General features: G+C 48.1%; 1 protein-coding gene across 1 annotated transcript; it reads left to right on the top strand.

Annotated features, from left to right (window-relative positions):
- The first annotated feature begins 16908 nt into the window (after positions 1-16908).
- LOC147669079 (uncharacterized) lies at positions 16909-118884 on the top strand. Its single transcript, XM_086948244.1, has 3 exons — positions 16909-17224; positions 40800-41708; positions 116687-118884. Exons 2-3 carry the CDS (start codon positions 41054-41056, stop codon positions 117451-117453), a joined length of 1422 nt encoding a protein of 473 aa, XP_086804370.1. The 5' UTR covers positions 16909-17224; positions 40800-41053; the 3' UTR covers positions 117454-118884.
- The last annotated feature ends 25295 nt before the right edge of the window (positions 118885-144179 follow it).

Raw genomic sequence — 144179 nt, forward strand, 5'->3', positions numbered from 1 at the left:
CAGCCTAGGTCCTCAAGGTTTCCCTGTTTTTCTCGTCGAGAAGAGGCAAGTGTGGTAAAGAGTGTGCCCAAAAGGCTTCACATTGCTGTGGTTCGCCAAGGGTTATCTGGTGCTGCTAGTGTTCCTGTTGTAGAGCAGCATGAGGCATCTGGTGCTGCTAGTCTTTCTGTTGTTGTTGAGCAGCAAGTGGCATCTGGGGAGGCGAGTTCTTCTGTTGATGTTGAGATGCAAGAGGCAGCTGGGGATGCAAGTGTTCCCGTTGATGTAGTGCAGCAAGAGGCATCTGGGCTGCAGGCTAGGGTGGCTACTTCTTCCGATGTTAGTGATGACGTCTGGGTTGCCCCTGGCATGGTACAGCCGGAATTGCCAGACTTCACTGGTGTTCCAGGGTGTAGAGTGAATACTGACAATTTTCTGGCAATTCAATTTTTTCAGTTGTTTTTTGACGATGAGTTTTTGCAAGAGATTGTGGAGCAAACTAATTTGTATGCAGAGCAGTATTTGAGGGACCACAGTGCCAGCCTTAAGCCCCATTCTAGAGCTACCCATTGGTCTCCCACATATGTTGAAGAGATGAAGAAGTTTTTGGGATTAATTTTTTTGACGGGCTTGCTAAGGAAGCCATCAATGTCTTCTTATTGGTCCACTAGTCCCTTGATGGCAACATCTATATTTCCAGCAGTTATGACTCGTGATCGGTATATGCTTCTTCTTCGCATGTTGCATTTTGTTGATAATGATTTAGCGTTGCCACGCGATCACCCTGATTGTGACCGTCTTTTTAAGATTCGGCCTGTCCTTGATCACTTTGTTGATCGTTTTTCTGAGATCTTTGCTCCTGGAAAAGAAATAGCTGTGGATGAGTCTTTGGTATTGTTCAAGGGCCGCTTGGTTTTTAGGCAGTATATTCCTAGTAAGAGGGCACGCTATGGAATCAAACTGTATATGCTTTGTGACAGTGAGACTGGATATGTTTATAATTTCAGGGTGTACACCGGTAAGGATTCCAGCATTAACACTTCTGCTTGTCCGTCCACTTTTGGAGTGACTGAGAAAATTGTGTGGGAACTAGGTAGACGATTGTTTAACAAAGGCCACCATTTATATGTAGATAACTTCTACACTAGTATGCGTTTGTTCAAGGAATTGGCCAAAGTGGGCACTGTTGCTTGTGGCACGATGCGCAGTAACCGGAAAGGTTTCCCAATTGAACTTGTTTGCAAAAGGCTTGTGCGGGGACAGTCTACTGCATTGCGATGTGGGAATCTTCTAGCTGTGAAGTTTTCAGACAGGAGAGATGTGTATATGTTGACTACAATCCATGATGAAAGCACTGAAGCTCTGCCTGTTCGGGGTGAGCGTGCTGAAGTGCGTAAACCTGTGTGCATTTTACAGTACAATAAGTACATGGGTGGTGTTGACAAAGTAGATCAGAGGTTGGAACCTTATGCTGCTCTTCGAAAGTCTTACATTTGGTACAAGAAGTTGGCTATTCATCTTTTCCACTTGGCATCCTTTAATGCTTTTGTTGTGTTTCAGAAATCTTGTCCTGAGGTAAAGATGCCTTTTGTTAAGTTTCAGGAGACTATAATAGGCAGCCTTGTACTAGTGGAACAGGCAAGTGTCCCAAGATTTGGAGTGGTGGAGGAAGTGGCTAGACTGAAAGATCGCCACTTTCCAGAATACATTCCTCCCACAACTGCAAAAGACAATCCCACTAAAAGATGTAGAGTCTGTTGGCGAAGAGAAGTGCGGAGGGAGTCTCGTTTGTACTGCCCTGACTGTCCTTCAAAAGATGGATTGTGTGTGCCAGCTTGTTTTAAATCGTACCACACACAAAAGAAGTTTTGGGAGTTTCATTGAGCTTGTAAGTGTACTGTCTGGTCTGTATTCTGTAATATTTTTTAGTCTGCTTCAAGGTGTGCATTAGTGCACAGCATTTAGTTTTTGAATTTGTGTTAGCAGATTTGTAGGTTTCATCATTTGATTTCTGGTATATCTTAAAAAAAAGTCTAAATTTCAATGGTGGTGTGTGCAGCATTGTGCTTGGATTGTCGGTGTGCGTGGACTGGCGTTTGGCTGGTGGTGTGCGTAGTCTGGTGCTTGGCTGGCATAGTGCATGGATTGGAGTTGTGCTTGGGGGGTGAGTGGATTTTTGCTTGGCTGGCGGAGTGCATGGTTAGGTGCTTGTCTGGCGGTGTGAGTGGATGGTGTTTTGCTGGTTGTGTGCAAGGATTGGTGCTCGGCTGGCGGTGTGAATGGATGGTGCTTTGGTGTTTGTGTGCAAGGGTAGGTGCTTGGCTGGCGGTGTGTGTGGACAGGTGCTTGGTTGGTGGTGTTGGTGGACTTGCGCTTGGCTGGCGGTGTGTGAGTATTTACTTTCTGATGGTCACTACACACAGTGCTAGCTGAGTGCCACTCCACCCAGTCCATCAATTTGTGTATTTGCTGTGTCTGGAATGTGGGCGTGTGAATGTGATGGGCCCTTGAATGGCGCTGTCTGTTGGTGTGAGTGTTTTGATGTGAAGGGCCTGCGGCTGGCGGTGTGAATGTTTTGTTTGTGTCAGATGTATGAAAGGTGTGTGAATGGCCTGTAAAGAGGTTGGTGCCTTGTCGTGGCTTTACAGCTCACGAGCTGTGAGTCAATGGTTCAGTTTCTCGTTCTCTCAATTGTTAGCAGTGCATTTCATTATTTGTGAATTTGCTTGCTAATAGAACTGTATATGTTGAACCTTCACTCACCCTCGTGCTAAATCCAACCAGTGTGTGTGTTTGAGGACTTGTTTGCTGTGTTTTTTTAAAAAATATTTTTCAGGTAGGGTGCTCTGTGTTTATTTGGGTAAATCTTGTGATGTGTTCCTTTTGTGCCTGGTGGTGTTATTGTTTTTCTTTGTTTCAGGTATGAATGGAGTGTGAATGGCCTGTAAAGCGGTTGGTGCCTTGACGCTGGCTTTACAGCTCACGAGCTGCAAGTCATTGGTTCAGTTTCTGTGTCCATGTAATTGACAGTGCATTTCATTTTTGGGAAATCTCTTGTTAATGTTCTTTTATATACTGAACCATCACTTGCCCTCGTGCCAAATCCAACCAGTATGTGTGTATGTGTCTGGAATTGATGGGCTACTAGGGAAACCTACCAAATCCATACATTTTTGAATTGTAGACACCTAGGTGCTTTCAAGGAGCTATAGCTTGTGTGGATCCTCCAACGTTCCTTTACCCAGAATCCCCTGTAAACCTCAATATTAGTTAAAAATATTCATTTTTTTCATCAATGTTTGTGTTGGAAAGCGTGGCATCACTGGGCTCTCCCAAATTTCCTCCCTCCCAGCGTTCCCCCATGTCTCCCGGGAAAAATGGTACCTCACTTGCGTGGGTAGGCATAGTGGCTGCGACCGGAAACAGCGCAAAACGCAACATGGTCGCACCTCAATTTTCCAGTGAAATTTTGAGCTTCTTGGACAAAAAGACTACCTTTAGTTTTGCGCCCTGGCTCTTCCAGCACCTAGGGAAACCTAGCAAACCTATACATTTTTGAAAAGTAGACACCCAGGGGAATTCAAGATGGGGTGACTCCTCTGCCTACCCCCAGGTTTTGTTACCCAGAATCCCTTGCAAAGCTAAGATTTTGTCAAAAAAAACTCATTTTCCTGACATTTCTGTGGTGGAAAGTTCTGGAATCTGCGTGGATCAACAAATTTCCACCCACCCAGCGTTCCCCCATGTCTCCCGGGAAAAATGGTACCTCACTTGCGTGGGTAGGCATAGTGGCTGCAACAGGAAACGGTTCAAATCGTACGGTGGTGAATTTACAATAACCAATAGCAACATTACCTTTTTTTGGGGGGGGGGGGGACTGAGTTTTTGGACCGGGGCTCGGCGGGCATCTTTGGAAAGTACCAAACCCAAACAGTTCTAAAAACTAGACACCCGGGGGAGTCCAGGGAGGTATGGCATGCGTGGGTCCCCCAATGTTTTCCTACCCAGAAATCCCTGCAAACCATAAATTTTGGTAAAAAAAACAGTTTTCCAAACATTTTTGCGTGGGATCTCCGTGTCGACACAAATGTCCTACCACCCAGCGTTCCCCTTGTTCTCCCGAGTAAAATGATACCTCACTTGTGTGGGTGGGCCCAAGGCCTGTGTCTAAGGCAGTGGGGCTTAATTTGTAAAACATAAATAATACTTTTTCAAAAGTCATTTTCGGACTGTTCTGCTTTGGGGCACCCACACAAGTGAGGTATCCTTTTACTCGGGAGAACAAGGTGAACGCTGGGTGGTAGGACATTTTTGCCGACACGGAGATCCCACGCAAAAAAGTTTGGAAAAGTGATATTTTTACCTAATTTTAAGGTTTGCAAGGAGTTCTGGGTAGGAAAACATTGGGGGACCTACGCATGCCATACCTCCCTGGACTCCCCCGGGTGTCTAGTTTTCAGAACTGTTTGGGTTTGGTACTTTCCAAAGAATACCACCGAGCCCCGGGCCAAAAACTCAGGTGCCCCCCCCCCCAAAATCAAGGTTGTTTTGCAATTGGCTATTGTAAATGCACCACCGTACGATTTGAACCGTTTCCTGTTGCAGCCACTATGCCTACCCACGCAAGTGAGGTACCATTTTTATCGGGAGACATTGGGGAACGCGGGGCGGGTGGAAATTTGTTGATCCACGCAGATTCCAGAACTTTCCACCACTGAAATGTCAGGAAAATGTGTTTTTTTTCCAAAATCTTAGCTTTGCAAGGGATTCTGGGTAACAAAACCTGGGGGTAGGCAGAGGAGTCACCCCATCCTGAATTCCCCTGGGTGTCTAGTTTTCAAAAATGTATAGGTTTGCTAGGTTTCCGTAGGTGCTGGCAGAGCCAGGGCGCAAAAACTAAAGGTAGTCTTTTTGTCCAAGAAGCTCAAAATTTCACTGGAAAATTGAGGTGCGACCATGTTGCGTTTTGCGCTGTTTCCGGTCGCAGCCACTATGCCTACCCACGCAAGTGAGGTACCATTTTTCCCGAGAGACATGGGGGAACGCTGGGTGGGTGGAAATTTGTTGATCCACGCAGATTCCAGAACTTTCCACCACAGAAATGTCAGGAAAATGTGTTTTTTTTTCAAAATCTTAGCTTTGCAAGGGATTCTGGGTAACAAAACCTGGGGGTAGGCAGAGGAGTCACCCCATCCTGAATTCCCCTGGGTGTCTAGTTTTCAAAAATGTATAGGTTTGCTAGGTTTCCTTAGGTGCTGGCAGAGCCAGGGCGCAAAAACTAAAGGTAGTCTTTTTGTCCAAGAAGCTCAAAATTTCACTGGAAAATTGAGGTGCGACCATGTTGCGTTTTGCGCTGTTTCCGGTCGCAGCCACTATGCCTACCCACGCAAGTGAGGTACCATTTTTCCCGGGAGACATGGGGGAACGCGGGGTGGGTGGAAATTTGTTGATCCACGCAGATTCCAGAACTTTCCACCACTGAAATGTCAGGGAAATTTGTTTTTTTGTCAAAATCTTAGCTTTGCAAGGGATTCTGGGTAACAAAACCTGGGGGTAGGCAGAGGATTCACCCCATCTTGAATTTCCCTGGGTGTCTACTTTTCAAAAATGTATAGGTTTGCTAGGTTTCCCTAGGTGCTGGCAGAGCCAGGGCGCAAAAACTAAAGGTAGTCTTTTTGTCCAAGAAGCTCAAAATTTCACTGGAAAATTGAGGTGCGACCATGTTGCGTTTTGCGCTGTTTCCGGTCGCAGCCACTATGCCTACCCACGCAAGTGAGGTACCATTTTTCCCAGGAGACATGGGGGAACGCTGGGTGGGTGGAAATTTGTTGATCCGCGCAGATTCCAGAACTTTCCACCACTGAAATGTCAGGAAAATGTGTTTTTTTTTCAAAATCTTAGCTTTGCAAGGGATCTTGGGTAACAAAACCTGGGGGTAGGCAGAGGAGTCACCCCATCCTGAATTCCCCTGGGTGTCTAGTTTTCAAAAATGTATAGGTTTGCTAGGTTTCCTTAGGCGCTGGCAGCGCCAGGGCGCAAAAACTAAAGGTAGTCTTTTTGTCCAAGAAGCTCAAAATTTCACTGGAAAATTGAGGTGCGACCATGTTGCGTTTTGCACTGTTTCCGGTCGCAGCCACTATGCCTACTCACGCAAGTGAGGTACCATTTTTCCCGGGAGACATGGGGGAATGCGGGGTGGGTGGAAATTTGTTGATCCACGCAGATTCCAGAACTTTCCACCACTGAAATGTCATGAAAATGTGTTTTTTTTGTCAAAATCTTAGCTTTGCAAGGGATTCTGGGTAACAAAACCTGGTGGTAGGCAGAGGAGTCAGCCCATCCTTATTTCCCCTGGGTGTCTATTTTTCAAAAATGTATAGGTTTGCTAGGTTTCCCTAGGTGCTGGCAGAGCCAGGGCGCAAAAACTAAAGGTAGTCTTTTTGTCCAAGAAGCTCAAAATTTCTCTGGAAAATTGAGGTGCGACCATGTTGCGTTTTGCTCTGTTTCCTGTCGCAGCCACTATGCCTACCCACGCAAGTGAGGTACCATTTTTCCCGGGAAACATGGGGGAACGCTGGGTGGGTGGAAATTTGTTGATCCAAGCAGATTCCAGAACTTTCCACCACTGAAATGTCAGGAAAATGTGTTTTTTTTGTCAAAATCTTAGCTTTGCAATGGATTCTGGGTAACAAAACCTGGGGGTAGGCAGAGGAGTCACCCCATCCTGAATTCCCCTGGGTGTCTAGTTTTCAAAAATGTATAGGTTTGCTAGGTTTCCTTAGGTGCTGGCAGAGCCAGGGCGCAAAAACTAAAGGTAGTCTTTTTGTCCAAGAAGCTCAAAATTTCACTGGAAAATTGAGGTGCGACCATGTTGCGTTTTGCGCTGTTTCCGGTCGCAGCCACTATGCCTACCCACGCAAGTGAGGTACCATTTTTCCCGGGAGACATGGGGGAACGCGGGGTGGGTGGAAATTTGTTGATCCACGCAGATTCCAGAACTTTCCACCACTGAAATGTCAGGAAAATGTGTTTTTTTTGTCAAAATCTTAGCTTTGCAAGGGATTCTGGGTAACAAAACCTGGGGGTAGGCAGAGGAGTCACCCCATCCTGAATTCCCCTGGGTGTCTAGTTTTCAAAAATGTATAGGTGTGCTAGGTTTCCTTAGGCGCTGGCAGAGCCAGGGCGCAAAAACTAAAGGTAGTCTTTTTGTCCAAGAAGCTCAAAATTTCACTGGAAAATTGAGGTGCGACCATGTTGCGTTTTGCGCTGTTTCCGGTCGCAGCCACTATGCCTACCCACGCAAGTGAGGTACCATTTTCCCCGGGAGACATGGGGGAATGCGGGGTGGGTGGAAATTTGTTGATCCACGCAGATTCCAGAACTTTCCACCACTGAAATGTCATGAAAATGTGTTTTTTTTGTCAAAATCTTAGCTTTGCAAGGGATTCTGGGTAACAAAACCTGGTGGTAGGCAGAGGAGTCACCCCATCCTGAATTCCCCTGGGTGTCTACTTTTGAAAAATGTATAGGTTTGCTAGGTTTCCTTAGGTGCTGGCAGAGCCAGGGCGCAAAAACTAAAGGTAGTCTTTTTGTCCAAGAAGCTCAAAATTTCACTGGAAAATTGAGGTGCGACCATGTTGCGTTTTGCGCTGTTTCCGGTCGCAGCCACTATGCCTACCCACGCAAGTGAGGTACCATTTTTCCCGGGAGACATGGGGGAACGCGGGGTGGGTGGAAATTTGTTGATCCACGCAGATTCCAGAACTTTCCACCACTGAAATGTCAGGAAAATGTGTTTTTTTTGTCAAAATCTTAGCTTTGCAAGGGATTCTGGGTAACAAAACCTGGTGGTAGGCAGAGGAGTCACCCCATCCTTAATTCCCCTGGGTGTCTATTTTTCAAAAATGTATAGGTTTGCTAGGTTTCCCTAGGTGCTGGCAGAGCCAGGGCGCAAAAACTAAAGGTAGTCTTTTTGTCCAAGAAGCTCAAAATTTCACTGGAAAATTGAGGTGCAACCATGTTGCGTTTTGCTCTGTTTCCTGTCGCAGCCACTATGCCTACCCACGCAAGTGAGGTACCATTTTTCCCGGGAAACATGGGGGAACGCTGGGTGGATGGAAATTTGTTGATCCACGCAGATTCCAGAACTTTCCACCACTGAAATGTCAGGAAAATGTGTTTTTTTTGTCAACATCTTAGCTTTGCAATGGATTCTGGGTAACAAAACCTGGGGGTAGGCAGAGGAGTCACCCCATCCTGAATTCCCCTGGGTGTCTAGTTTTCAAAAATGTATAGGTTTTCTAGGTTTCCTTAGGTGCTGGCAGAGCCAGGGCGCAAAAACTAAAGGTAGTCTTTTTGTCCAAGAAGCTCAAAATTTCACTGGAAAATTGAGGTGCGACCATGTTGCGTTTTGCGCTGTTTCCGGTCGCAGCCACTATGCCTACCCACGCAAGTGAGGTACCATTTTTCCCGGGAGACATGGGGGAACGCGGGGTGGGTGGAAATTTGTTGATCCACGCAGATTCCAGAACTTTCCACCACTGAAATGTCAGGAAAATGTGGTTTTTTTGTCAAAATCTTAGATTTGCAAGGGATTCTGGGTAACAAAACCTGGGGGTAGGCAGAGGAGTCACCCCATCATGAATTCCCCTGGGTGTCTACTTTTCAAAAATGTATAGGTTTGCTAGGTTTCCGTAGGTGCTGGCAGAGCCAGGGCGCAAAAACTAAAGGTAGTCTTTTTGTCCAAAAAGCTCAAAATTTCACTGGAAAATTGAGGTGCGACCATGTTGCGTTTTGCTCTGTTTCCTGTCGCAGCCACTATGCCTACCCACGCAAGTGAGGTACCATTTTTCCAGGGAGACATGGGGGAACGCTGGGTGGGTGGAAATTTGTTGATCCACGTACATTCCAGAACTTTTCACCACAGAAATGTCAGGAAAATGTGTTTTTTTGGACAAAATCTTAGCTTTGCAAGGGATTCTGGGTAACAAAACCTGGGGGTAGGCAGAGTAGTCACCCCATCCTGAATTCCCCTGGATGTCTACTTTTTAAAAATGTATAGGTTTGCAAGGTTTCACTAGGAACAGGCAGAGCCAGGGCGCAAAAACTAAAGGTAGTCTTTTTGTCCAAAAAGCTCAAAATTTCACAGGAAAATTGAGGTGCGACCATGTTGCGTTTTGCTCTGTTTCCTGTCGCAGCCACTATGCCTACCCACGCAAGTGAGGTACCATTTTTCCCGGGAGACATGGGAGAACGCTGGGTGGGTGGAAACTTGTTGATCCACGCAGATTCCAGAACTTTCCACCACAGAAATGTCAGGAAAATGTGTTTTTTTGTCAAAATCTTAGCTTTGCAAGGGATTCTGGGTAACAAAACCTGGTGGTAGGCAGAGGAGTCAGCCCATCCTTAATTTCCCTGGGTGTCTATTTTTCAAAAATGTATAGGTTTGCTAGGTTTCCCTAGGTGCTGGCAGAGCCAGGGCGCAAAAACTAAAGGTAGTCTTTTTGTCCAAGAAGCTCAAAATTTCTCTGGAAAATTGAGGTGCGACCATGTTGCGTTTTGCTCTGTTTCCTGTCGCAGCCACTATGCCTACCCACGCAAGTGAGGTACCATTTTTCCCGGGAAACATGGGGGAACGCTGGGTGGGTGGAAATTTGTTGATCCAAGCAGATTCCAGAACTTTCCACCACTGAAATGTCAGGAAAATGTGTTTTTTTTGTCAAAATCTTAGCTTTGCAATGGATTCTGGGTAACAAAACCTGGGGGTAGGCAGAGGAGTCACCCCATCCTGAATTCCCCTGGGTGTCTAGTTTTCAAAAATGTATAGGTTTGCTAGGTTTCCTTAGGTGCTGGCAGAGCCAGGGCGCAAAAACTAAAGGTAGTCTTTTTGTCCAAGAAGCTCAAAATTTCACTGGAAAATTGAGGTGCGACCATGTTGCGTTTTGCGCTGTTTCCGGTCGCAGCCACTATGCCTACCCACGCAAGTGAGGTACCATTTTTCCCGGGAGACATGGGGGAACGCGGGGTGGGTGGAAATTTGTTGATCCACGCAGATTCCAGAACTTTCCACCACTGAAATGTTAGGAAAATGTGTTTTTTTTGTCAAAATCTTAGCTTTGCAAGGGATTCTGGGTAACAAAACCTGGGGGTAGGCAGAGGAGTCACCCCATCCTGAATTCCCCTGGGTGTCTAGTTTTCAAAAATGTATAGGTGTGCTAGGTTTCCTTAGGCGCTGGCAGAGCCAGGGCGCAAAAACTAAAGGTAGTCTTTTTGTCCAAGAAGCTCAAAATTTCACTGGAAAATTGAGGTGCGACCATGTTGCGTTTTGCGCTGTTTCCGGTCGCAGCCACTATGCCTACCCACGCAAGTGAGGTACCATTTTCCCCGGGAGACATGGGGGAATGCGGGGTGGGTGGAAATTTGTTGATCCACGCAGATTCCAGAACTTTCCACCACTGAAATGTCATGAAAATGTGTTTTTTTTGTCAAAATCTTAGCTTTGCAAGGGATTCTGGGTAACAAAACCTGGTGGTAGGCAGAGGAGTCACCCCATCCTTAATTCCCCTGGGTGTCTATTTTTCAAAAATGTATAGGTTTGCTAGGTTTCCCTAGGTGCTGGCAGAGCCAGGGCGCAAAAACTAAAGGTAGTCTTTTTGTCCAAGAAGCTCAAAATTTCACTGGAAAATTGAGGTGCAACCATGTTGCGTTTTGCTCTGTTTCCTGTCGCAGCCACTATGCCTACCCACGCAAGTGAGGTACCATTTTTCCCGGGAAACACGGGGGAACGCTGGGTGGATGGAAATTTGTTGATCCACGCAGATTCCAGAACTTTCCACCACTGAAATGTCAGGAAAATGTGTTTTTTTTGTCAAAATCTTAGCTTTGCAATGGATTCTGGGTAACAAAACCTGGGGGTAGGCAGAGGAGTCACCCCATCCTGAATTCCCCTGGGTGTCTAGTTTTCAAAAATGTATAGGTTTTCTAGGTTTCCTTAGGTGCTGGCAGAGCCAGGGCGCAAAAACTAAAGGTAGTCTTTTTGTCCAAGAAGCTCAAAATTTCACTGGAAAATTGAGGTGCGACCATGTTGCGTTTTGCGCTGTTTCCGGTCGCAGCCACTATGCCTACCCACGCAAGTGAGGTACCATTTTTCCCGGGAGACATGGGGGAACGCGGGGTGGGTGGAAATTTGTTGATCCACGCAGATTCCAGAACTTTCCACCACTGAAATGTCAGGAAAATGTGTTTTTTTTGTCAAAATCTTAGCTTTGCAAGGGATTCTGGGTAACAAAACCTGGGGGTAGGCAGAGGAGTCACCCCATCATGAATTCCCCTGGGTGTCTACTTTTCAAAAATGTATAGGTTTGCTAGGTTTCCCTAGGTGCTGGCAGAGCCAGGGCGCAAAAACTAAAGGTAGTCTTTTTGTCCAAAAAGCTCAAAATTTCACTGGAAAATTGAGGTGCGACCATGTTGCGTTTTGCTCTGTTTCCTGTCGCAGCCACTATGCCTACCCACGCAAGTGAGGTACCATTTTTCCAGGGAGACATGGGGGAACGCTGGGTGGGTGGAAATTTGTTGATCCACGTACATTCCAGAACTTTTCACCACAGAAATGTCAGGAAAATGTGTTTTTTTGGACAAAATCTTAGCTTTGCAAGGGATTCTGGGTAACAAAACCTGGGGGTAGGCAGAGTAGTCACCCCATCCTGAATTCCCCTGGATGTCTACTTTTTAAAAATGTATAGGTTTGCAAGGTTTCACTAGGAACAGGCAGAGCCAGGGCGCAAAAACTAAAGGTAGTCTTTTTGTCCAAAAAGCTCAAAATTTCACAGGAAAATTGAGGTGCGACCATGTTGCGTTTTGCTCTGTTTCCTGTCGCAGCCACTATGCCTACCCACGCAAGTGAGGTACCATTTTTCCCGGGAGACATGGGAGAACGCTGGGTGGGTGGAAACTTGTTGATCCACGCAGATTCCAGAACTTTCCACCACAGAAATGTCAGGAAAATGTGTTTTTTTTGTCAAAATCTTAGCTTTGCAAGGGATTCTGGGTAACAAAACCTGGGGGTAGGCAGAGGAGTCACCCCATCCTGAATTCCCCTGGGTGTCTACGTTTCAAAAATGTATAGGTTTGCTAGGTTTCCCTAGGTGCTGGCAGAGCCAGGGCGCAAAAACTAAAGCTAGTCTTTTTGTCCAAGAAGCTCAAAATTTCACTGGAAAATTGAGGTGCGACCATGTTGCGTTTTGCGCTGTTTCCTGTCGCAGCCACTATGCCTACCCACGCAAGTGAGGTACCATTTTTTCCGGGAGACATGGGGGAACGCTGGGTGGGTGGAAATTTGTTGATCCACGCAGATTCCAGAACTTTCCTCCACAGAAATGTCAGGAAAATGTGTTTTTTTGCCAAATTCTTAGGTTTGCAAGGGATTCTGGGTAATAAAACCTGCGGGTAGGCAGTCGAGTCACCCCATCCTGAATTCCCCCGGGTGTCTACTTTTTTAAAATGTATAGGTTTGCAAGGTTTCCCTAGGTGCCGGCAGAGCTAGGGTGCCAAAACTACAGGTAGGCACTTTGCCAAAAAAGGGTCAATTTGTAACTGCAAAATTTAGGTGTGAGCACATTGCATTTTGCGCCGTTTCCTGTCGCAGGCACAAGGCCAACCCACACAAGTGAGGTACCGTTTTTATCGGGAGAATTGGGGTAATTCAAATTTGTAAATTAACTGTTATTACCTATTGAGCTTTCATGCATTTCTCCCTTTTAATGAAACACATTGTGTTTAAAAAAACATATTTTTGAAAAATTACCAATAATTCTCATGCTAGTATGAGTATTCCCAATTTTGAAAATTAGCAATGATATACTGTTTCTGAACTCTATAATTTGTACCCAATTCAGAAATACATAGGTGACTTTCATGCAGATTTTTCCATGTATACATTTTCCAAAACAAAGTGCTCTATACCCGGTAAATGAAAAAATACCATTGCAAGTTGCTGCTCAGTTTTTGGATCTGGGTTCGTCGGGTTCTTGGTGACACTACAAGTCCTATATATCCCCACAACCAGGAAGGTGTAACGGACGTAACGGTATATTGCTTTCCAAGAGCTCTCAAAATTAGAAAAAGTTATAGGTGAAAACGTTGAGACAACAGGCTGTTTTTTTTAACAAATTTTCAATTTTTTCGAAATTTAACTGTTAGTTTCTATAAAGAAACCTTCATGGATTTAGACAAATGACCCCTTTCAGAATTCAGAATTTTGTGTACTTTTCGAAAATGTACAGCATTCCAGGATCCATTATTGCTTTCAAACTCTTTTCTACCATTAACTGGAAGGAGGTAGAAAGCTCTAAAAATAGCAAAAATACGCTATGTCACAGAAAAATGCCAATACTGTGTGAAAAATGTCGGTTCTCTGACAAAAGACTGTCATTCCCTAAAAGCTATGAAAATGGAGATTTCAGCCCCACAAACCCTTTTTTGATAACTTTTTTAGGGAAAAACCCAGAGGCTTTCATTTGCAGCCCGTTTTTCCAATTTTTTTAAAAAAAACAAAAAAATCACTATATTTTGGTTACTTTCTGGGACCCCTCCAAGAAAATCCAGAAACCCTGGGCACCTTTGGATTCCACATGATGTTGGAAGAAAAGGACGCAAATTTGGCGTGGATACCTTATGTGGTCAAAAAGTTACAGGGGCCTAAGCGCGCACTACCCCAAATTGCCAAAAAAGGGCTCAGCACAGGAGGGGAAAAGGCCTAGCAGCGAAGGGGTTAAGGAACTACATTTCCCATGAGCATCTGTTTCAGGAAGTATATGGGCGATGGAGACAGGAAGGAAGTTGCACGTAATTCTGAGTCTTTGCTTTGATTCTATCGAGATTGGAGAGGTTCTTGTATGCTGCGGCGTTCAGCTGTGGAATCCGGCTGGAACCAAGGGCTCGACATCACTCGTTCTTGGGAGGTATTGGGGCGGGCATTACAGCCGCTGGGAGCCGCTCTGCTCGCGCGCTGTATTTCCTGTTGTTGCATTTATCCCCGTTTGTGTGCCGGAGGATACGCATCGGCTGACGCATGCTGGTTCTGAAGGGGGAAACTGATTTTGTGGTTTCCGCGGAACTGAGCGGCGGCCGCTGCCAGTTGCCGTGACATTCGTTTGTTCTTGGAATGTGCCGTTTTCTTGGGCTTGAGACTGAAGCGGATAAGGTAGTGTTCCGTTTATGAACACCGAGGGTGTTTTTGGTCACGTTTTCGCTGGGGTAGTGTGGTGGTCACAACTACCTACCGCCAGTGCTTTTGGATACTAGGTGATAGTTGCTTCAGCGGAACATAGTGGTGGTCGCAACCACACGTTACCGTTCAGCAACGTGGACGTGTGAAGGGTGAACATTAATCTATTTGTTTCTCCGTCTGTTGTTTCATTATTCTTTCCTTGCCCATTTTCAGTTATATGACAATAACATTTTTGAGTGATTATAGAGCTTCCTCTCTTCAACTCTTTATGTTTTATGAACTACTGGGGAAGAGATCTCTACTGCATTGAATAAGTAGACGACTACAAGTCTATGGGGTCATATGAACAGTCCTATTCCTCATGATATGGTGTGTATGGGTATTGGTGGTAAAGAGCTGGTATGGAGGTGTAGAGATTAGCGATTGGTGTAATAACAACTGTGTTCTGTTGCAGGAAGCTGGACTATATCTGTCTTATGATGGTTGGAGGAAAGTGTACAGCCTCATAAGGTATTCGGGTTCTAGAGAGAATTTATGAGACTAGACTTCAACATAGACTTGTGCTATAATTCCTATGTTTTGTCATTTCAGATCCCTTGTCCCTGCTGACCCTTCCCCAGTCTCTTTTCATTATTTATCCCTCGCCTGATGGTTCGAACCCCCTGTGTTTTACATCCAGGGTGTTGGTAACATCGGGAGGTGGACCCCTTTGTTCATCGATCGTATCCTGTGGACCGGGCCCTGACAGAGTGAACTCCTTATGAGCCATTGTTTGATTTGTTTGGGTGGACTCTCTACCTTGCAGTAGTTTTATTTTCCCCTGACGTCTGCCCTTATTTGCTGCAGGGGGGGCCCTTTTGTATTGGCCTTAAATGGTTTGCTTCCTTCCTCTCTGATAGATCCCAAATGATCAAAATAGCGGACAGTCTTTCATCTCCTTTGGCGGTGGGTCAAGGTGTTCCTCAAGGTTCTATACTTGCACCCACATTGTTCAATCTCTATTTGGAACCACTGGGAAATCTCCTAAGTAATTCCGGGGTCCACTATCATCTCTATGCAGACAACACTCAAGTCTACCTCAAGATGCCTCCACTCACGATCTCTCCGTCCTAAGCTCTACTCTGGACTGCATTCAAAACTGTATGTCAACACATCAACTGATTCCGAATCCCTTCAAAACTGAATTCCTCCTCCTCTCCTCCTCACTTTCTCCTCCCCCGGTTCAATCATGGATGGACCAGATGAATCTACTGAACAATAAACCCATCATTGTCGACAGTGCAAAATCCCTTGGTGTCATACTCGACACAAAACTCAATCTTCTCTCCCACATTAATTCAATTGCAAAGTCTGCTCGATACCAACTGCGCCTTCTTTGGGGGATTCATCGCTTCTTCACGGAGCAAGACCTTAAAACCCTGGTCCAACCGCTGGTCCTCTCCAGACTGGACTACTGCAATTCTCTTCTTACTGGCCTCCCCAAATCTCACCTGTCCCCTCTTAAGTCTGTTCTCCATTCAGCAGCTCATTTCATTTATTGGCCAAAAGAAGCGACCACATCACACCCATGTTATCCACCCTCCGCTGGCTTCCCTTCGAGGCTAGAGCTATCTACAAGACTACCTGCATCACCCACAAAGCCTTGCACTCCTCCTCTCCTCGCTACGGTGTGAATAAACTGAACTTTTCTGGAGGCTCGAGACCTTCACGTAATGCGGAAAATCTACTGCTTGAACCTCCCACTATCAAGAAGGAAAGGTCGATGGCCCATTCCTTCTCAGGCAACACAGTGAGAATCTGGAACTCACTTCCGCCTCAGCTCCGGCCCACCACCTCTCCCGGGCCTTCAAAACAGACCTCAACGTTCGCCTCCTTCAAAGACACTTCCAAAGTTAATTCGCCCTCTATATTAGCTGAAGGAAGACCTTTTAGTATAGAAAATGTCTATTCTCCATGACTATGGAAGTGCCTTCCCAGTGTGTTCTGCAATTTATTGCCGTATTATCCTTCTACCTGTGTTGGTTCTCCTTTGTAACATGCACTCGTCACTTTTCTCTTGTAATACACTGTTTGCTCCTCTCACATTTTGTTTGCTTTCGATACTTGCACAAGTGCCACCATTGCCTACGTAAAGTTTGTTCTTGTGTTTGAATGTCTGCCATATATTGCAGTATTAATCCTCTGCTTGTATGTACGCTTTTGTAACCTGCACATGTCACTTTTTCCTCCTGTAATGCACCGTTTGCTCCTCTTGTATTTTGTTTGCTCACAATAGTCACTTTTGCTTCATGTTACCTAACGTTTGCTTTTGTAATTTGTTCACTTGTAATTTTCTCCTCATGTATCATTGCTGTTCCTATTGTGAAGCCTCTGACACCTTCGGGTTAAGTCCGCGCTATATAAAACACATTGATTAAATAAATAAATAAGCCCTGCCTCCAGGGTGCCAGAGCCCCTTAGAAAGATGGTGGCAAGAGCTCTGTTAATGATAATGGTGTCTCGGTACCCCTCACAAAAATGGCGTCAGTCGCGAGCATAAGCATAGGCTTAAAGGTAATAGTGACCCTTAGAAAGATGGCGGCCTACTCAACTGTAGTCAATTTACCCCTCACAAACATGGCGCCTGCGGGAGCATGAGCCTTGTGTCCAGGGTAACAGTGCCACTTACAAAGATGACCGCCGGTTGTGACCCGGAAGTCCTCCTGCTGCTGGTGACGCCGCCCCGAACAAAGATGGCGTCCAGCGGAGCGCCGGTCATGGAGGGCCCGCAGGGGGCCCCTCAGCCGCCTCTCGGGCCCCGCGCCCTGATGTGAGGGGGTGACCCGCCGAGCTGTGGGGGCCGTGCCGTCCTCCCGCCCCCCCCCACGCGCGCGGCGCCGGTGCTCCTCCAGCCGCACGCGCCCGTGACCCCCGGAAGTGGCGCACCGGAAGCGGCCGGCCCTCCTCCCTGACAATAAACAGGCAGCGCCGAGGCCATCTTAGGATCCTAGCGCCTAGAGGCCGCGCCGAGGAGGGCAGGTGAGGGGCCTGGGGGACGAGGGGAGGGCCTGAGGGGGCCACGGGAGGGAGGAGCATGTGAGGGGCCCCTGGGGGCCAATGACCGGTCCCAGTTGACAGGGGGGTGGTCGTGCTCCGCTCTCAGGCTCCAAGCAGCCCCCCCCCCCTCCCGGGAGGCAGGGCGCGTCAGTGAGGGAGAAATGACCGGGTCACGACCAGAGCCCCCCTCCATGCACAGCCCATCCCCCTCTGTGCAGAATCCCTCCCCCATGCACAGCCCCTCCCCCTCCATGCACAGTCCCTCCCTCATGCACAGCCCCTCCCCCTCCATGCACAGTCCCTCCCCCTCCATGGACAGTCCCTCCCCCTCCATGGACAGTCCCTCCCCCTCCATGCACAGTCCCTCCTCCATGCACAGTCCCTCCCCCTCTGTGCAGAATCCCTCCCCCATGCTCAGCCTCTCCCCTTTTGCAGAATCCCTCCCCTGCACAGTCCCTCCCCCTCCATGCACAGTCCCTCCCTCATGCACAGCCCCTCCCTGCACAGTCCCTCCCCCTCCATGCACAGCCCCTCCCCCTCTGTGCAGAATCCCTCCCCCATGCACAGTCCCTCCCCCTCCATGCACAGTCCCTCCCTCATGCACAGCCCCTCCCCCTCCATGCACAGTCCCTCCCCCTCCATGGACAGTCCCTCCCCCTCCATGCACAGTCCCTCCTCCATGCACAGTCCCTCCCCCTCTGTGCAGAATCCCTCCCCCATGCACAGCCCCTCCCCCTTCATGCACAGCCCCTCCCCCTTCATGCACAGCCCCTCCCCTTCATGCACAGCCCCTCCCCCTCTGTGCAGAATCCCTCCCCCATGCACAGCCCCTCCCCCTCCATGCCCAGTCCCGCCCCTTCATGCCCAGTCCCGCCCCCTCCATGCAGTCCCTCCCCCTCCATGAACAGCCCCCCCTCCATGCACAGTCCCTCCCCCTCCATGCACAGTCCCTCCCCCTCCATGCACAGCCCCTCCCCCTCCATGCACAGTCCCTCCCCCTCCATGCACAGTCCCTCCCCCTCCATGCACAGTCCCTCCCTCATGCACAGCCCCTCCCCCTCCATGCGCAGCCCCTCCCCCTCCATGCGCAGCCCCTCCCCCTCCATGCGCAGCCCCTCCCCCTCCATGCGCAGCCCCTCCCCCTCCATGCACAGCCCCTCCCCCTCCATGCACAGCCCCTCCCCCTGTGCACAGCCTGCCCCTCTATGCACAGCCCGACCTCCTGTGCACACCCCGCCACCCTGTGCACAGCACGCCCCTTGTGCAGTCCCTCCCCCTGTGCACAGCTCTTCCGCATGCACAGTCCCTCCATGAGCACTGCTCCCCCATGAAGAGCCCCTCCCTGTGCACAGCCCTCCCCATGCACAGTCCCTCCCCATGCACAGTCCCTCCCTGTGCACATCCCTCCCCCACGGGGAGGCCCTCCTTGTGCACATCCCTCCCCTATGCAGAGTCCCTCCATGAGCACAGCCCTCCCCCACGCAGAGTCCCTCCCTGAGCACAGCCCTCCCCCACGCAGTCCCTCCCTGAGCACAGCCCTTCCCCCACGCAGTCCTTCCCTGAGCACCGCCCTTCCCCCACGCAGAGTCTCTCCCTGAGCAGATCCCTTCCCCCACGCAGAGTCCCTCCCTGAGCAGATCCCTTCCCCCACGCAGAGTCCCTCCCTGAGCAGATCCCTTCCCCCACGCAGAGTCCCTCCCTGAGCAGGTCCCTCCCCCACGCAGAGTCCCTCCCTGAGCAGGTCCCTCCCCCACGCAGAGTCCCTCCCTGAGCAGGTCCCTCCCCCACGCAGAGTCCCTCCCTGAGCAGGTCCCTCCCCCACGCAGAGTCCCTCCCTGAGCAGGTCCCTCCCCCACGCAGAGTCCCTCCCTGAGCAGGTCCCTCCCCCACGCAGAGTCCCCTCCTGAGCAGATCCCTCCCCCACGCAGAGTCCCTCCCTGAGCACATCCCTGTCTAAAGGTGCTGGGGTGTTGTTGATCCGTCTGGGTGTGGATGTTCATTCAAAGAGCCAGGTCTTGAGGTCCCTCCTCAGGTCCGCAGGTTGCTTGAGATGGAGGGGTAGGATGTTTCAGGTCTTAGCGGCGAGGTATGGGAAGGATATTCCTCCGGTTCTCGTCTTGTGGGACGGAGGCCAGTGCGAGTTGTCTGGCTGGTGTGTGGAAAGCGAGGTAGTGGTTCAGATATACTGGTCCTACGTCATCGAGAGCCTTGTATGCACGTGGGAGGAGCTTGAAGGTGATTGTCTTGTTGAGTAGGCGCAAGTAGAGTTGTTGGAGGTGTTGTGCCCTGTTGCTGCGCGGGCAATGTCGAGGACCAGTCTGGCTGAGGTATTTTGGACGTTCTGTTGTTTCCTGAGCTGTTTCTGAGTGACACTGGCATAGAGTGCGTTGCCGTAGTCAAGTCTGCTGGTAATGCATGAGTGATCGACTTTCTGGATTCTGTTGGGAGCTCTTTGAAAGTCTTCCAAAGCATGCGTCGCATGTGGAAACAGGGTGATACTGAGTTGATTTGGTGGTACATTTTTAGGTCTCGCGACCTATCGATGTGCGCAAGCGCATCGAGCGGAGCGAGAATTCAAGTGGCGAAAACATCGTCAAACGAAAGGGCTTTCAGCCCCGCGGTTTTCATGCAGTTCCTGTGTACATGCACGCGCATCGCATGCAAGCCCAGCCTCTCGCATTCCCAGGCTCTCCCGCCCCCATCCGGCATCAGGCTTCTCCTCCCTAGCAGCACTCCTCCCACACTAGCACCTCCCCTCTCTCTCACCGCAAACACAGCCTTGCCCTAGCAGCACTCCTCCCACACCAGCAACTCCCCCCCTTCCACTCCAGCACCTCCCCTCTCTCTCACCGCAAACACAGCCTTGCCCTAACAGCACTCCTCCCACGAGCATCTCCCTAATCCGCCTGCCTCCCCTCGTTCGCATTCACACCCCCCCACCAGGCTCTCCCGCCCCCATCAGGCTTCCCTCCTAATCCGCCTGCCTCCCCTCGCGCATTCACGCCCCCCCCCCCCCACCAGGCTCTCCCGCCCCCATCAGGCTTCCCTCCTAATCCGCCTGCCTCCCCTCGCGCATTCACGCCCCCCCCCCCCCCCCACCAGGCTCTCCCGCCCCCATCGGCTTCCCTCCTAATCTGCCTGCCTCCCCTCGCTCGCATTCCCGCCCCAGGCTCTCCCCGCCCCCATCAGGCTTCCCTCCTAATCCGCCTGCCTCCCCTCGCGCATTCCCGCCCCCCCCAACAGGCTCTCCCGCCCCCATCCGGCTCATTAAGTCGTGAAGATTACATCGCAATTCACTTCCTGTTTTCGGCTTTTCCGTAGCTCTAGTTCGCTGTGGAGATGAAGTTTTTCGCATTATCGTATAACGGGCTGCACGAGGAGGACAAAGACGTACACATCGAGCTCTTCGTGAAGGTGGGTCTACTGGCCGCCTCTGTTTATGTGCGGGCAGTCTCAGGCGGTGCGGCTTTAAGTGATTGTGTCGCTCACGCCAGGGCAGGGTATTATGCCGTGGAACGGCCCCACCTCTCGCACCCCTCAGAGCACAAGCGGACATTTCCTAGAGCAGGCCAGCCTAGTGTCTCAGACATCCCCAGCACCACACTCATGCCTTCACCATATACAGCATGGCATTTCAAAAACACGCACTAAGATTGCTGTGCACAGTGCTCGCGGAAATTTTACCAACTGAGGGATCTGTCCTGGCACAGCAATATAAGTATGCCGCCCCCAGCAGACCACAACCAGAATGGGGAACTTCCAATAACTACCCACTAGGGAACACCCCACACAAAGGTCAAAACTACTTTTTAAGATCATACTAGCCGCTTAGCCGCTGACTGCACACTCAGTGTGGTGTAATCGCACACCAGACCCATATGTTGTTACCCACAACCAGTACCCGATTGGCCTGCACGCATAGCGTCCCAGAAGAATACACCCATTATGTAGCACCACCACAGACCACACCTGGTTCAATGCTTTTATCAACATGCATGCAGCTACACGCTGCACTCCCTGTGGTGGCCTACTCCTTGCGGGGCCCTCCCCAAGGTATTACTTCATGTTGCTGTTTTAAAAAAAAATGCTTTTCTCAACATACATGCTGCTACGCTCTGCACTTCGTGCTATGCCTTACTCCATGCTGTGCTCGTCTCTCCCTCTACTGTGAAGTCCAACCGCCACCTTCCGCCCGTCACTGCTTGTTTTTATTTTTAAATGCTTCTATCTACATAGCTGGAGCTACACGCTGCACTCCGTGCGGTGCCCTACTCCGTGCGGGGCTCCCCCCCAGGGATTACCTCATGTTGCTGTTTAAAAAAAAAAATGCTTTTCTCAACATACATGCAGCTACACGCTGCAATTCGTGCTGTAGGGCACATCACGAAGCGCAGCGCGTAGCTGCATGTATGTCCAGAAAGGCATTTTTTTCGACCCGCCGCCATTCACAGCACTCCTCCGTGCTGTCCTCTTCTCGCACATCTCGTCATATTGTATTTTTTACATGCTTTTCTCAACAGAAATGCAGCTACGTGCTGCACTATGTGCAGTGTCCTACTCCATGCAGTGCCCTTCACCACCATTGCCTCATGTTGCTTGTTTACACAAAAAAAATGCTTCTGTTGACATGGCTGCAATTACACGGTGCACACAGTGCTCAATTATATAGCTGCGGTGAGACAATTTCTTAAAAACGATGTGCCATGCCGTTACCAAGCACATTGTTTATCCGACTATTCTGTGCAAAAGAGGAGCACTGTTATACTGGCTAACTTCTCATATTGTACGGGCCATATCTACATGCAGGGTGTGGCTTAACAGCTAGGGCCGCCGACTCTGAAGCTGGGGAAGCGGGTTCAAGTCTGGTGGGAGGCTCAATCATCCTGGGACTCTGGATGAATCACTTATTCCTAATCAATTAATTACATAATTCCAGTTGGTAATACAAAGACGTGTGAGATCAGTTTTTAATTACTTATATAACTTATTATTACTTATTATTTGCAGAAGGTATGCGAATTACTATTTGGAAACACTTCCGCAGTGATAAAAGTAAAAAGGCTGTTATCTGTCTGTCGCAAAGCCCAACAGGCAACAAATGGCACAAGTTCTAAAAAGTCGTCATATTTCTTAAGTGACTGGTGTCTGTTGATGCACATCTGTGGGCTGTCTGCTTCGAGTGTTCATGCTTACAGTGCTGTGGAAAATAAAGCTCGAATTTAAGAACAGTTGGTTAAAGCGTCTAAACCCGTTCCCAATATCCACTAAGCTGCAAAAACTACTTTTCTTTTACATAATTGTCTCGTTTGCTATTGTGGCGCAGATAGCCGTTTGCCGTTGACAGTTACGTTCCCAAGTGGATTTAAGAAGTAATTCGTGGCCCCAGGCTTACATTTGTTTTCCACACACAACATTTCTGCAGGCACACCATTTTTTTCCCCTCATTGCCTACTGCGTTTACTGTTCTTCCGAGCTCTCTGGCACATTAAAATGAAATAGCCGAGAATTTCTTTTGATCTTTTTCTTTTGAATTCAATGGGCTTTCTTTTCAGTAATGATGTCTGCAGCCCGCGCCTATCTAGCAGCGTTTCCCTGGCTCCACTTGCGTTCTTGTATGTCCCAGAACACGAGGCGCGTGCGCACAGCTACCTAGAACCGGAAAAGGAAACCCTTTGCGGTTTCCGAGACACTGAATGACTCCTGCGCAGAAGAAACATGCCACTCACTCACGCAACGCCACTCATCCACGCAACCCCACTCACACATGCAACGCCACTCACACATGCAACGCCACTCACACATGCAACGCCACTCACCCACGCAACGCCACTCACCCACGCAATGCCACTCACCCACGCAATGCCACTCACCCACGCAACGCCACTCACCCACGCAACGCCACTCACCCACGCAACGCCACTCACCCACGCAACGCCACTCACTCACGCAAATCCACTCACACCCACACAGTGCCACTTTTACCCACACAGCACCACTTTCAGACACACAACGCCACTCACACCCACGCAAGCTCACTATCGCACACGCAATGCCACTCACACACGCAATGCCACTCACACACGCAATGCCACTCACACACGCAATGCCACTCACCCACGCAACGCCACTCACCCACGCAACGCCACTCACCCACGCAACGCCACTCACCCACGCAACGCCACTCACACACGCAACAACTGGCACTGGCGTTGCCGAATTTGGAAAGTTGGAGCTATTGGTTTTGTAAATGACATTTTATATTTATATATTGTTATTGACAATGCCAATAATGATATATAAATATAAAATGTCATTTACAAAACCAATAGCTCCAACTTTCCTACTGCGAGACCTATTGGCAACGCCAGTGCTTGTTTTAATTACATTTTTCAGACCTATCACATTACATTCGATATGCACCATATCCGTTTGTGCAATGATCTTGATTCACAAAGTAATGGTCATGAAAAAAACCGATCACGTTACAAATAATGTCTCTTTGTAAATTTGCTACAGTATCATGCTGCCGAGATAAATTGATAAATTGAGTCAGATCAAGTAGTGCAAGAGTTCAATATGTGTTTTTAGTAAGAAAAAAAGTGCCATAATAACAAACAGCTGGAAGTAAGGGAGGGGAAAGAAGGGGGAAGAGGGGTGCAAAGGGGGATCCGGGGCTGCTGGCACAAGGGTGGTCTAACTATACCAAGCGCATGTATAGTGGTGGGTCCCCGCGTTTCTATTGATTGCCCAGGGGTAGAGGAGGCGTAGGAACTACTGTCCGCTTGTGATTGGATGTAGTGTTGCAACAGCCGCCATATGTATTTGCGGTGGGATTAAGATGGCTAAGGGTCCCAGTGAACTGACCTCTGCTCCTGACAGAACGCCGCATCCCAAGCCATTCCTTTCATTAGGGGGTCCCCCTCCTTCCCCAGTTCATTGCAATTCGCCTCTTAGCGAGCAAGACAAGGAGGTCCCAGGTTTCCTACAGTCACATGGCAGGTCTTTCACATACCCTAGCAGTCTAAGCATAGGGGATCTGTGTACGCGCAATTGAAGCATCTGGTTTATCTCATCAAAAACAGTTTCCCAGTTAAGGTGAATACTGGGACATCCCCAGGCAAGGTGGAGGAATCTTGCCTCAGGGGAGCTACACCGCTGGCACGGCGCCTGCTCTATTACTCTTGCTTTTGGAGCCAAATAGGCGTTCTGTGTAATCTGTGGATACATTTGAAGGGAATGAGATAGAGGTGCTAGGTCGGGGATAGGGCGTGCGCCTACGCGCAGCAAAATGTAACATTTCCTATGTGATAGAGATGCGCAGCCTTGCCTCCCAATCTTGGTAAGGTCCATGGCATGCGAAGGGGCGCTGTCTGTTGCATGTCTGCATATAGGCGTGTGACGAGCTTGCATGGAGAGGGCTTCCTCAGGAAGCTCTTAAGGGTGGGGCATGTTGGGGGCGCAGTTGGAAAAGAAGGGAGGATGGCGGGCAGTGAGGCTCGCAGTTGGTAAATTGTCAAATGTTCTAGTGTGGACAGCTGATCCTCTTCCCGTACTCAGTGTAGCTCAATAAAATGTTAGTGAGCTTTAGCTTCCTCAGTCTGTCGCCAGGGCCCGCCACGGCCAGTAACGGTAACACCGGCTGCCTAATCAGAGAGATGGAGTCGACGTACAGTATCTCCAGTTGTGCCCTCTGGTGCAGTTCACTCCATGCCCACACGAACAACCCACAGTGTCCACCGCACTCCGAGGCCGGGATTGTATCGGATATACCTTATTGGAGGGGAAGCAGGGCAATCTGGTCATGTTGAGGTGCAGCGTGTGCCATGAAGTGTGTAGAGAAGACCCAGTGCAAAGCAGATTGGGCTTGGGCGCACCAGTAGTATAAATTGAAATTGGGCGCCCTGCTCAAAATGTAGTGTGAGTGTTTCCCAGGAGATCGGGGCTGCCTGGCCGCCCAGGCCAGGGTGGTTATGTTGGATCATAAATTCTTCCTGAAACTTTGAATGAGGGGGATCAGGATGTTCATGAATAGGTAGAGGAGTTTTGGTAGTACCACTATTTTGGCTATAGCCATCCGTCCATTCGGGGACGGTGGCAAAGTGATACATCTCTTAATGCGCAACTCCAGCCAATCCATTCGTTTACCGTAGTTGGAGTGCCATAGTTCCGCGGGATCTCGACATATCCAGATGCCCAGGTATTTCACTGAGTCTTCTGACCATTGCAGTGGAAATTCTGAGTGGACTTTAGATGTGGTCCCTGTCAGCGGGAAAATCGTTGATTTTGTCCAATTGATTATTATTCCGGAGAGCACACCAAAACGAAGAAACTCCCTTATTCGGTGGTGTAGGTTGTCCGTAGGGTGTTTCACGTATAACGTGACATCTCACTATATGCGGATGACAAGAATCACCCGGGGAGTGAATGCCAGGCCCCTGTGGACAAGATGTGGAGAAGTGTGGCTCAGGGGCTAGAGGCGGCAGACCCGGAAGCTGAGATCGGCCCTGGACCAGGGTTCAATCCCCCGCCTCGACGGGGCTTGGGCTCAATAGTTCCACGGACTCGATAATTCTCGCTCCGGTGCCTACTCGACTCACGGGTTCACACTCTGCGACTCTGGGCAATAGCTTGCTTAATCTCCACAACGGCCCCCCGCGGCGGGATGCCTGGCTTTCACCTTGTGGATACCCTGCCGGGGTTATCTCACAGGGGAATACCAGGACGGGTTCCCTAAGCAAGCGCTTAGATGCCTGCGATGTGGGCGGTTTGCGCTATATAAATACATGTACATTTACATATGTTGCTGCAGGCAGGCCGTGAGAGGCTCCATGGCTATGGCGAAGAGGAGGGGCGATAGCGGGGATCCCTGACGGGTGCCGCAGGAGACCATGAAGAGTGGCGATATTACTCAGTTGACTCTGATTTATGCTGTGGGAAGAGAGTACAGCAGGGTTATAGGTTTAATGAACTTGGGGGTGAGACCTATGCTGCAAGGTGAGCAAATAGATATGGCCATTTGAGCAAATCAAATGCCTTAGTGGCATCCAAGAAAATTGCTGCTGGCTCCAACTGCAGGTCTACCTCTTGCATTCTGGCAAAAAGCGTTCGAAGGTTGTGGGTAGTCACTCTGCCAGGTACAAAACCAGATTTGGTCCTGGCAGAGCACCATTGGCAGCATCGGTAGAAGCCATAAGACGATGAGCTTGGACAGTATCTTATTATCCACGTTTTTATTATGGACAGCAACCGATATGAGTCGCATCTCAAGGGGTCTTTGTCGGGTTTCAATAGTGGGATGATTAAGGCATCACTGAGGGAGGGAGCATTCCCCGCTTCACTGATTCCTCAAACATGTTAATGAGGCAGGGGCAAGTATGGCAGAATATTCCTTATAAAATGCTGCGGTCAGACTGTCAAGTCCTGTCACCCGGCAGGGCGCGTATAGTTCGGATCACCCCCTCCTCTGTGAACGGTTCGTCTAGGTAGGCTCTATGCCCAGCTTCTATCTATATTAACTGTATAGAGTCAAATAAGTCTGCAAGTCCGGGAGTGGTTGACTCTTGTTGGGCTCTGTACAGGGATGAGTAGAAGGAGACTATTACTGATTGTACGGCTGACTGGCCCACTGCTAGCTTATTGTCAGCCATGCAAAGTTCGGGATGTAGTCACCTGCCCATGGCTTCCGAAGGAACCCTGCCAAAGTCCTTCCTGTCCGATTTCCCCCTCGCCATACCGTCTAGCCCATGCCTTCCTACCTAAGAAATGAGATTCGCGCATGGTTGCTTCGTGGAATTCGCCCATTTTCTAATTTAGTGGAGCAGATTTTAGTTATCCTTGGCAAAAAAATCCAGTTCCAGCAACTGCGTATCTTCTTCTAGGCGCATGAGATTGCCCCCAAGAGAGCGAAGCGCACCCGCCTGCTTGGCTATGCGTTCTCCACAAATAAACGTCTTGAATGCCTCCCACAAGGTCGAAGGGGAGTCAACAATGCCCTCATTAAGCAAGAAATATTCAGAAATGGACAGTCTGATCGTTTCACGAAACACTCGCAACGCTCTCTGCTGGAGTCTCTAGCTGAACGCCCTGGCCGGATAATCAGGGACATCCAGCATGCACGCCACCGGAGAGTAGTCTGAGAGGGTCGGGGGTAAATGTGACCTTTCGGCTGCCCAGGTCACCACGTCACAGGAGACCAACCAGTAGTCGATCCGCCACCAGGTAGGTCCAGCGGACGTCACTCATGTGCCCTGCAGCTCTTGGGGATTTCTGTGATGCCAATCATACATCAGATCTCCATCCGAGATGATGGCTTGCACTTGCGCCACGGCCCTAGGGTGAGGACGACGCAAGTCGCCCGACCTGTCCATTCTAGCGTCGAATACAACATTGTAATCTCCTCCCCATTCTGTTGAGCTGAGGGGGTCAACCAAATGCCGGATGTCAGTGAAGAAGTCCAGAACATCCATCCGCATTGTGGCCATATATTGAATTCAGGCAAGGTGGATTTCACCCAGTAAAGCATCAAGCATTACATAGCGCCACTTTTTGTCACAGAGGTAGTGCGTGTACGCCAGTGCAGCCCCTTCCTGATTAAGATGGCCACCCCCGGGCAGAGTTAAAATAGCATGCAATGTGTTTCTCGCCGACCCAGCTCACTCGAAAGCGCCTACATGTGTGCTCAGTGAGATGCTGCTCTTGTAGGAAACAAATGCTGCCTTGTGGCGCTCAAGGTGTGCGGCAGCCATTCTCGTCTTGCGCATATTATTCAGGCTGCGGACATTCCATGTGATGCACTTAACTCTGGTCATGATGCCATAACATTCTGGCAGCGGTTCCCCCCCTAAATGTGGTGTGTGTCTAGTAGCTCTGTGAGGGGAAGGGAATGGCATGTCAGTCATTCTCATTAACTACCCACACAAGCCTCCCAATCAGGATGAGCAGTAAACTCAATTATCCCATGTTCCCACCCAAAAACAAGATGTATGCAAAACTGAGGAATCATACCTGGAAGGGGGGATCTAGGAGCCCAACGAGCCAGCCAGCCAAAGATGGGCAGCGGGACGAGGGGTGCGTATTTGAAGCAGCTGGACTTCTTGCAAGACAAAAATATTCAATACCGCAAGAGATAAAGGATACACTTGGGGAGAGTCATTGTCCAATAATGCGGCACCGGCCAATGCAGCTGGGACTGTATCAGCAAGTGCTCATGCGGCCTCAGGGACGCACATGTTCAGTCGCTGTCGCTGGTGCGATTACCCTCCTGCGCGTCTCTGTGCAGGAGTTTTTTTTTTTTTTTTTCTTACCATTCGCAAGTCTTTCGCATATCGGGCTGCGCCCTTCAGGTCTGTGAAATATGTGGTCCGTCCCGCATGGAAAACACACAGGTTTCCGGGTATAGTAAGGAATATTTAACATCCAGTTGTTGCAGGGTGCATTTAACTGCCAGGAAGTCCCTTCTAGCTGCTTGCACTGCCAAGATGAAATCCTGATAAAAGTACACCACATTTTGCATGTCTCTTGCAAGCCGGAGCACCGTGTCCCTGTCCCGATAATTCAACAGACACGCAATAATTGTTCTAGCAGGCGCTCCTGACTGGGGACGAGGGCCCAGTGATCTGTGTGCTCGTTCCATAATACAAATGGGTGATAGTGATTTGCCACAAAGGTCATGCAGCATTTCCTCAATATAGTCTTACACACGTGCCATTGCAGTGGATTCCGGCACCCCCACGATTCGTAGATTATAGCAGTGCGATGTGGCCTCCAAATCTTTGTTTTTTTGTTTTGAAGGAGCCCACCATCATCCTCCAGCGCAGAGGTATGCCGTTCCACTTGCTCAAGGCGCTCATCATGCTTAGTTACTTTCTCCTTGAGGCGGTCAAATCTGTCTGACAGCAAGTCTATTTTGTTGTTGATGGTAGTGAGAGACTTTTTGAGGTCTCTGTACATTGCTCGAATGTCTCGTTTGGGTAGTAGCGTCACCCGGCTCGGTCTCTGGCTGGGTGTCTTCCGTGGCTGAGGAGCCGGTGGTGAGTTTTCATTGTTCAAAGACTAGTTTAGATTGTTTGACGTCCGTTTGCCCATACTTTGGTTGTGGTCATGGCCCCAGCGGGGATATGCGCTTGTCTTGTTGGAGGCGGCTGTTCAAGGGATGAGATATTTAACAACAAGGGGTGGTGATGGGCAGAGTTTCTGAATTAAGCAGAATACTCTCACCCAGTCAAGAGATCAGGGCTAGATCCAACACCGTTTTTTAGCTCACTGCACCATCCCAGTCAGAACCTGGCTATATGCAAATCAGTCTGTTCCTGTCCCAGTGCATGATGGGAACAGGGCAAACCAAACTACCAAGCCAATTCTTACACTGGGAAGGAAACAAGCTTCCGGGGACCGGTTTCTGGCATTTCAGCCGTCGTCGGCCCGGCTTGCTTGAATCCTGATGGTGCAATGAGCAAGGGACTCACATCTGAGTATACCCTTCCACGCTTAGGGTGGACAAAATATTTAACAACAAGGGGTGGTGATGGACAGAGTTTCTGAATTAAGCAGAATAATCTCACCCAGTCAAGAGATCAGGGCTAGATCCAACACTGTTTTTTAGCTCACTGCACCATCCCAGCTCAGAACCTGGCTATATGCAAATTAGTCTGTTCCCTTCCCAGTGCATGATGGGAACAGGGCAAACCAAACTACCAAGCCAATTCTTACACTGGGAAGGAAACAAGCTTCCGGGGACCGGTTTCTGGCATTTCAGCCGACGTCGGCCCAGCTTGCTTGAATCCTGATGGTGCAATGAGCAAGGGACTCACATCTGAGTATACCCTTCCACGCTTAGGGTGCACTGGGCCAGGGACAGACTGATTTGCATATAGCCAGGTTCTGAGCTGGGATGGTGCAGTGAGATAAATAACGGTGATGGATCAAGCCCTGATCTTTGGACTGGGTAAGAGTGGTCTGCTTAATTCAGACACTCTGTTCATTACCGCCCCCTTTTCTGAATCGTTTTTGGCCACTATAGGTGTGGCAGGGTATACTCAGACATGAGTCCCTTTCTCACGGCACCATCAGGATTCAAGCAAGCCGGGCCGAAGACGGCTGAAATGCCAGAAACTGGTCCCCGGTAGCTTGTCTCCTTTCTGGTGAAGAATTGGCTTGGTAGTTTAGTCTGCCCTGTTCCCATGATGCACTGGGCCAGGGACAGACTGATTTGCATATAGCCAGGTTCTGAGCTGGGATGGTGCAGTGAGATAAATAACGGTGATGGATCAAGCCCTGATCTTTGGACTGTGTAAGAGTGGTCTGCTTAATTCAGACACTCTGTTCATTACCGCCCCCTTTTCTGAATCGTTTTTGGCCACTATAGGTGTGGCAGGGTATACTCAGACACGAGTCCCTTTCTCACTGCACCATCAGGATTCAAGCAAGCCGGGCCGAAGACGGCTGAAATGCCAGAAACTGGTCCCCGGTAGCTTGTCTCCTTTCTGGTGAAGAATTGGCTTGGTAGTTTAGTCTGCCCTGTTCCCATGATGCACTGGGCCAGGGACAGACTGATTTGCATATAGCCAGGTTCTGAGCTGGGATGGTGCAGTGAGATAAATAACGGTGATGGATCAAGCCCTGATCTTTGGACTGGGTAAGAGTTGTCTGCTTAATTCAGACACTCGGTTCATCACCACCCCCTTTTCTAAATCGTTTTTGGCCACTATAGGTGTGGCAGGGTATACTCAGACATGAGTCCCTTTCTCACTGCACCATCAGGATTCGAGCAAGCCGGGCCGAAGACGGCTGAAATGCCAGAAACTGGTCCCCGGTAGCTTGTCTCCTTTCTGGTGAAGAATTGGCTTGGTAGTTTAGTCTGCCCTGTTCCCATGATGCACTGGGCCAGGGACAGACTGATTTGCATATAGCCAGGTTCTGAGCTGGGATGGTGCAGTGAGATAAATAACGGTGATGGATCAAGCCCTGATCTTTGGACTGGGTAAGAGTGGTCTGCTTAATTCAGACACTCTGTTCATTACCGCCCCCTTTTCTGAATCGTTGTTCATGGGATGAGAGCGCTAGCAGCTCCCCCGTTGCAACTCACTGTGTCTTAGTTGCCTTCAGGCGCCCGGACCCTCTGGCACGCAGCTGGTGGGGATGTTGCACCGCAGCCGTCGGGGGAGGGGGGACACGTATTCAAGGGACGGTGTTTTCTCAGGTTTCGCACCGCCAGTTGAATCCTTCCGTGAGACGTGGAAGAGTGCGGAATGTCCGTATATGGACGGTCATTCACTGTGCAGGTTAATTGAGAGATAGTTGTGCTAGTGTCTATCTTATAAATGAAGAGTTGGGAGGCGCTCCCACTTCACCTCCAATTCATCGTTGACCACAGGCCTGATTTGTTTTGCAGTCATTAATTGGGCTGGGACTGCAGTGCAGGAACACTCCTTTTTCCTGCCCTCACCTTAGTTTATATCTCGGCAGGGGCTGCGTGCCTTCAGGCCTCTCTTTACAGGGCAGGGGGGGCTTGTGGTGGAGCAGGGCAGGGGGGCTTGTGGTGGAGCACTATTTGGGGGTTTGTAGTGGAGCAAGGCGGGGCTTGTGGAGGAGAAGGGTGGGTAGTTGTACTTGTGGAGTAGGGCGGAGGGTTGTGCTTGTGACAGAGCAGGGAGTGGATGCTTGCGACGCAGCAGGGCGGTGGGTCTTGTGATGGGGTGCGGGTAATGGGACGGGGATGCTTGTGATGGAGCAGGGTGAGGGTGCTAGTAATTGGTGGGGGTGCTTGTGACAAAGCAGGGCGGGTGTTGCATCTGTGCAGTGGGTGCTTGTGATGGGGCTGGTTGTTTATGATGGAGCAGGGCTGGGGGATATGGTTGTGGTGGAGCAGGGGAAGTGGTGCTTCTGGTGGAGCAGGGCGAGGGGTGCTTGTGATTATGTGAGTGTGCTCGTGATGGGGTAGAGCAGAATGTTGGATGATCGTGGAGGAGCAGGTCGTTTGCGCACTAGGGATGGGGCAGGGCATGGGGGCACTTGGGAGGGGGCAGGGCATGGAGGCGCTTGGGATGGGGCAGAGCGCTGGGGCGAGTGGGATGGGGCTCAGCGTGGGGGGTGAGTGGGATAGGGCAGGGCGAGTGGGATGGGGCTGGATGTGGGGGCGAGTGGGATGGGGCTGGATGTGGGGGCGAGTGGGATGGGCGTGTGGGTGTCTGTGATGGGGCAGGGCATGTGGGCGCTTGGGATGGGGCAGGGTTTGGTGGTGCTCTGGATGGGGCAGGGTTTGTGGCGCTCGAGATGGGGCAGGGTTTGGTGGTGCTTGGGATTGGGGAGGGTGTGGGGCGCGTGAGATGGAGCAGAGCGTGCGGGCTGAAGCAGGGCGCCGGGGGCGCAGGCTGGAGCAGGGTGTGGGGGGCGTGGGCCGGAGCAGAGTGTGGGGGGCACGCGGGGCAGGGCACAGCACACGGAACAGGGCGCAGGGGCGCGTGGGATGCAACATCAGGTGGGATGGAGCAGTACATGGGGGTGCACGGGATGGAGCAGGATGTGGGGGCGCACGGAATAGAGCAAGGCGTGGTGCTCAAGGGATGGGATAGGGCAGGGCAGGGTAGGGTATGGTGGCACCGGAGCAGGGTGTGGTGGCGAGATGGGGCGCGGGGGCAGGGCGCGGGGCGCGCAGGATAGAACAGGGCGTGGTGGCTTGCGGAATGGAGCAGGGCAGACGGTATTCGTGGAGGTCAATGTTAGACACACGAGTGGAAAGCATTTCATGTATGTATGTGTTGAATATCGTCCTGCAGCCAGCCACCGCTTTTCGGGCTTCAGGCACCAACCCTCCATATCTGCTTACCAAGGCTAGTTTAATTCCAGCAAGCCTCTGGTTATCTAGCTCATATGTTCCCCTTTTTCTCTGCTCCCTTCACCCCTTCTAAGCAAACCACAGCCGGCTATCTGCCTGGCCAAGCACATGGTTATAGAAAAGCAGAAGACATGAAATAACATGTCCATATCTAAAGATGCTCCTTCCGAGTACCACTTTACATTTTCTAGCTAACACGCTTCGATGCCCAGTCATGGTTATGAAGTGCCGTATGGCATATAGAAGGTGTGCCTGGTCAGCCGTCTCTGTATCTCTTTGTGCCTGTCTGATGTTCCAGTCCTGTATTTACCTTGTGTAGATTTGCTTTCAATTTATATTTATAAATCACATTATTTCCATCGCCTTTCAATAACCCTCTGTCCAATAGGCTCATGTTTTAGATTTTATATTCAGTGAGCAATCTTATTTCATTTCTCCTGTTACCGAAGATTCTCCCAGTACTCGAGTGGCAGTCGCAGATAACCTCATACAGAAGTATGAGCTATGCGCAGTCCCACTTTTATGTAAAAGGCACCTCTACCAATGTAGGAACTTGTCATTGTGCTTGATGCGTAAAACGTACACGGCACAAATGGCCATGAAAAACGAAATTGCGGATTTCCACAAATTTCGTACTTGACAAAATGCTACTGTCACGTCCCTTAGGCTAGTCCCATCAATGTATACATCTTTGTACATACATTATCCCATCCACGTGACCATAACGATTCTAAACAGGTGACCTGTTATCTAATGGCTTGCTCCTGTCTCTTCAACACCAGGTTCTTCGTCTTCTATCAGAATACTTGTACCTGATGTATATAAACATGTCCCCAGGCACAGCAGAATTATTCTGTATAAGGGTCACCACTTTTTTTTCTTCCTTGGCCAGCAGCCAGCTGTGCATGATCGCATTTGTTTAAAAAAGCATCAGTGATTGTTTTCAACAATTGATTGTTTTAAAAAAACATCCTCCGTGAGGAAAAAAGCAGATGCAAAGCACTCGAACGGAAGTGGAGACTAAACTATGACCCTGAAGCTAAGCTTACCTACAAAGCTGCCTTGAAAAAATTTCTCAAACATAAAAAAATCACTATGAAAGATCATTTCTCGCTTCAAATTGCCAATGCCAAAAACTCGTCTAAAACCCTCTTCACCATCGTCAAAGACTTCATTAATCCTCCGGCCAGGGCCACTCAGAATTCGGCAAGTCAGACCCTGTGCGAGGGACTTTCAGATTACTTCCTTGAAAAAATTAACAAGCTATGTATCTCCTTCCCTAAAGGGCCAGTCTCCCGGCCTCCTGCCACAAGTCCCCCTGATTCTCCGTCCTTCCTCGCCTTCAATAAACTCACCCAGGAGGATGCTATCAGGTTACTCATCCATTGCAAATCTGGTGCACCCTCTGACCCCGTCCCTGCCAAACTCATGGGAAAGCTGGCCCCCTCGCTAGCCGGCTCCTTCCTCTCCATCTGGAACGCCTCCCTTCACCATGGCTTTTTTCCTACCACTTGGAAGGAGGCCTTGGTGATCCCCATCCTAAAAAAGGCAGATGCTGATCCCACGGTTTTCGCCAACTACCGCCCCATTTCCCTTCTCCCCAAACCCGCAAAGGTCCTGGAAAAAGCCGTGCAGTTGCAACTCACGGAGTATTTGGAAAGCAACTCTCTACTTCACGACTCACAATCTGGATTTCGGGCGGGATACAGCACAGAGACGGCTTTGCTGGAAGTATCGGAAACAATTCGGGAATGCGTGGACAGGGGCGAGGAGGCCATGCTAGTCCTCCTCGACCTGTCCGCGGCATTTGATACGGTCTCCCACCCCATCCTCCTTGACCGACTCAAACAGATTGGCATTGGGGACACTGCCTTTAGCTGGATCGAGTCCTTCCTTTCAGGAAGAAGTCAGAGGGTATTGTTGCGGCCTTTTAAATCGGAGGAAAAACCCCTGTCATGCGGTGTGCCACAGGGCTCTGCCCTCAGCCCTCTGTTTTTTAACATCTATCTGGCCCCACTGGCTGGCGTTGTGGAGTCCTACGGAGTCAGGGTGGTCTCCTATGCTGATGATACCCAGCTAGTGTTCTCCTTCAGAGACCACTCGGACTCCGCGTTCACCAACTTCCGCCAGTGCCTCAACAACCAGTGGCTGGATGTCTGAAAACCACCTTAGACTCAATGCAGACAAAACAGAGGTGCTGTTTTTTAACCAGAAAAATTCCATCCCTTCCTCCTGGTGGTGGCCCACGGCACTTGATCCCGCTCCCTCTCCCGTCCACTCTGCTCGTAACCTGGGTTTCCAGTTTGACGACTCCCTTTCATGCAAAACTCAGGTCAATAAAGTGACCTCTGCCTGCTTCCTGAAGTTGCGCATGATCAAAAAGATACTCCCCTATCTTCCTCTGGATTCCCGCCGTACAGTTACCCATGCCCTCATCACGTCCCACCTGGACTATGCTAATAGCCTTAATGCTGGTGCCCCTCAATATCTGATCGACCGGCTTCAGATTGTTCAGAATGCGGCGGCCAGATTGATTGGCAACATTCCCTACCGTCAATCAGTATCCGCATATCGTAAGGAACTTCACTGGCTACCTGTGGCCAGCCGTATCCAGTTCAAGATCCTTACCCTGACCTACCGAGCCATCAACGACCTCGGACCCAACTACCTGAAAAAACGTGTCTCAATATCCCGTTCCATCAGATCTTTGAGATCCAATGACCTCCGCCTTCTGATCTCTCCCCGTTTCAGACTCTCCAGAATGGGTGGCAGAGGGTTCAGTGTTATTGCGGCAAAACTGTGGAACGCTCTGCCAGTCGATCTTAGATTCTGTCCCTCCGAATCCATCTTCCGGGCCAGACTCAAAACATGGCTCTTCTCTGGACTCTGATCTACTCCGCTGTTTTCCCTCCTTGCTCCTCTCCTCTCCTTTGGAGGTTCAGGTTCTAGCGCCGGGACACCCCTTCGGGGGTAGCTGTGCGCTCTACAAACTACATAAAATAAATAAATAAATAAATTGATTCTAGAAAAAAACCCTGGAGTGACCCCTTTAGTGAAAAAAAGACCCTCATTACACAACACTACTGGTATGCAACTTGAAACTGCTGTCTCAATAGTGTCATTGCTTTGTATCCAGCAGAAATGGACAGAGGGCTGGATCGTTTCTAATGCCCTTGTGTCCGCTTGGGATTGGGGCTGTTTGTTGTCATGGAGCTGCAGGTTATCTGGTGTCCTTATATGTATTTTGGACTAGCGCACACAGTCATGCATGCCTGTAGAGATCTCAGGTTGTCTTCGTGGTTCTACGACCAAGGGTTTGGAGGGTGTGGTCGCAACAAGCGTGCTCTCTAGTTGACATCTGGTACTGTCCTTGTCCTGGGTCTTATACTTTAAGTGGTACTGGCAGCGTATCTGTTTTCTGACTGATAGTAGGGACTAGACACTCTTTTTCTGTTCTGTGCTAATCCTGGTCCTTAGAGGTCCCATGTGTGTAAAGTTCTGATTGAATTTAATAACCAGAGCCTGTATTCCATCCTCAAGTGTCGTGTGATGGGTGACTGGCAGTGGGGTCCCTTCTGTATCACCTGGTCAACCATAGTTCAAGGTTCCGGTTGAGGTGCAGCCTGTCCCAGACGATGCCAGTGGATTGCTGGCATTCGTGAGTTAGAGGGTGCAGCCTGAGTCAAAGGTGTGGGGAAAAGGGTGCAAGGATCTGCTGATTCTCTCGTCCTGAGCACTGACGCTCGGGGTGATGGCATAGAAAGGGACATTAGCAGATTTACTCCTTCGAGAAGACGGAATCTTTCTAGACCAGGCCTGTCACAGAGAGTTACTCCAGCCGGCTGATGGCACGGAGTCTAAACACTTCATTGCGGTCCTGCATTGGCAGCTTCTGTTGGACTAATCTTGCCACTGCTGCTGTGAAAGCAATTGCGTTTGACAAAGAATGTGTCTGCCCTGCAGACAGAACAAGAAACTATAGCCAGCATTGGCATAGCCAATAGGTCTCGCCTTCGGGACCTTTTAAGTATTTAGCTACGAGGCACATCATCATGGATGATGCAACGTCTACGGCTCTCACTCAGCCTTAAACAATGCCCTGAACGTGAAACACCATTCGATCTCCTAAGCAACGCATTGAAGCTTCAACGCTTTATAGTGCGGTATATAAATACAATAAAATACGACGTTTCAAGCGGCACAGGCCATTCATTATGTGTACATTAAGGGAGTAGAGACAAAACAAGGACAAGATGTGGTCTAGTGCGCAGGTTGAACTCCAAGAACAAATACTATGCAGAAATAATACAAAATTGAGCATAGGCATGGCTAGATATCATTCGAACGTGGTGTTAAGCAACGTTAATATTTTCACAGGCATACAAATTGAGTTGTTAAAAAGTAGTATCGCTACAGAAGTACCATCTGTATTTTCTAATATTCCATTCAGTTACATGAATATGGAAAGCGCTCTGAAGCAACTATTACGTGCCGCTGTATTAACAACATAATCTGTTTAACACAGTAAATAATAATGCACCTATGTTTAGCTGATCATGAGAAAGGGGTCCAACGCCAGTGAAAAGTATTTTTTCACGTTTTATTTCTTAGCGCGCTTTTAAAAATAAAAAATGAATCTGGTATCAATATAGCTTGTTTATTTATGCATGTTAGTCACAGTCTTATCTAAGGGTACAGAAAAGTGACACTAATTTCAGATGGGCTTGACGTTCGCACTACTAGCTGCTGCAGAACATATGTTATGCTGTTTTGTATAGCGCACTATTCACCAGTTTGGATGTGCAGGCTCTTGCTAGACATACACAGGCAAGAACAGTAATAGTGAAATTGATATTCGACGATGGATGAATGTGCTGCTTACGCTCACAAACCTTCAGTGTGTATGAATGCATGTATGGATGAATGTGCTGTTTACAAGCACAAACCTTCAGCTGTGTGTGAAGGTAGGTGTTGTTTACACGTGCGAACTTGGCTGATAGGAAGCACAAAGGCAGAAGAGCATGCATAGGTACAAAGACGCCCTAAATATGGGATTAAAAGACATAGCTGGTTTCTTGACTCTTATTACTGCACAATGCTGTGTTTTTTTAAAGAAGTGAGTCAATGTTGACAGCAGCAATTATTTACCCTTAAAGCTGCCCGCTTCGCTGCTAATGATAACATTTATTGTCAATAAGGTGGGCTCAGCATTGCTGACTGTAAAAAAAAAAAAAAAAAAAAACGAGCCACCCAAAGAACAGTTCAGTAGGGTGGAGCAGTTTTGACCGCTTGCCGTGCTTTGTTGGGCGAATTTATGCACTATAGCCTATGGACTTGAAAAGCAGTGTAATGCCTCCTAGTATTCACCAGCGCGCATCGGGCTGTCTAAAACGTGAGAGAATTTCACACTACGCCTCAATCTTCAGCTTTCCGCTCAGCCTGGAAGAACGGGTTAGGCAGTGCTATTGAAAACTAGCAGAAGGAAGTTAAGCACAAAGGAGGAGCAGTTCAACAGTAAGTATTTGCCCATGCAACACATTATCCTTGGAAACTTTCTCTTACACCACTGTTTAAACCATCATGCCACCTCTGTCAGCGCTTCCAAGCCTCAGCTGATGGAGTGCATGATAAGAGAGCGCGTTTGTGGTGGTTGCGCCCCTTGCAAGTCACAAAGTAAAATTGCCGGGCCATCTTGGACTGATTCCAATACGCATGTGGTTATTTTAATTCCCTCCGGAATGGACAATTATTTTAAAATAATCATGCAACAAAGTGCTGCCGGGCAGCTAGTTGGAAGTACAATATCTCATTAAAAAAATACTTCCCCCCACTAAATAGGCGTATTTATATCACTTCATCTGTTCACTGGTTATTTACACAGCACGCACAATGACAAAGGAAGGAAGGCGGGACGAGAAAAGAAGAACTAATCGGAAAAAGAAAGAAAGCAAGAGACAAAAAGAATGAAGGAGGGGGAGGTGTGAAATCAGGAAAGAGAAAGGGAAACAAACACGGATAATGTACAGAAGAATGAGAAGAAGGAATACGCAAACAAAGAAAAAGGAGGAGAAAGAGAAAAGGAAGAGGCTAGGCGAGAGGTACGGAGAATGAGGCTAGGAAATGCTTTGAACAAAGAGGGCAGGCAATAAGAGGAGGGTGATGAGGGAAGTGGGATGAAAGCGGGGAATGGTGAAGAGGAATGAAATTGAGGTGGAGGAAGCAAAGGCTGAAAGAAATCGAACGAGTAATTAAAGGAAAGCGGTAGAGTGGACAAAAAGAAAACAAGCACGCGAGTGGTGCGTGCGTGAGCGCACCTCGCACTAAAAGTTAAAAAAAAGAGGCACGTCTGTCGAGTGGTGTGCTATGTGTGCACGCTGTAAGGGTGCCCGCGAGCCATGCGCTCAATGAGTCCTGATGAGAGAGGAAAGCCAGGTGGCGCCTGTGCGCGTAACCGCAAGCTTTAGGCTACAAGCAAAAGCGTGTGGTGAGCTTTATGAAGCCCACTTATTAAAAGTCTCGCCCTTACTAAAAGTCTCGCCGGGGCAGCGCATGCGCTGGCTCAGGCGAGACCTAAAAAGGAACCACTCCAACCTGCAGCATGGGTGTTGACAGTGGGATCACCATCCCCTCTCTTCCGATTTAGTTTCAGTTCAGAGTTCTCTTTCTGTCAGTTTTGTATGCTATAAGGGAATGACTGTGGGTATATAGGGGGATGCCAAGTAGATTGAGCTCAGGCTGAGGTTTAAGTCGTGAATGCATCTGACGGAGCAAGGTTTTTTCTTGATTACTTGATACATTGCTGTCTGGGGCCTGATAAATCTGCTGAGTCGATTTGTGAGGGTTTATAAATACATAGATAAGGAAGTCATCTATAGGGGGTAGGAGTAAAGATTCTTTGATGCGAGGCGTATGACAGATGAAGGTAGGCTGCCGAAGAGCAATGAGTGTGTGTGATCGTATCAGGTAGGAGATGGTAGAGGGTAAGACAGGGGCAGGAGAGAGATGACATTATGTAGTCCAGAAGAGAGCCCAGAGCTTGAGTACCAGAAGCGGGTGACCGTAGATTTTGCATTCTAAATCTTCTACTTGGAGTAGGAGTTCCTGAAGAGCAGTTGAAGGACGAATGGGTGAGGTAGTGACACAGTTTGATCACTACCATCTGCGAAGGATGAATGAGCACAGTAGGATTAAGGGTGTTCGGGTGTTCCCGGAGAACGGTGAGCATTGTGCTTGAATAGTGCAAAGGAGAGTGGCTAGAGGGTTTTAAGATAACCATACAGTTCCTGTTTCTGCTTCCATCTTTCTGTCCCCACTGTGTGAGTAATCTGATGGTTGAGGATGAGGAGTCTGAATCTATTCTGTGTGGAGGGAAACTAGGGGGCACTAGGATAGTCTCTTTTGAACGACTGTCTGTCAGTCGTCGGGAGTATCCGCTGCAGATACTCTAATAAAGACACGGGTAAGTGTTGAACGATGAGCTTGAAGTGTGGGCTTGTCCCTCTTGTGCTTGTGATGTGTGGTGTAATTGTTAACTAGCTATGACTGTGACACAACATGTTTGTAAACCATTGAATAAGAGTTGTAGGTGCAGAAGGATAGGCCAAGGAGTGAAAGATGGGAACCTTGAATCCGCTCATGTAATTATCTCTTCAAAGATATTAGAGACCTTTTTCAAGACACACTGACTATTCTTTATCTTCTAATTTTTCCCAATTGCTGTTACAGGTAGTTGGTGGCGCCGGATCCTGGTGTGTGAAGAGCAACAGTGCCCCCATTTTGGTGAAGAATGTGAGAACAGTTGCTATCTCCTGTGATGGTAGAAATGATCCTGTATTGAATTGGAGGATTGCCAACATCGTGTCTCATTAAGGCTTACTGGTGGATGATTCATAGCCACACAAAATAGGAGGGCACCTACCCTGGGAGAGGGTGAAGCTGAACTTCAACCTGAACACAGATCAAAGGGCCTGCGTGGGGTCATGGAGAAGACATTGGGGCACCTTCAGCGGCAGATGCAGATGCGGCAGCAAGAGACGCAGCAGTTCTTGGAGAGATCCCAAGCTCCAGCACAAGGCATCAATCTGGTCAAGATGGAGTCCGGGGACGACCCCGAAGCGTTCCTAATGGAGTTTGAGTGTGCAGCCGAGGGTGCTATGTGGCCGAAAGAACTATGGCCAATGTGCCTGGCTCCTTTTCTTTCCAGGGAGGCCCAGGCGATTTACCAAGCTCTACCGCGCTCCATCGCTGAGGATTACGACCGATTGAAACATGCCATCCTTGAACATTTGGGTGTCAGCGAAGAAAGTTATCGAAAAAAGTTCCGCAGTATCACTTTGAAGTCGACACGAAGACTGCATTCGGTAGCTAGCCACCTGCAGGACTGGGCCAGGAGGTGGTTAAAACCCGAGGTCCGCAGCCCAGAAGAGATTGTAGAGCTGATTGTTGTCGAACAGTTAATTCAGATCCTTCCTTCGGAGGCCAAGGAGTCCTTGAGGCACCATCAGGTCAAGTCTCTCGACCGAGTCATGCAGCTGATTGAGCACTTCTTTGCTATGAATGACATCCCGCCAGGATCCATAGAGACCAACTCCGGTGCCTGCCCCCCAGCCTGGGAAGAAGCTACGCTGCCGAAAGGTATGAGCGGGGTTGGTGCATGAAATCTGCTGCCTAATGTACATAAGCGGAGTGCCTTCATGTGTAGGCTGACAGTGCGACCCTCTGCAGTGGACGTTTGTGAAAGAGTGATCAAGAGGGGGCAATGTTCTGATCTGTCAGACCCGAGCCTTCTCTTTGAAATACAAGGGCCATTTTGGAATCCATGACTCCATATCAGCGCCCTCCATGCCTGATCCTTTTCACCCCACAGCCTGCTAAGCACTCCTCTTTGCCTCACAATTCCCAGGTGGTGAAGGGGGTGGGAAGGGGAAGATGTATTTTACTGCTGAAGATGGTCCATGAGCATCGTTGTAAATTACAGTAGGGTGTGTGTGTGTGAGTGCCCGCTCCTACACACTTACAGCCACATGCATCATCGGGACATTTTGCGATTCCTTATTTGCGAAAAATAGGGAATCGCAAATAAGGAATCGCAAAATGGGATGCATCAATTTATTCGCATAATTTTTGCGATTCGGTGAAAATGGCAAATTTTACCGAATCGCAAGGATTATGCGAATTCTAAATTGCGATTTTGCAATTCCCATTGATTCTTATGGGCCAAAAGGCCCATAGGAATCAATGGGAAGGCATTGACATTTTGCGAATTTCTATTTGCGATTCGCAAAATGTTAATGCATTACATGGGTGCAGGGGGGGGTCAAAATGACCCTCCCCCCTGCACCCCTGAAATGCATTTTTAAGTGCATGTTTCACACACACATGTCCTAAGGACATGTGTGTCTGTAACATTACAGTGTTTAAAATGCAATTTTGAGCATTTTTAAACTTTTTCGCAAATTACCACAAGGTTCAACCTCGTGGTAATTTGCACCCCCTAATTGCGAATTCGCAATCATGCATTGCTTTTAAGGAATCGCAAATTTGCGATTCCTTAAAAGCAATCGCATTTTTGGAATTCGCTAAAAATAGCGATTTTCCAAAAAATGTTTGATGCATCCAAAAAAGATATTTAAGAATCGCAAATGGCCGAGTTTACCGATTCGCACCGTTTGCGACTCCTAAATACCTTGATGCGTGTGGGCAAGGGTCTTCGGAGGCCTTCTTGTGTACTTCTGATCATAGTAGATCAAATGGAAACGAGTGCATGGCACAATGTGATTCAATTTGCAAAAGACGTAGCGGATTAGTTTATGTAGTCTAAATTGGCCATCAGCCAGTAAAAAATGTTCAATTGTTGTGCTCCAAGATCAGCTTCACCGTGTGTGAGCAGACCAGAGACTTGCTCTCCGCTCAGGAGGTGTAAGCCTCTGCTGCTAGTTCAGCTTCAGTTCCATCTTTACAGTCCCAAAGTTTCTAGTTGAGAATGAGAAAATTTGAGGAACCGGGTTCGAGTCTCTGTAATGACGCTAAACATCCTGTGATTCTGGGCAAATCACGTAATCTCCCCGCGCATAACAAAAATGAACGTGTGTCCTAATGTAACATAACTGGTGCTTTGTAAAGCGCTCTGATACCCGATACAGATTCGGGTCAGGTTCGCGCTGAATGAAACTCTACAGGAAAAAAAAGGAAAGCGCCTTTGTCCAGGGGTTAATTCACTAGGCGTTTTTACAACGCTCTGAGCTTCAATCTTCTAGTAGTGGGGCAGTGTTGGATTGTGCCTAGAAGCATAAACCTCTCTTCCTTGTGAATTCAAGAGAAATATCCTGTCTCACGAAATAATCTAGAAACCCTCACCGTGCAAAAAACCTTGTTCCTTTTCTTCTTGATCACCAGGGAGCTGCCCAACCGAAGGCTTCCCTCGTGTATTGTATTGCTTCTAGATGGCAGTATTCACAAACTCATCTTGGTGCTGTTCAGGCTTGAACTCGCTTAAGTATAAAAATAACTGTCATAGGAAAAGGATATCACCACACCTCTTATCTTCTTTTTATAATAAAGAGGGTTCTGTGTGGCCATGGGCAACAGGTTAGTACAAGGCAAAGAGTGTGCTCAGTGATCCTTTGCAAGCGAGGGACTTCGGGTTCAGTGAGAAAAGGGGATCCTTCTAGGAGGAGGTACCGTCCTCTCGTTCCTGCAACAGTTCCAATGGATGCCAGGATGTTGTACCTCATCCTGGATGAATGTGTGTGGATGGAGAAGGCCTGTGTCATGATGGATTTGATTCTCTGTGGAAGGCTTTATGTCCATTTAGGAGCAGGTCCCAGGCTCAGCCCTTCCGTGCAGCTGCCCGCTCTGCTTCCTCCCTGTTTTTCTGAGTGCTTTCCTGCTTTCGCCTAGTTTTTTTTCTGCTTTCTCCTTCCTTTTCCCCCTTTTTTAGGTTTTGCCTGCACAGCTCTTGCACTGTGCTCGTGAAATACAATTTAGTAAATATATATTAGAAGGGGCTTACATGCCGCCTTCCCTTCTTGGTTTTCCTGCTTGTCTCTATGCTTTTCCTTTTTTCTATGGTTGTAGGCCTTCAACTTACTATTTTTACTATTTGCGTATTGCCAACTAATCCCTCTGTAAGTCCATCATCAAATGTTTTCCGCCCAAGAATGGCAGGCCCATGCTCCCGAGGTTGTCTACCAACACCTTCTTACATTAGTGCTAACTAGCTAGAGCTTCTTTAAACGAACCCTTTATAGGCCCAGCTCCATGCACTGGCTATGTATGAATGTTCATTGGGCCAACAATTCTTCTTGCCCTCTTCTCTCAGTAGAAGGGATAGTAGGAAACACCGAAGGGGAGGAGCTGGCATCAGCACTTCTCCTGCCCTGTGTAGGTCTTGTTTGCTTTGGAGTCCCTCTGATCCAGACTCCCGATGTCTTCCCTTTACATGCCATACCTCTCTGCTGCTTTGGCTTCCCATTCTGAATGAGAGGGCGGCCCAACCCAGGCCAGGTCCATCCGCAGGACTTGCTTCAATTGGAAATTACTTAAGAAGGAGCCATCTTTGTACCTGAATATTGCCTTGTCCTGCTGGTGGCATATTGATCACCCTTGAGACATTTAGGGAAGTAATGGGGATCTCATTACATTTGCCTAGTTGATTAGCATTGAACTTTCTCAGCCTAAATACCAGGTGCCACTTGGGCCAGTACAAATCTTTGACTGAAGCATGCGTCACCAACCGTTGACTTGGAAGGGGCAACAAACTTTTACTCTTCCACAAAGAATGTAGTGCAAAAGTGCCTTGAACATCGCCCATTCGAATTAAAAGTGGCACATCATCCCTGTGACATCACTTAGGTCTCCTAATCCATTAAAATCAAAGGGGTGCCATCTAGTGGGATTGATTTTGCACAACTGCCACCCAAGCTACAACTTACAACAAAAAAACTGCTTATTATCACTCCTGCAGGCGAAACCTAATGCATTCATGAATTGCTGAATGAAATGGCATTTATATAGTGCACAAATACTCCAAGGAGTGTCTCGGCACTGACGGTGTACAAGGAAGGCCTGCTCTCTGCGAAACGTGATTGTACTATTCATTTAGCTGAAACATCCTTGTTTTTAATTTTTTGCTAAAGACCGGGAGCTCTGGAATGAACCTTTGGCTCTTTGGGGAGTTTATTCCAGGTCTTTGGGCCGAGGAAGGAGAACGATCTTCCGCCTGTTCTTGACCTGTAGATTTTTTAGAAACCTGGCTAGACCGCTGTGTGAGGAGCGCATTTCTCTGATGGGGGGGACATATGCACATATCCTCCCCCTCAGATAAATCGCCATTTTCAGGTTGCGAGCTGTGTGGTCCATGACCAAAGTCTTGAAAATAATCCTCCTTTTAACAGGCAACCAGTGTAGTCCCTTCAACCAAGGGGGTCATGCATGTTCTAGGAGACAAATTGAGAATTCATCTTGCTGCCACATTCTGTACTACCTGTAGACAACTGAGCAGGCCTAGGCAACAACTATTTACATAATCAATCCCCCAGGTGATCGGAGCTGGAACCACTGTTTTCCTCGTCTCGAGTGCCAGAAAAGGTGAACATTTCTTTAGGGAGCGCAGGATCTCGAAACAGGAGCCCAACAAAGACTGGATGTGCGGTTGAAAAGAAAGGTCACTGTCCATTTTGATTCCCACATTTTTGAGTAACCTTTGTTGTGCTCCTGGTGGCGGAGTGTCATATGGCCACCAGGTTCTCCATATTTCGGGGGAGATATCCCTGAAGAGCTGAATCTGGTTTTTAGCAGGGTTGCATTTACGTTGGTGGACTGATAGCCAGTTGAACTCATTGGAGAGGCAGTATGGAATGGCATTTCCATCAATTTCCTTCCTCTTCTTACAGGTAAAAAGCATTACTTTCGCCCCTAGAGCTTCTGCCAGACCGGTAAGGTATGCATTAAATAATGTGGGACTCCGTGCCGATCCCGGAGGCACTCCACAGATACTTCTGGACTCCTCTTGTTTAGGAATGAGGTAAGCCACTTCAAGACTAGGTCATATATCTATATCCCAAAGACGGGCCAATAGTCATCCATGAGGTACGGTATCCAAGGCCGCTGATAGGCCCAGCAATATTAGAGCAGCCTTTCCCCCCTTGTCTAGTGTGTCTTTAATGTGTTCGGTTCTTTTTAGTAAGGCTGTTTCCATGCTACAGTGAGCTCTAAAGCCTGACTGGATTGTCTGGAGAAGATTGTGATTTTCCAGGTAGATTGAAATATTTGTGGTAACATGCTTCTCTAACATTTTAGAGTATGCTGGTAAAAGTAAGATCGACCTATGATTGGTTTGAACTTTAGGGTCAGCCTTGGGTTTTTTTAGTAGGGAAAGGGTTTTTGCATGGTTCCACCTTACAGGCATTGTGCCGTTCGCCAATGATTTCTTTAAAACTATGTTAATTACGGGTTAATGGTCAGAGCTACTTCGGCTGGGAGGGCACAGATCCACAGGAGACCCTGACTTAAGTTGCTTATTAGCTCTCCAAGATTCCTCCATGGAAATGGGTGGGAAAGTGCATAACGTGGGAGTCCTTTCCTAACTTATTGTGAAGCTGCCACTACAATGCTGCAGTCCGCTAGCTGACTTCTGTTTTGCAAATCAGCTTGGATTGTTAGTTTCTCATGGAAATGCTCTGCCAGCTGGTTGCACCATTCGCCTGAAGCTGATTGGTTATAGCCTCTGGTTTCAGAAATTAATTTATGATTTTGAAACTTTCTTTGGATTTATTGCCTGATTGATCAATTTTCCTTATAAAAATATTTTCCTTATGAAAATATTTTTCTCTATTCGTACCTGGTGATAGTAATCCTTTAATGCTTGTCTATACGTCGCTTTATCTGACTCCTTATAGTTTTTCTGCCACTTTCCTTGGAGATATTTACAGTGGGTTTTTTCAGGACCTCAGATTTTCATTAAACCAGGGGGCTGATTGCTTGCCTCGAGAGGATTATGTGGGGTTGAGGGGTGCTAAGTCATTAATATTGCTGCGTATCCAGTCCTCGTTGCGCTCTGCATCTGATTCCTGATCTCCGGACAAGGCTGGTTGGCTCGCTACAAGAGCACTGCGTAGATTAGCCAGTGGAATTTTATGAAAGGCCTTGGACGTAGCTTTGGTAACACACGGTCAAGGCTGGTTATTTCAGAGTTTTTGCCAACTGAACTTGATCAAATAATGATCCGACTAGGGCATTCGAAGTGGGTCAGATGTTAACGTTATCATATTAGAGAAAATTTGATGTCGCGTATGGCCAGCCACATGTGTGGGTTTAAACAATTGTTGCATGCACCATAGCAAGGCCATTGTCTCTATGATTGAAGATGTCTTGGGTTTCGCCGGTTTATCTATATGAATAATAAAATTTCACAGTTCCATAAAATGAGCATATTTCATGAACTACGAGGCTAATGCCTTATTCAGGCATCCCAGAAGCTGGCCAGTTTGTTATGCGGGCCTATATATAAGGCCTCTCGCCCCTGATTGCTGTGGCAATAGCATGCAGCGGAAGCCTAGACTATCCGCCCCCTCAACTTCATCTATCTGGATTGCTGCCCACTCAAATGTACTCTTAGAAACCATGCCCTCTCCCCTTATCGCGATCGCCCTTTGGGATGGCATGAGCTATTGTTGGGTTTGAGAACTCATTGAGCCAAGTTTCTTACGGAAACATAAGGTCTGACTTTACATCCTCCAGTAGCTCAGCAACATGCAATCCGTGTTTCCGCAATGAATGGACGTTCAGAAGAATCGCTGAATATTCATCAGTACTTAAAACCTCCGTAGATCTGTTAATATTGGACTTATTTGCGTCTCTGGCATCCGTGGTCCAGTTGCAGCAAGTGCAGGAGAAATCATTACTCAAAATGGAGAACAGACATTGTGGCTTGCAGGGTGTTTAGGGGCGAGGCGGTGCATATTGGAGCTTGTATAGGTAATTTGAGGCATGTCTTTTGCCCAAAAAACAGACAGAGTGGCTGCTGCAGGTCACTGACATACTTGGCTTGGGTGCGCCCTCTGTGTGTCCGCGCAGCGTCACTCCTTACATAGCAGAGTCGAGAGACTAGAGCACTGCTCAAAATGGTGCCTCTTGATGTCCTGTAGTCCAGCATGGTGACTTTTTGGTGTGCCAACGTCCTCGGCCGATTCAGGAATCTGCCAATGCTATTTGCCTGCAGAGGCAAATAAGAGTTTATGTTCAAAAGTATAGCTCCACCCCATGCTATGAACAGGATGGGGGAATTACCATTGGAAAGGGGAGATTCTTCCCTTTCCTGAAATGGACTCCTGCTCCAGGTATCCAAATTAAAAACCCAATTTTCCTTTCACTTTCCCTGGTGAGTGGTAAGAATATTCTGTCCTGGGTTAAGTGAGCACCAGGGAAGTGTACCCGACCTGAAGTTTATGAAAACTACAGACCCATGCTAATCCAGGGTGATGTGCCAGGTGGTTCCTAGGTTTCTCGGATGTAAACGGGCTCCTCTGTTGTTGCACAGCTGTCCATCCCTCTCAGGGGAGACGGCGGAGGAACTCCAGTACTTAGCAGTATCTGCCATGAATAGAGTCCCAATCCCACAAGTATTCTGGCATGGCCTGGGCGAAATCCATCACCTTTCGGGTGTTTTGATATATGGTAGAAAACCTCTGGGGATATAAGGGGTGGTGAGGCTAGCAGAGCGTGCAATACGTGAGCAAGAATGTGATAGTGGTGATTAAAACTGACTCCAGAGCAGGCATTCAACTTTGTTCTTGCACGCCTGGGTCAGGGGTAAAGAGTGAAGAGACACTTCAGAGGTCAACTGAACCTCCTTCTGTGTCTCATTGGTCAACATGTTTCTCTCAAATAGACCCTCATGAGAGGTGTATTGGCATTCATCAGGACCTTAAGTATTGCTTGTGATCAAGCAACGTGCATATAAAGGAAAAATACAGAACCAAAGTTAGTGGTCCACCGAAAGTCTCAACAACATGTCCACATTGGAGGAGGTTATCACCCCATTCGGAATGAGTGTCGTCAGCTATGCTGACGACACACAATTAGTGGTGTCTTTGTCCCATCCCAAACAACAGAAAGCTGATCTCTTCAACTGCCTTACGCAGGTCCATCATTGGATGAATAGATCAGCCCTAAAACTAAATGGGACAAAAACTGAGGTCCTTATACTTGGCCCGAAAGGAACCTCACTCCCCCTGGACATGTGGCCAGCCTGTCTAGGTCCTCCCCCTGACCCAAAGACAGAGGTGAATAGTCTGGGTGTATGGATAGATTCTGAACTCTCATTCACCTCGCAAGCAAAGAAGGTAGCAGGGACCTGCTTTGGTCTTCTAAAGTCTTTGAGGAAAGTCCTGCCCCTTCTTCCCCCTAAATCTCAAAAATTACTAGTCCAAGGTCTCATAATATCAAGACTAGATTACAGTAACGTGATTTATCTGGGCGCTCCCGAAGCGACCCTTAATAAACTGCAGAGAATTCAGAACACTGCTGCCCGGATTATCACAAACACCCCGGCCAGATCATCGGGTAAACCCGCCCTCAAACTCCTCCATTGGCTCCCCATAAGGGAGAGAGTCAAATTTAAAGCCTTGTGCCTCGTCCACAAAACCTTGCATAACCAAGGCCCCCCAGTCCTCAGCAATTTTGTCACCCCTTACATAGCCACTAGATCCCTCCGTTCTAACGCAGAAAACCTCATCAATACTCCAAGATTTAGGAAAGTCCGTTCAGGAGGAAGACGCTTCTCGGTACAAGCTGCCCGTCTTTGGAATTCACTCCCTCATGACTTACGTCTTGAACCACAATATCTGCGCTTCAGGAAGCTGCTAAAGACACATCTGTTTCCCTAGCTTCCATGCCCTTCTCTTCTGCTCTCAGCTCCCGGTCCTCAGATTTACTGTTCTAGGGTTCTTTAGCGCTGGGATACCTCCGGGTGACTATGCGCTTTATAAAAATAAATAATAATAATAATAATAATATTAATAATAACAACTGCTCCACTTTTACGACGTGCAGGAGGCTGTAATGACAACTAGGTTATTGCGATTGTGTTAGTAACACTTTGAGTATAGTACCTTCAGCAACCAAGCAGTGGTATCATTTATCCACCACAAAAGGGTGTGTATAACCTAGATACAGTCGTAGCAATTGTACAAAGCACACAAAATTACCGTCTGATTTCATGCCTCAACTCGAGGGACCCTGGCGTGGAGCTCAGGGTGCACTCTGTCCTATGAGGAGGGATATAGGTAAATTTTACATTTATATTGCTAAAAAGGCAAGGCTCCTTGGTACCGGCACACTCTGCCAGCACTGTCCAGTCAGGTGGCGACAAAAAGCAGCCAGACTGTGACACTTTACGTGCGGAAGAAAGGAAATAAGTAAGTGCTGTGTTAAGACTTGGCCATTCACTGCCAGTGACCTCGACCCTTTCATCCTTTGCACACTGTTCCCATAGTCACAGTTTTTTTGTTGGTGGCTCCGCATTGTGCAGCAGAAAAGTTTCTCTGAAGAAAACTGACGTGAGGGACTTAAAAGACCTCGCTGACGTCATGTACGTGGACGACGTCCGGGCGTGTTCATGTGGCGCCAGCCCGATGAGGTGCTGCTGCAAAAAAATTCCGGGTCCAGTCTCACGCCTGGGGATATTCTAAGTTAAAGAATCTGCGGCTAGACAACGTCTCCACCAGATACATCGTTAACCAAGGTAAGTAACTCTTACTTTTCAACTATGAAAGAGGATTGCATTGCTAAGGGAATTTAAAAGGGATTGGTTCCTGCCATGTGCTATATCCATGGCTCTTGGTGTCTGAACAGTTTTAATGGTTTGCAGAGTGGACTGCATGTTGCAAAAGTGTTTTATTTTTTATTTTTTTAACCCAATCATTTTTACATAACCAACCAACAAAATATATAGTTTAAGTTTGTGTCACTGGTGACATCATTCAATGAGTGCGCTAGTTTGTTTGATAGTTTACATAGTGGCAGGTAACCACCATACTCATTTTCTACCTTATTTTGTACTCCCTGGATCCAGTTAATGGGTATTAATAGTATATCATAGGTGTGCAGAGATATTGAACACGTTGTAAATGTTTGCATTGAAGAGCAACCCTTTGTGGAGGTGGCAGTTGATAGCTTGTGTCCATTATGTTCCATACAAGTTTTTAGGCTCTGCAGAAAAAGTTTGCGCAGGGAAAAGATTTTGCCTATAACGTTCTAAGTATTGTAAGCTGCCTTGCGTTATTAGAGACCATTGTCTCAGCAGGACAGTTTCTGCGTAACGTAGAAGACTGTGTGCACCAGGTATTGACCTATGTACTTGTGCTGGTTTTGCTTCAGAAGATGGGCTGTCTGTAAAATGTCATCACAGTATGATGCTGCAGGTAGTATGATCTGTATCACCTTCAGATGTTGCTTATTTTAAATGAATAGTGTCTTTTTTGCATTCAACGAACACTGTTCTTAGTAAATTCTTTTTAATGCTCTGCAAACAGCGAGTAAGAGGGTAAACTCTCCATACTGAGTTCTGTTTACAGTAACCTCTTCTCTTTTCTCAAAGTAGGCTCAGTGACTATCTGGGGTGTGCTCCAGATAAAAGCTGCCTTAGTAGGTCATTCATTTTGGAACAGACGTTTAGTATTTTCAAGAAATTGACTGTCCCTGTACAGTTTTATACAGATTGCATACGTGTTCGATGAGGATTTTCCATATATCTGTAATGGATTGATCCTGTGAACTGCGCTACCTGTGATATTTATGATATATGGTTAATGTGGCACATAACCCATGCTTTCTACACTCAAGGGAGTTGTTTCTGTGATGGCATTAATGATGCCTCATGTTCTTCTGAGCTTTTTTGTCCTTACTTTTTAGAGCTCTAATACTGTACCAGTTTATAGAGCGATGTGTACCAAAGACGCTTGAATGGTGTCATCAGTGATGTAATTGGAGATGTCATCAATTATGTCATGTTACATGTCCTGAGTGATGTAATTAATATGTGAGAAGCAGTGTGTTAGAAATGGGTTTCTCTAGTTGACAATGGTTTTCACTGTTGCCCAAGGGACCCTTCTTCATGGTAAAGGCGTACACTTCTAAAATAACCCCTGCTCACCCCCTTGGTAGCTTGGCACGAGCAGACAGGCTTATCTCAGAGGCAGTGTGTAAAGCATTTGTGAACTCGTACAGTAACTCAGAAAAACGCTACAAATAGACATCACACCAGTTTAAAAAAATAGGCAATCTTTATCTAAACCAAAACAAGACCCAAAACGACAATAATCCACAATCCAGTACTACAAATATGACTTTCAAATGGTAGAAATGGTTCTGTTCAAAGCAAATTGCAGATGCGACACTTTTCAAAACAAAGTACCTTGGATGTGTTGCGCACACAAACAAAAAGGGGCGCACGGGAGGTGATGCATCGGTTCCTTACCGGAGAGGAGGTAATGCGTTGGTTTCTTACTGGGTGGGGAGATGATGCATGATTTCTTACTGAGTCCCTCAATGATGCGACAGACCTGGCGCCTCGACGCAATGCGTTTCGATCCGAGACAATGCGTCAGTTCTTGCAGCCGCACGGCAGGGCTTGCGTCGGAATCGGTGCTATGATCTCGGACGTTGGAGGTCGGTGCACAAGATGCGGTAATTTCTCGAGCTGCGGGCAGGCACTGCATCGGATTCTTCGGTGATGCGTCGGAAACTGGTACAGATGCGTTGCTCTTCTCGTCTTTGCATTGCTTTTCCAGCTCCCACAGCCAGAACAACCTCCTTAGGCCCAGAATAGCTACAGGCACCTCTCAGTAGGTCAGAAATCCCAGCAAAGAAGTTCAGAGGAGCTGGGGGTGAAATATTTGTGTCCCTGAGACTTCAGAACAGGAGGCAACATCTTCTTCAAACCCTTGGAGATCTTCCTCAAGCAGGGGACCCAGCACACAGCAAGTTCCTTTTCCCTTTCCTTAGCAGAAAGTAGCCACTGCAGGCCAACACCAGACAGCAAACAGCACAGGGGCAGTATTTCTCCAGCTCTTCTCCTTGGCAAAGATTCCTCCTGATTCCCAGAAGTGATCTAAAAGTCTTGGGACTAGGCCCCTCTTTTTATAATACAAAATCCTTTGTTCTCTGTGGCAGGTGGAGACATCATTGTCCTTGGCAGACCAGGCCCATTCAAGTGTGAAAGAAATCTCCTCCCCCCTACTCTGAATGCCGCCCAGGTCTATTCAGCCCAGCCCTGACACACACTAGAAAGGCAGGACACACCTCAACCCACCAAGTGGCTGTCTGAACAGAAAGCACGTCCCTTCCCCTGTCACTCCAAAGCCAGACAGTCAATACACAACCTAGCAGAGGCGCCCTGGATGGTTAGGCAAGAAAATACCTACTTTCTAAAAGTGTTATTTTCAAACCCAGAATGTAACCAGCATTGGCATATCCAATAGGTCTCGCCTTTGGGACCTTATAAGTGTTTAGCCAGAGCGATTGACTTTGCCAATGGACGTACCCACAGTCTGAAAGTCTGCGACATAAGTCCATTGACTGGTCCTTCTCACTGCAAATCGGACACAGGAGTGAAGGCATCCGGCGGGTCACCTCGTTGGTGCTGCCCACGTGACCCAGCTGGACTCCACAATGAGTCAGTACATTTGTCTTCTATGAAATCGCTTTGAGAAGATTAGCGACTTGTGCCATCCTGTTGCTAGTGCTCATTTAAGAGGGGACATAGAGAAAGGCTTAGAACATTGTACCCTTTGGCAACAGCATGCAAAGTACGGGGATATAAGATTCTTCAGGAACCATGTGACGTACACTTTTCAAATACACCCTTTTAGGGATACAAAGCTGGTCTTAATGACCCATGCGACTGACAGGTGTCAGTCAAATAGGATGAACTGCCGGCCAATCCAACGGCTGACAACTCAACTCCAAAACAAACACAGAAAACAGTCATGATCCTGGCTTCCCCACTTGCACAGGTTTGCTCCCCTGCAAGTTTCCTTTTGCTAGGATTATTTTATCCTCTAGGACTGGGTGTGCTTGAAAACAGGCTAAAGGCTATATAGAAACATGGATTGATGCATCTAGAAAGCATGTTTTTTGCGTTCATTAAATAAAGCAGTTTTAGTTTCAAATTAAATTATTGTGTGGCTTTCAAAACACAGCCACAGAGCAGACAAATTCTGAAGCTACAGAAAGGTCCAGGTGTATACAACAGGGCAAAGTTGCTTGTGGTTTTCAGTTGTGTGCATATACAAGTGACAATTAAGTTTTCCTACCCGGACGAGTGGGGGCATACACAAGTGACAGTGATGTTTTCCTATGGGTTCAGGACAGGTGTGTGCATACAAAAGTGACAGTGAAGTTTCCCTACGTGATCAGGACAGTTTGTCCATACACAAGTCACAGTGACGTTTTCCTATGGGTTCAGGACAGGTGTGTGCATACGCAAGTGACAGTGAAGTTTTCCTATAAGTTTAGGACAAGTGTGTGCATACACAAGTAGCAATTACATTTTCCTACATTTCAGGTGTCTCCAGCAGTCCCCTTTCCGCGTCCCCCTCCCAGGAGTGCAGCATCCCCACGCTAGCAGCAGGACAACGCCAGAGCCATGCCCCCTTCTCGTCCTGCACTCGCGCCCTGGTGGTCGTTCTGGGCTTCTGTGAGCTGACGCGGGTGTAGGGGTACAGTTTGTAGCTGGCACGCTGCTGCCGCCGCCAGGACCGGCGTGTAGCCGCTGGGTCGGGTTACAGTCGAGGCTTCCTGAGGAAGCCGGCAGTGGAAGGCGCGCTGGGGCCAGCCTCCCTCCCTCCCTCCCTCACCGAGCAAGGACCAGAGGTTGAGGGAGGAGCTCATTTTGAGACGGCTCAGCTTACAAGACGTCACTTCTGTCTACATTGGCACACGTTGTTTTAACCCGAAAGTAACCTCAGCCGCTTGGATCAATTCATTTTACCTGATGACTTCAAGTCTTCATTAACACCATACAACAGCGCTAGAGTCTCGTTCAAAAAACCCGTTGCATCCTGGGAGCTGTAGTTGTCGGTCACCTCAATTGAACCAACTGAACAAATGTTAAAAATTGCAAGGGCTTGTAGATAAAAAAAAAAGTAGAGTATGATAACTGCCCAATGAGGTGAAGCCATCTGGTAACTTTCACGTTTATTTCACCCAAATCAGCGCTGCCGGTCTGTTTTGGCTTATACTGAAAATAATTAGAGCTGTTTTTCTTTTGTATCTATTTTATCAGTCGCTCAACAAAGGTAAACACAATCAGAACAACACAAATCTGTACTATATCAGAAAAGTAAACAAGCATTTTCATGCAATAGATCGCCAAATTACACAAGACCTATAGCATTGCCACGGACAACGGGGGGAGGGAGGGAGGGCGGGGGGGCACGGACAACAATGGGGGAGACAGGAGGAAGGCTACAGACAATGGTGGGCGCATGTAAAATAATGTAAAGGTGGCACCTGGATAATTGTGCTAATGGCAAGGACACGTTGGTTCATATTCACCTTCAGGAAGGTTTGTTAGCAGTGAAGGAGAATGCTTTGTGTTCATGAAAACCTGAACAGCTTCAAGGCACATTCCTGGTTTGCTCCACACCTTGTATGCACATTTCTGAGCCTGCTATGTTGCTTTTGCTCTTCCCTCCGATCCTGTACCGGGGTGCTGCTCTGGAAGTGTCTGCACTGGCCTGAGGGCTGGCCCAGGACACTGAGCATCACTGCTCATCTCTCAGGCCACTTCTCTGCTTCTCCGCAATCTAGAACAGTAGGAGGAACAGATAACCCAGTAGGTTGAGCTGTTGTGGACAATAATGTGTAAGCTGCAAGCCAACATTCAGGCATGTCCACACCAACTCTTTCGGTTAATGAGAAGCTTTCTGTTGGTTTACTTGATAATGGCACCTGTTAATGATTCAGTTTGTTGTGTTCATTGCACATTCATTCTGTTTAGATAAGACGTCCTAATAGGCATTTCTATAAAGTAATCCTTTCTACAGCTATTTAGCAACATTAAAAGTTTGTTAGTTAGTGGCACATATGGATTTATGTTTCAAGTTTCTTCAGGAACCCCAGGTAAGTAGAAAGTAAGCAATTGTTGTTTTTAAAACTGTTATAACAGATGGATGCCCATGTCACCAGCATAACTTCCTGAAACATTTGCTTTACAAGTATAACCATTTATCCTTTTGTGGTAAAAAAAAAAAAACACCACCGAGCTGGTCATCAGTGACGTCTACTATTTGGTATTCTATGTAGTGGAGAGTAAAAATGATGCCAAAAAGGCAAAGCGTTTGCTATCCCCAGAGTAGCAACATTGCTGGAATCCTAAACACACTTATTGGGGATTCAGATGCTGCTGACCCTGACGCTGATCTGACCCTTCATAATCCATTTGAAATGGTCCATATACTGCACTCCCAGACACCAATGCATTCTTTCTACCTCTCCCGTTCAGGCACGCGATACAATATATATTGCCCTTGCACGAAGAGCAGCCAAATGAAGCGACCCACATAAACCTACGTAAATACCTTGTAAAACATCTATCCTATCCAAAGTGTAAATCTTGCCATGTCACATTCTTCAATACTCGTACTACCCTGATGCTGCTCCTCACCTGTATTCCTTGTGCATGGCTTACATTCCTCTGTCCAAATTCACTCCCCTTATACATCCCCTCTTCCAAAATCAATTGTAAAGTGCCCTTTCAACCAGAAAGGCATCTGGTGTTAAATAACAGATGCTTGTTGTAACCAGACTCGATGTGACTCATTTTGTCGACCTCAAAAGGCTTAGGGGACCCGCCTGGGTTAGAACCTGTGCCCATGAAGTCGAGCACAGGCCCCTGCAGTGGACACACTAGTCCACTAAGTGCCAGAGCCCGCGGGCGTTCACCACCGTGTGCCCACCCCCACCCCCCTGCTGCCCACCACCGTGTGCCTGCCCCCACCACCCCACTGTGTGCCCACCACCGTGTGCCCACCCCCCACTGTGTACCCACCACCCACTGTGTACCCACCACCGTGTGACCACCCCCACACCCCACTGTGTACCCACCACCGTGTGCCCACCCACCACCCCACTGTGTGCCCACCACCGTGAGCCCACCTGCACCCCCCAACTGTTTACCCACCACCGTGTGCCCGTCCCCACCGCCCCACCGTGTGCCAGCCACCGTGTGCCCACCATCCCACGTGTGCCTTTTCATATCTTCTCTCTAGTGTAACATATTCCACGCTCAGCTGTGTATCACTCACTTGTACATTCCTAAATAAGGAAAGCTATTGCGTTTAGTGGCTGAGGCGTGTTTGGTTTAGTAAACATCAAAGCCATAAAGACAACTTGGGCTTGTATGCACTTACGTTATTACCGGGTCGGTGCGATGCACTTGAACATTACTGTCAAACCGTAATATTAACTCGTGAACTCTTTGATGAATGCGACTCAAAAAGTTTAATGGGAAAATATTTCATATCCCTGGTTGTCCTCATGCAGGGACCGGATTTCAAGTCGCCACTAAATCCAAGGTGCCATTTACATCGGGGAACGGAGGCCTCCACTTCGCTTAAATGTTTGTCTCACTTTTCTCTTTTTCCCTAACCGGTCCGTTCAGTAATATCATGCAAATATCTATTCCGACCTGTAGGAAGGTGGCTACCTGACTATGGTTACCCCAGATTTTTTGCCTAGTGTTTAGCTGGTTTTCGATTTAGTTGGCCTGGGATCCAGCTAATCAGGCCCCCGGGCTATCTGCTCTCTCTTTAAAATGGACTCCATGTACCCTAGGTACATCTCCAATTGGGATTGGGTCACCTTATCAGCCCCTGTACAGTGCACTATAGGTACCCAGGGCATAGGTGCATCCAAGGCCTACCAGGGGCTGCAGCATATCCTTTGCCACCCCTGGCAGGCCATCCAAACTGACACAACTGGCTGATCACTCAGCTGGGGCAAGGTGGTGCAATCACCCCTTGCTTAGATATAGTATACCTATGTCTAAACCTATATCTGGACACATATGCACCTATAAGTCACTCCTATGGCAGGCCTTAACAATCCTGGAGGCAGAGTGCTTGGTTTTATGTGAGATGGTGCTCTAGCATGAGCTGAGCCTGTCTGCAGCTTTTGGAACAATGTCCTTTAGCTGTTCTGGGATATTGCCATACCATATACTCTTAAGTGCATTATGAACCTCCCGGTTAAATGCTAACTATGGTTTGGCTTTATCAAAACATGTCGTGTAAGGTGTCATACGCTTTAGAATACTACCCACCCCCCGCCAGTCCTGGCGACAGGGGTAGCATTCGACCCTTCTAGAGGGAGAAGACCTGTTACTTTCCTTAAACGCTGTTAAATCTAACCAGAGCCTCAGCATCATAAAATGGATGCTGCTGCCATAGACACAAGTCTGGCCTCCTGCTGCTGACGAAACTCCGGCAGGGAAGGCCTCGACAAAAGGTTTCCTGTCACAGGGAGGTGCTAGCACCACCCAGACAGGAGATAGTGGATTGGGGCAGGGAGGGCTGAATGAAACTAGACACTGCCTGGGGCACACAAGGTGTCCCATGCAAAGTCCAGTTCAAACTAGTGCTGGGGCACTCCAGCCCCAGCTCTGGCGCGAAACTGGACAAGGGGAAAGGGGTGTAACCACCCCTTCCTGGGTTCCACCCATAGGAGGGACCTAGCTGGTGATCCAGCCCCCTGATTTGGAATAAAGGTAGCAGCTGTGCCTATAGACTTTAGATCATCCTGACTGAAACTTTGATACGAAACTCTGGACCCTTCGACATCCTACTCGACGTAGAAGACTGAAGAATCTCCCTTGTGGTCAAGGAGTGACCACCCTGCACAAGCAGGCACCATCAGCGCTCAAAGGTTTTCTTTGTTGTTGCTCCCGCCGGAGCTTGAACGACAGAGACCAACAAGAACTGGACTCCCAGACTTCCAACAGCCCGATCCACAGTCCCAGCAAAGCTGAGATCCGTGGAGGCGACGTGAGATGTGGGACCGGCCATCTTGGAAAGCTAGCGAAGTGTTTCCTGTGCAGCTCCAGAGGCACCCTCGAAGCAGTGCATTGGGGATTGAGAAGCCCCTGCCCCGAGCAGCTTTTGCACCAAAGATCACCTCTCCACACTCATCGAGTGCTGCGTGGGGCCTTTTTGCTTTTTTCCTCCTCGACGCGTTGTCCGGTCACTTGCCCGTTGACTAGTGCCCTCTATGACTACGAACCTTCGAATTTACACTGCTGGTCTGGTTGCTCCAGACTGGCCCTTGCTCCCCTGAAAAGGAGCAGCCCATCCGACCTTGCTGGTCTGATCCAGAAGCCATCTCCGATTCCTGCGTGGGTTGCATTTGCCAAGGCCTGGTGACTCCGATTCGAGAACCGACAGCGAGAGCCTTCGTGGGACAGTCCGTGTCTACCTCCTGGTCATTGTCGATCCTTCCTGGTCCACGTGGCAGCGGAGACCAACTTCACAACAGCACCTGTTTGCAACCCGACATCGCCTGGTTCCTTCCTGGTTCCATCCTGGTCACTGGCTAGTGACCCAGACTCTGTCCCCTCTGCTTTCAGGTACTCTACATCTTCGATCCAACCGGACTCTTCTCTCCTGGTCGCCTGCAGCATCTTTTCCTCCAGGCTCCATAGAACTCCACGACGATATACCCGACGCACTTTGACACCTATGCACCCGCTTCCTGTGGGTGAGGTAACGCGAGTACTCCGGTGCTCCTGTAGTGGTTTACACCTCTAGTGTCCTAGTTTTAAGTGGTTAAGTTCTAGTCCAGTCGGAAGACTTCCAAATCAGTAACTTTCTAACTTTTATGCACCACTGACTTCTATTGGTAAACGCGTGTGCCTATAGACACTGCACCTGCATCCTGTGGGCCTCCCCCGACCTAACCTTCGTTAGTCCTGTGTAGCCCCAGCGATTCTCAAGGCCCTAGGCCTTACCATTGTTCGTGACGTGGTTCTTATACCACTATTTTAGTATATGGTTTGAGTGGCCACCAGGGCCTATCCATATTTGTGCAACTTTTGTATGTTATATGAAGTTCTTTGTTTAACGCTTGTGCTTCTGTCCTCCTAAAGAGTACAGGGGATTATTCTAGTAATAAATACATATATTTTATAATATATAACTTGTGTGGTGTCCTTTCATTTGATGTTAAAAGGATTGCATATGGTAAAACAGCTGGCTTCACATGCCCTCTTGAGTTTAGCCTAAGACTGCTTTTGTCCATGCTACCAATAGGATAGCTGGTCTATAAGGTTGACTTACAACCAAGCACCATAAGGGTCGTTTGGACTGGTGCAAGGTGCTCACTAGAATAGTGAACATCATATACCAGGCCAACTTCTCACACGACCCTAGACACAACATGGTGCAGGTTGTGACTTTTTTCCAAACGGTGCACTGTTAAAATCCCTCTTCTTCTTCTTTTTTTTGTATTAGCGTGCACTTTTTCATTTACATTGGCAATAGCCCCGCCTCCAACAAATGGGAGACAAATTGAATTCCAATGCTTGTTTCACACAGCTAGCACGGTTCTGTGTGCGAGGCGAGCTGAAAGAAAGTCTTGCGGCCTGATCAAAGAAAAAATGGAACGAAGGCAAAGAAAATCGTACGAAGGTGCCTGCAACCGATTTATATTGCATGGCTCACTTATTTTAACATATCTTTCATGTCTGTGGCGACTGGAACACTGCAAAGTCGATAAACCTCTGATTGCTGAAGCATTGCCCTGCTTACATACACATGAATAACTATTGCAAACACATCGACTCGGACCACGTGACTCCCAGTGCACCCCCAAATTGCATCATAATATATGCTCCCCACCCACACCACACCCCACGAGAGCAAACCAGTGCTTCTCGTGAGCATGTCACTTGTGTGCACGCATACACTGAATCCCTAATGCACACATTTGTTTACACACCACCTTTTCACTCACCTTTTAACTGGCTGTGGGCTGACGAAGTCTTTAGAGTTCACTCGACAAGAGAGACGGAGCCCTCAGGTGAACAAAAAAATGCAGTGAAGGGAAAGGGCTGGGCCGGGTCGAACAGCTGCCTGACAGGCAAGCAGCAAGTCGGAAGGCCGAGTAGCACAACACGCGGCAACAGGAGGCCTCAAACAAGGTGGTCTGTCGGTGGTGGCCTGGTGGGAGGTCGGTAGTTGCAGCAGATCCAATTCAAAAGAAGGAAGTAGGGGGTGAGCCCCAAAAAGTAAAGGGCAAACATGTGAGGGGGTAAGCCGGTAATGTGCCTGCCACACCCACTATTCACAAAATGATCTGACCCAGGATTGGGTCAAGTGAACTCCAAGGCAGGTTGGCACATTATTGGGGGCAGGTCAGAGGTCACTGCAGATCTTGCAGGACCCTAATTGGAAGAAGATTACTGCCCGTAAAGATTTATGGCCCTGCAGGTGTGTCTTGTGCCAGGAAGCAGAGGTCGCCCAGAGCAGGGCAAGTGGCGTTTGGCCACGTTCCGATCTGAGGGGGGCACTGTGGAGGGCCTGGACCAAGTGACCATCAGAACTTCGGTGAGGGCTTCGTTGAACGGCAGCATAGGCTCTGAAAAGCTTACTGGCGGTTGAAGCACCTCGGTGAGGAGATTAGTCCGCACGGCCGCAGCAGGGAGCTCAAGACGCAAGGCCTTGGCTGCCTTGCACAATACCATGCTATAAGTAGCCATGGAGGGAGAAAAGATGAACCCAGAGTCTGGCGAAGTGTCAAGACCACTGGCCTCCCCCAGCTCGTCTGCCCAGTCCTGACTCAACTGACACAGCTGTGCCAGAGGGTCCTCAGACCCCTCCCTGTCCTCCCTTTCATCCGTGTCCTGGTAGACAGGCATAAAGGACGGAGCCGGGTCGTAGGTGAAGGCCTCACCCATTGACGCCAGGCAGGCATTGGATCCCTAGGCAGAACCCACATATCACGACAACAGGAATCAGAATAATTGTAAATAACCTCCACCCCCAGTTCTTCACAGTACTCCAGAACCAACCACCAAGCGACCATTCTTCTTGTTCCTGGTGAACTTCTGAGGAAAGTCTGTAGAGGTGTTCAATGGCTTTGTACACTGAGGGTGAATTATCCGGTATATATGTGCAGCAGCTGGACCCAATGATACGGCATGCTCCTCCACGATCCGCTAGAACCACATCTAGAACAAGGCGGTTCTGGAGAGAAACCAGGCGGACCGCTTGAAGCTCTGCTGTATTGTTCGCAAGGATGCCAGCTGTAATGTTCATCGTTGTTTCGACTGCCTGGGTCAAATGTCGGATGGCACGGCTGTTTGCCATCAGGCCCCAGAGTGGAACAAGTCCCTTCATTGCGTCGAGGAACTGTGCTCCGGTGGAGTCGGCTTGCTCAATGTCCTTGGCTCGTTTTTGTCTGTGGTGATTCGCTGGAGCCACATAGGTCGGAGGAAGGATAAAAGCGATATAACAGGTGCCCCCCCAGCATTTGGGGATCCAGGTATAAGCCTTTGTACCACAAACAAAGTACATGTTCGGAGAGGTGACAAAAGAGGGTGGATCAGTGGAGTCCAAAGTTCTGATGATGCTGCAAGTGCTGCGGCCTACCAGCTGTGTCCCAAGCCCTTCGATACACCTAAGGCCTGCGACGTTGATGACAGATAGGGCCACAGTCAGGGTTGAGGCTGTTCGTTTCCGGAGGTAGGAGAAGGTGGGTCTGGTTGGATTGTTGAACACCTGCATTTCAATCCGTTCTTTGACAGGGATGTCCATGTGGATAGTCGTTGGATGTCTGTGGGCAAAAGTGTGCAGCAGTTTTCTTCGTTTTGTTCTGCCAGACCTCATGAAAGAAATGTCATAGTTCTGCTGGAGGTGGCATTATCCCTATAGCTTTCTTGCAAGAGGATCAGCCAAGCAAGGCAGGAGCCGTGAACTGAGAAGGGTGATGGGATGAAGGGTATAGAATGTCGAGTGGCGTGGGGTAGCAACCCACAGATCCAGCAGTTGGTGGCATTGGTGGCGAGATTGTTGCGGTGCAGCAGTTGTACGAAGGAGTTGTTCCAAAACTCCTTACGCCTTTCTCGGAGTTGGGGTGAAAGAGAAATTGGATAATGTTCCTTCATTGTGGTAGGCTGTGCAGTGGTCAGGAATGTCTCATGAGCTGGTGCGCTCTCTTCCACAATCCAGAGGGTGGTCATGAGGAGGAGACAAAAGAGAAGGGCGATAAAAAGTGCAATAGTCTTTGAACTGTGGATTTTGTCAGTCTTTGGGTTTCTGTAGCGAATCTTTGGATGTCCGGTTGCTTCCATCATCTTCTTATCGGGCGCTTCCATCATCTTCTTATCGGGCGCTTCCATCATCTTCAAGGAAGCTCGGTAGCGGGCAGAACCACCAACTTCGTCTGGCTTCTCTCCTGACAGCCTTAGTAGTGTTAGGCCACCGCTCTGCGAATTACGACTTAGTCAGTGGTCTGCTTAGCCGCAGCTCCCTCCTTTCGTCGTAGGTTATACCCTTCTCTGGATGGCACAGTGGGGTCGGGCTATTTTGCTAATTCAAGTGTCTCTGTATCAGGATAGCAGTTTAGTGATGTTCGGTCTTTGTTCAGGAGCTCTTCCTGGGTAGCCATGTCTTCGGTCGTCGTCCGAGTCGAGGTTATTTTCTTGCAGTGGTGTGCATGTATCCAGTGGCGCTTTCCTTCCACTCGAAGAGCTGTTCGGGTGGTGATCAGGACTTGCCAGGGGCCCGTCCACCGGGGCTCCAGACTCTTCGCACGCTGGAAGTTTCGAATCAATATGAAATCCCCAGGTTGGATGGTGTGCCAGGGACCCCTGGAAGCGTTGGGAATGGCATGCAGCACCTGTTGGTGGATAACAGACAATGTTTTAGTCAACTGGTACAAGTAACCAGACATTAGGATGTCCGGGACGTCATGAATGGAAGTCGGTTTTGGTGCAGACCAGACGCTCATGGGCCGGCCGAAAACGACCTCGTAAGGTGTCAAGTGGTGTTTGGTGGGGGTGGAACGCATTGAGAGCAATGCCAGTGGGAGAGCGTCTGGCCATTTCAGTCCTGTGGTAGCCACTATCTTAGCTAACTTGAGTTTCAAGGTGGCGTTATGTCGTTCAACTAGTCCAGCAGATTGGGGGTGGAAGACTGCGTGGAACTTTTGTTTTACACCCAACCCCTTCAAGATGAGTTGGATAATTTCGGGGGCCATTGTCGCTCCACAAAATTCGACAAAGGCCGTAACGAGGGAAGAATTCCTTTAGTAGTACCTTTGCAGTGGCCATGGCAGTGTTGTCACGGGTTGGATAGGCTTCCACCCACTTGCTAAATGCGCACAGCACAACAAGTACGTACTTCAGGCCTTGGCATCTGACTAGCTGGATGTAGTCCATCTGCAGGACTTCAAATGGATGATTGGGAACCCCAAACCCTCCCCGGGGTACTACAGTTCCTTTCCCGGGGTTGTGTTGCAGGCATATCAGACATTGTTGGACCAGACGTTTGGCGGTGTCTGCAATCTTGTCATTGTGCCCAACCTTAGAGAGAAGCTCGGTCATAGGGGCTGACCCTATGTGTGCAGGGGAGTGTGCCATGGTCAGTATGGGGATCAGGTATGAATCGGGTAGCAACCATTTGTTTGTGTCTTTTGTTCGCCAGCAGCCTTCATCGTCCCTCAGTCTCACCCGTGCCCATTCAGTCAATTCGTGTTGTGAGCTGGCCATTTGGATGTCTTTAATAGTTTCCCTAGCGTCTGTCCATTTCTCGGCTTGTGACCTGGTCACGTACATGTGTGTCGTCGTCCTATTCTCAGCTGTGGTTCGGGCAGTGATGTCGGCTAGTGCATTCCCCTGTCCAATGATGTCTGTCACCTTTTTGTGTGCTTGGCATTTTATTACTGCAAGTTGTTTGGGAAGAAGGACTGCTTCAGTTAGGGCGGAGACTAGATCTCCGTGTAAGACGGGGGTGCCGTGTGAGGTCAAGAATCCCCTCTCCTTCCAAAGGAGCCCAAAATGGTGAACCACCCCGAAGGCGTACTGGCTGTCGGTGTAAATGTTTGCTGTGGTTCCTGCTGCCAGGATACATGCTCGTGTGAGGGCAATCAGTTCTGCTGCCTGTGCTGATCGTTGTGTGATGCGAGCTGTCTCTACTACAGTTCGGGCTGTGGTAACTGCATAAGCAGCTGAGGTAGTGCCATCGGGGAGTTTGATGCAAGAACCGTCCACCCACAGCTCTCCGTCAGGGTCAGGGAAAGCCGTGTCTCTGAGGTCGACCCTACTCCTAGTCTGTTCATCCGTGAGGGTCACACAGTCATGTACAGGGGACACATTGGGATTGTTCTCTGGTAGGGGTAACAAAGTCGCTGGGTTCAGGGTGGTGCATCTTTTCAGGGTGATGTGGGGTGCAAGCAGAGTCAATTTGTATCCTGTCAGTCATGCACTCGTCAGGTGTTGCGTCTTAGTCTGGTTCAGGAGGGTGTCAACCGCATGGGGTACTAACACCGTGAGGGAATTCGAGAGTACGATCCCCTCACTCTGTCGTATAGAGATAGCAGCGGCAGCTACAGCTCGAAGGCAGGCAGGCAAAGCTCTGGCTACGGGGTCAAGAGTGGCAGAGAAGTAAGCGCATGGTTGTTGCTTTGGGCCAATGGACAGGGTCAAGACAGACAAAGCACATCCCTCCCTTTTTTGAGTGTAGAGGGAGAAGGGCTTCGTGTAATCGAGGGTTCCTAGAACAGGAGCCGAGTAGAGGGCATTTCTTAATTCTATGAAGGAGGATTGGCATTCAAGGGTCCAAGGGAGTGGGAAAGGTACATCTTTAGCTAGCAGGGAAATCAGTGGTTTTACAATGAGGCTGAAATTCGGTTACCATTGTCGGCAGAAGGAAGTGAGGCCTAGTAGGGAGCGGACTTGTTTCTGGGTCTTAGGGACAGGGGTCTCTAGAATGGTTTGGATTCGGTCGGGAGTAAGTTTCCTTCCGTCTTTGGACAAGAGGTGGCCTAAGTAAGTGACCTGGGGTTGGCAGAATTGCAGCTTCTTTTTGGAGACCGTGTGGCCATTTTCCGCAAGGAAGTGCAGGAGTTGGATGGTGGCTGTGACTGCAAGTGGAGTGGTGTCGGCCGCCAAAAAGATGTCATCGACGTATTGTATCAATACCACTCCATCGGGTAACTGGACTTCGTCCAGTTGTCTCTTGAGGGCCTGACTGTAGATGCTGGGGCTTTCAGTGTAGCCTTGAGGTGCTATACAGAATCTATATGAGCGGGCGTTTAGGGTGAAGCCAAAGAGGTATCGGCTATCTGGGTGGATGGGGATAGAGAAGAAAGCATTCTTGAGGTCAATGACCGTGAAGGTGGTGGCAGTGGAAGGAATCAGAGTCAGAATAGTGGTGATGTCTGAGACCACGGGGTACTGAGGTACAACTACTTTGTTGACCTCTCGTAGGTCGATGATGAAGCGGTACGCTTTCTCATCTCCCTCTCCTTGTTTCTTTATGATGGGTAGGATAGGGCTGTTGCAAACCTTGCTTACTACCTCCTCTACCACTCCTGCGTCTATCAGGGACGGAATAATTTTTACCAATGCCTTCTCGCCCTTGGGCGATACCCGATTTTGTGGAAGTTCCGGGAGTATTGCGTCCTGTCGAACAGTTATGTGCACCGGGTCAATCATCATGCGTCCTACGTCCGAGTCAGTCTTGGCCTACAGATACGGAGGCAGAGTGTCAAGTAGGGACGGGTCACCGTCAGTGATGGAAAACATGCGTCGGGAAGGACAAAGTTTGAGCAGAGCTGGGTTGTCGTACAGAAAGACCCAAACTCCATCTTGTGAACACCTAATAGTAGCTCGGAAATGTTTCAGCAAGTCAAGTCCCATAATGGCGTCAGGGGTATTGGAGGAAAGCAAAAACGTTGTGTCAGTGGTGTTGTTCTCTAGGTCAAAGGAGATCGGTGTGGACAAAGGGTTAGTGGAGGGCGTTCCATCGAAACCTATTGATGTTACAAGTGAGCCAGACAAGGGTGCCCTTGGAATCAGTCGTTTAGATAACGCACTTGCTGGTCAACATGGAGCTCGACTGGATCCCTCCCTTGCCCTAGGCAGTCCTATGCGAAGTCGTTGGCGTCGTCGCAGTCAGACTGTTGGTACTGGTTCTGTCGGGGACGGTCAAATGTATTCGGTCTGCTTGATCAGTCGTTATTCGTATCATTCATGGACCCTCGTTGATGTCCTCTATTTCTTGGTCCACCCGCTACGTCTTTGGGGTCCCTATTCTTGTTCATCTCCAACAGAACCGGACACTGGGATTTCCAATGCCCGAATCCCTTGCAGAATGCACACTGGTCCTCGCTAATATCTTAACGTCCAACATAGGGTGCGGGAGTACGGTCTTTAGGAGGTGGGTTCCTAGGGGCACTCGTCTGGTAATTCCCCTTGTGCTGCTCTCGTCCTGTAGTCACCCCTTGCAACTGTGCAATCATCACCCTCTCCTTCAAGTCCTTTTTCTTTTTCTCTGTCTCCCTATCGTTTTCGTTTTTCTGATGCTCATAATATTGGGCCATCTGGAGGATGGCCGCGGGTTTGGAGGCTGCCCAACTACTCTCGCTGGCCTGTAGTTTCTGAGAGACCTCCTGCGACAGACCTTTGACATAATTCTGGACAAACAGGTGGTGTCCGGTTGCAGTGGTCATGTCCTGGCCACTGTAGTCGGAGAACACCGTTTCAAACCGGGAGAAATATTCTGATACATCTTCCTGGGGTTTCTGGCGGCAGGCCGTTACTATCGACCAGTCTACTTTCTTTTCAGGGATCAGGGTCTTTAGTTTCTGTACAATCTTGTCTGGGAGTTCTAAAATGGGTTTCAAAGGCTTCTGTCCAGGCTCTCGTTGTCTGTCTATGCCATCGAGTTGTGACCAGGTATGTCCAAACAGCTCAAGGTGGTCGACTTTCCGGATTTGCTTCCACACATCAGCTGGCAGACATAACCCGAAAAACAAATCTATGTCGGCTAGGGTCATAATCGTTGAACCTAAGGCTGTACCTATTTCAGTATAGAAGTCAGTGGGGTTTTTACGTAAATCGGGCAGAGATTTTCGGAACGTCAGAATATCTTGCTGATCCCATGGTTGGTAGACCCAGTTATACACCACCCTTCCTCTTGCATCCTGGTGGTTAACGTCATCGTGTGTTCCCTGACCTCGTGGGGGAACCCAATAGGGAGCAGCCTCTCTTATCGGCATCATGGCACCAGCTTGCTCTATTCGTGGTTCGGTCGTTACAGAAGTCGTAGGCTTAGCTTCCAACCCTTGTTCAGTGAGGTGTTGGAAAACCTCAAGCGTACGCACAAGGAGGTCCATCACATCACACTCGCCCTCATCCCCGATATCCACCTTTCTATACAGAGTCGTTAGGCTCTCGGGACCTTTGTCTCGGTATCGGTCCTCATACTCATTTAGGGCATGATAACATAATCGTCCAACAAAGTGCCGTCTGTGGCTCCCAGCATATGAGTTGAACATATCCATGATGTGCTCCTCACTCTCTTTTCGTTCTACCAGTGTCCTTACTACTTTGTCAATCCCTGCTCGCTCATCTTTGCTCAGCCTGTTCGTTCTTGTGGAATCTGTCTTTCGGGCCTCAGGGTCATCTAACATCGTTGCTTGCGCTGTATCTAGTACAAGGGGTTCAGCTGGCGCAGAGGCCATGGGGACCGAAGCCCTGGTACTACTCTCGCTTGTGCCTGGGGGCAACGGGTGCTGTGCTAAAGGTTGGGAAGGGGCATATGGAGGGGGCATGTAGATGATCGGAGGACCTAACAAAAGGTCATCGTTGGCTCGCTGTTTCAAGGGCAATTCACGGTAGAGCGTAGAAGGTGTTCTAACAGGACACTGACTCGATGTTTCGGATTCTTGCTTCCGTTTGGCTTCCTCTCTCTCCTTTATCTCTTCTATTTTTCTAGCAGCTAGGTGAGCTGCTTTCTGTAGCTCTTTCTCTAATCTAATTTCGTTTCTCTTTTTACGTTGTTCTGTTTCTTTGCGCCACATGCCGAGACTATCGAGCATGGTGGGCGTTGTCTTGTTGTTACAAAGGGCTGTTTCTAGCGCGCTTATTTTATCTTCATCGAAGGATCCTATCAGTGGCCACTGACTTTTCTGATCCTTTTTCGTATATTTATGCCATAATTTGCTATAGGCTATGGCGATCAATCCATGCTTCATGAACATGTCCTTATTAGGGGTGCCTTCCAGTGGAGCCGGATGGTTCATCTCTAATAAGCGGTCCGGGCTGAACCAACTACCTATCAGTGGGGAGAAGATAGGCATGACATATTACAACGGGGGACAAAGGTCCGCACTACCTATCCTTTCTCTATTTGCAAAGACTAGACAGAATATTTCTATTCCACTTTATTTGTAAACGGAGAATATCTCAAAGAACCAATTTCGAACAGTCAATATCCGAACAATCAAACAATCAGTGGGGAGAATGAATAGGCACGACGGGTTACAACGGGGACAAAAGTCCACGTTACCTACCCCTCACTACCTGCAAAGGGAGAGAGAGAATCTATTCTTCTCCGTTTGCGCACAGAGAATCTCCAGAGAACAATCCGCGAACAACAATGTTCGGGCAAACAATCAATCAGTGGGGGAGAAAAATAGGCACGACGGGTTGCAACGGGGGACAAAAGTCCGCGTTACCTACCCTTCACTACCTGCAAAGGAAGAGAGAGTCTATTCTTCTCCGTTTGCAGACAGAGAATCTCCAAAAAGAACCAACAATTCGAAGAGTAATACTAGTATTTTCCAAACAATCATTTCGCAATTTGTCGTGTTACACGACCTTACCCGGACCGCATGGACAGTTTCTTGTCTTCCGAATCCAGCGCCCCATCGTCCTCTATTCTTCGTGACTGTCGCGGCACTCCTGATGGTTCCCAGTCAGGCCCGTAGATCACTCGAGAGAGGTCTGTTCAGAACCAGTGAAGTTCGGATGATCGGCTGTCAGACGAGGGTCTATCGGACAGGAGCTCTCCCGATCGTTGCAGTCGTTCACTCTATCGTCAGGACCTCTCCCACTGGATCCACGTGTCACTGATGGGCCCCACGTTTGGGACGCCAATTGTGGAAAAAGGTAGGGCCGATGTTGATAGAGAACCTTTTTCAGTATTGCCCGGCGCTAACCGCCTCTCATACCACTCTAATCTAACAAACAAAGAGGCAGGCACTGGAGACTGGAAGGCAGGAAACAGAAGTTTTATTCCGAAGGAGCAGAGCACGTCAACTCAGACAACAGGGTATCTTCTCGAGGTGCTCTAACCGCATTTCTGAGGCCTGGCCTCTTACACACGAGTTTATGGTCTTTATCCACCTTGGATCCCAATCAGTCGCCATTTTTTATATGTATTTTAAATGTATCTTTTACATATTTTAAAGATTCTGTATTTGCAATGATTTTTCTTTTAATCACGCAATAAAGCTCTTATATATATATATATATATGGTCTTTATTACAGTTTATTACATGTGGCACATTCTTGCAAATACTTTGAAGTAGGAAAGACATCCTCGGAATCCCCGCTTCAAGCCCGTTCCCACACACATTTACAGTAGAAGTCCCCACCCCGGTCACAACAGGTGACGATTGTCGCGCAGCTGGGCATTCCGCCGATTCCCGGAATGCATGCGGATGATCGGATCTCATGGGGTGGGGGCTTTGATCAGTTGTGGATCCTTTGATGGGGGAAGCTTCCTACTGTATGGGGGCAATAAACAGCATCCGCAGGGCCAGGTGGCGGCCTGGGAACGAGTAGGACAATCGGGCACAGAGGGAAGGGGGTATATCAAAAGATACAGGATCATGAAAGGAATGGAGGGAGATGTTGAGCTGGGAACAGGATGGGGTTCCGAGGCTGGGTTGCGCTGAAGAGGGGTTTATGGCCCAAGCATGTGAGAGCGGGGGCTGTCAGCATGCGGGTGATGCCTGCGAGGTTAGGAGAGAGTGAGAGAGAGACGTGCTGGCTATCGGCAGTGGGCAGGGAGGCCATGGCATTCAAAATGGTTGCCGCTTACGCGCACGAATGGGCCTAAAAGTGACAAGATGGCTCCGATAATGTTGATGCCGTAAACTAGATTTTAACAGTATGTCATTAGCCTTATTGATTTCTGGAAGACGTGGACCCTTCGTCTGTTCAATTATAGACCCCCTGGTTTCTCATTTCCTGCCAATAAAGTTACACTATTATCCTTAGGTAAATTATCATGTGTTTCCGGTGTCACTACTTTACTATGACTACAAGTGGGATCCCTGATGATAGATCGGTTATTTGCAACAGTACCCCCCAAATGTATAAGTTCTGACTTATCCCTTGCCTTCTTGGTTTTATGTTGGTCAGATTTGGGCACGGCCCCATTTGAGGTAGATGCAAGTGGGGGCACACGTATCTCGGTGCAAGGTATTTTGGTCAGATGGGTAATTTTTGCAATTTGATCCTCAATCGAGCCTACCCTAACTTCAATATTGAACATTTTCAGAGCGATAGGCCCCAGTAGTGTAGAAAACAAAGTCTCCATTCTTCCCCAGAAACCCGTTTCCTCCACCTCAGTCTTCCCCTCGCTGAGGTTTGTACCAGTGTCCCTTGACTGACCCTCGCACTTATCCCCTTTATGTCCTGATGGATTTCGTACCGTTTTCCAATATAGGCGACTACCTTTCCCCTTATATTTATTTGTAGGCTGCTCTTTAGAAGTGTGACTTTGTTTACTTTTGGCTTTTTGCCCTCGTGTTCTTACTGTGGGGCTTTCCGCAATTACCCCATCTGTTAATTCCGAATCAATAATTGAAGGAGCATCAGGTCCCTCTAACTCTATTGAATCATTGATTAGAAGAGGGGGCTCCTCACATATATGTGGCAAATGCAGGGCTGGTGTTAGTGAAAGCCTACTAACCAAAGGAGGAAATTCGGAAGGCAAATTTTGCTGTATTGGGATAGTCTCATGGCTCTCTGCACCAGGGAACCCCGCATGTGAGGCCATGAGCATTGAGTCAAAAGAGTTAGCCAGAGATATAGATGTATTTTCAGGCTGTAGGGGTAGGGACGTAGCTAAGGGAAGCGAGAGACGTCTGTCGGTGTTCTCTATGGCTGTAACAACTACCCCTATGGTTTTCTGCAGCATCTTGTCTATGGCAGTCAAGCTTGGAAAAGGGGTAGTAGAAACTATTTTCTGTCTGGTGATAGGACGAGATTGTACAGGGGTATTTTTACCCATATTTTCAAGACGCAACTATAATCACAAAGTGTATAAAATACAATATACAAATGTTACTGCCCACAGTAACTTACTATACACCAAGAAACTAGCACCAAAACACGAACACTGTTAATGCAAAATTCAAAGCCTAATAAGTTACCAAATGTATATGTCTTCTTACGTGCAATAACTAGTGTTCGGACAGGATTAATGGCCCAGCCGAGCCTCGGCCAGCCCCGGACGGCCCTGGACGGCCACAGACGGCCCGCCCTTTGCCCGGGCTTAGTCTGGCTTGTTCCGCGCGCGTCCCGTGAAGCGGGAGTTGTAACGTCTTTTTAAGCGCCTCCGGGCGAGTTATGGGCGTGGTAAGGGCTCCTGGGTAATGTGGTTTTCAGTTTCCCCCTCTCGGCGGCCGCGCCTGATGTCTAATGGCGGCGGTGGGGGGAAACGGCAGCAGGAGCAGCAAGCAGGAAAAACACCCGGTTGACCTGGTGAGGGAGAGTCCATGTAAGCGCTAGTCAGAGCAACCTCTTGGATAGTCCAATGCTATCTGGCGAATGAAGTTTGTTTATTCTGCAGCAAATTTAGAAATCCAATAATAGCTGAGCAAACACCCAAAAGCACCACACATTTTATTTTCTCTAGTAACATATCGGGTGTGGTGGATTAGTGGACTAATGCATCCATTGTTGGGCCCTGTGTTTGACCTCATGGTCACAGGTTCACATCCCACAGGGTCCACTTAGCCTTTCATCCTTCTGAGGCCGATATAATTAGGACCATTGAGTTGGGTAACAATAAACATCTATTATTCAGCACAAAATGACCCCTCTGGGTAAATGTGTGTTTTACAAATGCAAGTTATATTATCAAGCCAGGACACAGGCCTGAGCACCGAGGCGCTCTCCGTGCACCTCTTGCACTGATGGGGGTGGAGTCTGAGCTCAAGACGCAGGATTCTTTCCTTTCACCTTAAAAAAGGGAAAGCTTCAGAGTCTGCTTCGTCTGTGAAAGGAGAGCACCGTGCTTCTCATGTCAGCGTTTGTTTTTTGCTGATTGTTTATATTGCGCGATCACGACTCAAAGGTATTGGAGCGCTTCTCATGAGCACCAGTTACAATACACAAGATCATGTTAATTTTTTATTTCTTTTTAGGCCAGAACAGATTAAGTGGCATGCCCAGAATCACAGAAGGTTTAGCAATGCTCAGACTCAAACCTGGTCCCCAAGGTTCAAAGTCAGCTGCTCTGGCTGTAACAGGGGAGTCAGGAGCCGGGTGGGTATGTGTGTGGTCTTTGTGTGAAGGGCATAGGGATGGTGGTTGGTAAAATGGTGGGGACTCTTTCCTCCCTTCACCCATTCTGGAGTCTGTGACAGGAGGCCTGGCCCTACCACTTCTCCTGCCCTGCTCTCCAAACCCCATGGTAGCAAGTCCTGAGGATTGTATTCAGGGGGCAGTGAGAGGGCAGGTGTGGGAGCAGGAACAGCTGGCGAGGCTGGAAAAAGTGCTGACTGCTCAGTGGTTGAATTGCATTAAAAAATGTATAGGAGCTGTGATGCTGCAGGAAACGGGGGAAGCAGGGTTACTGAGTCTCGGGACGGGGTCAAAGCAGTGGCTAAAAAACCCAAAATATTTTCTAGCCTTTTATGGCCTTTCACCTTCAGGTAAACTACATGTATAATAATGGACAGCTTTAATTAAAGTGAAAGTTATGTTAATCAGTGGAACACTTTGAAACCTCTATTAGTTCCTGCACTGACCAACCGATGAACAGTTAGCACAGCAGGCAGGAGTCTCTCAGAGACCACCCTAGGCACAGGCACCCACATGTGCAGACTGCACATGCATCCCTGGGCACAGGTGGCTCCCTCCCTCTCCAGCGCCCATGCTGCCTCGGCTTGTCTCTGTTTCCCTCACTGACTGGCCGGTCAACCATGAACCCACCTTTAACCCCTTCCTCTCACTCACGTTCCCTGAGCTCGGACACTTTATTTCTAAATTTGAGAAGTGGTCTCATTTTACATGGCATTTGTTGCTTAATTTAACTGCCAGATATTTTCAAGGGTCGGCTCGTACATGGTTCTGCTCTCGCCTTGCTCTCTATTAATTTGTTACTTCGCCCACTTCTACTTTGATGTCCTTGTGATTCTGAACTCCTCCATCCATCAATTTGCTCAGAAAAAATTACATCTGGGATTGACGCTGTCCAGCCCGGTGTTATCGGACAGGACACGCCCATGTTAGCAGGCCAAAAAGTATAGAGACCTGGAGAAGGATCACTTCCATGGTAGTGATGCGCACAATTCACAAGAATGAATGCGAAGAGACGCCCCGAAAATGTATTCGGGGTACTAACAAAGGTGCGTACATGCCATGGTCTCAATCCTTTAGCCGACAGAAGACAGTTACTATTTACTCGTGTTTAAATTCTCGAATTGAATTACGGGTGCGGGAGTTTTGAGGGGTTGTTTTGCGTGGGTGGAAACATCAAGACGTTAGTCCCCTTATTAATCATATATGATTAAAAAAAGATGTCAGTGAGAGTTCTCTACTTCTCCTTTTCTTGCTCAGCAGGGTGCAGCTTTCTGCCGCCTCCTAGCCGGTGCCGTCTTTACGCCGCCCAAGTTTCGGAGTCCCTGCTGTCTCTCGGGGCTGCGTGCTCCCATGCGTGGAGCACAGGACACCTCTGCCTCCCAGGAAGTTGTCCGTCTTCACTCACCACAGCACCTAGTGCCCGGTCATCAACCATCTGCACTTTAAGGGGTCAAACCCTCCCCAGTCTCCACCGCCTTCCCCTAACACCCACAATCCGCAGGTCAACCAACCACAGGGTAGGGGGGACCGACAACTTATGCTTTACTACACAGTAGCACATCTCCCCTCCAGCACCCGCATGTACAGCATCCCTTCCATGCTGTCAGATCCTGTCACGGTGGCCACCCGAATGATCCTTTCTGTCCTTACTTGAGATCGTTTGCTGTGTCCACACCTCCCCATCACCCCGGTCTGCTTCGGTCTCTTTCTTTTTTTTTTTATTAAAGGATCCACTCTTTCGTTGCTATGCAACAGATCGCTGTTAGGAGCCATTCGTGTCTCCTTTAATTCCAAAGTGAACTAAGGGAGATTGCAAACATTAAGCAAAGATAGTGCATTTTTGGACCGAGGAGGTTGTCTTGGTCGCTTTGCGGAGGCGGATTCCGTGCTTTGGTGGGTCCTCTCCCCAGCCACTGGTCAGCAGCCCCAGAGGCCTGTTGTTGTGCAGCCTAAAGAGGGGATTGGCTGACTGCAGTGCGTGGGCTTTCGAGACTGGGAGCCAGTCTGCTTGTGCTGCACTTCAGTAGGAGCTCCAGTGCATCTGCCGGAATAAAGTGGAAGCCCTTCTCTCGCTCAGCTCTTAGTCTGTGGCTAGAACGAAGCAGAGAGCTTGAAATGCTCTAAGTGGGCCTGACAGCCATCGAGGACCCCGGGGACAAGGCCGATATTCCCAAGGACGCAACTTCCAAAAATACAGCTTGTCAACCTCAAATATCCACTGGTCATACTGGAGATCCAGGAAGCACAGGTGGTCGTCCACAGAGCCCTAAAGAACCCAGTTGTGAGACTAGAACTACCATCTACTGACGAATCCCAAGACCTGCTCCACACACCTTGACAACCTTGGTGGGTCTCTGTCAACCTCCCACACGGAACTCTTAGAACCCATGGACGTCTTTTTGCCCTCCTGGATGCTGTGAAGGTGGTCCCAGCTTGGCACAAAACCTAGAGATACTTTGCAGGTTGAAATGAGAGCAAAAAGAGTTGGAGCTTATAGAGAATCTGCCCAGTCGAATAAGGTGGATGAACGGGTCAGGATTCAAGTATTGGCCATAGATTTTGTCTAATTTTCTTCTTCTCTTATAGGTTTCCCCTGGACACTTAACGTGAACTTTATGGACAAGCACCCCTTTTTGGTGACATTTCACTAGGGCCATGCCTTAGCCTGAAAAGAATAACCATGGCATCTGACCAAGGTGCATTCTAGGAAAAGGGTTCACTCTTTCACCGTGAGACAGAAGTCTACAGGAGCTCCCTTTGGAAGCTGCCATAGTTGAGATTAATGCAAGGAGCATTTGATCAGATCTACCATGGGTACTGTCAGCGAATTGTGCGCCTCCAGTTTCCAAGCATTCCTTTTCTCCGCGCGCCATGTAAAGCCAGGTGAGTGTTGTATCCCCAGCAATCTGCGACAATTTTATCCTCACTCCCATCTTTTTGTCTGCTCCGCCTGTTTGTTCGCTTTGACATTGCATGTGCTCTCTCATGATTGCTGAGAGACTGGCACAGGAACTTTTTGTAGGAAGAAGGGGTGCAAGGCTGCCTGCTCTGCATTTTTCTTGGTGTATCTGTAAGAAGGTCTGACCTAGTGAATTTTTAGGGGCCCCCTCGCCAAATTCTTCTGGGTGTAGGAGACCTCATTTTGTGTTATGCCACTGGACTGAGAACACTTGATTGTGCGTCTATTTTTCACAGTCCGAGCTTTCCACTGTTCTACGTCCACCCATCATTCTCTGTGTTCTATACCGCTTTTATTTCTTACTCCTTTCTTGTGGTTGTATAGATAGGTGTGGTGATAGTGTAACTGTTACGAAGTATCTTTATACTAAAACTGCGACCAAATATATATTTTGGAGTGTGATCCTTTATAGTATTTAGGACTACTGTATTTCCCTCTTATGAATTGGAATTATTTTCCTTTTGTATTGTCCCATTATATATTGTATATTGTTTTTTTACATTTGTTTTTTAACCCTGTTTTTAATATATCAAAATAAAATGTACATTTTTTGTATGACTGTATCGATTACGTTATTTGCTGCTCCTAAGTTGTGATATCTGTACTGATTGTGAATGTGTGTTTCCAGATTTAGGTTAGCTTAAAAAGTTCACCCAAAGGGGAATCTTTTTCTGACAATTTGTCTTTTGGTACCCTACCCCTTTGGTTTCTTTGGGTCCCTCTCTTTTGTTAGAGATTTTGAGAATGATGACAGAAACCCCTGACCATATATATGTTGTTCTGGAGTAAAACACATATTCAAGCAAATCTTTTCCAGAGAAACCTTTTCAGTCCACCCTTTTTCCTTGAATGTTGCAAAATAGACAAGGTTCCCAGGATGTCTAATGCATTTAGTTGAATGCCCTTCTGGTCAAACAAAATTCTGCAGCTTTTATATCGAGGATCACGGCTCTTGTTCCTAATTTATTACCTGAATCCCAGGCAATTTTTCTCTCCTTGAACCCTCTTCCTAAACCAAAGTTGGTCCCTCCTCCCTCAGCTCCACTGTTCTCTGCCCCTGTCTCAACCACCCCCTGTAACCAAGTACCTCTACTAGTAACTTTACTTTAGAAGCTACCTCTGCCTGTAGCATACTCCCTCTACCCTCTCTCATACCTATGTACCCCAACTATACCCTCATACCTCGAACCCTCCCTATACCCTAGTACCCCCACTTATACTCGAATATCTTGTACTCTAGTTCCTCTATTCCTACCAGAATCCTCGTTCCGCAAATGTAATTCTACCTATACATTAGTAACTCCCCCTCTTACCCATTTTCTAGTAACCTGTTTGGTGGCCTATGTTTTCTTTTTCTGATATATTTTGTTTGTTTTGAATTTCCTCAAGTTGTTAAAGGCAAATCCCTTTCCTTAGTTTAAAAATTCACCAAACTTAAGTGTCACAAATCTGAGGTTTTCGTACTTTAATTCTCCATTTTCTTTTTTTTGCTTGGAATGAGGTAGGACCGCTAGGATGCCCCACAAATACCATATCAGTAAAAATACTGCAGTGCAAAAGAGACTATTCCACAAACCATGTCTAGCCCAGACAGAAGAATACTTCACACTTGGATATCTAAAATATAAAACCATATAACTTGAAAGATCAATGTTGCCTCCTCACTTCTCTGCCTCTCCCCCACAAAAAGAGTGTTTTAGAAAGTTTGGAGGTCTCCATACCCTTCAGAAACTGGGCTACACACCTCCGGGAGGAGGTTCAATTTTCTAGCCCTATGTTCAGTTACCTGGTAGAAGGCTGCTGCAACACCACATTTAAACCCAGAGTGAGGGTGCTTTAACTCTTTCACGATAAATGCCAGTGGAACAAGGTTCAGTTTAGTACGACCTTTTTGTCAAGGATCCTCGTCGGTAGAGGAGGCTGTTCATCCACGGAAGCAAAGATGAAATGTCCCACACACTTCTAGACACCAACGACCCAAGCGAGAAGAGAAAACTCGCTCAGTCAGCTGCTACCAAAAAGTGTGGGGGGAATTTTCCCAGGGAGTATACCACTCTTCCCCCAGCAAGGAAGATGTAGCTGCAGTCTCGATGGCAGGAGATGGCTGGAAATAAAAGTACAACAATACTAACCTCACCAACACTTTACAGGACTGATACATAAGTGTTCAACATAGTATTCCACTTACCTCACCAGGTGAGCGTCAGGGCTTTAAATCTGGCAGTCAAGGCGAGTACCAGGAGGTACTAAGGGAACTTGAGTGACTACCAGAAAGGGTACCTTCGAGGCAGTAGATACACAAGGGGACAATTCCAGTCTGGCTCATAAACTGAAGACAGAGCAAGACTGGGGCCACAAGAGCAGCTGATGACAAGCTTGTGCCACTTATAGAGCTAAAGACAAAGTGACACAGAAATTCCCACTTCCAGCTCTTAAACTTAATACAGAGCGGAGTGAGAAACAAAGAACACACTACACAGACACTCCCCACTTCCAACTCCTAAACTTAAGACAGAGCGAAGTGGGGAACGAATAACACACAACTAAGACAATCCTCACTTTCCTGCTCTTAAACTTAATACAGAGCGGAGTGAGGAACGGATAATACACCATACAAACAATTCACACGAAAATACACACCGCGTCCAACTCTGGGTTGATGGACGGAGCGGAGCGGGTGTATCTAGAATACTGAGCGGAGCGCGTAACACAAACAAACAAACCCCGTTGATCAATCTGCACGGAAGACAGAAATGATCTACGAGCAATATCAAGTCTGAGGAAACAAGGAGCGAAGGAAATCTGAGAAGCAATGCGGAAGGGAGAGAAGGGAGAGAAGGCACCGGGGAAGGGCGTGCCGGGAAAGGAGCAGGTGGCGGGAATGAGCGGGAGGGATTGACAACGGGCAGGAACCGGGCAAGGGAAGGAAATACCGTAACTCAAGGACGATACCACAGGAACATAAAGGGAGCACAAACGGGGTCAATAAGGCATAACAGGATCTCGAAAAGCTACAGGAACCTCACAGAGCAGGACGCTGAGTAGAGGGGGCGTGGTCACTAACAGAACAGTAAGCCAAGCATGGATTCGCGGGTGAAACGTCCTTTTCTGTCAGTTAGGGAGCGTCACCAAATACCATTGCAAAAGGGTTTGTCAGAGATTTAGGGAATGTCACAAAAGAAGCTCAAGGGCACAGAACAATAAAGGAGCATTCTACGCGACCCTGAGGAATCTACGTGGAACACTCATGAATGGGGTCAAATCCGACCACCCCTAACACTTTTATTATTGGGAGAGTCGCACACAAGATAGGATGGCATGTGAAACAGGCGTCTGCTTGCAGTTCTCAGTTATAAAACTCTTTTTATAGGTGGATATAAGTTGGTGTTCTTTTCCTTTTTTTAAAAAAATGTTTGGGTAATATAAATTCTAGCATTGGTGAGAAGTCTTGAGAAAAAAATAATTAAAAAGTAGCTCTGACATTTTAACCTTAGTTAACATGCAATGGTATAGCTATTAGGTCTGGTCTTGGCATGCTGAAGTAGTCACTCTTATTTCATTGCAAGTGTATGCCATAAAATAACAAGCATTTGCAATGCAATAGGTCTCGCATTTACGCGAGTTTAAGCTATTGACATTGTAAATGACAATGCCTTTTATTTATGTTTTAAAAACAAAACATAAATAAAAGGAATTGTCATTTACAATGTCAGTAGCTCAAACTCGTTCTTGCCTCTGTTCCCTGGGGCGTTACTGGGCAGAGAGCTCTGTGTGTGTGTGTGTGTGTGTGTGTGTGGCTCTGTGTGTTGGGCTCTGTGTGTGTGTGTCTCTGTGTGTGTGGCTCTCTGTGTGTGTTTGTGACTGTGTGTGGCTCTCTCTGTGTGTGTGTGTGGCTCTCTGTGTGGCTCTCTGTGTGTGTGTGTGTGTGTGTGTGTGTGTGGCTCTGTGTGTGTGTGGCTCTGTGTGTGTGTGGCTCTGTGTGTGTGTGGCTCTGTGTGTGTGTGTGGCTCTGTGTGTGTGGCTCTCTCTCTGTGTGTGTGGCTCTCTGTGTGTGTGTGTGTGTGGCTCTCTGTGTGTGTGTGTGTGTGTGGCTCTGTGTGTGTGGTGTGTGTGTGTGTGTTGGGCTGTGTGTGTGTGTGTTGGGCTCTGTGTGTGTGTGTTGGGCTCTGTGTGTGCATGTTGGGCTCTGTGTGTGCGTGTTGGGCTCTGTCAGTGTGTGTTGGGCTCTGTCAGTGTGTGTTGGGCTCTGTCTGTGTGTGTTGGGCTCTGTCTGTGTGTGTTGGGCTCTGTCTGTGCGTGTTGGGCTCTGTGTGTGCGTGTTGGGCTCTGTCTGTGTGTGTTGGGCTCTGTCTGTGTGTGTTGGGCTCTGTCTGTGTGTGTTGGGCTCTGTCTGTGTGTGTTGGGCTCTGTCTGTGTGTGTTGGGCTCTGTCTGTGTGTGTTGGGCTCTGTGTGTGTGTGTTGGGCTCTGTGTGTGTGTGTGTTGGGCTCTGTGTGTGTGTGTGTTGGGCTGTGTGTGTGTGTGTGTGTGGCTCTGTGTGTGTGTGGCTCTGTGTGTGTGTGGCTCTGTGTGTGGCTCTCTCTCTGTGTGTGTGGCTCTCTGTGTGTGTGTGTGGCTCTGTGTGTGTGGTGTGTGTGTGTGTGTTGGGCTCTGTGTGTGTGTTGGGCTGTGTGTGTGTGTGTGTGTTGGGCTCTGTGTGTGTGTGTTGGGCTCTGTGTGTGTGTTGGGCTCTGTGTGTGCATGTTGGGCTCTGTGTGTGCGTGTTGGGCTCTGTCAGTGTGTGTTGGGCTCTGTCAGTGTGTGTTGGGCTCTGTCTGTGTGTGTTGGGCTCTGTCTGTGCGTGTTGGGCTCTGTGTGTGCGTGTTGGGCTCTGTCTGTGTGTGTTGGGCTCTGTCTGTGTGTGTTGGGCTCTGTCTGTGTGTGTTGGGCTCTGTCTGTGTGTGTTGGGCTCTGTGTGTGTGTGTGTTGGGCTCTGTGTGTGTGTGTGTTGGGTTCTGTGTGTGTGTGTGTTGGGCTCTGTGTGTGTGTGTGTTGGGCTCTGTGTGTGTGTGTGTTGGGCTCTGTCTGTGTGTGTTGGGCTCTGTCTGTGTGTGTTGGGCTCTGTCTGTGTGTGTTGGGCTCTGTCTGTGTGTGTGTTGGGCTCTGTCTGTGTGTGTTGGGCTCTGTCTGTGTGTGTTGGGCTCTGTCTGTGTGTGTTGGGCTCTGTCTGTGTGTGCTTGACTAGGTCTGTGTTTGACTATGTCTGTGTGTGGCTCTGTGTGTGTGACTCTGTGTGTGTGTGTGTGTGTGTGTGTGTGTGTGTGGCTCTGTCTCCGCTAATACTCTCTAATACTCTCTAATGCTCACCTATTGCCATTGCAAATGACAATACCATTTATTTATGTATTTTAAAAAACGAAAAATGAAAAAAATGCCATTTGCAATGCCAATAGCTCTAAGTTTAACAAAGCAGAGACCATTGCACTGTAAATGTTTGTTCCCTTTGCGAGCAGAGAGGATAAAGTGAACTGTATTCCTACGACCCTGATGCCGCAAGTTCATTTTGTATTAGCATGGTAACAATAATGCCACACTTTCTTCTCACCTCGTTCTACAGGTCGCTCCCCAGCACGAGCTATTTCTGCAACCCTCATGTGTTAAAATGAAAACAGCTTCCTCGTGGTTCTCTGCACGTCCAACCCATTGATATTGAGAAAGCGAGACACCAGATTGCTGAGACTGCGGCTTGTTTAGACTGACGTTTCAGTCCCCCAGCCAATCACTGGCTACAGTCAGTCAAGGGTTGCTAGCCAATCAGAGGCCTTAAAAGCATATTCGGCCTTTCTGATTGGTTGTGAGTCCCAAAGTGCGCAAAGCCTGTATTTTATGTACGCGATTTAATGTCTACCTGTCCATCGGGCAAAATAGACATTAAATCTTCTTGCCCGTGGTAAAAATCAACAGGGCTCGGGCGAAATGATTCCCCCACCCCTGACTAAAAGAGGTATTTTATCATTCTGAGTTCAGTCATACTAAACTTGAATTTCTACCATGTTCCCTGAGTCAGTTAGGATTATAAAATGTAATAATCTAACTGCCCATTCTGTCCTATGGAGAACAGGTAGCCTTGCAATAGTGAAAAACTAAAATGGCTGTAATTAACTATTAGTACATGCCACACACACCAGGGCATGTCCTACCTTATCAAAGATCAATCGGAGAATGGATCACTTGAAACTACAGCACCAGAGTTTTTTGGTTCTTGGTGACCTTCTTAAAAAAAACTCATACACGCACGTAAGCGGTGTGGCGGTATACCTTGATTCTCCACCAATTTACGCAGCGTAGGTGCATCATCATAGGGTTTTTCTAGTTGTAGGCAACCTCCACCCGGAGGTAACCACTGGATATGAAGCAGTGTCCAGAAATAGTGCTCCCAAAAATAGTATTGAGTTTAAAAATCCTTGCATCATCACAAACAAAAATCTTCTCTATTAAACAAAAAGTGATTCAAGAATTATTAAAAAAAAAATGTAAAGGTTGGCCGACATGTCTCAGCCCCACTGTGCCCAGCCGGGGCTATGGGGCTTTCGTCAGGACCGAGATGGAAATTAAAAATGTACTCACACAATTTGTGTAGCACAGAGGTGGTTAGATTCTCCACTCTTTCTACTGAGGCCAGTAGTACCTCTCAAATCTTGGGCAACTTCCGGGGGCAGAGACAGCACAAGCAGGGAAGTGCCGTAAAGCTGGCAACGGAGAAACTTTCTCTTTAACCCCTGAAGGAAGTGATTTCCGAGAATTGAGAAGTACTACTGGCCTCAATAGAAAGAGAGTGGAGAATCAGGAAATACCACCACACCGCGTACGTGCGTGTATGAGGGTTTTTTAAGAAGGTCACCAATAACCAAAAAACCCTGGTGCTGTAGTTTTAACTGATCCATTCTCCGATTGATCTTTGATTATATAGCTTGGAAGCTGAATGGATCCATACTTCTACCTCCCTCTCCTTGATTGATGGATGTTCTACCTTATGCTTACATTGCACCCTGCCCTTGGGCCTACCATAGGGGTGTCTGATATGAAGAAAAAGGAAGTTTTACGGACTGGCAAGTGGGTGCACTTGCTCAGTCAACATGGCAGTACCAGACTGCACACAGGCTCTGCAATAGCAGGCCTTAGATACATTTTACAAGGCTGCCTCTGTGGGTGACACAACCAGTGCTGCAAGCATACCTGCAGCATTTGGATTACACACACTGGGCACACTCGGTGCACTGTACTAGGGTCTGACAAGTAAACCAAATCAGCCAATCATGGAATCACAAATTGATACATTAATTTACAATATGGAGAGCATATGCACTTTAGCACTGATCAGCAGTGGAAAAGTGCCCAGAGTCATAAAGCAGCCAACAACAGGTCAGGAAAAATACAGGAGAAAGGCAAAAAGTTATGGGATGACCCTGCAAAAAGGGCCAAGTCCAGCACATTCCCTCCATTAAGATCTGCTATGCCCTGGCTAAGAAGTAACCTCCTGAGGGATTGAGGGCCCATTCCACTAGGGGAAAGGCTTCTACTACGGCCTTGGCTCTGGGTGTCCCAGTCCTGCACATCTATCATGCAGCAATGTGGACATCTCTGCACACGTTTGCCAAGCCCTACTGCCAGGACAGTCTGGTCCGCAGGGACAGGCATTTTTTGCTTATTCGGTCCTGCAGAACTTCCTAGTATGAGGTATTGGTCCTCAACTCACCTCCCGGAGAATATGACTTGGTGTATGGCTTGGGTATCTAATTCAAAGGTAAGGAATATGCAGCTAGAAATCTCTATCAGATGAACAAGCTGCAGATTTCTTACATGCCCACCCATGCCTGCCCATTTTGCGGACTGATTTTGTCAGGGCAAGGGTTACTCCCCTTTTCAGTGCCCTAGTTTTGCAGACAATTCCATCGGTTACTTTGTGGCGCTGCACTTCTGGAGTGGAAAAAACAACAAGCATTTACAATGCAATGGTCTCGGCATCATTAAAGGTAGAGCTATTGGCATTGCTCATGACATTTCTTTTTTTTTTCTATAAATCATAAATAAATGGCATTGTCATTTACATTGCCAATACACAGCACTCTGCACTTAACAGCACACACCACTCTGCACCTTCGCTCACTGCTCTGCACACTCACTCTGAACTCACTGCTCTGCACACTCACTCTGCACACTCACTCTGCACCTGCACTCACTGCTCTGCACACTCACTCTGCACTCACTGCTCTACACACTCACTCTGCACTCACTACTCTGCATTCTGCACTCACTACTCTGCATTCTGCACTCACTACTCTGCATTCTGCACTCACTACTCTGCATTCTGCACTCACTACTCTGCACTCACTACTCTGCACTCACTACTCTGCATCATGAAGACCGCGCTTATCTGCTATTGAACTAACGGTTCGCCCATAAGTAGCTGTGTTAGTTATTTGCTAGTATGTACTTATTCTTATGAAGAGTTAGAGTTTGTATGTGAGTGGGTGACAGATGTGTCACATGGACTTTACCAATATGCTTCTTGGCGACTGATGACTGCTTTCAGCCTGGCAAGCAGGTTAATGCTGTACATGATCTTGGTGTTGTAGTGACACAATCGAGTGTCGTGTACGGTATTAGATGGACTGTTTTGAAAATGTTGCAGGGACGAGGCTTAATTACGCAACATGTGCTCACGTTAGTCAGAGTTGTATTTTGTCAGGTGTGGTCTGCAACTGAGACAGAGCTCTCTTTGTAGCTGATGTGCTGTGTTGCTTGAATGAGTGGGCGGGTCTGGAGTATTCTGCCTAGGGATGTACACATTTGCATAGATTTTCTTATAAAAACTCTAGAAACTGTTTTCAAAAGTTTGCAAGTATGGTAAAATGGTAGCTTTTGCGAGAAACAACCACACAAAACACCCGTGAAGAAATTCTGCTAAAAAAAGTGTGTGGAATTTTCACCTACAGGGGAAGTTTAGTTAATTAGAAAAGTTAGTAAACTTTGTGGGTGAAATTCAAATTTAGCATTGTTTATAAGATTCCTTTGACACTAATGCACAGCTAGATTCCAGAGCTCTTCTGTGGGCAGAACAGAATGAAATATATCAATTTAAGGTGTCGCATTTGTTCAGCATGAAACCCTTATAGAACGAAACTGTTTAGACTGCTTCGAAACATAAGAATTACAATGTGCAAGGAACAAAATAGGACACTATCACCCTCATTACAAGTGGGCTAGTAATATGTGCAATATTTCTTGCACCCGATCAAATCCGGTGAGTCGTAATTTATCGAGTGTAATAAATACCACCGAATTACAAATCTTTCCCATATAATGGGCAGTAACATGCATATTTAGGTGCTTACCGCGGCAAAATTTGCAGGCCACAGTACTTACTTGCCATTTTTTACCTGATAAATAAAGGCAAGATTGACCTGCCAAAATGTAAACTGGTGGTGTGATTTTTATCGCAATACTCCTAATTCCAACATATATTATAATTAGCTGTACACAATGTATAGAAACTTGAGGGCCAACCCGTAATGAGGACCAAATTATAGCCACAGGCTTCATATGCGATCCCTGATCTTAAATTGAGACTAATCCTCGAAAACATTTGCATCTCTGTCGGAAATGAAAGCCAAAGCATTCTGAGAAGAGCTGCCGCGCCCATCAGTTAAACGTCGGCTGCACAAATGTTATTCACGTTTCGATATTGCACTTGCTGCTGAAAACTTTGAAAGGGTAACGCTTTTCAATAGGCAGTGGGGTGACTCTGCCTTTCATCCACACAAAGCCAATACAATCTGTTCCGTTGACTGTGGGTGACACTGAAAGCCTAAAAAAAGAGTTGTGTGCGATAGATTTACTAAAACACACACGCACAGCTCACACGCGGAGACCTCGGCACCGACCCTGTTTGTTGATAAACTCTGTCACAGCTGCTGATGACGTGTAATACGCGTGCGCTGTGAGGAGAGCACCAATCTGCGGATTGAGGTATTTAAAGTATAAATCCATTCTTTTAAGCGGGTTAGTGCAAGACCCCGTCCGAGCTGGGTGTGCAATAGCCTGAGGGGGGGTGGGGTGGGCGGGGCTTTGAGTGCATCGCGACCTTCACCCTCGCACATCTGCCACCATCCGAGAAAGAAGCCCAGATGTAAAACCGCACCCGCGAAGTTGGCAACAATCATCTACACTTAGCAGGGCTCTAGTCTAGACCCATTTCTCGAGTTCACCCCGGAAAAGTGATGCACAGAACGTGGGGTGTGCAGACTTTTTCACATCCTTAACCACTTCTTTCCGCAAGATGTCCGCGGAGATGGGGGGGGGGGGGAGAGCCTGGCCTAAGATAGAGGGGGAGGGGTGTTCACCCCGTGACGCCCCCTTTAGGATCACTCTTAATAATGACCCGTGGATATCTGTAGCTTCTACACCCCCATCCCTTCCTTTAGTATTAAGGTCCGAAACCCCCTTTGAAGATCAGTCTGTCCTCTTCCGAAGTAAAGAAAAATTCTGAAAACCTCCGGATTATTTTACTTAGCAGTACAGTGTTGCAACTACCCCCCCTTCCTTCACCATCCACCACCCCACTCATCAGAAGTACTGGCCAGGACGGAGGAGAGCTGCGGGTGGAAGGAGGGGGGGTGGGGCGGGACGGAGGAGAGCTGCGGGCGGAGGGAGGTGGGGAGCGGGACAGAGGAGAGCTGCGGGCGGAGGGAGGGGGGACGAGCACTGCACCATCCATCAGAGTTAAAGCTGCTTATGGAGCTGCCATGCCATTTCAGTACAGTACATGCAGTTGCATAGTTAGAGACATTGGGAGCAGGCATCTAGCGCCAAACCAGGGCGGGAAACATACACGGACAGTTCACGGCTCCCCACGGCACGTCTCGCTTCCCAGCAGCACGGGCTCTCTCAGCCTTGGTAACCTTGTCAGCGGGAGGGGGCGGGAAACCTACACGGACAGCGGGGGAGAAGGCAAGACAAGAAAGAAAAACACGAGTGCAATCAGGGGGAAGAAGGCAAGAGGACAGCGAGGAACAGCTCACCTTCACTGCGAAGGAAACAAAATGGCGGCCGGCAACTCTGAAAATTTTCGGATTCGGGGGCGTGGTTTTGTGGTTTTGAGTGACAGACAACATCACTGTCTAAAGAACGCAAAAAATCACGCCCCAAATCCGAAAAAGACGGAGCTTCTTTGGAGGGACGGCTCTCTCCTCCAATGGCTTGCCTCCGTTTAGGAAGCCAGCCAATGGTGGAGAGACAGTGCAGGGAGGCGGGTTCTGAAGCCCTACTAAGTAACATTAAATCTCCGGACCGGAAGCTGCTTCGCAGCTTAACGGTCCCTCGACCTAAAAAGTACTAATGATTGGGCGCCTGTTTGGCGCCTATATAGGTTTGTGAATTTGTGAATTTATACAAAGCAAAAGGTAAGGTTATAACACCATGGATAAGCCATGTAGCAGCAGTCACCTCAGCCACAGAAAAGGGCAGGGATTCTAATTTTTCAATATGTAACATAGAAAATGTTGCATCTCTCATTGATAGCATGCGCTGTTTCTCAGTTAGATTAAATGGGGCAAATAGTGATGAGACGTTCATAAAATTCCAAGGCACTCGACCAGACTTAAGAGTCTGTAGTGTCCAAGCAAACTGCATCACAGAACGTAATTGATTCTGACCATGATATAACACGGACACTTCATCATGTACAATGTCAACAACAGAAGACACAATATTGTTTAACGTGTAAATTCGGGAAGAAAGCGTGTTAATGCTGTTATCAACAACTGCAAGCACCTTTTCTAAATTTGCTTGATCAATAGCTCTCAGGCGTTTAGCAGCCTCAACCTGGGTAACTTTCCAAATTTCATTGTAAATCGCATATAGCCATCGTTTAGATCTACCTTTAGCTGGGCCTTTTATAAAATCGTTCAAATCCACATTATCATTTAATAGAGACAGATGTAGTTTAACTGCAGCTAATGTGGAATGTTGTAACCAATTCTGACACAGCTTCCCCACAGAATAAGTCGTGACAGTATAGTCTACTTCAAAACGGGGATCGAGTCTGACTTTTGTGAACCCCCTCAGCCAAACCCAGAAAACGGCGTTGGCAAGAATCAGCACTCCTATGCCACACCAGCCAACCCTTGGAATCCAAACTGGAAATGTTAAAGGACGAATTGTGTAAAAGAGTTTGCAACTCATGAATGGACAAATCAGTAAAATTACCCCAACCTGTATATTCCTCTAAATCTGGGATGGTCGGTGTATTTCATTTTTTAGAAGTAGCCAATCCAAAGCATGTTGTTTAGAAAATGGATGAATTTAAAAACCACATGTGATTCGGGATGAGACATGCACGGTGCAAAGCCTCAGTGCCTTGTACCTGCCAATCTTTGGTACCCCAAACCGATTTAAGGTCAATTGTTCCTTTCCAAAACTCGTAGCCATCTACAGCCAACCTGTCTAGAAAGGACTTCGAATACAGCAATTTTGTATCGGTAAGTCTAACTTTGGACATTGACTTTTGTGTCATTTTAAAATAAAATGACTCGGGATTAGATTGATTAAAGTCTGTAAAATAGGTGTATTTTTTCAGAAACGTATTGGAACTGCCACCGAATGGAGCAGGGCAATGTTCCCATTGTGTATAATTTACAGCAACCCTCCTGGAATTTGTCTTATGTAAAAAATGATTTCCATAGTGTTGAAAACAAAACAAATCACCATAATTAATAGAATCTGTGTACATATCCTCAGCATCGAAGGCAGCATAATACTTTAAATCAGAGAATAATGCTTCTACGGCCTGAATATCCCAATCATCAGAACGTATATTCTGTTTAATTACATCTCCCATGTTTACTCTAAGCACATTTGGAACATTAATCACTTCAGTGGGCCCATGTATCTGAAACCTAACCGCATCCCACACAATCCCATCAAGGACAGGCCAAGCAGTAATGTTAACTGTATTTAAGTTTCGTTTCAGTCTGTGCGCAGAATGTGAAGAGGAAAGAGGGGCCAATGTTCCATTAAGGTACCGAATTCCTGTTCTTTCTTTAACGTAGTGACCATCAATCAGGCGGAAAAAATAAAACACAAAACCAATTGACATAAAAAGATAGAATGAAAATAGGATCAACCAAATGTATGTCCAAGGGGGAATTAATAAATGTTTTTTAAACAACGTGGCATATCTTGCAATGTTTGTGGGTTTCTTTGAAGGTTCCGAAACAGTCAAAAGAGAATCTGGACTGGTCGGCCAAACGGGTATGCAAATCAGGCATCGATAAATCAGCAGGATAAGTGTAGTTTAGCTCATCAATGTTAGTATCAGGAATAGTATTTAATAAAGGACTGGATATGGCAGGCATCTCGAGGGACACCTCCTGTTCTGCACCAGATGTAATAGCCAGCACAGAGTGCCTCATTATGGAAGGACAGGATACATCCGGTGTCATGCTATGAAGAATCGGCCACCCTGTGTGTCTTGACATTGTCAATAGAAATAAATCTGTTTTCCTTACGACCTGGAAGTGGTGGTAAAATGACTGTTCTTGTGCCCTTCACTCCAAGAACTCGAACCGGCGCTCGATATGAGGGACCAAACTCTTTCTTGTTATCGATCTTCTCTCGAACCAGTTCTCCAACTTGGGGTAGCCAGCCAACTACCGGGATCTGCAGCGCATCATCCGATGTGGAGGGCAAATGTTCCTTTGCAAGACTGTCTCTGGTCTTTTGTAGATTCTGTAAAACATTGCAATGTTCATCTACGTCAAAGGCCGTGGCCTGGGCCTTGCAGTCTAGCCCATCGAGGTCAGGGACATACATCTTGATACCAAAGAGCATTTCGTATGGGGTCCGCCCACCCAGAGACCTTCTAGGGAGATTATTAAGCGCACGCTGCACGCCTATGAGGTGGGCTAACCAGTTTCTGCCAGTGCCTATAACTCGAGCTGTCAAAGATTGCTTTAAGTCGCGGTTCATTCGTTCAACTACACTATTACCCTCAGGTCTGTAGGGACTCGAAAATTTGACTTGGACCCCCATCGAAACCATAGCATCCTTATACGCCTTAGAGGCAAAAGCCGGACCCTGATCCGAATACAAGGTACCACAGGCAAAAATTCCCACAAAGACTCGCAAATCCTTAATGACAGTACGTGAATCAGTTCTCCGATGTGGCCATACCCACACAAAGCGTGTGCATGAATCAACTGCTACTAAGATGTACTTATACGCAGTATCAGAAGAAAATGGACCGCAGTGATCCAAATAAACGCATCCAAGTGGTTTATTCGAGATGTACAACTGTGTCTGAGGCGGACGCGCAGCAGTTGAAGGCTTAATCTGCTGGCAAATGTCACATTGAAGGACATAATCGCGCGTCTGTTTATACAGTCCCCGCCACCAGAACCTCTGTTGTAGCTGAGTTACAGTGGCTGAGACGCCCGCATGCGCAGACGCCACACCTTCATGCGCCGCTGTAATCCAAGCAGCTCTGCTATCCGAGTTGGGAACTAGACGTTCGCCAACTTCAGGGATTTTCACATAAGGAACCTTATCGGGACTTAAGTGGTATGTGTATTTAGAAGGGAACCCCGCAGGATATTTACTTCACTTCTCCGTTGCAGCAACTGCTGCCAAGATGTCATCATCTATTTTGCTTTTGGACCTCGTGACCGCTGCAACTAAGTATTTTGATATCGCTGACTTCATCAGCAAGCGAGTTGCCAACAGCGTGGACCCCCACGCGCTGATGACCGAGAGTATGAATCACAAACACGAGTGGCAGCTTCTCTTTCAGTTCCGCCACTCGGACCCAGATCATTTTATGTTTTATTGTGCTACCTTTGGAGTCACGAAATTCATTTTGAATCCAAAAGAACAAGTTCTCATTGTAAGACTGGACACAGTAGTAAGAATCACTTACGATCAAAGTCGTCACACTAGGATCAGCGTACTCCAATGCAAGCATCAGTGCACGAAGCTCTGCTAATTGTGCGGTGCAGTCCCCAAGCGTCTGCGTATGCACGACACTGGACTTGAACTCATCGTTCACCATGGCCCCGACCACAATGGCGCAAGCGGAAACGTAGGCATGTTTAGAGCCATGCGCAACCTGCGCCGAACCATCAGTGTAAATGATGCAATGGAAATCCTCCAACGGCCGCATTGCTAATGGAGCAGGATGAACAAATTCATACTGTAAATACTCCTGCGACCGTAAAGTGGCGTCAAAAATAAACATGACATCCTGGGACGTCCAGGATGCAGCCCATTGAATCCACCGAGGGTGCAAAGCTTTGGAATTAGGTACACGGGCTTTCGTAACCGCCTCTAAGGCAGGACACTGGGTAACAACCAACATGCGCTTTCCTTGTGACAGGGCACGTTCCTTAAGAATTGCCATCTGCACAGCCGTTAAAACTTTCTCCACAGTGGAAAAACGCAATTCAGCCGAAGTGTACAAGTGTGACTTGTAAGCAATAGGTACTGTGTCTCCTTCATTAAAAGTCAGGTACGTGAAACCCACCGCCCCAGGGATAATTCTTATCACCAGGTTGGTTTGGTTATCACGAGTCTGTAAGTATTCAGAAGCGAGCAAATCAGCCTGCAAAGACTGCAGAATGGCCGAATGCTCAGGCAGCCAGCATGATTTGGAAAAAGATGGTTGTATCAAAGCATACAAAGGCTTGATACGCTGGGCATATTCCGGAATGTATGTCCTCCCGAAATTCAGAAAGCCCAGTAGAGATTGTAATTTTTTCAGTGTTGTCGGAGAGCGCAATTGTGCGCATTTCTCCAGGAAGTGGGGTGCTAAACCCTTCCCTTCGTTGTTAAGCTCGTAACCTAGAAACAACACTGTGTACTCTGCAATGTGCGACTTTGCAAAGTTAAACTTGTAACCTATGTCAGCAAAGTTACAAATTATGCTATTTACCCGACACAGATGCTCCCAAAGATCGTCGTCTGTGAGATAAATGTCATCCACATACGAACAAGCAACTGGGTCGAAGCTCTCCAGAAGAGAGACAATGTGTGCGGAAAATACTCCAGGACTGTTCTTGTAGCCCATTGGGAGTCGCCTAAACATTTTTTGCACACCGCCGCATGTAAAACTGGTCCATTGGGAACTTAGACCGTCTAGCCTATGGGCATAAAAACCATTGGAAATGTCAAGCGTGGTTTTGAACCGTTTACGCTCAAGACTATTCACTAACGCAGAGCCATGAGTATTCTGTACTGCGCAGTTACGGCAATGCGAGTTCAAATGCCTATAATCCAAAACCAAACGATATGAGCCGTCCGGCTTGTTTACAGTAAAAAGGGGATTATTCATCGGTGACACACACGTTTCAATTACACCTTGATATTCCAATTGTTCAAGGATAGCCGCGACTGAAGCTTTTGCTTCACGCCGTATGGGATATTGAGGTTGAGGCTGTGGCTGAGACTGTAAAGGAATCTCGTGGCTTGGTGACAATTTATCCCAGCCACACTGATTGCGGTACACAGCCGGCGCAAGCGCCAGAGCCCACTCTTCTGCAAAATGCAGCGCTTCCACTCTCGGCACAGTGTGCGCGAAGCTGGGTAGGATTACCTCCTCCCCTCGCGGAGCTGCGAGAACAAAAGGTGGGGGCCAGTCAGCCTCCGAAAGCAAAATGTCCTACGTAGACGAGAGATTTTCCCAAAATACCCCTTTTACAGTTCGCTGCATGTCACCTTCAATTAGCAGGACAATTTCAAAAAGACGTTCATGCGTATCAGCAGTTTCAATCACAACATAAGTATCAGTCGCTGTCACCTTCAACAGTGGACGGAGGGCCTCTCTCACTATGGTAATCTCTGCTGCGCTGTCCAGCAAGGTCAGAGCCCACGTCAGATTCCGAAGGCGCGTTCTCACTATCTGGGGCATAACGATGCGCGGTCAGGGCAGCGACTTTCTTCGTGGCAAACTGTGGTCTCTTGGGCGTAGAGCCTTCCTGCTGATCTCCACCGGCACGCGGGCGGGGCTGACCACGTCCTTGCTGGCCACCCCGGCCCCTGCCGCCCCCTCCACCACCGGTTGACGGAGCCGATGATTCCTGAAAGGAATGAGGAGAGCGTTGGTCAGAAGCCTGAAACCTCCCAGGCGATTTAATCATCGCGCGGTCGCGCAAATCATAAACACGATCCGACTGCGCAGGCAACGGAGACGCAGGAGCAGAAACCTGTGTTTGTTGTTGTTGTTGCTTACCCTGATTCTGCTTTTTAGGCCAATTTTGTTTATTGGACTTTTGTTCACCACTAGTTTCCGATGTCTGACCCTGGGGCTGCTTCTTCTCCTTATCAGGAAAAGCTTTAACCCCCATTGCATTGCGGCCAACCATTTTGTAAGCAGCTACAATTATCCTTGCTAACCGTCGGGGTCGTTCGGCCTCGGGAACCAACGCTAATGCGTTAGCAACTTGAAAGTTCACTGCATCCCCCTTGACAAGGATCCGATCGCAAACCACATCAAAGGAGCCACACAGGCGCATACCCAATTCAACAGCCGACTCCGGTCCGTGTTCGTCTTGAACACGTTTAAGGGCCCCACCCAGATTGGTCACAGACGGGGAGCCATAGCACCTCGAATAGACCGCTGCAAAAGTCTTGCCCCAGGTCTCACAGTCAACAAGTTCAGGAGCCAAATCCTTCGGCAAACTTAGTGTAAGAATCCGGTGTTTATCACCCGGACTCGTGTTGGGAAACACAGCTTCCAGCTGGCCGAATTTCTCAGCAAGCCAGAACGGAAAATCATCCTTGTCCTGGGGCTTTTTACCCATCACGGAATTAACCATGACCGGATTGATTTTCAGACCAGCATGTTCTGCACGAAGCTGTGCGCCCCTAGGGGCCGCGTCCTGAACATTACGGCTAGTATAATGAACAAGTGCTCTAATCACTTCCACCGCGACTTCATGAAGCCTCCGCAGATCCGCCACGTTACAAGTGGCGCGTCGAGGGTGAGGAGTAAATCCAGCCAAAGCAGGCCAAGGAGTGCCTGGAATGGACAAAGGACCTAACCTCGAAGCGGTTAAAGCGTGCGGTAGGGCGCTACCAAACCAAACTCCATGCTGCCAAGCATCAATCGGAACTTCCAGTGCCCTGTACGGAGCGTACGCAACCGGTACATCCGAAGCAGTGTATGAGTGGAACACCCCAGTATTAGCGTCCACTGCCGGAAATGTCACCCACGAATAAAACAGTTCGTACGGGTAAGCATGTTCCGCACTCACCACCAGAACCACAGCCAAGCCTTCCATAGGAACATCATACATCCGCAAATGGTCACGCACCGCAATGCGACTATGCTGCGGGATGTCCACGGCTTGTGCCATGTCAGCACAGGAAAGCGAAAACACAAAGATCACTTTGTAGCACAACTGGGTAGTAATTCAGAGAAACCGTTTACAGTTAGATTCAAGCTTGAAAAAGACCTATTGCAAAAATAGGTAGGTTTTTCCGACACTGCCGTTTTCCGGAAACGGGAATGAAGGCGTTAAGGTTTGAATGATATACTACTCGAGTGTCATGATATAAGGCCAATCAACGTATGGGCGCCATGTAGCAGGGTTTCCGTTTTCCCACAGAACTGTGCACAGAGATCTAGAACCTGGGTGAGTTAGGGTGACCCACAACTCACCTTTGTTTCAGAAATCCCCTTACCAAGCTAGCTACAGTGTCTCATCGGTAGTAATAACTTACCAATGACTTAGACAATCCAGAACATGAACTTAGAGTACCTCAGGTATCGTGGAACACATGAACACTCTTTCGTTATATTATCATTCCAAACCGAAACTGGGAGGCAAAGAATACACGTGCAAGTTTGAAATGTTTATTTTTCAATGCAGCATTCTCAAACGCAGTATCTTGTATAATATCAACATACATATTATAAAAATCAGAGTCAGCAGCATAGTCACTAATCCATAGTAAGCAAAAGGTGATAGCATTTTATGATGCAAAAATCTATAGAATTCTGTATCACCTATATTTCGCGCACCCTAATTAGCATATTATATTATATCTAAGAAGGTCTCATCTGGGTTCTTAGCAGGGCGGACCCATACCTCTAATTCTCAGTAGGAGGAGATCACATCAACAGCTACCAGCTCTCTGCATGCTCAGCATCAAGTGTGTTGATTCATTCCCTGTAACTGTATCTTAAACCCACGTAGAGCCCAATGTTGGCAGCAACATTATTTGTGTTATGAGTAACGTGGTGCGAGGATCAGGCCTTCAGCAACCTTGTGTTAGGTTATTCTTAGAGTGTGCAGTTCTCAGTGTGCAGACAGTTGTACCAAGTGTACCAAGCACGACTGATACCAGGGCAATAACATATTATTCTCAAATAAATCACATCTTTCGTCTAGGTTGAAAGCTACAATAACAATTAGGTGTCGTGTGCAAACCGAAGCAGAAAGAAAATATGGCGTTTAAACATTTAATAAGCACATGCTAACTTAACACAATATATAGAAACGTGGTAACCATATGACAATATCATTTATTTAATTACCGGGTGCCTACACCGGGTTTTCCGTGCTGTGAATTGCGGCCGACGCCCAGCCGGAAGTCAGGCAGGCCGGGGGCTCCCCCTTTACTCCGACGCAGCTGGCATTCTTTCTTCGAGCCTGCGAGGGCATTTGCATATTCAGAGTCCCCCAGAGAGGGACTCCAACGAAGGGGCCATTGTTTCCGAGCCTGAGAGGCTCTAAGGGGGACATATTTGTTCCAGAGCCGACAAGGCTCAAAGGGGCCACAGCGTGTTCAGAGCCCACACGAGGCTCCCGGGGGCATTTTCCTTGCCAGAGCCCAGGAGGCGTCCATGTCGTTCTTGGGCCCCAATATTCCTTCAGAGCTCAGAGGAGATCCCCAGCTGCCCAGCACTAAGTGGGCAGCTGCTTCGTTTAGGCTGGTCCCTCTTGCGCAATCTTCTTTGGCTGCCTGCAGCCTCCCCTGACTTTGGGACACAGGGCGTCCTAGCCCCTAGAGAGGCCAGTTGGCCTAGGGACTGCCACAGGTGGTGGCTCATGTGAGTGCAGCGCAATTGTTTTCCTTTCCTACACCTCTGAATGTGTTGTGATTCATCATGTGTAATGTGCTTATACCCCTAAAGATATTGTGATACTTAGGTGGTTGTTTTTCTCCTAGTACAGGTGTTGCTAGTGAGGTCTTGGTTCCCTGCGTGACCTTTGCCTAAGGTGGTTAGGGTTGCTTAGATGGTTCTTACCTGTTACCAGTGGTTACTGGTTGTGTGTTTATGTTCTATTTTGTGCTACAGTGATTTATATTCTATGTTCTAAGTGCTAGTTCTAAAAGAGACTATTCCTGACATTTCTCCATGGGGCCCTGTCTTGTACATATCCCCTGTAAATTCTGCCCGTGCCTGTTGGCACATTGTAAAGTGTGTGTTTTTATCTAATGTGTTTTGGTATAATACAAAGGCTATTTTTATATATAACCTTGTGTGGAGTTTCCTTTGTGGTGGGCCTTGGGTGTTGTTGCTGGGGTGCGCGTGCAAACACTTAACCTACATAGCCTCCAAGTTTAGCCTTGCTGCTCGCGTCACGTTACCTAGAGGGCGAGCAGGGGTTATCTTGGCGTGCAACTCCCTTGCCCTGACTTAGGAATGGTGGTCTCTGACTGCCTTTGGCGCAAGCCCTGGCCAGCCAGGGATCCCGTTTCTAACACCAACCATAAAGTTATGTACTATGGTACTGTGCAAAACTGTAACTGGGATTTAAATCCCACAACCAACCCCGTGTAGGAGTTTACCTAGGCACATACGTATGGGAACTAACCTATATATCAAACCCCTTGAAGAGATTACATACCCCCAAGTAGGAGTAACTAACATTCTAAATTATAGGAGCAATTAAGCCCATAACCACCCCCGTGTAAGGGACCTATGTGATAACTGTAGAAAGGTGGATATCTGACTATGGTTATCCCCAACTTTTTGCCTAGTGTTTTGCTGGTTTTTGACATAGTTGGCCTGGGATCCTCCTAATCTAACATATATGGACACATGGTAACCTATAAGTCACTCCTATGGCAGGCCTCGACAATCCTGGAGGCAGAGTGCTTGGTTTCATGTGAGATGGTGCTCTGGCATGAGCTGAGCCTGTCTGCAGCTTTCGGAACAACATCCTTTAGCTGTTTCATGATATTGCCATACCATATACTCTTAAGTGCATTATGAACCTCGCGGTTAAATGCTATCTTTGATTTGGCTTTATCAAAACATGTCGAGTAAGGTGTCATACGACTTGGAATACTACTCCCTCGTCAGTTCTGGCGACGGGAGTAGCGTTCCACCCTTCTAGAGGGAGACAACATGTACCTAACCTGAAACCCAGGTAAAGTTAAACATGAGCCTCAGCATCACAAAATGGATGCTGTTACCACAGACACAAGTCTGACCTCCTGCTGCTGGGAGTCCTTTCAGCTTGGGAGGCCTGGACAAAGGGTTGCCTGTCAAGGGAGGTGCTTGCACCACCCCAGACAGGATTTTGTATAGTGGGTTAGGGAGGGCTGAATAGAATGAGACATGCCTGGGGCACACAAGGTGTGCCTGTGCGTATGCCAGTTCAAACCGGAGCTGGGGCTTTCCACTCCTCAGTCCTGGCGCGAAACTGGACAAAGGAAAGGGGGTGTAACCCCTTCCTGGTCCCACCCAGAGGAGGGACCTAGCAGGTGATCCAGCCCCTAGATTTGGTTTAAGAGTAGGAGCTGTGTCCTAAGACTTCAGATCATCCTGAACTCGACTTGAAATAAGAAGATAAACTGGACTTTGATGTTCTGCTGCACAGAAGACTGAAGAGAATCTCCCTTGTGGCCAAGGAGTGACCACCCTGTGAACACAGGCACCATCCAGCAACTCAACAACTGCTTTGCCGCCGCCTCCCGCCGGAGCCCGAGCCCAGAGCCCGACAAGACCTGGATTCCCAGACATCTCAGAGCCCGATCCACAGTCCCTGAAAAGAGACCCATGGAGGCACCGAGAGGCGTGGGACCGGCCATCTTGGAAGATCCACGAGGAGCTGACTGCGCAGCCCCTGAGGCATCCTCAACTCTGTGCTTTGGGTTTGAGAAGCCCCACCACAGAGCAGCATCTGCAGCGAAGTTCAGCCCCCAGCATCCACGAGATCTGCGTGGGGCCCTTTTGCATTTTGCCACTCAACGGGTCATCCCGGTCACTGGTCCGTTGGCTGGTGGCCATCTTGGCGACGAAATCTGAAATTGACACCGCTGGTCTGGTTGCTCCAGACTGGCCATTGCTCCTGTAAAAAGGAGCAGCCCCTCTGACCTTGCTGGTCAGAGTAAGAAGCTTGCATCATTTCCTGCATGGCTTGCATTAGCCAAGGCTTGTTTGCCCCAATCAAGAAGCCGACACCACCATCAGCTAGAGCCTTCGTGGGACAGCTCGTGATCGACTCCTGGACGTCGCTGACCTCTTCGTGTCCACGTGGCTGCAGAGTCCATCTTCGCTTCTTCACCTGTTGGCACCCGACACCGCCTGGTTTCCTCCTGGTTCCACGGTAGTCACTGGCTAGTGACTTTGAACATTGTCCCCTCTGCTTTCAGGTCTTCACTTCTTCAGATCCACCCTTGGATCCACCGGAACTCTTCTCGACTGGCCGCCTGCAGCATCGTTATCTTCAGACTCCATTGAACTGCACGACGAAACCCGATGGACTTTCACATTTATGCACCTGCTTCCTGTGGGTGAGGTAACGCTGGCACTCCGGTGCTCCTGTGTAGAGTAACATCTCTAGGGTCTATGTTTCGAGTTGTTAGGTTCTGGTCCATCCGGAAGACTCCCTTTGCAGTAACTTTGTAACTTTTACGCATCCATTGAAAGTCTATGGGCGCCCGCGTGTAACTTCTAACACTGCACATGCACTCCGTGGGCCTCCTGGTCACTAACTCTTGTTAGCTCCTTGTAGTCCCAGCGATTCTGAAGGCCCTAGGCCTTACCACTCTTCGTATAGCGGTTCTTTTACCACTATTTTAGTATATGGTTTGAGTGGCTACCAGGGCCTATCCATATTATGCAACTTTTGTATATATAAACACTGTTTTGTTTTAACGCATTTGCTTCTGTGCTCATAAAGAGTATAGGGGATACTTGTAGTAAATAAATATATGTATATATTTTCAATATATATATCTGTGTGGTGTCCTTTCATTTGGTATTCAAGGAGAGTGTATATGGTAAAACAGCTTGCTTCACATGCCTTTACAGAGTTTAGCCTAAGACTGCTTTGTCCACGCTACCCCTAGGATAGCTGGTCTATAAGGTTGACTTACAACCAATCATCATAAGGGTTGTTTGGACTGATACAAGGTGGTCACTAGAACTAGTGAACATCATATATCAGGCCAACTTCTCACCATAACCACCTACAAGGAATAAAGGAAAACTCCTCCTCAATAAATCATACATCTGTGGCATCACAACACACAAAACTGTTAGGAAGCTAAACAGTAAAGAATTCCATTAGCTGTAGACCTTTTATGCCTCACACCGGTAAGCAACGAGTCTCTAAAATAATGCATACATAGACATGCAATAATGCTGTGCACACCACTCGAGGCATAAATGTTAATCATAAACTTAGTGAACTACAACACCACCCATGACAGATCAACTATTGTGAAAATATGCACTAAAACATATTATGTAAGAATACATGAAATCATTACACAGAAAGAGATTGACAGAGATGAACATCACTTTAAACACATTTGTACCTGCGAACCCTTGAGTTAAATATAACTATGTCCTCAGTTCTACATCAGAGGTGCAAGAGAATTATAGAAATTTGTAGACACTAGTGTGGAAATACTTGAGTAGTGTAAACTGGTTTTCACCGTATTCCCAAAAGTCATGACATCTCTTTTCGAGAAAATGGACATACAGTGAACATGCCAAAAGTAGATTGCCTCCGACCTACTTGAAGCGAAGGAATCCACAGGTTTGTGTGTTAAAAGAAATCCAGACATAATGCAGGTGCGTTGTGCTCACACTCCACGAGGCTTCACAGAAGGGAAAAATAACAGAGAAATACACCATTACCTTCATTTTTTTTCCGATGAAGAACTGAACTAGTGACCGGCCAATCCATTTTGGATCAATTACACCAACATTCTAAGACTAAGTCACACTCTGGCTGAGCAGCTAGAGGCAGCAGGGCTAGAGTACATGTTATACATTTAAGTAGGATATAACACTTTTCCTTTCAGAGATTGACAGGTACAGATGTAGTTCATAACTCGTCATACTTCAGCTATTCGTAGCTCAAGGTTTTACTGCTCATTGTGCTATGTCAGGTCACCTCCATATGTGCAGAGCTCTATGCTACATGAATGTGGGGAGAACCGATCTTGTATGTTAGGGTCTTACTGATCCATGAGATAAATCCGCACCAACCCTTTTGTGTCGTAGTTTAGAAGAACAACCAAAATCACCTTAATAGATCTTTTTGTGGTGGTCTTATGATATGCGTGCTATCGCGATTGACCCGAGTAAGAGATTGTCATGAGGTCAGTATCTCTTGGAGCTCGCTTAGAGTGGGAGCAGGGCGCTCACAATAGATAGTGAAAGTCATAATGCCTTTTTGTGCGCGCAGGCGAAATATGCTCGTGTATAATCTAGAGTATAAGGAAAATGTCACGAGGTTGGTATCTCTGTTATCACTTAACTGAGAGCAGTGCGCCCACAACAGACAGTAAAAGTCATGATACCTTGGTGTGAGCGCGTGCAAAATATGCTTGCGTGCAATCTTAAGTCTCAAGATTTACAAATGCACTTGTGAGCGGAGCTAATGAAATGTAAGCCGCTACTGACCTGTCCGTCTGTGTCTCCCAGCGTCCTTCTGCGCTGTCTGGAGAGACACCAGCTCGGAGATCAGCGCCATATTTGTATGTTCTTCCCTGGTCGGTCACGTGATCAGCCGATCACGTCACCTGGCTGCTCATGGGTAATGTATTTAACCACGTAAATACGTGCCGGTTATTTTATCTAACCCAACGATTCGCGGTTTGTACCAGGCTTAGAATGAATCTTTATCTTCTCTTCAAAAACTGGCTAGTATTGAAAAAAAATGTACGGTTATCATGCTAGGACTACCGGTGGTGGTGGAGTCCTGGCGAGCACAGCTCTGTCCTCCGAACGGTGCCGGTGGGGTTGAATAAAGTTTTCTAGTGCCACTATTTTAAAAGGCTATCTCTACCAATCGCCTCAATGCTAAATATTAGATTCATTGCAAACACCACAAGTAGTCCTTAAAGCAGTTATGATACATCGATCAGGCAAAGTTCGAGCTGCCATGCCCAATCTTATCAGGAAGTGACATCCTTAAATCAAAATCATTTCTTTTTAAAAGAATAAAACAAAATAAATGCCGAACAGTCATCAACATGGATCCATTAGCTATAAGTTTGGTCCATGTTGACGCCTATAGCCTCGTGGTGTGGTGATGTCAAGAGTGCTGATTGTAAACTACACAATGATCCACCTTTTGGTACAATCATTCCACAGTGACTCCTTGGTATAGGGTCACCTAGTGACGTATAACAAGATAAGCACCTCTAAATGTTCACTGGTTGTTGGCTACAGAACTCTTAATAGTACTTCCTAGGTGAAACATCCATGGTATAGGTTCATTCAGTCCGTCTTTGTCGCTATTTAACATATACACCCATTTTTGTTCCTTATTGAACAATAATTTTGCAATATCAGGAACATGCTCCGGTATGAAGGGCTGCTCTAGGACTGTCAAAGTAAAGTCATTTGGACCATGTCCCACTTCCAAAAAATATGGTGTCAAACGTGTTGATTGTTTATGACACCGAATGGTGCTCTTATGTTCGGATATGTGAACCTTAATCTTTCTTGTCGTCATGCCAACATTGGAGTTCTGGACTTTTTGGTTCCGTCCAGAGGTGTCAGGGAACAACACCCAAAGACCCCGGAGTTCCACCTGCCTTGGTGCGCAAATGAACAGAAAGTCGGGCTTCTCGATGGTGGCGTCAAAGACCAAAGGTTTATTACTGCAGGGACACAGAAGTCACAGAAACTACGCATGGGCAGTAACTAGGAGCCTGTTCAAATTGTACAAAGAGGGTTGCTCCTTATATACTGATTTTTAGCCTTCAGGCGAATTCTTCACATGTTAGTACATTCTCAAAACCTTTGTGTCTCAAACAATAAATATTTGGCGTACACAGGAACTGTTGATAAAATCTGATACGAAACATCTACGAAGAGGGGTTCCCACTAGTTCATCACAATCCCTTGTCAATATTGCATTCAAGAGCCGGACCGCCTCATCGTAAATTTCGTTACCTCCCCCTAATAAAGGCCCAGAAGGAAAGGAGCAGAGCCAGGTGCAGAAGATAGAAAAGCGGGATAAGAGATGTTTGTGGGTTGTAAATGGGCAAGGCTACCGGCTTCGGCCGCCTAATCATGATCGGGACAATGGACACGAGAACCAGTTCAGGTGGGCTGGCCTCGGGCAGAGGAGGCAGCCTTTGTCGGGTCATGCAGCTACAGCGTGATCTGGTTTAAGGTGCACGTGTCATGAAAGAGGTGAATCTCCGGCTAAGGCTACGTGTCCTTAATCGAAATGAAGTGATCAGAGGTTATTGCGTATGTGAGGGCAAGAAACACAAAATGGCGGCCATGATCTAAGATGGATGCCGTGGGTAGATCAGAAATGTGTTCATAACAGGAGTGCTCTTGCTCGTAGTATAGCGAAAACACCAGGATATGCTAAATGGATCATTTGCGGTTCGCTGATACCAATATTATGTATTTCCGACAATATTGAAAACACGGGTTCAAATCGTCACGGAACCTCAGACCCTCCTTTTGCCCTTACATAGGCAATTACTCAGTCTATGTCAGAGTCTAGTTCTATACTCATCAGGTCAGTGACATGCTGTTGTATCATCATCCTTTCTCGCGCCTTTTCTCCAACTGCAGGTGGTTTCCTAAAACAGGTTGCAGCACAAAGACTACACAAAGCGGGACCACACTGGATAATCAGGCAGCATGAGAATAGGATTACTAAGATGACACCAATGACCATTAGAACCTTCCATCCCCACGCTGAGATCAGAGTCCAAAACCACTCCATGAAGGACCAGTTTCCCTTATCTACGTGAATAGAGTCGGAAATCTTGTGTAGCTTGGAGATCGCCTCATAGACTGTTGGAGCATTATTAGGAATAAAGACACAGCAGCTCGATTGGATCATTCTACATACCCCACCTCGGTCTGCAAGGATAACGTCTAGAACCATACGGTTCTGCAACGTCATGAGTCTATCCGCCTGAAGCTCAGCTGTCAGATTACTAAGGGCACCAGCAGTTTCGGTAATAGTAGATTCAACTACCCGTGTTAGCTGACGTATGTTTCTACTATTGGCCATAGGCCCTCCTTTAGTACTGAGACCGCGCTAGTGGAGGTCACCGAGGCTATTAGAGACTGTCTGGACGGGGGCGGCAGAGCGGCCCTAATTCTTTTGGACCTCTCTGCCGCGTTCGACACGGTTCCACATGTCCAGCTGATCTCTAGGCTAGAGGACATTGGCATCACTGGCGCGGCTCTCAAATGGGTCAAGTCCTTTCTCACAGACCGTTCACAACAAATCTGGCTCCCTCCCTACCAGTCATCGATTAGCAAGGTGGACACTGGAGTCCCCCAAGGGTCGACTCTAAGCCCCCTGCTCTTCAATGTATACCTGACCCCCCTTGTACATCTTGCAGAGAGTCTGGGTGCTAAAATAATGGCCTACGCCGATGACACCCAGCTTCTCTTCACGTGGGACAAGAACAACCTCGATACAATGAGAGTCCAATTGTGCCTGTCCTCAGTATTTGCCTGGCTGGCCAAGGCTGCCCTCAAATGCAATGAGGACAAGTCGGAGATTCTCTTGTATGGCCAATTCCCAGCGGGATTCAGGGAATCCATCTGGCCCACTGGATTGCCGTGCCCGTCTGGAAATTGCGGAGTTGCTAAAAACTTAGGGATCTGGTTTGGCGCCGATCTGTGCTTTCGAGATCAGATCTCGAGATTGGCGGGAACCTGTTATGGTACCCTTATTACCCTCCGGAAGTTCTTTCCACTTCTTCCCCAGGAAGCGAAGGAAACAGTGGCTAGAGCACTCATTCTTTCGCGTCTGGATTACGCCAACGCATTATATGTGGGCGCTCCTGAGTTTCTGCTTCGCAAACTGCAAGTAGTCCAGAACGCAACAGTGAGGCTCCTATACAACATCCCCAAATGCCATAGTGTACGAAGACAACTTGCGGAACTCCACTGGCTTCCAGTTGCCCTCAGAGTGCGCTTCAAAATCCTAACACTAGCTTTCAAGGCCTTACACGGTCCATGCCCACCATACCTCAGTGCCAGGTTTGCCTTTTATCAGCCCCCGCGTCAATTGAGATCTGCTTCCCTCAGACATCTGGTCACTCCCAGATTTAAGAGAGCCCGTCTGGGGGGAAAATCCATGACGGTTAAAGCCGCCCAGCTATGGAATAGTCTCCCTGACCATCTGAGACATACGACAAATCTTACATACTTTAAAAAACACCTAAAAACCTTTTTATTCAAGCAAGTCACGTAATCCACATGTCTTTTCTTGGCATCTCTTTCGTTTCTGACACTGAACTTCTCTCGCGCCAGGACAGTCTCGACTAGCAGTGCGCGTTATAAGAAATATATATAACATAACGGAAGGAAGCCTTTGAAGAAGTCTCCAGCTTCCTGACCAGCGGTATCTTCCTTGCTGAAGACACCTCTCGCTACTCTGGTTCTGTGGTAGTCAGATGAAGCAGTGTATGTTGGAGGCAACAATCGAGCAATATAGCATGAACCTGAAAAGTCAGCAGGTAACCATGTATATGCCTGGTCTCGACAGATGAAGTAGGTACCCCTAGCAGTAAGGAAAGCAGGGGAAGAGTTAGCCGGAAACACATAAGTCTCAACGCACTCACTCCTCCCTAGCTGAGCTCTTGGATTTCTCCCATTACCTTGCAAACAGACCTGACCTCGGTGAGGTACGACCCAGATTGGAGTTGAGCTTTTACGTTTGCTTTCTCCTAAACTAAGGCGATACTCTGAAGTATTCCAACTTAAATACACTCGCAGTTCGTCTCTAGGGTATGATGGAGTATTATTGACATCCTTGATCATGTCAATAATTCCCTGGACTAAAGCTTTGTTGGCAGAGTTATATTTAGTGGAACATGGTGGACGTGGAGGATAGGTTTCAAGGGCATAAGCTAAGATGGTTTGAAGGGCCTGAAATGATCCATTGTAGCTGAAAGGCAAAACCAGATAGGAATACCTTTATCCATAGTGTGGGGTATCAAGCCACACACCCAGCAGTCTGTAGTGTTAACTACCAGTTGGTGTTGGTGCAAGAGCTGTACAAAAGTGTTGTTAATGAATTCTGAGCGTCGGGCTTGCTCATGTTCCGGAAACGAGTGAAAAGAGTGTATAGAGGAAACAGTAGTAATAGCAGGATCAAGGGGAGGTACTGTGGTTACTGGCACAAAAATCAAATTTATACTGAAGACAATTCCACCCACCAACGTTATCAAAACAATTAGAAATGTAATGGCACATTGCATCAAAAAGCATTTGCTATGAAGAATTCTATAAAATCTGTTTCTGCGAACGTAAATCACATTTTCTCGTTGCAGCGCAGGAAGCTCCATCTTCTACAATCCGCTCGCGACCACTGATGATGTGTACGTAGATGAAAATGCCTCTATCAGCCCTGGGAGTTCCCAGAACCAACAGAAAGATCGACCTTGTGTCAGACCCCTGCAAATCCAACTAGGCACACAGCCACGACCCTACGGCTACCCAGACGGCAAGGCAATTTAAAAATAACAAAACAATAGCAAACTTCCTGGCTGAATGCAAAAGTTCAATATTTCAAAAACATCACAGTATGCAGTTGCCTGCTTCATTTGTCCATATTACGGCTTCGTAAGTTATATCTCTGCTTCGCAGGTACTGTCTGATCGGCAAATAGTGTTTCACTTGTAGTTGTTGCAGTGTTCAAGTTCGCAGATGACAGAGTTTCTTCTGATGCAAGAGACGAATGTTCAGTGTTCAAAGGAGTCTTTTCAGGAGGAGAGTCAGAGCTTGGAGTGTCAATGATTAATTCGGCATCGCTGAAAGGGATAAACTTTGGAGTACTTTCAAATTCGGAGGAACCAATTCCCTTCTTCACCCAGTCGTCGTAAGGAAGCGGCAAAGGGACACGCTTAACATGGGACGCGTGCACCCAGTGCTTGCGTCCAGCCACACGAACTGCTGTTCTCGTTGTAAGAAGGATTTGGAAGGGGCCGACGAATCTCGGCTGAAGGTTCTTTGTCCTCGCGAAGTTCCTGATGACGATGAGGTCTCCCGGTTTCAGCTGATGCCCTGGACTCTCCGGAGGTTTTGGCAAAGCATCGAAAACCTGTTGATGAATAAGACTCAATTTAGCAGTCAAGTCGTAAAGGTAGTCTATCAACATAGGATATTCTAAAGAACTGAACTCTTTAGGCCTTGGCACACCCCAGATATTTGCCGGGCGGCCAAAAACGATTTCATAAGGGCTAAGCCCTACTCTAGAATGTACAGTTGCTCTCGTTGATAACAAGGCCAAAGGAAGTGCGTCTGGCCAGGCTAAACCTGTGGATGCTTGTATTTTAGCTATTTTCAGCTTGAGGGTGCCATTGTAACCCTCTACTAAACCAGCAGACTGGGGATGGTTTGCACTGTGGAATTTCTATTTCAGCCCTAGGCCTGCACACACACTCTGCATAACTTTCCCTATAAACTCACTTCCGTTATCTGACCATACAATCCGTGGCATTCCATATCTAGGGAAATATTCCTTGAGAAGAATTTTGGCAGTTGATAGGGCAGTGTTGTCCTTTAGTGGGTATGCTTCTTTCCACCTGGAAAAAGCACAAACCACCACTAGGACATATTTTAAATTATTACAGCGGTCCATGTGAATAAAATCTAATTGAATCACTTCAAAAGGGCAGGAAGGGGGAGGGAAATGACCAGCAGGAGTTGGAGTTCCCTTGCCAGGATTATGCATCAGGCATATCATACAATTTTTCACCACTCTCTCTGCACACTTACTGATTCCCTCATTTTTCCAGACCGGAGCCAACATCTTACAGATTCCTTTAGAACTTATATGCGCTACTCCATGCGCCATTGTCACCACTGCAAGCACATACGCATCAGGCAACATCCAACGCTGCTGTTCTGTCAAATCAATCCAACATCCATTCGAGTCCAACTTGCCCGTACTTTCTCTCCATACTCGTTTCTCTTCCTCAGTTGCTTCTTTCTGAATCTCTTTCACACTTTCCATAGTATCCTCACACATTCCAGACTCAGCAATCCATCTTGCAGACGTAGCAACATACATTCTGCTCATCGTGTCTCTAGCTGTCTGTTTAGCAATTTCATCAGCAAAAGCATTCCCACGACCAACATCATCCGTGATTGCTTTATGAGCACTGCACTTTACAATCGCAACTTCAGTCGGCAAGGTTAGAGATTCCAACAAGTCGTTAACTAGCTGACCATGTTGAATCTTGGTCCCATGGGACGTAATGAAACCTCTTTCTCTCCACAAACGGCCAAAACTATGGGCCACGCCAAATGCGTATTGACTGTCTGTAAAAACATTCACTCTCTTTCCCTTAGCTAAAACACACGCTCTCGTTAGAGCTATTAATTCTGCAGCTTGGGCAGAATTCTGACTCACTCTTGCAGTCTCCACAATCGTTTTCAAAGTCGTTACTGCATAGGCAGCAGTCACATCACCATTCTCCAATTTAAAACATGACCCGTCCACATATAGCGTACCATCTGGATCGGATAACGGAGTATCCTTCAAGTCAATACGTCCTTTTGTCTCTTCCTCCGTTTTAAAACAACAATCATGTGGCTCGGAATCACTCGACTCTTGATCAGTCGGCAACAGTGTTGCTGGATTCAATACATTACATCTTTTGATCTGAATATGACTCGCTAGTAATGTCAGCTCGTAACCAGATAGTCTCGCACTAGTAAGGTGTTGTGTCTTCGTTCGGTTCATGAGTGTATCCACTGCATGAGGAACCATGACCACTAGCATATTGTTCATCACCAAACCAGCAGATTGTCGAATGGAAGCCGCAGCTGCCGCTGTAGCTCTCAAACAACTAGGTAACGCTCTAGCTACCGGATCTAATGTTGATGAAAAATACGCACAAGGGCGTTGTTTATCACCAAACTTCTGTGTCAGAACACTCAACGCGCAACCTTCTCTCTCGTGAACATAGAGCGTGAATGGCTTACTGTAATCAGGTGTACCCAATACAGGAGCTGAACACAAGGCTTTTCGTAATTCAGTAAAACTCTCTTGACATTCATCAGACCATGGCACCGGACTCGGAACATTTTTCCCAGTCAAGGCTACCAATGGTTTCGCTAAAAGAGAAAAATTTGGGATCCACTGCCTACAGTAAGAGGTAATACCTAAAAAGGCACGTACTTCTCTCTGTGTGCGTGGAACACTCATTTGCGTAATTGCTTTTATTCTCTCTGGGGTCAACTTCCTTCCCTCCTTTGACAAGAGATGACCTAGGTAGGTCACTTCTTGGCAGCAGTATTGCATCTTAGAAGGTGACACCTTGTGATTCAGATTAGACAAGTGATGTAATAATGAAACTGTAGCTGCTTTGCAAGTTTCCTTGTCATCGGCAGCCACTAGAAGATCATCTACGTACTGTACTAGGGCAGAACCTGGAGGAAGGACAAAGGAATCTAACTGGCTTTTTAATGCTTGACTATAAATAGATGGGCTCTCACAGTAGCCCTGTGGAGCGCGTTTAAATCTGAAACTTCGACCTCCTAGACAGAAGCCAAAAATATCTCTGCTTTCCTCGGCTATCGGAATGCTGAAAAAGGCATTCTTCAAGTCGATGACTGAGAACCATGTGGCTGTAGCAGGAATCAATGTTAACAAGGCAGTAATGTCCGGAACCACAGGAAACTGTGGAACCACAATCTTATTAACTTCTCTGAGGTCGATGACAAACCTATACACTGGGGGTTTTGTAGGATCAGTTCGTTTCAAAATCGGTAGTACAGGACTATTACAAACATTTCCTCTAGTTTCTTCAACCACACCTTTCTTAATCAAATCTTGCACAATCAATAAAAGTGCACGCTCTCCTTCACTAGATATTTTATATTGAGGAATTCTTGGAAATTTTATATTTGCTTTCAAAGTTACTACATATGGTGGTATTTCTAAAAGGCCTACATCATTAGGACCAGTCGCCCAAAGAGAATCGGGGAGTGAACGCAGCTCTGGTGGAAGTGCATCCATTGACAAGTACATCGGAGAGGTGATTCTTTTACCCAATGTAAGCTGTACCCCTTCCGGAGAACAGTACAATGTCGCATATAGTCGTTTTAACAAATCTAAACCAAGCAGATTTTCATTACAACCTGTCGTTAAAATCAGGGGTGCTTTCAATTGGCATGGTCCAACAGAAATAGACAAAGGACCAGATATCGGGTTGTAAACAGGGGCGCCTGAAAAACCTACAGAAACATTTGTTGAGCCGGACAAAGGTGCGCCAGGGAGTTTCGCATGAATGATAGAACTTTTTGCGGCACCAGTATCCAACAGAAACGGTTCGACTACACCTGATGTTGCTACTGCGACATAAGGCCCACTCTGATCTACTGGAACTGATACTACTCCCTCTCTCTGTCCATGGCTGTCCTAGTACCCATTTTGCTGAAATCCCTCATCCACTTCACAATAGTCTTCAACAAGATATTGCTGAGATCTATTTTGCTGGGCAGGCTGTCCATTTCTCTGATCAAAGTGATTGGAGGGACGATCATTCGTCTGTGGAGGCATAGCACCTCGCCCTCGACCTCTAGAATTCTGCACAAAACCACCACTACCTCTCTGAGCTGCTGCTGCATTATTTTGCGCTAAGATCGGACATTCATTCTTGTAGTGACCCTCTTTCTTACAGTACGCACACTGGTTCCACTGATATTGAGGCCTTGTTGAACTATAATCTGTCCTCTGATACGAACCTTGCTGCGTATTAGATTGATTCGTGCGAGGCGGATACGCCTGCTGCAAAAGAACCTTAGTTTTTAAATCTTTCGTTTTCTTCTCTGATTTCTCTTTTTCCTCTTTATCCCTATTTTCGTAGTACTGTGCAGTCGCAAGTATTTGCGCAGTTGTGGAAACAGCCCACACACTCTCTGAATCTTTTAATTTATTGCATAATTCAGGTAACAAATTATGCACAAATTTATCGACAAACAGTCTCTGTCCCCCTTCTGTGCTCATATCTTGACCACTATGATCTACAAAAGTCTCTTCGAACCTCGTGAAGAAGTCGGAGACACTTTCGTCTTTCTTTTGCTTGCATGCGGATAACTTGTCCCAATTAACACGCAATGCGGGCATCAGAGTCTTCATTAAGTCAATTATCCTACCTGGAAGATTAGCAATTAGGGGTTCGGGTTTTGCACCACCTATTTGCTGACCATCCGCTGCAGTGATAGCTGCCCAATCACCACCTAAGGCAACTTGATGATCTTCCCTACGAATTTTAGCCCAGACTGGTTGCGGAACTACATTCCCAAATAACATATCAATGTCCGCTAAGTTCATTATACAAGCCTCAACTGTCTGTGTTAATTCCTTGTAATATCCAGCAGGATTCTTACGCGGATCTGGTAAGGCCTGTTTCACTGCTAGCACTTCAGCTCGCTTCCACGGAATGTGTATCCACACTCTCTGGAACTGTGCTGGAACAGCTGCAATACCAGCATTATTATCAGCTGCCACTGCTTCGCGCCAAATTGGAGGAACCTCCCTCATTGGATATTGGCGACTCAGTTTCGTCTTACCTTTCTCTAAATCTCTCGGTGAACGAAGAGATGGATCATTCCTAAAACTTAAGATCAGTTCCATCGCTTCTTCTATATTTTCACCCACTATCATTCCTGCAGCAAACTCTTTCTGGACTTTAATCAAGTCCTCTAAATTTGATTCAATATCATCTTCCTCTATTTCCTCACGTAACAACGAGCACATCTCGTCAAAGACGTACCGTTGCGTTGGTTCCTTCCACTGCATAAATGTTTCTAGTACATCTCTCGTACTATATCTCCTACTCTTCGAAATCCATCTGAGAGCCGTGGAATCTAAGATTCCCCGTTCCTCAATACTTGGAAGCTGACTACGTCTCTGAACAGAGTCAGAAGTAGGAGTCTTGATTAAAGTTTTATAGAAAGGAGACAGCATATTAGTAACAGAATCAGTGATTCGTCGACGAACAGAAAGTGGAGTTAACACACTCGCAGACTTAGAAAACACAGTAGAGGTAGGAACAGATAGCGAGGCAGTAGGAGTATCGAGAAAAATAGTTTGTGAAGTAGTAGGTGTAAGCGAGACAGATACAGGTATAGAAGTCGGCAATCCAGGAGGAGGAGGAGGAGCCGTAGGAACAGGGGCAGCAATACCAGGTTGTCCAGCAACCGGCAATTGGACATTTGGTACAAGTGGAGCCGTAGCACCTTGTGCATACGGTGGAGGTGACCGTAACAGATAAGACAACAGAGGATCGTTTTCCGAATCCTCTAGTATCTTAGCCGTTTTCGATGGCAAGGCAGGGTAGCACTTGTCGATCGCTAAATTATGCTCTCTAATGGCCACCTCTATGGCCTTCTCACACTCGTTATCTTGCAGCTGCTTAGCCGCTTGCTCTAGAGTTAACTCTTCTTGTTCTTTCTGTTCTTTCTTCAACCTTTTCATTTCTCTCTGTTTGGATTCTTTTCGCCAGTAACGGAAAGAATCAAACATTGCCGGCCGGGCTTTCTTCCTAAACAATTTCGCTTCTAAATTATCAAGAATTTCGGGTTCAAAACTACCATGCAGTGGCCAACTAAGGACACCGTCTTTCTTGGTGTAGCGGACCCACACCTCATTATAGGATATAGGACCCACTCCATGTTTACAATATAAGTCATAAAGGGGAGTCCCAATCGGAGGAACCAGACAGGAGTCCTCCAATCGTGAGTCACTGTTGCAACTAAAGCAAGACAACATACAATTTCTCCGACTTACCATTTTCAGTCCGGAACACAAAACAAACAAAACACAAAACAAATATGTGCACTTGAACCAAGAACTTAGGCCTACCAAAACCAAACTAATGTATCGATACCCAAACTGAACCAAATAGATTATCGTGACCAGAACAACCAGTGATAATCTTACGAAACTAAACCAAACTAAGAACCAATCAAGGATTTTTAACAACCCTCACAAAGTAACCAGCTAGCTATCACTAAATACTTAACTGAGGCACTGAAGACGTCACCAAGGAGAAACCCGTCACGTTTCGCTGTACTAAGGGCTGCACCTCGGGTCCAAGACAGGGCGACGGTCAAGGCAACGGCCCACTGCAGCCGTCCTGAACGGGAACCCTCGTGGAAGAGAACTTCGGGCCACTTTTGCGATATGCCGGGATCGATGAAGTGGGGCGCCTCCCTCAGGAATCTTCACACAAAGCCTCTATCGAACTCTTCAGGCTTTTGGACCGGTACCGAATGACGTCGCCCCACTTGGGCGCCAATTGGAGTTCTGGACTTTTTGGTTCCGTCCAGAGGTGTCAGGGAACAACACCCAAAGACCCCGGAGTTCCACCTGCCTTGGTGCGCAAATGAACAGAAAGACGGGCTTCTCGATGGTGGCGTCAAAGACCAAAGGTTTATTACTGCAGGGACACAGAAGTCACAGAAACTACGCATGGGCAGTAACTAGGAGCCTGTTCAAATTGTACAAAGAGGGTTGCTCCTTATATACTGATTTTTAGCCTTCAGGCGAATTCTTCACATGTTAGTACATTCTCAAAACCTTTGTGTCTCAAACAATAAATATTTGGCGTACACAGGAACTGTTGATAAAATCTGATACGAAACATCTACGAAGAGGGGTTCCCACTAGTTCATCACAATCCCTTGTCAATATTGCATTCAAGAGCCGGACCGCCTCATCGTAAATTTCGTTACCTCCCCCTAATAAAGGCCCAGAAGGAAAGGAGCAGAGCCAGGTGCAGAAGATAGAAAAGCGGGATAAGAGATGTTTGTGGGTTGTAAATGGGCAAGGCTACCGGCTTCGGCCGCCTAATCATGATCGGGACAATGGACACGAGAACCAGTTCAGGTGGGCTGGCCTCGGGCAGAGGAGGCAGCCTTTGTCGGGTCATGCAGCTACAGCGTGATCTGGTTTAAGGTGCACGTGTCATGAAAGAGGTGAATCTCCGGCTAAGGCTACGTGTCCTTAATCGAAATGAAGTGATCAGAGGTTATTGCGTATGTGAGGGCAAGAAACACAAAATGGCGGCCATGATCTAAGATGGATGCCGTGGGTAGATCAGAAATGTGTTCATAACAGGAGTGCTCTTGCTCGTAGTATAGCAAAAACACCAGGATATGCTAAATGGATCATTTGCGGTTCGCTGATACCAATATTATGTATTTCCGACAATATTGAAAACACGGGTTCAAATCGTCACGGAACCTCAACATATCGTTGTTGGCAGGGACACGTAATTAGATAGATAAGGTTCTGGCTGTTACAATTCGTAAACTTACGTTGCTGTCAGGGTCTGTTGGTGCCTATATCTACACTCAGAGACTTGCATGTTTGGGGACAAGCTGAACACATACCGCAGGGGTGACGGCCTATATAGGTGACCATGAAATTATAACCAACGCGGTCATGCGGAGCCAAATTAAGCCACCCATTGACGCACACCAGAGTTTATTGATGAAGAAAAGGTTTCCGGATCCAGCCTGATATCTGGGGAAATTCAAAGGTAAGGAGTCGACAGCTAGATAGTCTCTACCAGTCTACCAGATAATGTGTTACAGAAGGCAAGTAACTGGATCGTTTGACGTGGACACCAGCATGGCATAAATCTGGTAGGGAGTTCATTTCGCAATAGTAGCCCAACTCATCACTAATAAAAGTATTGCAAGAAACAGCTTTTATATACATCTCCAGTGGAGGCGTTCTTGGACCTGGTGCAGCTTCCACTGGCAAGAAAGTTATACATTCGACTGAGGCACGGCTCTTTACCGGTTGGGGAATTCACTTCCAGATGGGCTAAAGCAACAAAGGCTAACTGCCCTGCCTGTAATCACGCCAGGGAAGACATTATACATATCCTTTTTTTCTGCCCAGCATACAGTGAAATCTGGAAGTGCTGGATTATCCCACTATGCAAAAACTTGGGTTTTAGACACTGTGCTCATGCCGGTAGAGTCCTAACCTATGACACTGCCCCTCCCATTGTCTTTGCTGTCTCCCGGTTCCTTTTCGGCATGTGGAGGAGAAGAACTGCTATAATTCATAAGGACTAAGGGATCATTGCTTTTATCTTCTACTACTCCTTTGATATCTATTGTTTAATAACTTTTAATTTTGACCTACTTATGTTTTAATATTGTGCTTGTATATATTTTATTGCACTTTTATGGTCTTTGACCGAAATAAAGTTATCAAAGTGAAGTGAAAAACATCTCCATGAGCTACATTTAAAGCATCTCTCACCTCCCCAGCCCTTCGCACTCAACCTCTATGCCCAGTTAACTCTGCTCTCCCCTCTAGCAAAAGGCCTTCGTACCAAACAGCAGCCAAAAGCTGCTGCTTAAAATAATATTTTCTCTTCCATACCACTCCCAAGAAATGCTGGCTCAAGCCAGCGATTTGTGACCGTTGACTACCTAATTGTTTGGGAAAACTCAAAGCCCACATCCCCTTTTGCTACTTCAATGGTGTACTCATTGTGATTAGCTAGCCTCAGTAACTGCGGGACACATGGTCTCATCCTTGTGGCCATTACCATAGTAGAGATCCCCTGGCAACCTGCTTTACATCACCATTTTAAGGTTGAAGGCCCTGCTGAGCCCGGTCGGCTAGGAAATTTACATTCTTGTTACTTTGGCTAGAAGCATGCTAGTTCAGTTCCAAACGTGGTAATGAATGGACACTGCTACACATGTCTGCTGTGAAAATGACAATTCTTTGTCTCTACGATCATCCAAGCACTCTAGTTTTGGGGCCAGAAGAGACTTGTTTGGTAAAATTCAAGCTACTCCCTAGTACTTCAGGTGGTTTCCATTGTTTCTGGCAGCGCACTGGTTTCATGGCTCAGTTTCCTCACCGAATTGTCTGTTTTGGGAAAGTTCTTTTATTCTTGGAATAAGTAAGTATTGAGTACTTTGTTCATATTGTTGAAAATTTATGAAGAAAATAGAAAAACTAGTTGTCCCGTATTGACTGGAAAATTGACCATTGACTTTGTACACAATACGTTCAACTAAGATAGCGTTCATAGATAAAACTATTTGTTTAGGAAAATGGTGTGACATTAATAATGATTGCGGTGTACTTGAATTTCATTTTCATCTGTATTGTAGAAGTGGCAACAAATGCAGAGCTGAGTGACCTGGGTAAAAAAATCTGAATTACCTCTGTCTTGAACATTTAGAAACCATTTAAGCTTCCTGCACTCAATAAGATTAATGGAGCTCAGTGCACACTTACGTATTATGTACCCTCTCACTCTGTCGCTTTTCCTGTCTCCTCCCTGTCTCTGCCCGTTACTTTCTCACTCCTCCACCCTTTTCCTCTTCAGTTTCTCCATCTTCCCTTTCTCTCCCTCCATTCTCAGTCCCATCCCTGGTGTCTTTATATCCAGACTCTTGTAAATAATAGGAGATGCAGTAAAACATATACCTTTTTGTCCAGCATCTTAAAAAATGTCATTGGGATTGTGATTAATCTGTAGTTTGCTATTAAAAAAAGTATAATAATGCTAGTCATCTTCTAAGTCTAAACTTCTTTTATTTGTTTTTTTAATCAGTGGAGTCTAGGGCCACAGTAGATTACGAAGAGCAGAATTCTGGACACCACATTTCCAAAGTGGAGCCACAAGATTCTTTATTGGAGCCAGCCAAAGAGGACATGTCGCAGGATTCCGAGAAGGAAAGAGGCCCCAAGAAATGGATCATGTCCGAACGGAAGCTTAAACAACAGGCTGAATACATGGCTACTGTATACGAGAAAGGGGTTGGACGGTTAGTAAACCCAAACAGACAAAAAGGACCCTGCACAGGAAGGACCTCCTATACGTGCACTGAATGTGGAAAGAGCTTCAGCCAGTCAAAGTACCTGGCTGCACACCACAAAGGAGAGAAACTCTACACATGTAATGAATGTGGGAAGATCTTTAAAGAGTCTAAAAAACTGATCACACATCAGAGGGTGCACACAGGAGAGAAGCCCTTCACTTGTGGTGATTGTGGGAAGGGCTTTAGCCAAGTGGCACACCTTATCAGTCACAAGCGGATGCATACTGGGGAAAAGCCATATACCTGCAATGAATGTGGGAAACATTTTGGACACTTATCAACCCTTCTCTCGCATATGCTAATTCATACTGGGGAGAAACCTTATCCCTGTACGGTTTGTGGGAAAAGTTTCAGACGCTCAACTGATCGTCTTAGGCATCAGAGGATACATACAGGAGAAAAACCGTATCAGTGCAATGAATGTGGAAAGAGCTTTAATCAGTCAGGAAGTCTCTATACTCATCAAAAAATGCATATTATACAAGTTGTTACAATATGAAAAGTATTATTTATTTCCATATTTATATTTGGACAATCCTTCCGCTGGATTGCAGAACTCAACGGCCCCCTTTCCAAGAATAGCTTTAAAAAATTACTTTGTAACTCAGTCACCGGAATTGGAGGAAATTTCATGACCTTCAACAAATCTGAAGGAAAGGACTTGTGTTTGTGTATGCCTGTGAGGAACACAAGAGATGTTTGTGAAGGAAGGTTTTTCATGACAGCGCAGGATATGAAATGATTTGCTGCATGAATGGAACAGTGGGCAACGTCAGAATATATCATATGAGTTATGAAACCTGAGTCTGTCTCGCACTTTGGACAGGATATGCTGTTTTTTTGCCTGGATGCAGGTAGATCCATTGTGGTCTGCCTTGTGTAAAGCTATCACATGTTCTTACAAGAGAACTAGATGACATCCTTATCCTAATGGAGGAGAAGAGAATAATATGGGTCAACACCTCAAGCAATGGGATTATATGAAGCAGCATCCCAGCCGATGTTAGTGGGAGAAGGGCTCCTGTGCCTCTCCTTTGGGAGGCAAAGCTGGGAGCTGCCTGTTAGGAGCTTTCCATTGTACACTAGCCTGGCTGTTTCTCTCCATCTGATAGCATTTTGGTGTCCCTTGAAGGAATGCTGACAGCATGCGCTGATGGCCGGCAGTGAGATGGTGATAACCCTTCATAGGGCCCTCTTGTTATTTCTTTAAAAGGTTTATCTTGGTGTGTCCTTTGCACTCTCCAATCACTCCCTTTGTCTTACCACCGAGCCAAGAGTGGTTTTCTCCTCTGCTTCCTTTTGGTAGATTTGTTTTTTGCTTTCTCATCCACTGCCCCTCGGCTACAGTACTTGTCACATTATGGCACTTTCTGCTCATGATCCACTGCTTTGTTCACATTCAGTCGAACTTTTCTCCAAGCGTCCTCTTTTTTCTGCACTTCTGCTGTTGGCACTTTTCAGTTGTGTTATGTTTTGTGTCATGAATCGTTACTAACTTCCGACTCTTCCATTTTCATGTTTTCTCACATGTGATTTCCTTCTCCTGTCCCTTCTCTTGCTCTGCCCTCCTTTTCTCTGTAACATCTTTGTCAAAATAAAGTTACCTTAATCTTCACTATGCTTCTCTCCTGTCTGTTGTTGTTAAATGCTGTTACAGTTGGTCCCCTTCGTTGTTTTACACCGTATCCCATCATCTTACCAATAGTTGCTGCTTTTTACATTTTTGGTATTCATGCTGACAGTTGTTGCACGCAGCTCCTGGTGCATTTGTTTTGTTACGGTTCAAATAGTTAAACTATAGAAACATTTCCAAGTGCTTAGAAGCACAAAGATGTCCGTGTGTGGAAGTAAGTTATAATTGGCATGACAGCAGAACGAAGATAGTAAAACGTGACCCAGTCTAATGCTCAATAAAACATAATTTGTACAATGGAAACCGTTCACAATCTTTCCATTCTGTTGATGTAATATAAAAGTAGCAGGCTAGTTCTCACATAATTGTAGCATTTACATTTTGTCTGCACCTGTGCTTTTGTAAAGAAAAGTCATTGCATGTTCTCCCTAGGAGGTACCACCAACCCTCCAGAGTTTGTGGAATGTCTGTAGCGGTGTGTAAATGTAAATTAAATGTTGTAGTACTTGTATAGCACCCGAATCACCCCACATGGGGTCTCTCCGGCGCTTGTACGCATACCGCTATGGAACCCTTCCTGGCTTTCCCTGTGAGGCGCCCACTCCTGGGCACCCCCAAGGTGCAGCCAGGCATCCTAGCACTGTTGGGGCCGTTGTGGAGATTAAGCAAGCTATTGCCCAGAGTTGCAGAGTGGAACCCATGATTAGAATAGGCACGAGGCGAGAATTATCAGGTCCGAGGAAATTGAGCCCGAGACCCGCCGAGGCGGGAATTGAACCCTGGTCCCGGGCCAGATCTCTGCATCAGGGTCTGCCGCTCTAACTATTGAGCCACACTTTCCCACGATATAGATATGAATGTACATTTTTCCTTCCACATAACACTGGTGTACATGTGCAGCCTCGCTGCACCAATTCCCTCCCTCATGCATGCACCTGTTGGCTTCCAGAGCTCCGGTCTTTCATTGTCTGCCGCTCTTTGGATGTCCTTTTCCACATCTCTCACTCTTGCCATACTTCATGTAGGAAATAGATTATTTTCAGTGGGTGACTATCTGCCTGAAGGAATAATCACAACTCTTACTGGGGTGAATCCTCGCTCACTAAATTAACGTGAGCTCCATCCCCTGGTAGTTCTGAAGCTGAGGAGACAGACTCAACTTAGGCCAACGTGTAAAGTATTTAATCAGTAACAAAACAGTAATAAATTCAGAATACAAAACAGTAAAATCCCAAACCCAATTAAAAAAAGAATAACATATAATATGCTAAATTACACCAAAGTGACAATAATCCAATAAGGGGAACCAGAGATAGGAAGTCAGGGGAGTCAGTCAGAGACTCTCTGGGTGTCTGACGAAAGCCAACAGCAGGGTCCATTCCACATCCAGTAGTCACTGGTCAGCTCAGCACTTGCAGGAAAGGCCTCATGGGACTCTGTAGCTTGAACCAGAGGTTAGCCGTATGATCCTTGGAGTCTAGTTCATTGTCCTGGGTCCAAGAGGAAGCAGGTCCAATCTGGCAGGGCTCCTCAAGTCACAGACCGCAGGTTCAGACCTCTTCTGGTCTTCCCCAGCCCCAAGAGTGTTCTGTACCTTGTGAGTGATTGGTGACGGCGTGGACAGCAAGTGTTGACTTAGTATCCTCTTCTGCCTTTCAAGTGCCCCAATGCACTATTAGTAAACAGAGCATTGAGCAGGATCGAACACAAATATCCACAAGCATTGGTAATGCATCTATTTTGCCTATGGAATTAACAATGAGCTGTTTTCATCAATCCACGTCTGGAATAGGAGAGCGCTCCGTGACAGATAACACAGGAGTAGAGGATGTGGCGCAGTGTCCAGATCTGCTGACTCGAAAGCTGGGGATCCCAGTTTGATTCTCTGCGGGCCTCACAACATCCTTTGATTTTTTGCAAATCACTTAATCTCTTTGGGTGATACATTGTTATAAAAATATGCTGTAAGAGTAAAAGGCAAAACTTTCTGGAATTATAGTTCCACCAAAGTGAATGTTAACAGTGCTTCTGCTGCAAAAAACTGATGATAAAAGCAGACTAGGAGCAAGCATTGGTAAATGCAGGAAAATATGATACAGCTAATGGAAATGGAGTGAAGGCAAATGGCACGCTCCGAAACCTATGAGAAGCCAGGAAAAATAAGAGTCGTGATTTAAGTCCCTTTTAAGTTTATAATACTAACAATAGATTTCTCAAGCACAGCGCAAGCGCTTTGCAGGAGAAGCGTAAAAACTATGCACACATCTCCCACTCTGCATATTCTGTGACATTCAGATTAGTCCCCTCTGCCTAGTCATGTCATCCTATTGTTTGCTTCAGATGAGCAGTTCACACCTATTCAAGTGCTATTTCCTAGGTGGGAGAAGTCTGAGAGCAAATGCAAATTAGCCTCCAGGAATTCCAGGCAGGGAAAAGGTCACTTTCTAAAGTACTTTTCCTTAATATGTATTAAAAAAAGCCTTATTTATTGGCTTGGATTTTAGTTACTTTTAAAAATAGTGGTATGATTATTTTTCTAGATATTTACTTTCCATAGATTCAGTATTAGTATTCTAATCTGTAATTTTGTTTACCATATAGGACAGTGAGGCCTGCTACAGTGAAAAATAGTTTTTGGATGCTAGTCACTGTAGGGGCAAATGCAGTGCATATCCCCTTATGAGCCGTAAGGCCTACAAAGAGGTAACCTATTATTATTTAAATAGTAGGCTCCAATCTGTCAATAGTGTTTTAGACATGTTGAATTGCAGTTTTTTGTACTACCATTGTCCGGATACACTGGTAGGCTTTAAGTCATGTATGCACTGCCACTGTAGTGAATGGCGTATTAGGTGCTACAGTCCACTGGTGACATTTAACATAATAAAGCACAGCATAGTGAATCCAGAAAGTCTTCAAGCTGCAAAACTACAACAACTGGTAAGAAACTATTTGTTACAGGCCACTCTGTACCATATACGAGGGAATTATAGGTAAGAGCATTTGCCACTTAGGACAATCTCAGGGGGTAAAGTGCATAGAGTTCTAAAGCCATAAAAACGGATGGGGTCCAACAAAAGGTGAAAATTTCCAGGAGGCCATGCAGACACAATAGATTTCTTACACAGGATGCCAAGTTACACTAATATGTCCCTTGCCCGGCTTCCCTGCTCAAGCGTTCAAATGTAGGCAGTTTGCGCCCTCTGCAGTGGCCTTTGTCTGTTCAGTGCTCCTGTGAGCCTACTTGTAACCCTCTGTCAACATATTCCCTAGCCACTAACCCTTTCCATGGGGAACCCTTCACCTCTGGGGAATATCATCTTTCTAATGGCTATACTAGCCTCCCTTGTGGAGGTAACACTGTGGGTAGCTTCCTATGACTTCGTGAAGACAATACCAACACCATGGCTAGGTCCCTTCCTGTGCTCTGCAGAGGACTGGATTTCTTCCTCTCTAAACTGTTTTGGGGACTTCTCTGTATTATCCTGGTCTTCCCTTTCCATCTGCAGGTAGAACCTGAGCCACCCTTCCTATGGTAACTACTTTCTTTAACACTCTGGTGTTAATCCATAGGTCAGCTTCTTTCCCAAGCCCTCTGGGCACAGTGAGCCTGGTGTCTATCAGGTGCCGGTGAAACACTGTAAACTGGTTACTTTAATTTGAATCATCAAATTGTACGGCCATCATAACAATTTCCTTTGCTGAACTTCCCCTAACATTCCAGTCTGTGTGCACTGGGGTGTGATCAAAGGACAGGAGTGTGTGAGGGATGTCTGTGGGGTGTGATCTAAGGACCGGCATGTGTGAGGGATGTCTGTGTGGTGTGATCAAAGGACAGGCGGTGTATGAGGGATGTCTGTGTGGGGAACGTCGTTTACAACGCGGTGTTTACACCGCACGACCTTTTCCCCGCAGCTGTTACAACGCAAGTCGTTACTACGACTTGCGCTGGATGGCGCTGTGGGATAAGGAATGTTTTAATTTTATAGTCCAACACCTTCCCTACTGTTACGGGGACTGGTGTTGGAATATAAAATTAAAAAATTCCGAAATCCGCGCCCTCCAACGCAAGTCGTTGTAACGACTTGCGTTGTAAAACCTGCGATGTCAAGTACCGCGATCTAAAAGATCGCGTTGTACTGACATACATCCGTCTGTGTGCACTGTGGGGTGTGATCAAAGGACAGGTGTGTGTGAGGGATGTCTGTGCACTGTGGGGTGTGATCAAAGGACAGGCGTGTGTGAGGGATGTCTACACTTTGGTGTGATCAAAGGACAGGCGTGTGTGAGGGATGTCTACACTGGGGTGTGATCAAAAGACAGGCGTGTGTGAGGGATGTCTACACTGGGGTGTGATCAAAGGACAGGCAGTGTGTGAGGGATGTCTGTGTGATCAAAGGACAGGTGTGTGTGAGGGATGTCTGTGTACACTGGGGTGTGATCAAAGAACAGGTGGTGTGTGAGGGATGTCTGTGGGTTGTGATCAAAGGACAGGTTGTGTGTGAGGGATGTCTGTTCACTGTGGGGTGTGATCAAAGGACATGCATGTGTTAGGGATGTCTGTGTACACTAGGGTATGATCAAAGGACAGGCGTGTGTGAGGGATGTGTGTACACTGTGGGGTATGATCAAAGGACAGGCGTGTGTTAGGGTTGTCTGCACTGTGGGGTGTGATCAAAAGACAGGCGGTGTGTGAGGGATGTCTGTGCACTGTGGTATGATCAAAGGACATGCGGTGTGAGGGATGTCTGTGTGCACTGGGGTGTGATCAAGAAACAGGCGTTGGTGAGGGATGTCTGTGTGCACTGGGGTGTGATCAAAGGACAGGCATGTGTGAGCGATGTCTGCACTGTGGTATATGATCAAAGGACAGGTGTGTGTGAGGGATGTCTGTGTGCACTCTGGGGTGGGATCCAAGGACATGCGTGTGTGAGGGATGTCTGTGCACTGTGGGGTGTGATCAAATAACATGCGGTGTGAGGGATGTCTGTGCACTGTGGTATATGGTCAAAGGACAGGTGTGTGTGAGGGATGTCTGTGTGCACTGTGGAGTGTGATCAAAGGGCAGGCGTGTGTGAGGGATGTCTGCACTGTGGGGTGTGATCAAAGGACAGGTGTGTGTGAGGGATGTCTGTGCACTGTGGGGTGGGATCCAAGGACATGCGTGTGTGAGGGATGTCTGTGCACTGTGGGGTGTGATCAAAGGACATGCAGTGTGAGGGATGTCTGTGTGCACTGGGGTGTGATCAAAGGACATGCAGTGTGAGAGATGTCTGTGTGCACTGTGGAGTGTGATCAAAGGACAAGCATATGTGAGGGATGTCTGTGCACTGTGGGGTGTGATCAAAGGAGGTGTGTGAGGAATGTCTGTGCACTGTGGGGTGTGATCAAAGGATAGGAGTGTGTGAGGGATGTCTGTGTCCACTGTGGGATGTGATCAAAGGACAGGCGTGTGTGAGGGATGTCTGTGTGCACTGTGGGGTATGATCAAAGGACAGGTGGTGTGGGATGTCTGTGTGCATGGGGTATGATCAAAGGACAGGCGGTGTGAGAGGGATGTCTGTGTGATCAAAGGACAGGTGTCTGAGGGATGTCTGTGAACACTGGGGTGTGATCAAAGGACAGGTGGTGTGTGAGGGATGTCTGTTCACTGTGGGGTGTGATCAAAGGACAGGCGTGTGTTAGGGATGTCTGTGTACACTAGGGTGTGATCAAAGGACAGGCGTGTTTGAGGGAGGGGTGTGATCAAAGGACAGGCGTGTGTGAGGGTTGTCTGCACTGTGGGGTGTGATCAAAGGACAGGCATGTGTGAAGGATGTCTGTGCACTGTGGTATATGATCAAAGGACAATCGGTGTGAGAGGGATGTCTGTGTGCACTGGGGTGTGATCAAAGACAGGCGTCTGTGCGGGATATCTGTGTGCACTGTGGGGTGTGATCAAAGGACAGGCGTGTGTGAGGGATGTCTGTGTGCACTGTGGGGTGTAATCCAAGGACAGGCATGTGTGAGGGATTTCTGTGTACACTGGGGTGTGATCAAAGGACAGGAGTGTGTGAGGGATGTCTGCACTGTGGGCTGTGATCAAAGGACAGGCGTGTGTGAGGGATATCTGCACTGCGGGGTGTGATCAAAGGACAGGCAGTGTGTGAGGAATGTCTGTGTGCACTGGGGTGTGGCTGGTTAGTACCGGGGAGCTGGTGGGTGACTGGTTTGTACCGGGGAGCTGGGGGGTGGCTGGTTAGTACCGGGGAGCTGGGGGAGTGGCTCAATAGTACTGGGGAGCTGGATAGTGCCGTGGAGCTGGGGGGATGGGTGAATAGTACTGGGGAGTGGCTGGATTGTACCAGGGCGGTGGGAGTGGCTGGATAGTACCGGGGAGTGGGGGATGGTTGGTTTGTACCTGGGAGCTGGCGGAGTGTCTCAATAGTACTGTGGAGCTGGGGTATGGCTGGATAGTAATGGGGAGCTGGAAATTGCAGTGGAGCTGGGGGGATGGGTGGATAGTACTGGGGAGCTAGGGAGTGGCTGGATAGTACCTGGGAGCTAGGACGTGTCTGGATAGTTCTCGGGCCCTGGGGGGAGTGGCTGGATAGTACCAGGGAGCTGTGGGAGTGGCTGTTTAGTACCGGTTAGCTGGTGAGTGGCTGGTTAGTACTGGGGAGCTGGGGGGGCAATGGCTGGTTAGTACCGGGGGGCTGGGCAGTGGCTGGTTTGTACCGGGGAGCTGGGCAGTGGCTAAATAGTACAGAAGAGCTGGGAGAGTCGTCAAATAGTAATGGGGCGCTGGGACATGGCTGGATAGTATCGAGAAGCTGAGGAAGTGGCTGGATAATACCAGGGAGCTGAGGGGTGACTGGATAGTGTTGGGGGCATGACTGGATAGCATGGGGGTGCTGGGGTGATTGCTTTAGGCATGGCTGGTTAGTATCTGGGGCTGGGGGGATGGCTGGGTAGTACTGGGTAGCTGGGGGATGGTTGGCTAGTACTGGCATGTTGGGGGAATAGCAAGATGGTACCAGGCAGTGGCTGGATAGTACCAGGGACCTAGGGGATTGCTGGTTAGAACCGGGGAGCTGGGGGAGGGGCTCAATAGTACTGGGGAATGGCTGGATAGTATTGGGGAGCTGGATAGTGCCATGGAGCTGGGGGGATGAGTGGGTAGTAGCGGGGAGCTAGAGAGTCGCTGGATTGTACCGGGGAGCTAGGGAGTGGCTGGCTAGTACTGGGGCCCTGGGGTGACTGGCTGGATAGTACCGAGGTGCGGGGGATGGCTGGTTAGTACCGGGGAGCTGTAGGAGTGGCTCAATAGTACTGGGGAGCAGGGGGGATGGCTGGATAGTACCGCAGAGCTGGGGGAATAGCTGGATGGTACCGGGGAGCTGGTAGGATGGCTGGATAGTACTGAGGAGCTGGGGGAGTGGCTGGATCGTACTGAGGAGCTGGGGGAATGGCTGGTTAGTGCTGGGGGATGGCTGGTTATTACTGGGGAGTGGCTGGATAGTATTGGGGACTTGGGGGGGGGGGGGGCAAGGGGATGGCTGGATAATTATGAAGAGCTGGGGATGGCTGGATAGTACCGGGGAGCTGGGGGAGTGGCTGGATAGTACTCGGGCCCTGGGGGAGTGGATGGATAGTACCGGGGAGCTGGGGGAGTTGTCGAATAGTAATGGGGAGCTGGGGAAGAGGCTCAATAGTACTGGGGAGCTGGAAAGTGCAGTGGAGCTTGGGGGATGGGTGGATAGTACCGGGGAGCTAGGAAGTGGCTGGATAGTACTGGGGATCTGGGAGGAGTGGCTGGACAGTACCGGGGAACGGGAGGATGGCTTGTTAGTACCGGGGAGCTGGGGGAGTTTTTGAATAGTAATGGGGTGCTGGGGCATGGCTGGATAGTATTGAGGAGCTGAGGAAGTGGCTGGACAGTATCGGGGAGCTGGGGGGGGGGGGGGAGTGGCTGGATAGTACCAGGGAGCTGAGGGGGGGGGGTGGCGGGATAGTGCTGGGGCATAACTGGATAGCACAGGGGGGCTGGGTGATTGCTGGAGGGATGGCTGGTTAGTATTGGGGAGCTGGGGGGATGGCAGGAGAGTACCGGGGAGCAGGGGAGTGGCTGGATGGTACCTGGGAGCGGGGGGATGGCTGGATAGAGCAGGGGAGAGTGTCTGGATAGTACGGGGGAGCTGCAGGATAACTGGATAGTACCAGGGAGCTGGTGGATGGCTGGCTAGTACTGGGTAGATGGGGGATGGCTGGCTAGTTCTGGGATGTTGGGGGAATGGCTGGATAATACCGGGGAGTGGCTGGATAGTACCATGGAGCTGGGGGATGCCTGGTTAGTACCGGGGAGCTGGGGGAGTGACTCAATAGTACTGGGGAGCTGGATAGTACCGTGGAGCTGGGGGATGGGTGGATAGTACCGGGGAGCTAGGGATTGGCTGGCTAGTATTGGGGAGCTAGGGAGTGGCTGGATAGTACTGGAGCCTTAGGGGGAGTGGCTGGATAGTGCCGTGGAGCTGGGGGATGGGTGGATAGTCCTGGGGAGCTAGGGAGTGGCTGGATAGTACCGGGAGCTATCGAGTGGCTGGATAGTACTCGGGCCCTAGGGGGAGTGGCTGGATAGTATGGGGGAGTTGTTGAATAGTAATAGGGAGCTGAGGGAGTGGCTCAATAGTACTCCGGTGCGGCTGGCAGATCAAAAACGTGTCTGCCCTGGAGGCTGCTCAGCCCAGGCTGACACACTAGGAGGGGGGGGGGACTGAATCCCGTTTGAGTCCAATAGGTGTCTTCAAGCTCCCTGGTGCAGCAAATAAGGAACTCCCCGGAGGGAGGGGGTTAGGGGGCGGAGGGGGGAGGGACGGGGGAGACTGGGGAAGGGGGAGGCCGAACCCTGCAATCTACCGTGCACCACAACAGCACGTTACTGCAGGTGATATTTTTATTAATGGAAGAGAATATGGGGAAGCGAGGGGAGGGGCGCCCGCGTTCTCTCTGTGGAGGTGGCTGTCCTCTTGCCTGCACACACTCTGAGGCTATGCCCCACCACTTCCAAAGTTCAACAGCCACCCCTGCTTTCTTCTCAACAATTGGAGTATCTGATAAGATGATTGCCACAGACCTGCCGACAAACAGTCAGAGAATAGGTAGATTGGACTGTGGGAGAGCTAGTGATGTCTAAAGCTGCCCCCGTTTCACATTGAGCAATACTTGGATAGTAAAACCGCTTGAGAGTCACTGATTCTAAAGATTGGAGGTGGAGATCAGCAATTAGAGGTGTCCACATGAAGTACACATATGGTGTGCACAGGTGAGATTTTTATTAATGGAAGAGCGTTTAATACACAAATATTTATGCATATCACCAGTTAGTACTGGCACTTTTTCTCATCTCTATAAGAGGGTTGATCCTACTCATGAAGGACATCAATCCGGGTGCCCATGTGCACAGGAAGGCATCAGAAGCATCACACACCAGATAGGTGGACTTGTTTATGCCAGGAGCAGTGTGTAGCTCTGAATCACAGGAAGTGTGGGCAGAGAAAGGGTGAATGTCTCCTTCTAAGTCACAGCAGTCAGCCCATGCTTGGCTCCGCCTCTGCCACAGGCTTTTTCAGGACTTTGGGTTTCCTTTTGCTTGCACCTTTCTTGTGTGCGCTGGGTTTCCACCTCTTCCTCCACAGACGCCAAAGTGCCCTCGCTCCAATTTCCCACGCTCTGCTCTCCGTCTCCCACATCCCCGAGCGCTGCTTTCTCCGCCACAGAGCTGGTGTTGGTGTCCACAGTGACGCCCTGCGGGCCTCGGCTGCCCAGGCGCCGGCTCCTGGGGAGGGGAGTCTCCACTCCCTCTGGGTGTTCGGCCAACTTCAAAGGACAGGACTTCACTGCTCTTTCGTATTAATGGAAGAGATTATGGGGCAGTGAGGGGAGGGGCGCCCAACCGCGTTCTCTCTGTGGAGGCGGCTGTTCCTCTCGCCTGCACATACTCTGAGGCTCAACAGAGCCCCCAGGGACTCTGAGAAGGGGCAACAGAACAACAAAGCCTCATTAAGTGAATGGTCTTTTTAAAGACCGTGAAGTACTCTGGTGCGGCCGGCCGCAATTAAACAGACGGCAGACCACAACAGCTCCTCTCCCCCCACGTCGGCTATGAAAATCAGTGACACTCGGTTTAAACCGGGTCACCTGATTTTCATCCGGAGGTGTACTGTCGTTGAGTCGGTTTTAACCGAATTCCGAACTGCCTATTTATTTTTGATGCCACTGGCACATAAAAACGGATATACTGAGTCTCTTTTGTCTGTCAATGATAATGTTTTTGCATATCTTTGTAATTGTCTAAGTGAATGATACCTGTTGGGATACTGTTTGTTCAAAGACAAGACATGGATAGTGATTGGGGCATGACTGGATAGCATAGGGGTGCTGGGGTGATTGCTGGAAGGATGGCTGGTTAGTATTGGGGAGCTGGGTGGGATAGCAGGATAGTACCGCAGAGCAGGGGAGTGGCTGGATGGTAATCAATGAATCAATCAATCATAGCATTTGTATAGCGCACTACTCACCCGGAGGGTCTCAAGGCGCTTGGGGAAAGGGGGGGTCTGCTATTGCTCGAACAGCCAGGTCTTGAGTTGTCTCCTGAAGGCGAGATGGTCCTGGGTCAGCCGGAGGTGGGTGGGGAGGGAGTTCCATGTATTGGCCGCCAGGTAGGAGAAGTATCTTCCTCCGGCTGTGGCTCTTCGGATGCGTGGTACGGTGGCGAGGGCGAGGCTTGTCGAACGTAGCTGGCGGGTGGGCGTGTAGAAGGTCAAGCGGTCGTTGAGGTACTTTTGGCCCAGATCGTGGAGGGACTTGTGTGCGTGGGTGAGGAGTCTGAACGTGATTCTCTTGCTGACGGGGAGCCAGTGCAGGTCCCTCAGGTGTCCGGAGATGTGGCTGCGTCGGGGGATGTCCAGGATGAGTCGGGCTGAGGCGTTCTGGATGCGTTGGAGTCTTTTCTGTAGCTTGGCTATGGTTCCGGCGTAGAGGGTGTTTCCGTAGTCCAGTCGGCTTGTGATGAGTGCCTGGGTGACCGTCTTCCTGGTTTCGGGCGGGATCCATCGGAAGATCTTACGGAGCGTGCGTAGGGTGTTGAAGCATGATGAGGAGACTGCGTTGACTTGTCTGGTCATTGAGAGAGAGGAGTCGGATGAAGCCCAGGTTGCGCACGTGGTCTGTTGGCTTGGGTGCTCTGCCTAGGGCCGGGGGCCATCAGGTGTCGTCCCAGGCGGAGGGCGATGGTCCCAGGATGAGGACTTCTGTCTTGTCTGAGATCAGTTTCAGGCGGCTGTTCTTCATCCATTCGGCGACGTCTTTCATCCCTTCGTGTAGGCTAGTTCTAGCATTGGCGGGGTCACTGGCGAGTTGGGTGTCGTCGGCGTAGGAGATGATGTTGAGGTTGTGTTGGCGTGCGATGGCTGCAAGGGGTCTCATGTAGACGTTGAAGAGGGCGGGGCTGATTGATGATCCTTGCGGGACGCCGCAGATGACTTCGGTGGCCTCGGATCGAAACGGGGGGAGGCGGACTCTCTGTGTTCTTCCGGCGAGGAACGAGATGATCCATTCCACAGCCTTCTCTTGGACACCTGTGTTGCTCAGGCGTTGGACTAGGGTGCGGTGGCAGACCATGTTGAACGCTCCGGAGAGATCCAGGAGGATGAGGGCCGCTGTTTCCCCGTTGTCGAGCAGGGTTCTGATGTCGTCGGTGGCAGCGATGAGGGCGGTCTCAGTGCTGTGGTTGCCTCGGAAACCGGAATGCGAGGGGTCAAGGGATCCGTTCGTCTCGAGAAAGGCGGCAAGCTGTCTGTTGACGGTCTTCTCGATGACTTTAGCAGTAAAAGAGAGGAGCGAGATGGGGCGAAAGTTCTTGAGGTCGGTGGGGTCCGCTGTTAGTTTCTTCAGTAGGGCGCTGAGCTCGGCGTGCTTCCAGCTCTCCGAGAAGGTGGCGGTGTCGAAGGAGATGTTGATGATGTCCCGCAGTTGGGGTGCGATGATGGAGTCAGCCTTGTTGAAGACGTGGTGGGGGCAGGGGTCGGTCGGAGATCCGGAGTGGATGGTGTTCATCGCGCGGGCTGTGTCTTCGGTGGTCACCGTGGTCCAGGTGCGGAGGGTGGCGGTGGGGGGGCGTTGGTTCGACGGTAGGGTGCGTGGATGGTGCGCCGAAGCTGATGGTACCGGGGAGCTGCAGGATGTCTTCATAGTACTGGGGAGCTGGGGGAAAGGCTGGCTAGTACTGGGTAGCTAGGGGGATGGCTGGCTAGTTCCGGGATGTTGGGGGAATGGCTGGATAGTACCGGGGAGTTGGGGGGGGATGACTGGATGGTACCGGGGAGTGACTGGATAGTACCACGGAGCTGGGGGATGGCTGGTTAGAACCGGGGAGCTGGGGGAGTGGCTCAAAAGTACTGGGGAGCTGGATAGCGCCGTTGAGCTGGTGGGATGGGTGGATAGTACTAGGGAGCTGGGGAGTGGCTGGATGTGTACAGGGAAGCTGGGGAGTGGCTGGTTAGTACTGGTGAGCTGGATAGTGCCGTGGAGCTGGAGATGGGTGGATAGTACTGGGGAGCTAGGGAGCGGCTGGAAAGTACCGGGGAACTAGGGAGTGGCTGGATAGTACTGAGGCCCTGGGGGGAGTGGGTGGATAGTACCAGGGAGCTTGGTTGAGGCTCAATAGTACTGGGGAGCTGGGGGAGTGGCTCAATAGTACTGGGGAATGGCTGGATAGTATTGGGGAGCTGGATAGTGCCATGGAGCTGGGGGGATGAGTGGATAGTAGCGGGGAGCTAGAGAGTCGCTGGATTGTACCGGGGAGCTAGGGAGTGGCTGGCTAGTACTGGGGCCCTGGGGTGACTGGCTGGATAGTACCGAGGTGCGGGGGATGGCTGGTTAGTACCGGGGAGCTGTAGGAGTGGCTCAATAGTACTGGGGAGCAGGGGGGATGGCTGGATAGTACCGCAGAGCTGGGGGAATGGCTGGATGGTACCGGGGAGCTGGTAGGATGGCTGGATAGTACTGAGGAGCTGGGGGAGTGGCTGGATCGTACTGAGGAGCTGGGGGAATGGCTGGTTAGTGCTGGGGGATGGCTGGTTATTACTGGGGAGTGGCTGGATAGTATTGGGGACTTGGGGGGGGGCAAGGGGATGGCTGGATAATTATGAAGAGCTGGGGATGGCTGGATAGTACCGGGGAGCTGGGGGAGTGGCTGGATAGTACCGGGGAGCTGGGGGGACTGGTTAGTACCGGGGAGCTGGGGGGGGGCTAGTTAGTACCGGGGAGCTGGGAGGGGGGCTGGATAGTACCGGGGAGCTGGGGGGGCTGGTTAGTACCGGGGAGCTGGGCAGTGGCTAATTAATACAGAAGAGCTGGTAAAGTCGTTGAATAGGAATGGGGAGCTCCGGCATGGCTGGATAGTATTGAGGAGCTGAGTAAGTGGCTGGATAGTACCGGGGAGCTGGGGGTGGGGGGGTGGGGGGGGCTGGGGGCATGACTGGATAGCACGGGGTGCTTGGGTGATTGCTGGAGGGGATGGCTGGTTAGTATCCGGTAACTGGGGGGATGGCAGGAGAGTACTGAGTAGCTGGGGGGATGGCTGGATAGTATTGGGTAGCAGGGGGGTGGCTGGATAGTACCGGGGAGCTGCAGGATGGCTGGACAGTACCGGAGAGCTGGGGAGATTGCTGGCTAGTACTGGGTAGCTGGGGGGAGTGGCTGGTTAGTACTGGGTAGCTGCGGGGATGGCTGGCTAGTACTGGGTAGCTGGGGGGAATGGCTGGCTAGTACTGGGTACCTGGGGGGAATGGCTGGCTAGTTCCGGGATGTTGTGGGAATGGCTGGATAGTACCGGTGAGTTGGGGGGATGACTGGATAGTACCGGGGAGCCGGCGAGTGGCTGGGTAATACCTTGGAGCTGGGGGAGTGGATCAATAGTACTGGGAAGCTGGATAGTCCCGTGGAGCTGGGAGGATGGGTGGATAGTGCTGGGGAGTGGCAGGATAGTACTGGGGAGCTAGATAGTGCTGTGGAGCTGGGGGGATGGGTGGATAGTACCGGGGAGCTAGGGAGTGGATGGATAGTACCGGGTAGCTAGGGGGATGGCTGGTCAGTACCGGGTAGCTAGGGGGATGGCTGGTCAGTACCGGGTAGCTGGGGGATGGCTGGCTAGTACCTGGTAGGTGGGGAGATGGCTGGCTAGTACTGGGTAGCTGGGGGATGACTGGATAGTACCAGGGAGCAGGGGAGTGGCTGGATAGTACTGGGGAGCTAGGGGGATGGCTGGTCAGTACCGGGTAGCTGGGGGATGGCTGGAAAGTACTGGGGAGCTGGGGGGTGTGACGGGGTCAAGAGGAATCGGCAATAGGCGGGTCTTAGTTTTAACGGGCTTTATTGTATTGTACAGGTGATCAGTACACGTTTTCCTTAACCCCTTAAGTGCTGCGTCAGGGCGTTGGCCGACAGCAGCACTACCTCCCCAGTGCTGCGCACGTCCATTGGACGTCCATTCAGCACTAGTTCCAATGGACAGCGCAGCACTGGGGAGGGATATTTGCGCCGCATCTAAGGTGTTAAGGATATATTCCGTCAGGGAGATCTACTTCTACTGGGCCGTCTGTGATGACGTTCAGATGGATCAAGTTGGCGAGGCTTTACGTCTGGGTCCGTTTTGACTCTCGGATTAAACAGACAGAGATAGTCTTTCATGAGATGGGTGCTTTACATATATTTACACGTGAAGGGAAAAGGATTGAGGACACAACCCGTGTAACCCTCTCTGCGACGGACTACTAAATGTGCAAGGTAGTGCTCAGGGAAAGGTACACCGGGACAAGGAGGCGAAGCGCCCTTACGTCCCACCCAGTTCCGGATAGTTCTGTGTACCTGAGTTAGCCACACACCTCCCCTGGGTGTGTGGCAGGGCGACTCGTAAAGACATTGGCCTCCTGGCTTCTCGTCGGTTCTCGATGCCACAGCTTTTCCGCACTCCGCTCCTTTCGCCCTTTCTGCCTCCACGTCCGTACTCCTCCGCTCCTCGTCAGCTTCTCTCTGGACGTCTTCTTCTCTCCGGGTGAACAAGCACACCTGGTCCTGGCGTTCCTCCGCATAAGACGTCTCCGTCTCCTCATACAGCCCCGCCCATTCCTCTGCTGCCTCCTCGTTAAAGGGCCAGTGTATCTCCTCGCTGTCCTGCGTGTTGGCTTTGGCCTCTACGTTCTGTGAAGGGTAGAAGAGGGGTGTTGAAGGTGGAAAAACGTCCTGCAATGTCTCTTTATTATTTACGGGGTCAACCTGTACTGCCACTCCGTTACACACCTCCCCCCTTAGACACTCCCGATCGGGGAGTGGGTGGCGTGATAGAAAATCAGCCCCGACGTTGTCCGAACCTTTGCGATGATGGATAGTGAATGTAATTGGCTGCAGGGACAAAAACCACCTCAGAACTCTGGCATTGTTCGATTTGTTGCAAGCCATCCACAACAGGGGGGCATGGTCAGTATACAGTGAAAATTTGTGTCCTTCAAGATAGTATGCGAGTTTCTCTACCGCCCATTTAATGGCGAGGCATTCTTTTTCAATTGTTGCATACCTCAGCTCACGGGGAAAAAGTTTTCTGCTTATGTATAATATTTGATGTTCACGATTGTCCGACCCCATCTGAGAGAGTACCGCGCCAATGCCATAGTCTGAGGTGTCGGTATGTAAAATAAAAGGTTTGGAGAAGTCCGGAGATGTAAGGACCGGGGTAGATGTGATAATCTTCTTCAATCTATGGAAAGCGTCCTGCATATCAGTTGTGGGCTTAATGGGATTCGGTGTTTCAGTGAGTCAGTGAGGGGGGCAGCCACGTGAGCAAACTGTGGTATAAAGCGCCGGTAGTATCCAACCAACCCTAGGAAGGCCCTCATTTCTCTTCTGTTCTTAGGGAATAGGGCAGAGGTCTTCAAACTTTTTGATGTCGAGACCCACTTGTTAAACTTTTTTAGGCATAAGGACCCCCTTCGGACAAAAATATGTACTCTTCGTTATTGACAACTATCAACAACTGTTGCTTCGCTGTTTTGTCACAGCGATGCAACAATTTTCATAAATAAGGCCCTCTTTACGTTTTTGAGGTATCTTACCATTAGGTATCGACATAAAAATAGCGTAGTAAATGGAAAAAAAATAAAAAAAGTTGTTACTCAGTGGGAAATGCACTGCAGTACATTATGAAACCTCTATTAGTTAAAGCACTGCAGAGGTCTGCATGTAACCAGAGAGCCACAGAATTACATATTGGTTGGTTCAGTGGAGACTAGTGATGTGCATTATTAGTGCTACAAGGTCACAGCCTGTGACAGAAAGCACTGCGAATATGTAAGTCATTATTTCATACTTATATTACAGTGTCAGATAGAATGCTGTAAAAGGTGGAAATGGTTTTACGATAAAATGGTGCTTTCAAAGCGTAGACTTTAATAATGCCAAAGTTTGTAATGCAAATTTTTTTCCATAGCTGTCCCTTCAACACCTCTTCAGGGGCTGTCTAAATGCAGTTAAAATTAAAGCAAGCACTTCTCAGGCCCAGTTGGTAACGCTTTGCACTTCCACTCACAAAAACCAAATATTTGTTATCACAAAGCTTGGAGTGATTTGATTAATTAAAGCCAGATCTTACTGAATGAATTCTTGTGGCAGTCCTTACCATCTAGTGTGGCTCGCCGTCTGTCCTCATGCCTAATTGCCAGGAAGGCTTCCTCTTTTAGCCCGGGCTTATAAATGAAAATAGATTTAAATGAAGTAACAAATTAACAACAAGAGAAATAAGCCAGAACTACTCCCAAGCATTGTTTACACTTTTACATTTTCATTTCATTCAGAGAGCAGCTGATAACGATCTAAATCACCGTCCCGGGAGGGCTTTCTTTTTTCTAAAGGAAAGCGCACGTTTTAAATTGCTGAGACAAGTGAAGCTGGGGAATGCGCGACCCCCTTGCCAGGACTCCAGGGCCCCCCTGGGGGTCGCGCCCCACAGTTTGAAGACCTCTGGAATAGGGTGTCAGCTATGGCCCGTATTTTTTCTATCTGGGGCTCAATAACTCCATGTCCGAGTAAATAGCCCAAGTACTTTACTTTCTGAAAGGCCACTTTGGATTTTTTTTCATTGATCCTTAATCCGGCGTTCTCCAAGACATTGAAGACAGTGTGTAAGTGTGACACATGTGTGGACCAATCTGGGCTATAGATGACAATGTCGTCAAGATATGCCGAGGTGAAGTCTGCCAAACCTTTTAAAACAGTATTCATTAGGTGCTGAAACGTGGCGGGGGCCCCGTGCAAGCCAAAGGGAAGTACTGTTAATTCGAAGTGCCCATCTTCAGTGGAAAAAGCAGTTTTTTTCATGTCATCCTCTTTGAGGGGCACTTGCCAAAACCCCTTCGTGAGGTCCAGCATGGTGATGTATTGGGCATCACCCAGTTTCTCAATAAGTTTGTCTACCCGTGGAATCGGGTATGCATCAAATGTTCAAATTTCATTGAGGGCACGAAAATCCATGCAAAAGCGTCGACTCCCGTCGGGCTTTGGAACCATGACAATGAGGCTCGACCAGTCGCTCTTTGAGGGACGGATAACCCCCATGTCCAACATTTCGGTGATTTCCTTTTTGATGGCAGCCCGTCTCGCTTCTGGAATTCTATAGGGGCGTATCTTCACTTGATGTGTTTTATCTAGGACCCCGACTAATATTGTGACCTCATGCCCCTATACGGCTATAATCAATACATATTCCTATAATGGCATAACAATCAGAGCCATATTTCTGTAACTCGCCTCTGCAGTCCATGACAGTCCATGACACAGCAGAAGCCACTTCCTTAGATTCCTAGATAGCACACCAAGTTCTTTCGACATACCAAACCCCCAGCAACCTGGGAAAGCCCCGCTTGCTTTGTTTTGATTAGTAATAGAACTCCTGCGAGCACTGTAAGAACGACCAGTTCTTGGTGACATCTTTATTGACGTCTTATGTCCAAAAACTTACGTCAAACTCGGCACCTTTCAGGTATAAATATACCAACGTTGCCTTAAGCAAGCACACGGTGGTGGTGAATACTGGAGCAGAACAGCTGTCCCCTTGCAGAGAGCCCAGCAGATGCGAGAAGACCACGGAAGCTGCCCCTCCTCCTTGACGCGCTGAGAAAGCGCTGTTTTTTCTCCTGCCGAGAAAATCCAGCTCTGGCGTTTCCAGCCTACCCATGCGGGTAACTGGGATATCGGGTCCTGAGAGGAGATACCAGACCTCCTGCATTCTATTCCAGAGGTACGGTGCTGACTAGACCATTAGAGAGAATTCTTGATTCCTGGCTGGTGGCAGCTGCTTGGCGCCACTGGGAAAGGCAGCACGTCTAAGGGCAATTACTACGGCACAATCTAAATATTTTAAACTTGTGGCACTCTAACTTTTAGGCTGCTTATCTTATTTTGTTATTATTTCCTGTTCGCTTTTAAAGTTCTGCTTCATCAATACTGCGGCGCTCTGCAGATCTAAAGGCAGGCGCATACCTGTTAAGATTTGTACCGTACTGTATTAACTTGCCGAACATTCTTGTGATCCTACCTGCTGCTTAGGGCCCCCTCTGCCCCGGTCCATCGCAGCTCCCCTGCCGTTAGTGTGGAGGACGGCTCCCCTACCGCGGCTCCCTGTGCCGGTCTGGTGGAGAGAGCAGGCGCCAAATTGGGAGGAGCCTGCAGAGCACTGGAACCAGAGTCAGCGGTCCAGTTGCCCGAGGCTCACTCCCATAAAACGCTATGTGTCAACGGGAGCGCAGCGGACGCGACGAAGGCGCGCCGGATTTGCGCTTGAGTTAAGCCCGTCTGTGCCCGTCCGCGAGCGTTCGGGACCAGGGGCCACGGATTCTGGCCAAATACACATCTACTCCTCTTCTGAGTTAATCGCATTCAAACCTAATGCTAAGTCGCGCCCCCCACTATCCCCACACACACTTAAGCGCATTTCTCAGCTGGAGATAGTGAACACCAATATCTCAGCTGATGATCTAATACCTATAAAGATATCGAACCCAACTATCACCGGCCTTACACAAGAATTCAGATGTATTTACCCCAACACTCGGTCGATGGTTAAACACCAGATCGATATCTTTCTCCTACTAACGTCCGAGAAACCAGATATGCTCTTATTGACTGAGACATGGCTCACTCCAGACTCTTTACCAGACATACTCTTATCTTTACCATCTGATTACTACATTCTCTCAGCCAACCGCCTACCTCGGAAAACCGGGGGCGGAGTTGCAGCTATCATTCTCAAATCTCACCAATTTAGAGAACTACCGTCTCTACTCCTTCCAGATACGGAGAACATTGTCATTAAGCTGGATACTGACAGTGGAGCATTAGTACTGGTTCTGTTGTACCGCCCACCCCAGTCAATGGCCACTTTTCCTTTAACTCTAACAGAACAACTTGCCTCTCATGTTACCAATTATTCTAAAATCCTTCTGATCGGGGACTTAAATTACTGGTTCGATAATGCAAATTTGGACCCCCAAGCAGCTGAACTGACAGACCTATTAAAAGATTTAAACCTGAACCAGCATATACACACTCCAACCCATCAGAATGGCCACAGCTTAGATCAGATTTGGTCACTTAACCGGCCCTTACAGCTAAAGTCCATTTGCCCTTGCAGTTGGTCAGACCATTTCACTATCTATTTCTCATTTTCCATCAAGGGGGCCGCTAAACCTTTTTTACAAGCAGGCAGAAAAATCCGGAAATGGAAAACCATGGACCTACCCTCATTTTTAAACTCACGGAACTCTTCCCTCCCCGTGCAAAGTAAAGACATAGAGACAGACAAAACTATGCTCAATCAGTGGCTGCGCCAAGCCGCAGACTGTCATGCCCCCCTGATTAGTTTTAGTAGATCACGAGGGAACGAGGCTCATAAATGGTTCACCTCTGACCTAAAGAAACTAAAACTTGAAATTAGACAAAAAGAAGGAAAGTGGAGAGCGAACTATTTACCACTTGATAGGGTAATTTACTGCTCTGCCAGAAAGGCGTACCAAAAGGTTCTGCTCCAACACAAAACTGAATATTTCTCTGCTAAAATCCTGAATTCAGTGAACAGATCTAAAGAAATATTCAGCATTGTGAACGACTTGTGCAATGACGACAGGACAGCCCCCCCACAGTCCCCACACAGAAACTCTGTGATTCATTGAACCAATTTTTCAGGGAAAAAATCGCAAAAATAAAACAAAATATAACTAGCTCTCCTACCCCTACCCCTTTAGATGATATTTTTTACAACCCTTCGACACTATACACTTTTCCTATTATTGATCAAAAAATGTTTGTAGAACTCCTCACACGAGTCAAATCTGGGTCGCCCGACGACATCTGTCCGCCTTACATTTTTAAAGAAATAGGACGCACCATTCCCCAGAGCATCCTTCCCTTACTTAATGAATCTCTTACTCAGGGTAAGGTCCCTAGCAGTTTTAAACATGCACTATTGATCCCGTTGACTAAAAAAACGGACATTGATCCACTGGACCTCACAAACTATAGGCCTATCTCCCTTCTACCCTACCTATCGAAAATTTTGGAGGCCCATGTCACCAACTGTCTCTCCAATTTTATTGAATCTACTGAATACCTAGAATTCAATCAAGCAGGGTTTCGGCCCTGCCACTCGACAGAGACAGTCATACTTGCAGTCCAGAATACCTTAAGAACCAATGCTGATAACAACTTGCATCAGTCTCTGGTGCTCCTTGATTTGTCGGCGGCGTTCGACACGGTTGACTATTCCATCTTGGTCGACCGTGTCGAACAGACCGGCCTCAGGGGCCCTGCCTTGAGCTGGTTGCAGTCCTTCATATCTGAACGCACTCAATATGTGAGGTTAGGTATGTTCACAGCCCCCAAAATCAGTACCTCTTGTGGAGTTACTCAGGGCTCTTCCCTGTCCCCTTTATTATTTAATCTGTATCTGCCCCCTTGTTGTATTCTTTGAAAAATCACAATGTCACGATATACAACTACGCAGATGATTTACAACGTATTTTTTCCCCGAGCTCTCCTGATGCAGTTGTAGAATTCGAAGCCACTATGACCCACATCCAAAGCTGGATGACTTTGAACCATCTTAAGTTCAACCCGGGCAAGACAGAACTTGTCTTTGCCCGGGAAAAGTGAAATTAGCTGGGGCCCCCATTTTTGGCCCTTGGACTTGGGAAATCCCCCCAGCAAATCTCACTCCGTCAAGAGTCTGGGGGTAACCATCAGCGAGGATCTCTCACTGAAAAGCCAGATAAGAACGGTAGTCTCTTCTGGATTCTTCCAGTTGTGAAAGATAAGGAAAATCGCCCATCTTTTAACCCACTCGGCTCTGATTCAGGCAGTCATCGCCTTGGTCTTATCCCGCCTTGATTTTTCGAACAGTCTTTATCTGGGTCTTCCAGTTGGTCAGCTTAAAAGACTGCAGTATCTGCAGAATCAGGCAGCCAGGCTTATTTATAAGCAACCTAAGTGGCAGTCCATCAGGCCAGGCTTAGAAGAACTACACTGGCTGCCTGTGGCGCAGAGAGCAGCATTCAAGGCCGGATGTATTATTTTTAAAGCTTTGCAAAAATAAGGGCCAGAAATTTATAAGGCAGCTGATATGTAAATATATCCCTTCACGCAGCCTTCGTTCAGCCCATAAAGATTTACTTTTGGTACCCCAGTATAAGAAAAAACGTCAGGGAGGCAGCAGCTTTCACTACCTTGCAGCCTCCCTTTGGAACTCCTTGCCACAATCCTTGCGACAAACTGAAAACCTTCTTTCTTTTAGACATGCTTTCAAGACCTGGCTTTTTAAACAGGCATACTCTAAATAGATGACTGCCGAAAATGCCTTGCTGTGTTATGTCTTCAAACCCACTGTTCACTAGCGCCATGAAGCCCATGGGCGTACGTGCACTGAATAAATAAACAATTAACATAACATAACATAACATTAATTAACATAACAACTTAAACTGCTACTTACTCCCTCCCTTGTATTAGGCTCAGGTCAGGTACACCGGGGTAGGCGTAGTTAGAAGCACCAGTTGAGGTCGTTAGCCAATGTATATATGAATGTATATATATATTTTATTCATTTTAACTACCTTATGGCTAAGAAACCATATCAATGCTTTTACAGTATTATTTCGTAATACTCCTTTTACTGTACACACTTTTCATAATAACAAGTCTTGCAATTGTGGCAATTCATTTCTCTTGCATGTGAAGGAAGACTGTCAATAAATAATCTTTTATTGAAAACGCCCGTCTCTCTATTCCCTGCACTTTGGTGAAAATAAAACTGCACAACTGACTGAGTGAAATAGCTGTCTATTGTTTCACACGACTCTAGAGATTGACTCTTATTCTGAGGAGCAAAGTTGTCATGTTTATGCGGTTGATGTGAGAAGTTGGCCCGATATGCAACGTTCGCTATTCTAGCGACCGCTATGTATCGTTCCAACGACCCTTATGGTGTTTGGTTGTAAGTCAACCTATAGACCAGCTATCCTAGTAGCGTGGATACGAGCAGTCTAAGGCTAAAGACTCGAGAGGGCGTGTTAAGCCAGCTGTTTACCACACATGTACCCCTTGAACACCCAGTGAAAGGACACCACACAAGTGTTATGAAAATAAACAGGATATTTATTAAGAATCACAACAGCCCTGTACTCTTTATGAGGACAGGGTACTAAGCACAAACCAAATCTCTTTAGCAAATACTTCAAGTGCACAGTTTAAAACAAGTGTCCGAGGACACGGAAAGGTTAAGGTCTCGGGCGGACCCGATAAGGCAAGTCGGAAGCGAGGGACTCGGGACCCTAGAGTAAGGAGGCTATGCAGGCACCGAAATGCCGAGTTACCTAGCCACGAGGGCTGCGGCTGCACAAGTCTTACAGGCGTCGGGGTCTTCGCTGACGAGCCAGGAGCCGGAAGGAAGGAGTTGCTGGCCGGCGACCAGTGCTGAATAGTTCGTAGAGATCCAAGCCTGGATCGGAGATTGATGAAACCTGAAAGCAGAGGGGACCAAGTTCGTACTACTAGCCAGTAGTTAGAGGGTACCAGGAAGGCACCGGTTGGCCGTCACCTCGACTAGGTGAGTGGGCGACGCTAGGCTCTGCAGTCTCACGGACCAGGAGGCGTTGTCGGCGACCACGGTGGAGGTGCGAGCTGTCCCACGAAGGATGATGCTGTCGGCGTCGCTGGGCCCAGGATGGGGCAACAAGCCTTGGCAGATCTCAGAGCCACGTGGTGGGCCTAAGATGGCGTCTTGAGTGGACCAGGAGGGTCCGGGGTGCTTCTCGCAAAGATGGAAGCAAGGGCCAGTCTGGAGCAACCAGACCAGCAGTGATGATTCTCGGATGTCGTCACAGAAGGGCACAAGCCAGCGGCGAGTGACCAGACAACGTGCTGAGCAGCGAGCAGAAGGGCCCCACGCAGATCGTGGAGATGCTGGGAGACTGCACTTCGGTGCTAGAGCGGCTCAGGGTCGGGGCTTCTCGGACCCCAGAGCACTCACCAGAGAGTTACCTCGATGGTCGTGCTGGTTTTTAAGAGCGTGCAGGTTCTGATGATGGCCGGTCCCTCGAGGTCTCGTCGCACCCACAGATCACAGCTGAGCTGATGACGTGGGTAGAGGTCAGAGGTGCCAGGGAAGCCGGTTCTCGTCGAGCTGGGCCGTCGGATCCTTGAGGAGGGACTTGCAGCAAACCGCAGAGTTCTTAGTTGGTGCCCGCTGATGCAGGGTGACTACTCCTTAGTCACAAGGGAGAAATCTTGAGAAGAGTCTTGAAGTCCTTTCGTAGAAAGTATTCTTGATTCAAAGATGATCTAATTTGGAAGGGTCCCCGCTCCGGTCTTTATCCTAAAGAAAGGGGTGGGTACATGACTAGGTCCTGCCCTAAGGGTGGGACCAGGAAGGGGGGTAGTTACGCCCCTCTCCCCTGCCGGGCTTTCCCCAGGCCAGGGCTGTCGCCCCTGGAACTGGTTCTAACCGGCAGATGCGTAGTGAGCACCGGGGTGCCACTCCGCAGTCACCTTCTCGCCAAAGCCCTACCTACCCAGAATACACAAACCCTGTTTGGGACGGTGCGAACAGCGCCCTCGACAGGAAACCCTTTGTCCAAGTGCTCCTCGCTGGAAGGACTCCCAGCAGCAGGAGGTCAGACTTGTGTCTGTGGTGGCAGCATCCATTTTGTGGAGCTGAGGCTTCAGTTAACTTTAACCGGGGTTCACAGTTACGTACATGTCGTGTCCCTCTAGAAGGGTGGGATACTAACCTCATCGCCAGAATTGGTGAGAGGGCAGCACCCCGATTCGTATGACACCTTACTCGACATGCTTTGATAACGCGATACCGGGGTTACCGATGTGGTACGCGTTATCATGGAACAGCTATTGGGTCTTGATTCCGCAAGCTGCAGCCGGGCTCGGCTCGGGCCTGAACCTAGCTCACACGAGCCCACGCACTCTGCCTTCAGGATTGATAAGGCCTGCCATAGGAGTGACTGATAGGGACTCGGGTGTCCATTGTATGGTTAGATATAGGGCTACTATACCTAAAGCGAAGGGTGGTTACACGTCTTCGCCCCAGCTGTCGTGCAGCCAGTTGTGTCAAATTTAAGAGGCCAGCCAGGGGTGGCATAATACATGCTGCAGCCCCTGGCGGCCCTGGGTACACCTATGCCCTGCGTTACGGGGTCTGATAAGGTGGCCCAGTACCAATTGGTAAATGCACCTAGGGTACATATCGTAATTTAGAAAGAGAACAGCCAGGCTGTGGGTCTGATTAGCAGGCCCACAGCCAGAGAAAGTCGTAAACCAGTGAAACAAAAGCAAAAAATCTGGGTGATCATAGGATTGCAGACCCTACTCTCCTACATGACCCCCCCCCAAACGTCGGAACACTAAGCTAACCTTGACCAGGTGAGTCTTCTTGTTCTAAGTGGAAATATCTGGAGAGCCCATCGGCATTGCCATGATCAGTACCAGGTCTGTGTTCCACTGTAAAGTCCATCCCCTGTAGGGAAATGGACCACCTAAGCAGTTTGGGGTTTTCACCCTTCATCTGATTTAGCCACAAGAGGGGCTTATGGTCGGTCTGAATCTTGAAGTGAGTGCCAAACAAGTATGGCCTCAGCTTCTTCAGGGCCCAAACCACAGCAAAGGCCTCCCTCTCAATAGCTGACCAATTCTTCTCTCTAGGGGTCAGCCTTCTACTTATAAAAGCAATGGGCTGGTCTTGACCATCAAAATTCAGTTGAGAAAGAACAGCTCCCACACCCAACTCAGAAGCATCTGTTTGGACAATGAATGGTTTGGAGTAGTCCGGACTCTTGAGGATAGGCGCCGTGCACATGGCCTGCTTTAGGTCATCGAATGCTTTTTGACAGCTCGCTGTCCACTGAACCTTTTTTGGCATTTTCTTGCTTGTCAGTTCGTTTAATGGTGTCACGATGGAACCATAGTTCCTGACAAACTTCCGGTAGTATCCAGTCAGGCCCAAG

This window comes from Lissotriton vulgaris, unplaced genomic scaffold, assembly GCF_964263255.1.
Source record: "Lissotriton vulgaris unplaced genomic scaffold, aLisVul1.2 SCAFFOLD_227, whole genome shotgun sequence".
Taxonomy (NCBI): domain Eukaryota; kingdom Metazoa; phylum Chordata; class Amphibia; order Caudata; family Salamandridae; genus Lissotriton; species Lissotriton vulgaris.

Bases quoted from the DNA above. Each gene is read 5' to 3' on its own strand.
- LOC147669079 (XM_086948244.1), top strand. From the start codon at position 41,054: ATGGAGAAGACATTGGGGCACCTTCAGCGGCAGATGCAGATGCGGCAG. The intron at 41,709-116,686 runs GTATGAGCGGGG...TTTTTTAATCAG, and splicing joins AGAAGCTACGCTGCCGAAAG to TGGAGTCTAGGGCCACAGTA.